This window comes from Biomphalaria glabrata, chromosome 15 (genome assembly GCF_947242115.1).
Source record: "Biomphalaria glabrata chromosome 15, xgBioGlab47.1, whole genome shotgun sequence".
Lineage (NCBI taxonomy): Eukaryota > Metazoa > Mollusca > Gastropoda > Planorbidae > Biomphalaria > Biomphalaria glabrata.
In genome coordinates this window covers 9,278,510-9,400,405 of record NC_074725.1, presented here as the reverse complement: position 1 = coordinate 9,400,405, position 121,896 = coordinate 9,278,510, and the positions used below count along the sequence as shown (strand labels likewise).

The 121,896-nt window shown below is 37.5% G+C and overlaps 7 protein-coding genes across 17 annotated transcripts in view; 3 read left to right on the top strand and 4 right to left on the bottom strand.

Moving 5' to 3' along the window:
• Positions 1-7,066: 7,066 nt before the first annotated feature.
• On the bottom strand, positions 7,067-19,903 carry LOC106066249 (3-oxoacyl-[acyl-carrier-protein] reductase FabG-like). Its single transcript, XM_056012037.1, has 7 exons — positions 19,626-19,903; positions 17,320-17,444; positions 16,008-16,130; positions 13,782-13,885; positions 12,750-12,822; positions 11,966-12,024; positions 7,067-7,788 (listed from the first exon to the last, which is right to left on the bottom strand). Exons 1-7 carry the CDS (start codon positions 19,784-19,786, stop codon positions 7,642-7,644), a joined length of 792 nt encoding a protein of 263 aa, XP_055868012.1. The 5' UTR covers positions 19,787-19,903; the 3' UTR covers positions 7,067-7,641.
• A 3,987-nt stretch (positions 19,904-23,890) lies between these two features.
• On the bottom strand, positions 23,891-34,656 carry LOC106066248 (D-beta-hydroxybutyrate dehydrogenase-like). The gene is made up of 7 exons (XM_056012036.1): positions 34,172-34,656; positions 33,597-33,727; positions 32,177-32,299; positions 30,321-30,424; positions 26,727-26,799; positions 26,252-26,313; positions 23,891-24,912 (listed from the first exon to the last, which is right to left on the bottom strand). Exons 1-7 carry the CDS (start codon positions 34,330-34,332, stop codon positions 24,766-24,768), a joined length of 801 nt encoding a protein of 266 aa, XP_055868011.1. The 5' UTR covers positions 34,333-34,656; the 3' UTR covers positions 23,891-24,765.
• A 2,027-nt stretch (positions 34,657-36,683) lies between these two features.
• LOC106066247 (uncharacterized) lies at positions 36,684-46,531 on the bottom strand. Of its 6 annotated transcripts, XM_056012040.1 has the most exons (6): positions 45,802-46,137; positions 44,686-44,804; positions 43,787-44,102; positions 41,220-41,342; positions 40,268-40,359; positions 36,684-39,010 (listed from the first exon to the last, which is right to left on the bottom strand). In XM_056012040.1, exons 3-6 carry the CDS (start codon positions 44,097-44,099, stop codon positions 38,804-38,806), a joined length of 735 nt encoding a protein of 244 aa, XP_055868015.1. In that variant the 5' UTR covers positions 44,100-44,102; positions 44,686-44,804; positions 45,802-46,137; the 3' UTR covers positions 36,684-38,803. The 6 variants fall into 6 exon arrangements, with proteins under 6 accessions (XP_055868015.1, XP_055868016.1, XP_055868014.1 ...); XM_056012041.1 differs by lacking the exons at positions 44,686-44,804; positions 45,802-46,137 and adding an exon at positions 46,311-46,531; XM_056012039.1 differs by lacking the exon at positions 44,686-44,804 and having other exon boundaries at positions 43,787-44,114.
• Positions 46,532-46,849: 318 nt separating this feature from the next.
• On the top strand, positions 46,850-68,417 carry LOC106067004 (uncharacterized). 2 transcript variants are annotated; one of them, XM_056012509.1, is made up of 5 exons: positions 46,850-47,072; positions 58,096-58,402; positions 58,833-58,955; positions 59,740-59,855; positions 60,793-68,417. In XM_056012509.1, exons 2-5 carry the CDS (start codon positions 58,102-58,104, stop codon positions 61,090-61,092), a joined length of 840 nt encoding a protein of 279 aa, XP_055868484.1. In that variant the 5' UTR covers positions 46,850-47,072; positions 58,096-58,101; the 3' UTR covers positions 61,093-68,417. The 2 variants fall into 2 exon arrangements, with proteins under 2 accessions (XP_055868484.1, XP_013081555.2); XM_013226101.2 differs by lacking the exon at positions 46,850-47,072 and adding an exon at positions 54,893-55,049.
• On the bottom strand, positions 48,165-51,670 carry LOC106067005 (heat shock protein 70 B2-like). Its single transcript, XM_056012508.1, has 2 exons — positions 51,393-51,670; positions 48,165-50,491 (listed from the first exon to the last, which is right to left on the bottom strand). Exon 2 carries the CDS (start codon positions 50,489-50,491, stop codon positions 48,575-48,577), a length of 1,917 nt encoding a protein of 638 aa, XP_055868483.1. The 5' UTR covers positions 51,393-51,670; the 3' UTR covers positions 48,165-48,574.
• Positions 68,418-71,093: 2,676 nt separating the features above from the next.
• LOC106067002 (uncharacterized) lies at positions 71,094-78,364 on the top strand. The gene is made up of 5 exons (XM_013226099.2): positions 71,094-71,293; positions 72,352-72,866; positions 74,298-74,420; positions 75,103-75,194; positions 76,479-78,364. The coding sequence occupies exons 2-5, from the start codon at positions 72,356-72,358 to the stop codon at positions 76,764-76,766; spliced, it is 1,014 nt and encodes a 337-aa protein (XP_013081553.2). The 5' UTR covers positions 71,094-71,293; positions 72,352-72,355; the 3' UTR covers positions 76,767-78,364.
• A 7,092-nt stretch (positions 78,365-85,456) lies between these two features.
• LOC106060361 (uncharacterized) overlaps positions 85,457-121,896 on the top strand; it is a 37,707-nt gene continuing 1,267 nt past the window's right edge. The window contains exons 1-10 of one of the 5 annotated variants that reach the window (XM_056012816.1): positions 85,457-85,615; positions 105,389-105,713; positions 110,714-110,784; positions 113,940-114,077; positions 114,904-115,097; positions 116,685-116,746; positions 118,157-118,202; positions 118,732-118,803; positions 119,290-119,426; positions 120,327-120,569. In XM_056012816.1, the coding sequence (XP_055868791.1) occupies positions 105,623-105,713; positions 110,714-110,784; positions 113,940-114,077; positions 114,904-115,097; positions 116,685-116,746; positions 118,157-118,202; positions 118,732-118,803; positions 119,290-119,426; positions 120,327-120,569 (1,054 nt within the window). In that variant the 5' untranslated portion in view covers positions 85,457-85,615; positions 105,389-105,622. Of the gene's footprint in view, positions 85,616-104,709; positions 104,883-105,213; positions 105,714-110,713; positions 110,785-113,939; positions 114,078-114,903; positions 115,098-116,684; positions 116,747-118,156; positions 118,203-118,731; positions 118,804-119,289; positions 119,427-120,326; positions 120,570-121,896 lie in introns of those variants that run through there. The other 4 variants (XM_056012815.1, XM_013218202.2, XM_013218201.2 and 1 more) reach the window with 4 other exon arrangements.

Sequence of the window (121,896 nt, the reverse complement as noted above, 5' to 3'; positions counted from 1 at the left end):
ACACAATCATAAACTTGTTCATAACCAGTGCATTGAACAATGAAGTTACAATATGCAAGGCTTAAAAAAAAAGTGTAAAAGTGCGTTACCTTCAGAGGTTTCAAACAATTTCAATGTGTAGTTTTACTAAGAAAGTATGTCCTCAGTTTGATGCTCCCACCATCTGATGGCCCGATCGGCCCGCAACACCCGCACATAGCTTGCTTCGCCACTGGCCTACGGTAGTGTGTTGTCTAATGTGTGCGACAGACTGACAACAGCAACAGGCGGTTGTTCATTATTTATTTCATCTTTCAAATTATTTTTAGTTTTTTCTTTTCTTTCTTCCTTTTTTTTTTTTATTAAATAAACCAATGTGTGTAAGTGTGAATGCCTATGTTGATGTGTACTGATACACTGACACTACTTGATTATAATGTCAACATAAATAGCTCGAACTTTTTTTTTTACATTTTCACGGTCCCACAGCGCTAGAGCTTTCTGCATCGAAGCATTTTTTATATTTTTTTAACAAGAAAATTGTGTCGTAAAATATTATAAGTCAAGATAAAGAAAAAAATTCCGATAGACGTAAAGCTAACCCTATGCCCTATCGTTATCAATGAGGTAAGCCTACTTATTTATTATTATAATTATTCATTCATTACTGATTAATTGAATAAATCTCCCTCTCAACTAGAATTTATAATAAAGTTAAGTAGACTAGTAGGCCTAGACATTTTTATCGAATGGATTAGAATTTTAAATTAAGATTCAACTAATAGACTTTCATTCTATATCTAGGCCTAAGTCACAGAGAAAATTTGAGAAGTGAAAAAATAACGGGGAAAGAAATGAAAGTTCCATAACCCTTGTCTAAATCATTGAAAAGTCCGTGTAAAGCGAATTTTGAAAGAAATCGATGTCTAGATCTAGTCTATATCTACTAGACTCTAGATAGAATCTAGATCTACTATTTCATTTTTGTACACAAATAGAAAATGCAGATCTAGATATAAACATTGGATTTGAAATAGTTAGTTTACCTGACTAGATACGCAGAAACAGGTTTCTAGTACTACTAGTACTAGTAATTAGTAGATCTCTATAGTCTATATTGTTACGAATCCCGCTATCCAGGCTCTCTGCAAACTGCACCAGACACCACCAACTTAAAGAACTTGACAACTCAGGGCTCCAAAGTAACGTAACACTTTAATGTCAATAAATAACAGCCAATACTGTACAATTGGCAATACGTACACTGTACAAATATCTCTCCGATAACACTGTTCCGCAGTATCAACTCTTGCACTGGCCTCTCCGTCTCGTTCCGGGCTTGCACTGGGTTCAACAGTTCAGGACTGACTTCACACACTAGGCTCGTTGTGTCAGACTCGATCGCAGACCAAGATCAAGACGCCAGCCGTCTCAACTGTACTTGACAGTACTCCGCACTAAACCGTCGTAATGCTCCGTACAGAAACACACCGCTGAACTGTGCTGTAGTCGACCGGACTGTAGTGAACCGGGCTCTGAACCCCTGCCGTGAACCTCCTTTCTGAACCTTGCTGTATTGAGCCCCTTTTCTCGACAGTCTTGACTGCGATACCTCCGCTCTTATATAGGGTCCCTACTGGCCTTCTCGAACCGGGCAGAACGTCGCTCGACCATTCTGGGTGGTCATATGACTACATCCCTCGTGACGCTCCTGAGCTCTGTTCACGACGACGATCCTGCTCGAACCTTCATGTTGATACTCGTCTCGGCTGACCGTCGTAACTCGTCACGGTTGACCGCTCGTCTAGTGCTGGCCTGGGGCGATTTGCGTCGGCTGACTACACTCACACCACTACCCCCATCTGTGCCACCACCAGGTTTATAACACTGCCCCCTTCTTAGATCTGTCCGTCCCGGACAGAATCAACATCGTGACATTGGCTGTAAAGTTTCATCGCTGCAGGCGGGGGTCGATTAGTGGCAGTTGGCTTGCCTCTTTAGCTTAATGGAGCCATCCATGTTGCAGTCAGCAATGGTCGCTTCCTTCTTCTCCTCCAATTGGCCTTCACCTGGTTGCATGGACGTCGTGCTTTCATCGCCACCCACGTTGAATTCAGAAAACGTTTTCTTCTTCTCCTCCAGTTAGCCTTCATCAGGTTGCATCGATGTCGTTGTCGCATCATCATCCATGTTGCACTCAACAAAAGTAGCCTTCTTCTTCTTCTCCGCCAGTTGGTCTTCATGTGGCTGCAGTTATTTCTTGGTAGAATCACCATGCACGTTGGACTACGCAAACGCCGCCTTCTTCTTTTCCTCCAATTGATCGTCCTCTTGTTGCAGTGACGTTGTGGTTGCATCGCTCTCTTGTCGGTCGGTACTGAGGACATCCACTTGACACATGGAGAGGTATAGGAGGTAAGGCTGGGGATACCAAGATCGTTGGCAAAAGAGGTGGCTTCATAGGGCTTTGCGAAGAAGGACTGGGATGAGCTTCAAATCCACAGGGCGGGGAATTGTGGGACAGGTCATCATCTTCAGCCTTGTCTGGAGGGCATGCTCGTGGGGCAGGTTGGTAACACTCCTCGTGCAAAGGTTCCTCGTCTTCGGCTTCAGGCTCCATTCGGCTTTCTTCACCACCATCAGGACCTCTCTCTCTCGTCTCAGTATCGGGCCAATCGCTTGTTGGTTTTAGACCCTGTCGACGACTTTCGTCTTTCAAATGTCCATCAACGTCAACGTCAGACTGCCTTGGATTCTTTTTACCACCTTCAGGACTTTCCTCTCCAGTCTTGGCAGCTGGACCAAAGTCTGTTAGGTTCGGACCTGGCTGGTATCTCTCGACTTGCACATGTCTCTCAACGGCTTCGTCAGGTTTCAATGGGTCCTCGTGATCACCACCAAGGCTCCTCTCTCTGGTTTTAGCATCTGAACGAATGTCTGAGTTGATGATTCTCTCCTCCACAGCAGGTATGCGTTGGTTCATAGCGGCTATCTTGGTGTTCATGGCATCTATCTTGGAATTGATCTGTTCCAGCAAGTTAGGTTCGACTTCAAAAAGATATGTGTCCGGATCTTCTTTTTCTTCCAAAATGTCATCTCGGAGGCGTGCTTGTAAGGTTTCTTTATTTCCGCTCGTTTTCAGATCTCGATCACGGAGTTCTTGCTTCAGTTCTCTAAATTCAAGTTCGTACAGCAGTTTCAGACGAGCCATAGTAGATCCGATCCAATTCGATTCCGATCCGATCCCACTTCTGACACCAGTTGTTACGAATCTCGCTATCCAGGCTCTCTGCAAACTGCACCATACACCACCAACTTAAAGAACTTGACAACTCAGGGCTCCAAAGTAACGTAACACTTTAATGTCAATAAATAACAGCCAATACTGTACAATTGGCAACACGTACACTGTACAAATATCTCTCCGATAACACCGTTCCGCAGTATCAACTCTTGCACTGGCCTCTCCGTCTCGTTCCGGGCTTGCACTGGGTTCAACAGTTCAGGACTGACTTCACACACTAGGCTCGTTGTGTCAGACTCGATCGCAGACCAAGATCAAGACGCCAGCCGTCTCAACTGTACTTGACAGTACTCCGCACTAAACCGTCGTAATGCTCCGTACAGAAACACACCGCTGAACTGTGCTGTAGTCGACCGGACTGTAGTGAACCGGGCTCTGAACCCCTACCGTGAACCTCCTTTCTGAACCTTGCTGTATTGAGCCCCTTTTCTCGACAGTCTTAACTGCGATACCTCAGCTCTTATATAGGGTCCCTACTGGCCTTCTCGAACCGGGCAGAACGTCGCTCGACCATTCTGGGTGGTCATATGACTACATCCCTCGTGACGCTCCTGAGCTCTGTTCACGACGACGATCCTGCTCGAACCTTCATGTTGATACTCGTCTCGGCTGACCGTCGTAACTCGTCACGGTTGACCGCTCGTCTAGTGCTGGCCTGGGGCGATTTGCGTCGGCTGACTACACTCACACCACTACCCCCATCTGTGCCACCACCAGGTTTATAACAATATTTTAAAATTTTATAATTATATTAATCATAGATCTATTCATAAATCATAAAATAATGCAGCATAAAAAAAACATTTATTTACATTCTTGATTCTTTAGGTTCGTATTCAGAACTATTCTAGAGAGTAGATCTAGTAATCATAGAATCATTTGTCACAAGTAAAGTCCAAGGTCCTCGAAGCTCGCTAACTATAAGATCTTCCCTTGTGTCTGAGTTGGAACACTACACTGACAGACACAAGAAATTGTACTAGATCTTATCAATAGATCTCGGACTTGAGTCTGAGATCAGAGATCTAATCTACACTAGAACATGAAACGATCAATGTGCTCAGCAAGCTGAGGAGTATTGACAGTAGTGTAAGTATACAATTACAAATGTAAATTTAAAATTAGCCTAAATGTAATTTTTAACTTAGAATGCAATTTCACAACTTTAACCTTTAGACACTTTAGACTTTTAGATGCACACTTGGGCATTGGCAAATGTGAGTGTGTTTCAATGAAATTCAACATTTCATTCAAAACAATGAAATGATGTATGTACATAAACTAACATTCAATTTGATCCTCTTAGGTCTGATTTAAACATTTCTCTATTGCAATACATTTTTGTTTATCTTTAAAATTTTGTCTGTGTTCTCAAAGTACCTTAACTCTTACTTGTCTTGGGTTTTCATTTATCTCCTTGTTATTGCATTTTTATCCTTTGTAATTAATTGCTTTTTATCAATGCCTTTTAACATTTATACTAAAAAGTTTTATTTTGGATGCTTGAAACACCTACAATGGATTGTTTATATTCATTTTTAGGACATTGCATATGTAATTTTGCTTTAAAAGTCATGAATAGCTAATTCTAGAGATGTTTTAGACAAATACACATGAAATGTATACATTTGACTCATGCTTGGTTCTTCTATCTACTTTATTGCCTCTTTACTTAATTACACATTACCTTTATTTATATTTTATTCTTTATATATTTATAAAAACATTAGGTGCTTGAAACACTTAATGGTTACTTGATATTTATGTGTACTACAATTATTTGCAACACCTATATCAACTTAGCTTAATTTCTTTTCTATTTATAAATAGTATTATAGTCTTAGTAATCAAATGCAATCATTATACTTTTTAATGTATACCAAATGTTAATTAAAAATGTTCCTAAAATAGGAAAGCCACTAACAACTCCTACTTTATCTATTTATTGCATTATTTCTTTTGTAATTAAATGCTTTTTTCAGGCCACTAAGCATATCAAATATTAGATGGTTGAAATTCCAAACGAAAACACTAGCCCTAATAGCAAAGGGGGATAACCCTAATAAAAACTTATAATGGGCATGTTTATAGGGAGTACTAATTAAATTATTTCTCGTTATTTACATGTGTGTTCTATATTTTGTGTCCTACTCAGAAGATGGTTATTCCAGTTTGAAACTATTAGAAGTAATTGAAAAACATTTATTCATTTGATTAATCTCAACTTTAACTTTAAATATTACATGTTGATAGCACATTAAATTAAATTTTAATCCAAAAAATCTGTACCTAGACCTATAATAGTCTATATCTAATACAAATGCCACATCCACTATTTTTTCTGAAATTTTTGCAATTTAGAAGTAATCAATTAGAATATATTTATGAATTATTTAATAATATAATATTCTCTCCTTCCCCTAAACAAAACTACTGCTTGTAATAGTGTATATTCCTAGTTGCTTATTTAATCTACATAGCTATCCGTATTTACGGTCGTTATTTTACATAGGTCTAAAGCTCTATTATTTTTATTAGTTTATTTTCTCCCTCTTTCTATCCGTGATTTTTTTCCAAACCCTAATTCTATGCATAAACGTGCGTACAGCACACACACATACATATAGGATATATATATATATATAAGGGTATATATATATATATATATATATATATATATATAAGGGTATATATATATATATACAGGGTGCGTCAAAAACTGTATACACACTTTGAACTGTCATAGACAATTTATTTCCCGTTCTACAATGATAAATTTCAGAACATGGAAAGCTTAATGTCTAATTGGAAAAATAAATGTGAAGGTGGTTCTGTACCACACACAGTACCGGAGTGGCAAGGAAGTAACTGCAACATGGCGGACGTGCGTTTGAGTTTTGAAGAGCTGAAGCAGATAATTATGAATAATGATCTGTACTTGTCAGGAGAATGCGTTTCTGCAGTGAAAAAAAGCAAGAAAACGCTTTTATAGCGCTGCCCCAGTTGTTTTGTTTTTCGCCGAAGGTTGAGAAATGCTGCTTTTTTTTATTCTCATATAGGCCTATATATATACAGGGTGCGAAGCCCCGACGCCAAAAGCGCTTTCTTGCATTCTTCACTGCAAAAACGCATTCTCCCGACCTAAAGCTCATTATTCATACTGTTAAAAAAGGACCTTTTGAATAATGTTGTACTTGAAAAATATTCTAATATGAATTTATAGGCCCTTAATACATTAATAGACAACAAGAGCAATAAGCAATCCTTAGTAGTTCTTTAATTTATCTAGGAACACATACCTATATATATATATATATATATATATATATATATATATATATATATATATATATATATATATATTTATTTATTTATTTATAGGAATTTTGAAAGGAAACTCTTGCTCTACTGGAGTTTAAAGACATCAGAACTTTTCTGATGAATGTCAATAAATAAGCATTTATATTTTAGGACAAACAAGGACCTATATGTTTCTTTACTTTTTAGGTTTATGAAAGTAAACATTTTCTCTTTCATTCACTCTTTATACATTCTCTCTCCCTCTATCGGAGACCGAGAAAGAGAGAGAAATATAGTTTTGTTTATTTTATATATTAAGAATATTCCGTCAGATTTGAAGATAACTATACACTAGCTCAAAACTCCCGCGGTATGGCGCCGGGCAAGGCTAATCCCCAAAATCATCGAACCACAGCCCAGGGCGCATACCACACGACCAGGCAGCTAGCTAGCTAGATAGATACGTCAGCAAAACAAAATATATAAACTCTGATAGCCAACATTTATTTACGATTCACACTTATAATATCCTTTAATTTTTTCAAAAAACAAAACACTGACTACACGAGACAATGTTATGCTAAAACTCAAACGCTAACACAATTCGTACATTCTTTCCTAAAAACATACGATGATCTAAATAAAAAATACTATGCATGAGCATCACATAAACCTTTTTTTTTTTAAGTTTTTAATGATTTTTAGACTACTGAGCATATTTTACAGTGGCGTAGAACTCGTTTTGGCCCAGGCCCACATTTTTTTTTTGTTTGTTTTGGAAAGTTGATAACTACTGATAATTAATGGATGGACTCGGGTTTATATTTTGTCAATGATCAATTCTCACATATGCTATGCATATTGGGACGCCTTTTTGTATGCGGGTACCTTGCTACGCCATTGTATCTACATACAGACCTATAATATGCAAAATTGTTTTTTTTTCTAGTTTTAATGATTTATACATATGGACTTCAATTTATATAATTTTATTAGCCAAACTCATATTAGGCTTATGTGTAAACAAAAAAGTATCAGAAAAGATTCTACTAAATCTGTTATCTGGCAACATAGGCTCCATCTATAGTCACAGGAGAACCAGACATACTTGAGGCTACATCAGAACAGAGAAATGCCACTAGACCAGCTACCTCACTAATGGTGATTAAACGACCAATCGGAATTCGTTCTTTAAGAAGATCGTCCTGAAACAAAAAAAAAAAAAAGCAAAAGAATTGAATTTTTTTTCAAGACATTTGATTGCGTAGGAAGCGGTATAGCTTATAATCTGTCGAATATATTTTATTCTGATATAGATCTACTCTCTACTGGTATGGCCTTTATGAATTATAACTCAAACGCTTTAAGCTATAGCACACTTTGCTTAACTATCACTTTGTAGGTCTAATGGTTTTCATGAATAGTCTTCTGTGTATCTGATGTACAGAATAAGAAACTACTGATAAGCTATTTTTTTTATAATGTACGTGTAGAATAAGTTCTAGGACATTCTACATGTAGCCAAAAGTAGTCTAATATGTATATATATATATATACTAACATAGTTAACATACTGGACCATAGTGAGATTTCTCAATAAACCGTCATTGACATTGTTTAAAATCTCAATTCTCCTTTCAATTTTCATTTGTTATGTTTTCCTTTTGGTTCCCTAATACCGTCACATTTCTTCACATCCCTTTCTCTTCTTTTTCTATCTTTTTGTATTTTATTGCTCAAAGAATGTAACCCGGATATTTCAAAACGTAATCAAAGAGCAGATTACTATATGTAGAATAATCTCCCTTATACCTGCACTACCTGCTTGTAACAATTTTACTTGTAATCTATGGGACATTGAAAAGGTTAGCGCTTCAGTGGTCCATTATAATAAGAATGTTTTTATACCAGCACATGCATTTAGAAACTGGTTTTCCTTGTTATTTAATGTCTGGTACATATTTCAAGATTTAAGATAGGCATAGATAGCCCAGTTGCCGATAGGATTTAAACCTGCCATGAAATATTATCTTCCACTTCACCACCAGAAACAAAACAAAAAAAAACAAAACAAAAAAAAAAAAAAAAACAAAGTAGGCTTCCAGTATCTATAAGATATTTCAAGATGAACAAATAACTGAAATATAAATATTTTGGCTATTACCGTACCTTTCAACTAGCGCTCCGCAAGCTTCTTAAACATATCGTGCAAATGTCATAGGCATTCAACAACAACAACAAAACTATACTTTTTTTTTCGTGCCTGGGTGATAACATAATCTCGAATAAATTGCGAATAATCTTTAGACTGGTCTCTTGTCTCCAATGATCAGTAGCTGCCATAGGGGGTGGAAAGTGGGGCGACCGCGCCAAGGCCCTCGCCTGATTGATTCCTTTGTAACCGTCAGGTTCGAAAACCAGTTCAGTTCTCATAAACTAGAAATTGTCGCTCAATATTTCCAGGCATCTATATGATACCAATTACAAAGGTAAGCTCTTAATTTGACATTTTTGGTTTCGAAATACCGTTCAGTTTCGGTAAAGATAGCATTCTAAGCGGCTATCACTGTTTAAAAGTTGACTTTGACATAAAAAAAAAACACTTAGCCGAAACACTTATTTCGTAAATAAAGAGTCATACAATACTGTTATGTTTTTTTGTGTTTTTTTTTGTAAACTGAAACACGGGTTTTTTCACAGCCACCCAATGTATATGCACATAGCCTATTGGGGAAAAATGAATACATCATCGTCAAAGTTTCTTATACAACACTCCTTCTTCCCTAGTGCTATTAGAGAATGGGATGGGTTGCCTGAGCTAGCCAGGAAAACCAGTGACTTGGCAGAATTAAAGTCATTGGTTAATATGCATGACTAAATTCTTGACACGTAGGACGTAATCATCTTCTTTTTTGAAGTAACGTCTGTATTATATAAGATAAGATAAGATGTCGCGTTACACTATAGAAAGAATTGGCACGTAGGCCAATATAGTAAATATACTGTTAGTTTACTCCGCCATAGAAAACAAAAAGGACGAGGGTGTGTGAGAAGGATCCCTTGTTTTGTACTGTGGCCTAGCTCGTAGAGTTATTTCGGCCAGTCAGCACCCAGAAACTTTGACGATGATGTATTCATTTTTCCCCAATAGGCTATGTGCATATACATCGGGTGGCTGTGAAAAAACCCGTGTTTCAGTTTACAAAAAACTCGGATGTATTTTTTTTCATTACAAAATCGGATCTGCGAAAGTCAATGGACCACTGTTGCTCCAATCGTACACTTTGTTCTTATACCAAAGACTGAAGACTAAGTTGTTTTTTTTCATAGTAAGTTGTTTGGCACGAGAGCTACTGGAGGCCAATCAGCAAACGAAAGCTAATTCGGATGTTCCTTCAGAGTTGAAGATAATCTACTTCCTAGTCCAAATCTCCCGCAGGACGACGGAGAATGGCAGCGGGGACCAAAAAAAACAAATACACACACAAACACACACACACACATAAACACACACATAAACAGCGCATTTCGTGGAAGAACAAAACCTTTATGCGCCAAACAACGGTCAGTTTTGACGCTTGGTTGAGATGTTTGACAAAATCGACCCAATGCAAGAATATCTTCGGAGAACTAAGAATGCCGAGGCTCACGACCAGTATCTCGGATATAGGATTCAAAACGAACTTGTAAATGTGATGGTTTATTTTCCCGTCATCCTTGACTGCACGCTTGATATTAGCCACACATAAACATAGCGTTTTGTGGACGTATCAGATCCAGAAGTGAAGGTGGAGAACACTTTCAGTTTATGTAGTTAAAAGGCAGTACAGTACTTACATGAGATAGTAAGTTTGGTAACAAAAATAAGTTCTTAGCCTTAAGAGACGGGCGATCTCGTTAGCGTGACGTAGTACGCTATACGTATTCTTCCCTTACGGATCAGGCCCCGCATATGACGTTCGCCCAGGGCCCCGCGCACTGCTAAGCCGCCTCTGCCAATGATAGATATCATTGCCAAACGATTTAGGCGATCTTACGTCACAGCCGCTCTTCATTAGTTTATGATTAATTTCAACATTGAACAGCTCTTTAACCCGATGTAACAATGATCGGAATTCTCAATACTGTACAGTGGGGACATTTGGAACAGCAGTATTCAAACCATGACCATAAGTAAAACAGAAAACGAGACAGTATCTGGAACAATGCTAGAAAATAGTTGCGGTTAATTGCATAAATACTTGGGATCAATATCTGAACTAGATGCAAAAGTGAACACAATATTGGAATCCATGCACCATTTCTTCAAATCGTTTAGGTAAAATTCCGTTTTTTTTTTTTTCGACAATGCAAGTGACGAATAAGGACATTTAATATGTCACATTCTTATGTTGAAAGTAACATCTACAACTTTGCTTTTCGTTGCCGTTTTGATGCACCAGACTCAAAATAACATTTTGACATTTTCACCAAACGGAAGCAACATGTGTCCTCTGATATAGATAGTCTAATACAATAAATCAAAATAACATAGTCTAATACAATAAATCAAAATAACATTTTGACATTTTCACCAAACGGAAGCAACATGTGTCCTCTGATATAGATAGTCTAATACAATAAATCTTAAGTCACTGTAGAGACGCAGAGCTATAAAATTAGGATAGAAGACAGTCACAGAACTCTAAAAAAAAGCCTTTTTTTTATTCCTTTGCGAGGCCCCCCACAGATCGGAGGCCCTAAGCCGCTGCCTAGTTTGTCTATGCCCAACCAAGGCCGGTCCTGACCAGGGACAACCAGTACAAAGATAATTCCGTTATCTCGCGTTTAACGATAATACGTATATTTTAATTAATTAGACTATACATCGGTGGCTATCAAATATCCCTGTATTTTATTTGCACTACTACCCCCCCCCCCCAATGAGGCGCGGTGGCTAAGCGGTAAAGCCCTTGGCTTCCGTACCGGAGTCCGGGGTTCGAATCCTGGTGAAGACGGGGATTTTTAATTTTGGGATCTTCGGGCGCCTCTGAGTCAACCCAGCTCCAATGGGTACCTGACATTAGTTGGGGAAAAGTAAAGGCGGTTGGTCGTTGTGCTGTCCACATGACACCCACGATAACCGTAGGCCACAGAAACAGATGACCTTTACATCATCTGAAAGGTCTGAAAGGGGAACTTTACTTTTTTTTTACTACCCCCCCCCAAAGTGCCGACTAGGCTTGCTAAGACAAAGAATAGATATGAGAATAAATGTGTATCGGTTTAGTCCTACAACTCCATACTTAACATCGGGGCCTTAAGCTCTGGGGATATATTCATATTTATAACCACGAAGATAAGAACAAAGAGAATAATATTTTTTTAATACAATGATGTTACCTTATTGGAACTTGACGTCGCTGCCTGTGCCGACAGGTTCTTAGCAAACACGTGACCCACTGAGAATAGAAAGAAATAATTACGTTTCATTAATGCAGGGCAACTATGCAAGATGCCAATGAAACAAGATTAGAGTCTATACATTGCTATGATGTGTATGAAACAAGATTAGAGTCTATACATTGCTATGATGTGTATGAAACAAGATTAGAGTCTATACATTGCTATGATGTGTATGAAACAAGATTAGAGTCTATACATTGCTATGATGTGTATGAAACAAGATTAGAGTCTATACATTGCTATGATGTGTATGAAACAAGATTAGAGTCTATACATTGCTATGATGTGTATGAAACAAGATTAGAGTCTATACATTGCTATGATGTGTATGAAACAAGATTAGAGTCTATACATTGCTATGATGTGTATGAAACAAGATTAGAGTCTATACATTGCTATGATGTGTATGATTCGTTATCCACTTCTTCTAATGCGTCAAAGGCGACTCTTCATTTCTTTACTAGTTTGGACAAATTGTCTGATCTTGAAGAACTAAAGAAATGAATCGAACAACAATAATAATATTCTAAGATTTTTATGTCTCATTTATTTTTCACCCACAGTGTGCTTCTGAATTCTCTATGACCTGTTCACAAGAAGTCAAACCTGCCTCTTTAATCGTATTCAGCGTATATATTAGCAGTGTTAGCGTGTCTTAAATTCACAGTTTATGTTTATGTTATCAATGAAGATAGCAATGGTTCCGAGGAGGATCACTTACTTGGAGCATCCACTAATCCAGGACAGACTGCATTACAAGTGACTCCATGCTGAGCGCCTTCAAGGGCCACAACCTAGTGCAATTAAACAAAGTTTTAAATTTCTTAGATTTGTTTTAAAGTGAACAATGATGTTTGAGTAGACTTTTGGCCCCCTCAGGGGTCAATGACGGTCAGTTGTTTACATTACCATCCGGATATTATATAGACATTTTTTATTAATACAAATTTTCAGAACTCTGGCATTATCACTAAAATAAAATAAAACCTAAGAATGAAAGACCAATTGGTATTCCAGAGACCGAACATAGTCACAATATTAATTAGACGTGAACGTCAACAAATCAATGTTATTAACCAGCAGGATCAGATAACCAATTCATGCTATCTATGCAGCAAGGAGAATTACTTGTGTGGATTTTTTCTAGCTTGTGGGATAAGAAATGTGCTTTTATACCCGTGTCTACATGAATAATTACTTATGATTAAGTGTACTCTATTACATTAAATAGGTCACTGTTATCATACCATTGACTGTATTAACGGATCAGAATGACATCTCGCTGAGAAATAACGTTGGCATAACAAATAAAATGTAACTCTCAAAAGCGTACAAAGTAACTAAAATCCTTATTTGACGAATAGACCCGCAAAATGAGTTTAGAGAAAAAGAGGATGGGGCGCATAATTTTTTTTTTCACTATCTGAAAAAACAAAGTGTAACGTCCCCCCCCCCCAACCAAACTCCGTGTCCGGAGAAAATGGAGGGGAGAGGATTCTTCCTCCAGTGTCACAATCATCCTCCTTTTTTTGTTCTTGGTAGAGATGGAAGTAGAGAAACACAATCAGGCATTAAATAAGAATTAAGATTATCAACACGTCGAACTAATTCTGTATACAGATTGTTGCTGCACAATGTCATGCAGGTCCCCCCTCCGCCTCCTCACCTGGATGCACGATTAATTTTATTTGATCAATAAAACAACAGTTTTTTAAAACCAAACATATTTACAATAAGCTATCTAAAGGCTCACCCGAGAGAATCCGATGAGCGCCGACTTTGTAGAGCAATAGGCAACGTTTCCAATCTCCCCAGCTTGACCCATTATGGAAGACATGTTGACAATTCTTCCCCAACCTATGACAAGAGACTTCATCATATTCCCATACTTTTCATTATATCTTTCATGTTAAGTAATCAATTAAATGAGGTCATTATCTTGAACTTCTAGGGAATGACTTTTTTTTTCCCAATACATTTTTTTCCCGACAGAGTTTGAACAAAAAAATGTTGATACAGGCTTATAACATATTGAACTGTATGTTTGATTTAATTGCAACTTTTGTGAATTTTCTGTTTGTTTGTTGTTTCTGAATTTCTTAAATCTGATATCTTTTTTTTTTTGATAGTTCAAGATTAATGGCAATATCTTCGATTCCGAGAATTATAGATGATTGCAGTGTTTCAGATGGCGACTCAAGATTATGGAGCTATCCAACGCTACAGATTGAGGCTTGTGTTCTAAACACTTATGGAGCTATCCAACGCTACAGATTGAGGCTAGTGTTCTAAACACTTATGGAGCTATCCAACGCTACAGATTGAGGCTAGTGTTCTAAACACTTATGGAGCTATCCAACGCTACAGATTGAGGCTTGTGTTCTAAACACTTATGGAGCTATCCAACGCTACAGATTGAGGCTTGTGTTCTAAACACTTATGGAGCTATCCAACGCTACAGATTGAGGCTAGTGTTCTAAACACATATGGAGCTATCCAACGCTACAGATTGAGGCTAGTGTTCTAAACACTTATGGAGCTATCCAACGCTACAGATTGAGGCTAGTGTTCTAAACACTTATGGAGCTATCCAACGCTACAGATTGAGGCTAGTGTTCTAAACACTTATGGAGCTATCCAACGCTACAGATTGAGGCTTGTGTTCTAAACACTTATGGAGCTATCCAACGCTACAGATTGAGGCTTGTGTTCTAAACACTTATGGAGCTATCCAACGCTACAGATTGAGGCTAGTGTTCTAAACACATATGGAGCTATCCAACGCTACAGATTGAGGCTAGTGTTCTAAACACTTATGGAGCTATCCAACGCTACAGATTGAGGCTAGTGTTCTAAACACTTATGGAGCTATCCAACGCTACAGATTGAGGCTAGTGTTCTAAACACTTATGGAGCTATCCAACGCTACAGATTGAGGCTAGTGTTCTAAACACTTATGGAGCTATCCAACGCTACAGATTGAGGCTTGTGTTCTAAACACTTATGGAGCTATCCAACGCTACAGATTGAGGCTAGTGTTCTAAACACTTATGGAGCTATCCAACGCTACAGATTGAGGCTTGTGTTCTAAACACTTATGGAGCTATCCAACGCTACAGATTGAGGCTAGTGTTCTAAACACTTATGGAGCTATCCAACGCTACAGATTGAGGCTAGTGTTCTAAACACTTATGGAGCTATCCAACGCTACAGATTGAGGCTAGTGTTCTAAACACTTATGGAGCTATCCAACGCTACAGATTGAGGCTTGTGTTCTAAACACTTATGGAGCTATCCAACGCTACAGATTGAGGCTTGTGTTCTAAACACTTATGGAGCTATCCAACGCTACAGATTGAGGCTAGTGTTCTAAACACTTATGGAGCTATCCAACGCTACAGATTGAGGCTTGTGTTCTAAACACTTATGGAGCTATCCAACGCTACAGATTGAGGCTTGTGTTCTAAACACTTATGGAGCTATCCAACGCTACAGATTGAGGCTAGTGTTCTAAACACTTATGGAGCTATCCAACGCTACAGATTGAGGCTTGTGTTCTAAACACTTATGGAGCTATCCAACGCTACAGATTGAGGCTTGTGTTCTAAACACTTATGGAGCTATCCAACGCTACAGATTGAGGCTAGTGTTCTAAACACATATGGAGCTATGCAGAGTGATAGTTGTTATTGTGAAAAAGTAAATAAAACATGGCATGTATTTGTGTTGGCTGTCATTGTTTTAATATAAAGATTAAGACTATATAAAAAAAAAGGAAATTTGGCAATTGGTAGGCTAAAGCTTCACACATTTAAGAATGTAGATAGAGTAAGTCAGATGTGTCTATCCAAGCCTAGAGACTATAAAACTGGTTTTTGTTTTAATCTATTTGCAAATGTCATTTTACTAACACCGCGTGAAATTACAAAGTTCCCTGCTGTGACGTATTACTTATTTCAACCAAAGAACAATAACTCACCTCGCTTCTTCATCAAGGGAAAGAATGCTCTGGTCAGAATGAAAGGTGCAGACAGATTGACTGCAAGCGTCTCTTGCCAGACTTTCGTTGTTAAATCATCAACAAGACCGTTGCCAAGAACACCTACAACCATTAAATGGTCCATTAATTGTTATACAATTTTCATGAATACTTAGATCTATTTACTTTACTATAGGGGTGGCCAAACTTTTGGCTCTATGCGCCATTTTGTTTTCACTTCTGATTCAGATGCGCCACTTAAAATATTACAACTTTCAGTCCTGTAAAGTATAGTTTGTTATGCACATGTGTGTTCTATAGAAAAGAGAATTTAAGAAATAAGATTGTAAAATGCTCACCCGTCTTTGTTAACAAGTTCAAGTTTGTATTTATTTTATAATTGCAATATATTATTTTTGGTTGACCTATAGCCTAATAATTTATTAACACTGCTTCAGTTTTAATTTAAAAAACAACAACATACATGCAATAAATATATTTTGCGAGTTCCTTAAATTTGCTCTTCTTCCACCAAATCTATGATGTTAAGAGTTCATCTCGTGGCCTCAGTTTGTTTTTTATCCTTTTCATGAATGAACAATTGCTTGCTTGCACCAGTATCTGACAGGCATAAGCAAGATGACAGTTCCAGTAACTCCACCAGTCATTGGCGGCTTAGTTTAATTTAGTTAATTTTATTTCATCGATGATTTCCTAGACATAATTTTGATTCCTCAAATATATCAGACTATTTGGGTTTTCTTTAGAGTGACTTAAGGCCAATATATTCTTTAAAAATGTTGAAATAATCATTTTTGTGAAAATTAGAAAGCTTAAATAGGTAACATAAAAATTGTCCATGTTTAACAAAAAGAAAACGCATACATATTTACAAGATAGGATATAATGCTAACAATTACATAAACCAACGTGTTTTTTTTAATCTGATTAGTTTTATAAACATTTCGGTCAATTTGGCGTTGTATTAGCTAGTAAATAAAATTTCTGTGAAACTTTAAATTTAAACATTGGTTATTTTTTTTGCAAATAGAATTTTTTTTTCTCAGGGTGAAATGCGCCACTTGTAAATTGTGCAATGCGCCACTTTTGGCGCATGGCCTTAGGTTGGCCACCCTTGCTTTACTATAAATGTTTTATATTTAAGTATTAACTCTTATCACTTTAATTTAAGTGTTTACTAAATTTTAAAGTCAAGATGCAGAAATCAAATTGTTAATATGTTTTTACATGCATCTCTCTTAACACTTATTTACAGTTTCAGTTTGTCCTGATGTCAGTCTGGTTCAGATACCTGCATTGTTCACCAAAATGTCAACGCCATCAGGATACAACGCTAACACATCTTGGCAAAAACTTTCCACTTTCTCAGCTTCCAAAAAATCACTTGGTAAAAACTGAAATTTTCCTTTGTAAGAACTGTTTGATATAGAATAGAAAATATAGGCATGAAACTGTTTGGTATAGAATAGAAAATATAGACATGAAACTGTTTGGTATAGAATAGAAAATATAGACATGAAACTGTTTGGTATAGAATAGAAAATATAGACATGAAACTGTTTGGTATACAATAGAAAATATAGGCATGAAACTGTTTGGTATACAATAGAAAATATAGACATGAAACTGTTTGGTATAGAATAGAAAATATAGACATGAAACTGTTTGGTATACAATAGAAAATATAGACATGAAACTGTTTGGTATACAATAGAAAATATAGGCATGAAACTGTTTGGTATACAATAGAAAATATAGACATGAAACTGTTTGGTATAGAATAGAAAATATAGACATGAAACTGTTTGGTATACAATAGAAAATATAGGCATGAAACTGTTTGGTATACAATAGAAAATATAGGCATGAAACTGTTTGGTATAGAATAGAAAATATAGACATGAAACTGTTTGGTATACAATAGAAAATATAGACATGAAACTGTTTGGTATACAATAGAAAATATAGACATGAAACTGTTTGGTATACAATAGAAAATATAGACATGAAACTGTTTGGTATACAATAGAAAATATAGACATGAAACTGTTTGGTATACAATAGAAAATATAGGCATGAAACTGTTTGGTATAGAATAGAAAATATAGACATGAAACTGTTTGGTATAGAATAGAAAATATAGACATGAAACTGTTTGGTATAGAATAGAAAATATAGACATGAAACTGTTTGGTATACAATAGAAAATATAGACATGAAACTGTTTGGTATAGAATAGAAAATATAGACATGAAACTGTTTGGTATACAATAGAAAATATAGACATGAAACTGTTTGGTATACAATAGAAAATATAGACATGAAACTGTTTGGTATACAATAGAAAATATAGACGTGAAACAAACAACTTTGATGGAATAAGAAAATAAGCTTGTGCGTGTATGTGTTACAGAAATATCAGCTTTTATATTGAAATTGACGAAAATTAGAGCCTTAAATAAAATTCATTTATTATACATGTTACTATCATCATCATCATCATCTTTCATTTGCGTTCCTCATGGAACGTAGGGCATTAGTAAAAACACGCCACTCTCCACGGTCTCTTGCTAGTTTTTTAATGGCATCCCAGCTCTTTCCGGTCCTCTCGGCTTCAACTAGTATACTGCGTCGCCATGTTCTTTTTGGTCTTCCTCTGCGTCTTGTTCCCTGGGGGTTCCACTCTAAGATCTGCCTAGCTCTGTTGTTATTTTTTCTAAGGGTGTGACCAATCCATCTCCACTTCCTCTCTAAGATCTGCACCTCTATATTTTTCTGCCCACTCATCTCCCACAGTTTGGTGTTTTCTACTTTGTCGTACCAGTGTATTTTAAAGACATTTCTCAGACATCTGTTGATGAAGGTCTGTACTTTTTTTTTGTTGTCGCTTTAGTTGTTCTCCATGTTTCTGAACCATACAGTAGGACCGCCTTGACATTAGAGTTAAATATTCTTATTTTAGTTACTATGATGTACAGTTATTTTAGCAGAAGTAACCATTAGAACACTGTTTTGAGACACATTCATTACAATTTAAAATGAAATACGAATCTCATAGAAATAATTCACTTACATTTAGAGACTATGAAACAGTTCTCTTTAACTTAAGACATTTCTGGTAACACTAAAAAAAAAAAACAAAAAAAAAAACACGCTACTAGGCCGAAGAAAAAAAAAAGAACTTTTCAAAAGTCTGAGCTCTATACGAAATAAAATGAGGGTTATTAAATCGACCGAGACGTTTAACATTCTCTACCTAAATCTAGCTTCACCTTATTTAGTTATACTTCGTGACGTAACCATCACCATCATCATTTAATGTGCATAAAATGTATGTGTCTGTGAAATAAAGAGTTATCACCAAGCTTGTCACGTGTACGTATGTGTGTATGTGTCGTATTGAAAGTGTGTCAGACAGAATTCCAATCATTTAGGCCTACACCCCCCCCTCTCGGGCTCACCCTTCTATAACACAATACAATATTCATGGGTTAAACTGCAGGAGTAACCTTTTGACCTAAAGTGTTTTTTAAATAAATGAAATTCTCCAGATTTTTTTTTTAGCTTTAACTTAGTTAACATTTTGTCTCCTCTTACCCTGTAAACTCTTCCAGTAATTTGGGCACCAACGTTTCATCAATAAGTCCTGTAAGAATCACAGAGCAGCCTTTGCTGGCCAGGCAGTGCGCTACGCCACGGCCAATCCCAGTTGTAGAGCCTGTCACTAAGGCGACTTTGCCAGACAGACTATCGGACATGATGAATAAAAAACAGTATGCTCTAGATCTACTTCCTTCCTAAATATGCAAGGAATTATGGAACTGAATGGCAACTGAAGCTTCCTTTTCTAGTTGAAATCTAGACCTTGACCTCTTTGACATTGGCTACTGGAGCGTAAACAGGAAACCCAAGAAGTAGGACAAAATGTCGTTGCTGGTAGACATGTAATACAGGTGAACCTTGCAGACGTGAAAATATTTATAATAACAAAAACATATTAAAACATTGTGTGTGTTTGTGAGGGTGTGTGTGTGTTGGTAGCACATTCTTGATAGAGAGAGAGAGAGGCGCCACCCTTAGCGTTTGTTTCCAGCCGCCTAGCGTGCATTACGCAAAGCCGCAGGATTTTTTGTTTGTTCAGAAGGGCTTTTGAAAGTGAGGTTTTCACTAGTTTTCAACCTCTCGAGCCCAAGACTTTCACTGGAACTCCATGTCATTTATTTCTGCTACTAGAGTACACACGATCTCAATTAATTATGTTTACACCTGTGTACTTTACGAGTTTTTACACGTTGCACTTTTGTCAGATTAATTCGGCATGCAAACGAATACAAAAATAAAATAGTTTTTCTAATGCAAAATCTTTTTGTGGAATAATGTTTGTTTTAAATTGAACGCAACTATCGTATTTTTGTTTACAATACCTCTTTTCAGCTCGTATCTTCGTGGAACATGGAATCTGGACACGTGTCTAATCATTAGAGAATCTAATGATTTTCGGATTTTCTTAGAAATTTAACAGTTGGTGTATCTCGCTGAAAATAAAAAAGAGTCAGTAGCTCGTTGGCCACACTGGGAAAACACTAGTTTGAAGTTGATAATTTTTCAAAGTAAAAAAAAGAAATAAATTTACATTTGGCTAGAGAACGAGAAAATGTTTATCTTGAACGGCTTCGGAAATTCCCGCTTGTTGGCATTATTCATTCAATCAATTAATGTTCAGAAACATGTAGCACACCGTCTTCTAAATCTAGATTTAAAGGCCTATCAGTAGAATAGTATACATTCTAGTAGAACTATACATTCTCTAAACCAGGATTCTGCCATTGGGGTTGGTAGGGGCGGGGAAAATGTTTCTTTTTTACAAATCTTTAATCAACTCACTCTGTCTGTCATTCTGTCTGTCTGGTAAAAAGTTTGCACACGTTATCCTTACGTTATACGCACTGATTCTCGGATCAAGTTGAAACTTTGTGTTAAATGGTGTAGACAATACATGAATCAATTAAAAAAAACGGCCAATTAGTCAATTAATTACTGGTTATTATTTTTTTTTCAATCCAACAAGGGAAATTACTCCTTCAGCATTCATAGATATGGTTAACTGTGTCGGGGTTTGTCTCCTTAAATAATTGTACACGTCATTTCACCCACACCCATTCTCGGATTAAGTTCAAACGTTAAAAAATATTTAATGTACCTAACAAAAATTAAATCAATTAAAAAGTAAGTAATTAGAGTCTAGTCAAATATTATTGGCAATGATTTCAATCACAGACGAAATTATTTTTTTTTGTAAACAAAATAACGAAAGTAAGAATACTAGTTATTGTTATCATGAGATAAAAAAAAAGATTTATATCCCAGGAGAGGATGTTTAGCATGCAACCAGAGAGTGTTTAGTAGTGATGTTATTGAGGTGATGAATCAAGTTAGATAATTCTTGTATACTATAGTGCAGTGGTCGGCAACCTTTTGAGTCGGAAGAGCCAAAAATGACAATTTACATAATTTCAACGTTTTTAGAGAGCCACAAGATTTTTTTCTTGCCAACAATAAATAGTACTTGCATAAATAACGTTTTTTTTTTTAATAAAAAAAAACAGCAACTATTTATTCATAAGAACAAATATCTTTCTATCCTTATTTAAATAATGTTTTTCACTACATATGTATGTGTTTATCCACGCCTATACAAATGTTACACAGTATAGGATAATTATTTGTTATATAAGTATACAATGTAAACAATTAAACATGTACATAACACACTAACTTGTACTTCAATAACAAACAATTGAACAAAGGAATTCAACGGGAGCTTTGGCTTTGCATGTTTTTAGAAAGTTTCTATAAATTTGGCTCATAACTTGTTGTTTTTAATTTCAAACAAGAACCTTAATTTTTTTTTTATTCTAACTTTGCTTTTAATTAAAATCATGCAAGAGAACATTTGCTCGCACGAATATGCCGATCCGAAGATAGCCTTCCAAAATGCCAACTTTTTCACCTGACTGTAGCAATCTGGAAGACTAATCCATGCGTCAAATATATGAGCCTCATCTCGCGGCATTTCTTTTTAAGCTGTCCACTTTTGTTGCGTTACATACATTTCTAGACCTTCAACTCTTCCAACCTGATTGTCAACTCTGTAAATTGTTCACTCCACAAAGCTTTAATTTTTTAATCGATCAATTGCATGTCTAGAGATCCAGTACCAATTCCAAATGGATCAATGTGGATTTCGTAACTATTTGTGTTGAGAGGATTTTTTTTTATACATGCTACAATCGTTTTGTATGTTTTGAATTGCTCAAATCTGTCAATAAATTTATCTTTAATTTTTCTTTATAACTGTGCTGAAGTAGCTCAAGCCCACAGTTGCACTGGTTTTATCGCAATATTGCTGTATAAATTGAAAATGAAGCAATTGACCGCTCTGAATATCTTCTGCAAAAAAAGAATTAATTTATCTTCAAAACAAACCAATTCTTCTTCAAAACATAGACTGGGTTTTCCTCTCCTTGCAGTTTAAGATTCAGCTCATTTAATTTCATTGTTATATCCACCATAAAGTAAAATGTTTGCAACCATTTGTCTTTCTCTAATTCAGGGGGATTTATGCCGTTATCATTTAGGGATGTATTTAATCTATTCAAGCACAAAGCAAAACGTTTCAACACCATACCTTTAGAAAGCATCGCACTTTATTGGAAAGAAGAAGGTCGCGATACCGAGTCTTCATTACGTTTAAGAATTCTTTAAACTGACGATGGTAGAGTGCTTTTGACAAGATGCTGTTAAAAATCTTGATTACCTAATTCGTGACCTCAACAATTTCGGCTGAAATGTTTTGGGCACAAAGCGCTTCTTGGTGTATTATCCGGTGAAACGTAAGAATTTTATGGTTTATTTTGCGCCAAAGAATCGTTGTTGCTATTTATCTTTTCCTGTCATTCTGGACCCGTGGTGGAGGCTAAAAAGGTCGGAACAAACAACAATAGCGCAGTGGCGTACGGGACACTGCCCCATAGGTGCGTACTTCGCCCGGTTCCGGCCAAATTTTGATGCCCGTTGCCGACACTGCGGGGAATCAGAAGAGACGGTGGCGCACGTCTTGCAAGAGTGTCCGCAGCTCCGCGAGCTGCGGGAGGACGTATCTAGTGGTTCACTAAGTTTGTATGGAAGCTACGAGGCACTACGCCAAACAGCAGAGTTCCTTACCAGGGCACGACGGGAGACCTAGGTCTCCCTGCCTTGTCACCAAATGGAGTTCATCTCAGGCTCCATCAGTTGCTATTGAAACGATTTTTCCACAACATATTGGTGTATCTTCTCTAGTTTGTCACGAGATCGGTAGCAATCCTAAACGTTCTTCTTTTGGACCTTGGAAAGACATATATCTAACAACAAATTCAACAAGTGCAGTGTCTTTTATGTCGCATGACTTATCTATATCAAGTGATTTGGCAGAAGAAAGTTGAATATCTTCCACCATTTTAAGACATGGAGTATGAGTGCGCTGAAAAGCGAGTACAAGTGGCTGAGGGATAGAATCGATACCTAATCCTTGTTAATCAAATCAAAACGATTTTTAAATGTTTTTATTTTTCGAGTAAATAAATAATATTTGCATATGGAACTAAGGAGCAGCAGCTTAACATCCCAAGAGCCGCATGTGGCTCGCAAGCCGCAGATTGCCGACCCCTGGTACAGAGTGTTGTGCTTTATCTCCCCTTGGAGTTTTTTGTTTGTTTGTTAATTAATAACAGGCATGCACACACAAACACACGCAGTAGAAACAAACATAAACAAATACACTCAGAAGAAAAAGGGAACAGAGTACATTGGTGATTCAACAATCTGTTTTAAATATTGTTTATTTACACAAGAATGTACTTCAACATTTTATAAGCTAGTCATTTGTTTTGAATGTAACACTTAAATACGCCTTCGTTCCCCTTGATTTACTGGAACCTATTAACAATTAAATCAGCGTGATAATGGACCTCATTCACCAATCGTAAACAAAACAACATTTAGCCACGTGATTCTGTAATCTTTTCTATACAAATTAAGATCTAATTTTTAATACACAATGGCTATCACGTGACAGTTTTTATTTCGTTGTTTTATTAATATTATCACGAGACTAAATGTTGTTTGTTTACAATTGGTGAATGAGGTCCATTTGACTCTCACTATTTTATTTCAATAATCCCCCCTCCCCACTTTCTTTAAGGTAACAGACAGCAGCTTAAAACGTTCAAATTATCAGTGGGGTAGCCAACTGCCCGTTTGTCTGGGATCAATGATTTGATGGTGTCCCCTCCCACCAACTTTTAACCAGGAGACTGAGTGTGACAAATAAACCGAGTCCTTCTGTCAACAAATAGATACTCCAGTGTGTGTACCACCTTTTACAAGTAACAGTGGTATTACAATCAAACGAATTCTTACATGAAAAAGTACAAATCCTCACACAACTAAAACGTCTTCTTACAAGTAATGAATGATTATCTTTATGATCGCCCCTGGGGGACTCCAGTCACGGACTCATGGGCCTGGACGAATTAAATCCCATAGTTACTGTTTTAATGAAATAAAAAGAACACAATTATGTTTCCATGACACCATGAGAATAATTTTATATTTATTAAATATAAATATATTTTACTGTTTCGTTGAATGTATTAAAGAAAAAATCTAACAAACTGTTATCAAATATGTATCGCTTTTATCGAGCAGCGTAGCCTCCATCTATAGCGATGGGAGATCCAGTTATACTTGAGGCTACATCAGAACACAGGAACGTCACTAGACCAGCTACCTCGCTGATGGGGATCAAACGACCAATCGGAGTGCCGTCTTTGAGGAAGTCATTCTGGAAGAGAAAAAAAAAGTAGAGAGTAAAGTTAGATAACCAAATGTAGATGTGTGCCTATTACCCTTATGTTGTGAGGTCCGTCGATTGCATACCTAATCTAGATGTATTGTTCAATTCCTAGTGGATCTATTAGCTAATACGTTCCCCTGGAGTGGTAGGTGGAGGCTTTCATTTAAAACATTGTAATGTGGCTGGTTAGTTCAGTTGTTAGAGCATGACGCGAATGTCGCGTGTTCGAACCTCATACTGGTTAAATTATTTCTTGAAAGAAATAAAGTATGCATATTTAGTTTATTATATTATTTGAACTTAAAGTTATGAGTAATAAGAAATTAATAATTTACTTTCGTATCTCTTCACACTTCATAGAACTATGACTATGATTTAAGACATTGCAACAAGCCAGTAACTGGCCTTCTACTAATAACAAGTAACATTTTTTAAATATATCTATTTTCTAATGATAGAGCAAACGGTATGGGGCATCCGAAACTCATAGAGAGTCTTAGACAAATACATGCGGGAAAACCTTTTGCCGTATTATAACGGTCAAACAAGACTCTTTTTTCCTAGTATGGCCAATCAGCTAGTAATTCTTTTCCAAAAGATATTTATTAAGTGTCAAATTTCTATAAAAATTAAATTGTTAGAGTCGGTTTTGAGAACCGTGTCAGCCCAGGTTCTTGTTTGTTTGATCTGATGTGGAATTTGCAAGTACCTCCCGCACCCTCTTCCATCTTTTAAGTATTTGAATACATTTTTAATTGTGAATGAAAAGGTAATACTGAAGTTGTAATGCTTATGTCTGGTCCTAGAGCTACTCTCTTCTAGACTGAACCTCTTTGTGTCACTATTGGGAAAAAATGTCATTTCTAACCCTATTATGCCCTGAGCTTTAGCATTGGTCAACGCTAACTTCTTTGGCCTGCTCATACAGTCTGAACCACACAGGCAGATTTAGTTAGACAGAGATGTTCCGTTTGGTTTAGTTTATTTTAGATCAAAATTGGACCACGCGCCTGGCAGGGGCCCCGCAATTTACATTTAGCATATCACTATCAGTCATGGCTCATGTCAGAGGCTTTTATGTGGGATGTAGGACTCAAAGGGTTAACATATTTAGTCTATCGAACGATTCACGTCACGTTCATTAAGCCACTGACGCCTATTGCGTTTGAGTTGCTTCCATGTTGTATACTAAATTTTGTTATAATGTTATAAGTTATAGTTGTCATTGTAAAAAAAAAAGAAGAGGGGCCCCGCAAGCATCCATTAAATTGTGCCCCGCAGTTTGTAAGGCAGGCCCTTGAAATAAAGTCCAAATGTTATATATTACCTTGATATCTTCCAATGAAAGACCTTGTTGTGTTGCTACTTGTGTTATAAAACTGTGACACACTGGAACACGAAACAATACAATCAAATTGAATGTATCAAGTGAACACAATGAAAAAGAGACAGTTTGTGGAATATTAGCATCAGTAGATTAACTATGCCTACCAGGTGAAGATCACAATATTCCTAGACGTATCTATTTCACTTTTGGTGCAAAGTAAGTCTATATTAAAAGTTACTTTTATTTATACAAAATGTTATTGATTATTACACTTACTAATTCACAGCCTAATAATGTCAGTTTAATTTAAAATGAGTACTGAAAAATGCAAAAGATATATAAGGAAAAAGATACTTCCGGCTTAGTTTACTAATTCTAGTTTTAATCAAAGAAACGAAACACGTCCGCACAATTCCGACCATACCTTGTGTGCGAACTGTAAATAAAGAGTGATATTCTAGTGTGTGCCACTTACTTGGAGCATCGACGAATCCAGGACAGACTGCATTACAAGTGACTCCATGCTGAGCGCCTTCAAGGGCCACAACCTAGTAAACGAGGACATAACAATCTTAGAAAATGAACCAGTTACTGGACAGGGTTACCAGTAAAAGCCAACATTGAAACTGGGCTTTCTCTAATCAACGCACATTGGATATACGAGAGCTATAGACTCTTAACAGACTCACGAGAGGCGGTTTTTTTTTTACAAAGTACATTCGGGAGACTTACAGACTTTGGCTAATCTTTATTTAAGCAGATATTGAATTACGATAAAAAGTTATCTGTTCTAAGAAAAGTTATTTAACATAGTCATTTTAAGAGTCTTTTGATTATGTTTCATTCTAATAATTGTAGTAGTAGTTTTTTTTTCTGTCCTTCATTTAAGGGTTTGTCCGTTTAGTCTTCATTTTTGACTACCTCCAGGTATGTAATTATATTTGGTAATCTTTTATCATTATAATTTGTGTCTTGTGTATTGTTTCAACATCACTCGTTATCTTATATAATACAGACGTTACTTCAAAAAAGAAGATGATTACGTCCTACGCGTCATGCATTTAGTCATGCATATTAACCAATGACTTAAATTCTGCCAAGTCACTGGTTTTCCTGGCTAGCTCAGGCAACCCATTCCATGCTCTAATAGCACTAGGGAAGAAGGAGTATTTGTACAAATTTGTCCTAGCATATGGGACGAGGAATGTGCCTTTATCTTTGTGTCTTTCAGAGTATTTTATTAAATTTTGTTTTTGTATTTGAAGATTATGGTTCAGTGTTTTATGTATTATTGCTACTTTACTTTTGAGCCTTCTGTCCTGAAGGCTTTCTAAATTTAGTGATTTTACTAAAGGTGTTACTCTAGTCAAATGTGAATATTCGTTTGTTATGAATCGCACTGCTCTATTTTGTGTCTGTTCTAGTTTCTTAATGTTTTCTTGAGTTGAGGGGTCCCAAACAGAGGATGCATATTCTATTATTGGCCTAACCAAGGTTAAATAACATTTTAGTTTTATGTTCTTATTTGATTTATAGAAATTTCTTTTAATAAATCCTAATGCTTTGTTTGATTTTTTTGTAGTTTCATCAATATGTGGATTCCATGACAGTTTTTCATTTATTATAACACCTAGGTATTTTGCGTTTTTAGTCTGTGTTACTGGTTTGCCATGAATAAGATAAGTGGAATTAATTTGTTTTAGTTTTTTTGTTACTCTTAACAACTGACATTTTTCTGGGTGGAAAGACATGCTCCAATTTGATTCCCATTTCTGTAATTCATCTAATTCTCTTTGTAAAATATCTGTGTCTTGTATTGTTTTTATTGTTCTATATATTATGCAATCGTCTGCAAATAATCTGACTTTTGTTCCTGAAGTAATGCAATTTGGTAAATCATTTATGTAAATTAAAAATAGTAGTGGACCCAAGACTGTTCCTTGAGGTACACCTGAGTTTACTGTTATCGGTGTTGATTTAGAGCCATTTATTATTACAGTTTGTTCTCTCCCTATCAGAAAGTCTTTAATCCACTGATGCAGTGGACCATTAATGCCGAAATATTTTAATTTTTTAAGCAAACTATGGTGGTGAACTTTGTCAAAAGCCTTAGAAAAATCTAGTAAGATAGCATCTATTTGTTCACTATTATCTAAACCTTTTGAAAAATCATCAATTAGTCCTATTAGTTGTGTTTCACATGATCTATATTTCCTAAAGCCATGTTGGTATGTGAGGACATTATGTTTGTCTAAGTGGTTTATGATGTTGCTACATATTATGTGTTCTAGGGTTTTACATGTGATGCTGGTAAGTGATACTGGTCTGTAGTTTCCTGGGTCAGATTTTTCTCCTTTTTTAAATAGGGGGGTGACATTAGCTTCTTTCCAGTCCTTTGGTACTCTGCCCTGGTTAAGTGAAGCCTGAAAGAGTATTTTGAACACTGGGGCTAGCTCATTATTTAGTTCTTTGAGTAATCTAGCTGGAATATTTTCAGGTCCAGAAGCTTTATTTGGTTTGGTGTTGGCTAATAGTTTTTGAATTCCATTATCTTGTACTACTATATCTTCTATGTTGTCTACTTGGTTCAAATTCAGTAATATGTCTTTGTCTCCTGGGGCTGAGAATGCTGATGCAAAGTATTTGTTTAGAATGTTTGCTTTAGTTTCATTATCATTATGAATTATGTTATGTTCATCTTTTAATGGCGCTACGCCTGTTGTTTCCATTTTCTTAGACTTAATGTATGACCATAGGTTTTTGTTGTTATCTTTAGATATTACATTGTTTATGTATTCACTCTGCAGCTGTCTGCTTACTTTTTGGGTTAAGTGTTTAATTTTTATATACTTTTTGTAAACTCTTTCTGCATTAGTTTCTTTAAATTTTCTATATAGGTTTTCCTTCTGTTTACAAAGCTTCTTTAGTCTATTATTAAACCAGCATTTATTTATTTTGTCTGCTATGTATTTAGTTGGTATATGATTTTCTCTGATGCTTTTAAGATGGTTTTTAATGAAATTCCAGAGGTCATCGACTGGTTGGTTAATGTCTTTTTCTAATAAGAATGTTTGTTGAAAGTTTAATGCAGCTTGGTGTAGTTGTGTTAGGTTACATTTATTCCAGAGTAAGATTTTTCTTTTGGGTTTTGTATTGGCTACTGCTTTTATCTGACTGTGTATTTTTATGATCTCATGGTCTGATAGACCAGGGATAATATCATAATCAACTACTAATCCAGGTCTGTTGGTTAAGAAGAGATCTAATGTGTTGTTTAATCTAGTTGGCTTTTTAATGATTTGATCTAAACTTAGGTTGTGTAAAGTTTCTATGAAAAGCTCATTTATGTCCTTAAGGTTTTGGTGTTTATCTATGGTTAGTGTTTTCCAATTTATATCAGGTAGGTTGAAATCACCCATAATCCAAAAAACTGCATTTTTATTTGTCTCTTTAAGTGTAGTAATCTGATTACATAGTTCCTGCATGTATTCTAAACTAGAATTTGGTGGTCTGTAAATGCTGCCTATTATTAGGGATGTTGAGGTGGTATTAATTTTACAAAATGTTGATTCTATATTTTTTGAGTTAGGTAAGGTAATTTCTTCTGCTATAAGAGTGCTTTTTATTGCTAAGAGAACTCCTCCATGATTATCAGCCCTATCTTTTCTAAAAATTTCATAATTACTATTGAAAATTGACTCGTTGACGCTAATTGTTCACCTTGTTTGCGACATTAAATCACTGATGCATCCAAGCCCCAATCATTGCAATCATTGGACACTGGAGGAAACATTATGAGAATAGTTTTATCGCTCTGAGTAGTAAGAGGACAGAAAAAAAAGGTAATTCTGAGTCTTCATTATTTAGCTTCTCTTAACCTGCAGTGCTGCCACAGTTTTCATGGGTTGTTTGTTGATCAACGCTAGTGAGTCTAAAGACTCGTGTGTGTTCATAGCGCTTCATCATTTGGTTGCGACAAGGGTTTTGATTTGCAAATAAAAAATAATAATAATAATAATAATTAAAGAGTGTTAATTTAACAAGTTAATGAAAGAAAACTTTATCTCACCCGCGAGAAGCCGATGAGGGCCGATTTTGAAGAACAATAAGCCAGCTTGCCTAACTCACCAAGCTGACCCATTTGTGAAGACATATTAATAATTCTGCCCCAACCTAAGATATCAAAATATAACAAAGATTTTGTTTTTATATTAATATTTATTCAACAGCTGTCCACGTTTCTACCCTCCCATCCACGTTTCTACCCTCCCATCAACGTTTCTACCAACCCATCAACGTTTCTACCCTCCCATAAACGTTTCTACCTTCCTATCCACGTTTCTACCCACCCATCAACGTTTCTACCCACCCATCCACGTTTCTTCCCACCCATCCACGTTTCTACCCTCCCATCAACGTTTCTACCCTCCCATCAACGTTTCTACCCACCCATCCACGTTTCTACCCACCCATCAACGTTTCTACCCACCCATCCAGGTTTCTACCCACCCATCCACGTTTCTACCCACCCATCAACGTTTCTACCCTCCCATCCACGTTTCTACCCTCCCAACCACGTTTCTACCCATCCATCAACGTTTCTACCCACCCATCAACGTTTCTACCCACCCATCCACGTTTCTACCCACCCATCAACGTTTCTACCCACCCATCCACGTTTCTACCCTCCCATCAACGTTTCTACCCACCCATCCACGTTTCTACCCACCCATCTACGTTTCTACCCACCCATCAACGTTTCTACCCACCCATCCACGTTTCTACCCATCCATCCACGTTTCTACCCTCCCATCAACGTTCCTCCTCCTCTGTTACTTACTTAGACAAGCTGACTCCCCAAAGATCTGTCATGGCAATATCTGAAGCCTCCTTCCACCAAGTAATACGAGGATGTCCCCGTTTGCTCTTTCCACGTATTGGCCTCCATCGCAACTCTTGATGTGCGTAGTTCATTTTGTCGTAGGACATGTCCCGCAAACCTCTTGCGACGCTCTGTCACAACCTCACTATGTGTTCGACTCCTAGGTCGGCATAGGATTTCCTTGTTTGAGACCCCATCTGTAACTGACACCCAAAATCCGTCTCAGCAATATTTGTTGAGAAACATTTAGTCTTTTCTCAATTTTGACAAATGACTTCCATGTCTCACATGCATATGTTGCAGTTGGAATGACGATTGTGTTGAAAAGGTGTATTTTTGTTTCGAGTCCAATGGCTTGGCTTGTCCAGATGGGCTGCAGCCTTTGGAAAATGCTCCCTGCCTTTCCTACTCGGCACGTTACATCATGGTAGGTATCCCCATCATTTGTTATGATGCTGCCAAGGTAAGTGAACTTGTCCAACTCTTCAAGCTTTGACTCGTCAAATCTAACGGGGGCATCCTTTGCCTTATATCCCACTCGCTAAATTTTAGTCTTATCCAAGTTTATGCGGAGGCCAATTTTGGGTGCCTCTCTATCTAAGCTCTCCGTCATTTCTTGTATGCATTTATTTGTAGCCCCGAGTAGTGCAACGTCATGTGCAAAGTTCAAGTCCGTTATTCGATTTTGTTCACGCCATGGAATACCAAAGGCAGTCTGGTTCATTGCTCTCCTCATTATGTAGTCGATAGCTAGGAGGAAAAGGAAGGGAGATAAGATGCACTCCTTTCTCACACCTGTCTCGATGCTAAAAAACTCTGTTGTTCCTTCTTCTGTTTTAATGCAGCAACTAGATTGACCTTAATTCCCAAATTAATCATAAAACTTTTAGAAATATCTCTTGGCATTGATATATATGTCTATATATGGCCTCCTGTAAAAGAAGAGGCCATATACATATATACAGAGAGAGAGAGAGAGAGAGAGAGAGAGAGATGTGATCTAAGAACATTAAAGATCACTTACTTTAACAAAAGTGACTGACCTCGCTTTTTCATCAACGGAAAGAATGTTCTGGTCAAGACAAACGGCGCTGTTAGATTGACTGCAAGAGTATCTTGCCAGACTTTTGTAGTCAAGTTCTCAATAAGACCTCGTCCCGGTACACCTTCAAATATATAACGAGATATCTTTTGTAGGAACTATATGCGTAAGACTTTCAGAGTTATTGATTTCACTTCATCTTTTCATTTCTTTATATCAAGGAGGTGTCGCGGGGAGATGTAGTAGACGGTCTGTGGTAAGGTGTAAAGGCTAAGAATCTTGAGCATTTCTTATTGTGAACTGTTTTGTCTATTTCAATCCTAAGTATGGGGTAAGGCTGATCGATCAATAGTTTCTACAAGATCTATGTGTTTAAAACTAAAACCAATGTTTAGCGTTGCCTGTACAAAACTGCAAGTGCCTTATCAAGCTTGTAATGACGTCTCTTCATTGTGTCTGCTGTTCTTTTAATTCTTCTCGTTGTGCAAGGTTTTCTTTTTTATCTCTTTTTTACGCTCCCAGGACACTGATTATTGTTTGTAAATATTCGACATAAGGGAAGCTACAAGGCTTATTGGTTTATTACTCGTTCTAACTCATTGCACACTAGCTTTTTTGTATTCTAGTTGTGTTCGGTTGCCCCAAACTTTCGCGATGAGTAATAAGTTTTTTTTTCCAATTTATTTTAATTATTAATTATGCCCTTTAAGCTTGGGCATCTTGAAAGCCCCATTCCTAAACGACTTTAAAATTTATTTTAATAAATTCTTATTTACAACAAGAAGTAGAAAGTAGGCCTAATAACAGTTTGTTAATTAGGCAAAATGATTTGAAATCATCGTGGCAGTAATACGCAATAGGCTATATATATAATATAGTTTTATCTTGATTAACTCAAGGTTATAGACCTATATTTGTGTTTTAGGTTCATATCTAGATCCCTCTCAATGTGAAATTTGACTTGTTGTCTTCTCTTTTGAAGTAACGTCTGTCATTTATAAGAGATAAGACCATTATCCGTCCATCTGTTCACTCGCCTACCTATTCATCCACATTTCTTTATACCTCTTATCTTATCTTATATAATACGGACGTTATTTCAAAAAGGAAGATGATTATGTCCTTCGCGTCATGCATTTAGTCATGTATATTGACGAATGACCTAAATTCTGCCAAGTCATTGGTTTTCCGGGCTAGCTCAGTGGAATTAATTTGTTTTAGTTTTTTTTTTGACATTTTTCTGGGTGGAAAGACATGCTCCAATTTGATTCCTATTTCTGTAATTCCTCTAATTCTCTTTGTACAATTTCTGTACATGTTTTTCTCTTTTTTTTACGACTCTGTCTGATCACTCGACTATCATGGATTCGTAGACACTAGCATCTCAAAGTAAACACATTCAGTGAGTCCTGTATAGATACCTGCATTGTTCACTAAGATATCAACACCGTCTGGGTACAACGCCAACACATCCTGGCTAAACTTCTCAACTTTCTCCACTTCCAAGAAATCACTGGCTATGAACTGAAACTTGCCTTTGTATGCAGTATTCCTGTTCAAGGGGAGAGAATACATATTTTGGCTACGCTAATAGAATCAGGTGGCTGTAGTTGTTTTTTTTTTTTTATTGGAGGGAGGCTTTAATTTTTTAAAACTTCCCCTTGGCTACGCTAGTGGAATCTGGTGACTGTAGCTTTGCTTTTTTTTTTTTTAAATAATGCAAAACTACAGTCAATAATTTACCCCCCCCCCCAATCCCCATCGATTCATGGGGGATTTTTATTTCGGAATCCTCAACTCCGGCTCTGCTCATGGTCGCTATAACCAGTTTCTACTATTGATATCAAAAGATGACTTTTTCGTTGAAAAATATACTACATATGTACAGCTATTTAGGCTGGATAAATGAATTTTTGTTGCATTTATTTGGGGGGGGGCGAAACATTAAATAGAAAATAAAAAAAAAGTTGATTAGCTACTTGTGTATGGGTCTTACCCTTTAAACTCTGCAAGTAATTTTGGCACCAAAGTTTCATCAATAAGTCCTGTTAGAATCACAGAGCAGCCTTTGCTTGCCAGACAATGAGCTATACCTAGGCCAATCCCAGAAGTTGAACCAGTGACCAGGGCCACTTTGCCAGACGGACTCTCGGACATGACTAGCTATCTTGGATTACTTCATCCAAGAAGTTGCTGAATTTGATCTGAAACGCTCTAGATGTAAACTCAAGTCCACTACGAGTCCTCTTGGTTAATTAGCTAGAACGATAATCCAGCCACGTCATCATGGGCCCACCATTGTTACGTGTCTAAGAAGGGTTTAACAAACAAAGCTAGCTATGTTACAGATAAACAATTAGTAACAATTCGTAATTGTTTTAAGTGCATGACTTTTGCATTTCTGACTCGATTGTTATGCATATTCTATGTCGGTCCTTGGAGGGTACGGATAGCTCTATAGTTTCAGAAACTTCTGACTTCCATCTTTACTGGATTGACTTTTTTAAAATTAAGTGATTATGTAAATGCGAGAGATTCTCAAACTTCGGGAAATATTGTCCTGTAATTTTTTTTATATAATTTATATTTAAATAAACTTTTGACATACATATTTTAATGAGAACTATTTTCAACACATTGCCATTCTTTTTTTTTTATCATGTTGCATAATTCTCGCACTTTGATCTAAGACATCTGAAATAGTCCAGCCATCGAGGGCACATAAGTACTGGGTGTCATAGTGTGCACAGTTTCATAGGTAAGTGCAAGAATCTCAAAATAGTCTTGAATTCACCGCGAAGTGTCAAGATCCACATAATGAATTTTTTTTAAAAAAAAAAAAGCTTATATCAACTCAATCTGTTTGTCTGTCTGTCTGTCTGTTTGTCTGTCTGTTTGATACTGCTAAATATGTAGTCTTGTAGGGCTTACTCCCCTTAGATACTTGTACATGCTATTTCTCTCACACCCACCCTCGGATCAACGTGAAACTTAATATAGAATTATTTCTTGTACCGAACAAAACATGAATGAAGTTAAAAATTAAACAATTAGGCAATTATTGGTAATTAACTATTTTATTTCATACCGAATAAGGGAAATAATTCTACATTATTTAGCGATATAGTTGTAAGTGCGGAGTTCTTTCCCATAAATAAGCTTTTGTTTTTTTAATGGAAACATCGAAAACCATCTCTTCATTACGGTAAAGGTCACAGTAACTAGCGCGTTGCCAATGCTAAAGCAAAGTTCAAAATATATCCACCTTAACGGAACATTTCGCACAATCTGAGTAAATAGCGGAACACTGCTAAATTTGTAGAGACAATAATTCACGTGGTGACCTACTAGTTAATTATTCCAGTGGTTTGTGCAGCACCTATTCAAGCTTGGCAAAACACTAGGATTTCGCGGACTACAGTTTGTGAGAGACTGACCTAAAATATGAAAATGTAAGACTTTTGCTAAGTTGCTCATTGCAATGGTAATTGTATTTTATCGATCAACCAAATTCATTTTTTTTATAATATGATCTGATTTAAATACACACGTTTTCTCATTAAAAAAATGCAAACTAATGTCTATCTCTTTTATGTATGAATAGGTGTTCATGTTATCAAACGTTTTCAAAAGATTAACACAATGTGATCATTACCCACTCTGTTACTGTTTCCAGCCTTTCGCTGATAAATACACACACTGGTTAAAGGAAGAAATGACTTTCACTTTGTCTGAGATATATGAAAGGTTCTGAGCAGGATAGGCAACGTACGATAGCACTCAAGAAATACATAGTACTGACATATAATATGTGGACTTACGAAGGGCCCCATATCTTAAATAGCATAGGTCTTTTCAAGTGTAAATACGACATAGAATATATAGCATTAACTTACTCATTTCATTGACTTATATCATTGACTTAATATATCTGTTGTACAGCCTTGAATTACTGACATGTTTTATCAACTACATTTGTAAAGCTTTTCAGACGTTGCCTTTCATTCTGCCCTCCTTTGTTTTCCTTTCTGCCCTCCTTTGTTTTCCTTTTTGCCCTCATCTGGTCTCGCAGGTATCTAATAACTCTACAATGCCCTTCATACATGATACAAGTGTTAGGCGTATGCAGCCCAATGCAGACGCAGATTGTGAATACCGTTGTCATTGGTACCTGTCGGTACTGTTTTGTATCTACAAGCATTGATTGTAGTTTTGTTGATGAGCTGAGGAGTATGCTGTTTATTGTTTAAGTAAGCTAATAAGCTAAATTAAAAAAACAAAATACATGCCCTCAGGCTGTTTAAATAGTAAACCATCATTGGGTGTGCAGGCGTCAAACATGAATCCTATCCCTGGATAGTAGCGTAGCAAGGTAGCAAGGTAGCCATGGAATACAATAATGTGATTGTGCCCCTCCCCCTCACCCCCTCACTTTCACAGGTGGAGTAACAAAAGGCCAAATTGAGTCAACCAGTATGTATTAAAAGCATTTACCAAAAGGCATTCAATAGCAGGTACTGTCTTTAATTTTAATGTCACAAACATAATTTAAGAACGATGAATAAACAAAGAATGAGATCAAAACTATGTGAAAATCCTAAATACTACATTTGAAATTGTAAACTTTTTTTTTTTATCATTGGCCTATGCAGGGTCCTAGGGTCCTACTCTAGTCGTGGCTCCAGTCGTGTTGAGCTCTTGTAACCCATGGATGCTTTGCCCCTGTGACCATTCCACTTTTTGTCACTTAAATGACTTGATATGACATTTGGTGTACTAACTGTACTCATTGGCCTTGACCCATGACCCGTGTTAGGTCAAAGTTTGCCCTGTATTGTAGACATAAGGATTGAATGGGCTATTTCTGTTTCAATAGTTGATTTGACTGAACGTCAATGTGTACAAATGTGTGAGACTGCTGTGTGTGTGTGTGTGTGAATATGTGGGGAATGGGGTTGTGTACGTTTGTGTGGGACTGAACGTGGCTATGGGAGGACAGTCGGGGTTATTTCCCCTGGGACTTCACAGGTGAGGGATTTCCAGTATCATAATATTATAGGGAATATTTATAATGTTATAAATCTTTTTCTTCATGCATAGCTTAAGAGACACATACACCTGTTGCACTTTTAAAATATCAGTTCTTAAATACCATCTCAGATTTAACAAACATAGTGTATATTATAGAATTCATATGTTCATTGATCATTGGGGTACCATTAGTTTTCTGTTCATTAAGGCAAACATTTTTTTTTCCTTAGTAATGGATCTTTTACTAAAAGTGTTATTTTGGCTATCGGGACACTTTATATGTTCTGTTGTTCTTACGCTATAATGATAATTTCATCACATGGAGCAGATGGTCATCTGGTTCTATGGTCCACGGTTTACGAGGGTGTAATATTGGTCAGCACGATGACCAACCGCTTTTGCTATTTCCCCAACTTATGTCAGGTATCCATTAGAGTGGTGTGGACTCAAGGACGCGCTAAATTAATTTATTTCGATCATTTCCTGACTCGTTGCCTACATTAATAAAAAAAAAAAGATTTATCAAATTATTATTAACTAGCTAAAGTTTAACCCGTCTTTGCTCGGGGTTTTCATTTCGTTCTGTTTTTATTACAATACCTCTATTCGAGTCAAAACTTCATGGAGAATGGAATGTGGAGCCTGGACGCTGATCTCAAAAACGGCTCTAACAATTTTTCTACAAATTTAACAGTTGATGTATATCTTTGAGAACAGAATGACCAGCTCGTTGGCCTCATGGGAGAAAACTCTAATTTGACCGTTATTGTTTTTTAAGTAAAAAAAAAAAAATGAAATATTCGGCTAGAGAACTAGACCTAGGCCTAGAGCTGGACGATAGTTCCAACATCGATTTAAAAAAAATAAAAAGCTATCGCGTTCGGGAATTTTTGAACGTAAGGAATTATTGATTCACGAGTTAATAACTTAATGTTGTGGAAACATTCGCGCATCGTTTTCTTAGTCTACATCTGAAGGCCTATCATTGGAATAGTATAGAGTGTAGTAGTTCTATATAGTCGCTTAACCAGGATTAACCAGGGGAGGGTGAAATGGCGGGGTAAAAATTATTCCAACGTTTTTAAATCTAACATTCATTAATTTTAAAAAAGAACATAAACAATCGCTCTATAAGGTGTATACAGGAGGTATTGTCGTTTTTAAACAAAAAAGTATTTTAATTTTCTCTCTTGGTTTAGATGCGATGCTGCCAGTGAGGAAGTAGCCATTGTTGATGCCAAAAGTGAGAAAAAGACTAAAACAAATAAAAACTAATTATCTAACTCTTGGCAAACTAGATAGACAGACTACAAATCCAAAATACCTAGACGTTATACTGAAACAAATTATTCATATTGACAAAATTATTTTTAAAAATGAAGTCAGTAAGGTTTATGAAAAGAAAATTGCAAATATCAATCAAGAACACAAAACTAAAATGCTATTTAACCTTGGCTAGCCCAATATTAGAGTATGCTGCGTCGTCTGGCTATTAAAAATGCCCAACATATGACCGATGTTGTGTATCAAAGGATTGCCCTCTTTAGTAACACAAATTATATATAGCAACACAAACATATGATATTTTTTTTAAAGCTTAGGCTTCTACAAATCTAATGTCTTTAATATCTTTAATAATTATAGCAGCTGAAGAGAGGTTCTGATAGTTGTTCCAGTGGCCGTTTAAAAGCAAGACGAAGCTCCCAGGCACTAACTGCATCGGCAGCATGCGAAACGAGAGGAACACGAGCGTGTTGTCTGCAGGGGGGTAGATGTGTAGCCAAGCCAAGCAACTGTCACTATCCTGAAATGTCGTTAATATTTCCATTACCATTTTGTTAATATAGAAATGACCTGCTTCCATCATGCCTTCCTACGACCCACTTCTGGCACACTGTTTTAAAACTACATACGAAATAATTAGGCTTGTTGTAAGGCAATGTGTCACCATTGTATTTTCAAGAGAGAGCTTTGTATTGTCTCCAAAATCATATGGCATACGCGGATTCTGAGGTGCCATTAAATCTATTACAACCCACTACTAGGATGCACAGCGTTGAATATAAATTTCTTGAGTTTAATACTTTTAAAACTTCATTTTACAAAGTAATTAATTGAAAAAATAAATCACAATGATAGCTTGCTGACATAAAATAATATAGTTGAAATATTGCAATATATGATATACGTAGGGAAATTACAGTCGATCCAGAAAAGAATAAGCATACTATTTAAATTATCCATATGGAAAAATGACTGTTGACTAGCGACTGACTAACCTTTTTTAAATTTTTTTTCTAGTTTAAGTAAATTAATTGTTCTCTAGAAATAATCTATATTGATTTTTCCATGCAACCGTAATATGATATGGATATTTAGGTCAGTTGACTTCCTGATGGTCAGCTGAATGTGTGCTGCCAAGCATGACTAAATGCATGACGCATAGGACGTAATCATCTTCTTTTTTAAAGTAACGTCTGTATTATATAAGATATTATATAAGATAAGATAAATAATACACACACTCGTGTAAAAATCCCGCTCATTTTCTTCTGGTTTACACACTGGAGTGTGACTCAAAGCTTATTTTTCAATTTCAGTTCTGGGCGAGGCGCCCATCCTGAATGGGAGATGGCCACATCCGAATACAATGTTTATCTCTTGTAGTTCAAAGGAGTATTACCTATTATTTACTGTATATATTGGAATTAAAAGTTTAAAGACAATCTTATGTAACGTAGCGTATTATCGTTTATGCTGTAGTAACCTTATTAGATCTATTGTATACGCACTTTTATACATTCTTTCAGGTAACAAATATATGATTGGATACGCTATGATAACAATACAGTATTGTTCTTCAATTACACAATGCACAATGTCTTTCTTCACAGTACATAGTGTTGGAAGTTTTTTTTAATAACAGCCATCCACTTCGGTGGCACTAAAACTTAATTCATGGATTTGGCCTGCTTCATCCTCTGCATGCAAACAAAATGTAAATCTAATTTTAGAATTCAGCCATTAAATATATTACCAAATATATGAGGGGAAAGCCTACCTGTACTAATGCCTTAAAAAAGCCCGCACTCTCTAGAATGGCGTTTTTTATTTGAAGTAAAATGACTCTTCGAGGGCCTCCAATTACAGCATCTAATACAAGAAAAGAAACCAAAAATAATAATATTTTTAAAGATTTGTTAGGCGGTGTTTCTTTTAAACCTTTGACATTTTTAAAACAAGACAATAGTAAAAATGGCGCAAATGTTATTTTATTTTCAAAAATATATACTAAATTCTGAGAAATTAGTTGTTCTATTAAAAAAAAAAGTGAATGTTTTCATTTCAAGTTTAAATGTTTTGTTTTGGGGAAGACATTTTCCAGAGACTTAATTCCGATCTCAAATGGGACTACTGCCTTTACAACTGCATCAAAACTTAGAGACACTTCAGGACAGAAGAATAAAAAGTAAAGCACTGAACAATAACTTACAAAACAAATTAAAATAATAAACACAAAATTATGAAATTACCAAGAAAGATGCAAAGATAATAACACATTTCTTATTTCATATGCTAGGATAAATTCTCACAAGTGCTCCTTGTTCCCTAGTGCTATTAGAAAAAGGAACGGGTTGCCTGAATCAGCCAGGAAAACCAACGATTTTTAGCAGAGTTTAAGTCTCCAATTAACATGCAAGACTAGTTAAACGTGTGGATACGAGTAGGACGTAATGTTCTTCTTTAATTTATACAATAACAAATGAAGATTTAAAGTACAGACTAGTTGGTAAAGACAGTTTCGTCCCCCCCCCCTTTTTTTTGTTCCCTCTAACTCTCCCTCACTCCTCTTGTCTCTCTCTCCCTCTCTTTTTCCTTTTTTTGCCCCTCCCTCTCCCTTTTTCACACACACTTTTTCTCTCTCTCTTACTGCCTCTGTTCCTCTCCCAAAATATTCAGTATAATAAGATGTATTGAATCTATATAGATCTATATCCTGTATACTGACTTACGTATTTCACTCCTTGGTACGCTGTACAAATGGGAAGTAATCTCAATGTAGCCATCACTAAACAGGCTTTGCTTCAGTTTAAGGGAGATACTTGCCCTTGCACCGTGGAACGCAGCGTGACGAGCTAAAGAAAAGGTTGAGGGGGGAAAAATATGAACAAAACGTTGTCTAAATCACTGACCACACTGGACACTAGTAGACATTTCTATCTATCCACCATTGTAATAGTAAAGTTCCCCTTTCAGACCTTGCGATCTATAGAGCAGATGATGTTTGTGTGGCCCACGGTTAACGAGGATGACATGTGGCCAGCACATCGACCAACCGCCATTACTTTTCCCCAACTAATGTCAGGTACCCATTAGATTTGGGTGGACTCAGAGACGCCCAAAGAACCCGAAACTAAAAGTCACAGTCTTCTCCAGGATTCGGACCTGGGAACCCGGTTCGAAAGACAAGCGCTTTACAGCTTAGCCAACGCGCCTCCTTATCCAACATTGTAACATAACAGTATTTTGGCCAAAGTTTTTTTTAAATTATTATTATGGATTTTATAGGTGTATGTGCAGTTACTGCTATCAGTTAGTGGAGGCCCTTGACAGACAGATCTTGTGTACTCTACTGGCTCCTTACTGACTCCCTACTGACTCCCTCCTGCCACTACCTCACTCGGTCAGACTCTATCACCTGTTGTGTTTATGTGTATGTTTCTGTTGTGTTGTCTTTATATGAGAAACGAGTCCTTGTAATCACAACAAATTTCCGTAAGGATCAATAAAGCAGTCTTAGTCTTAGTCTTAAAGTCCCGTATGAATGCACTTAATATAAATAAGCACATTTCTTGTTCAGTGTACTAGGACAAATGTCAGCTAGTGTTCCTTCTTCGTGAGTGCCATAAGTGCAAGGAACGGGCTGTCTTAATCAGACAGGAAAACCAATGATTTAAAAGAATTTAATTATCTAATTAACATGCAACATTATATAAGCGTATAGAATATACGTATGACGCAATTATTCCTTAAAAAAAACAACGTCTGTAATACAAAAGAAATTTGTCTTCATTGAGAATTTTCCCCTCCAAGATGCGTGTCCACAGCGGCTGCTTTTACTTTATACATTGACCATTCTCTGATTATCAGTATGCTGACTTCGAAAATACCACCTCCTAGGTCAAAGTTCAGTACATTCTTCTCTCCCTTATACCTTTTATTAAGAAAGAGAGTACCGGTACTTTAAAATTTAAACTTATTCCCCTTTTTTTTTCTAATAGTTCATATGTATATTTCGTTAAAAAATAAATATTGAAATATGAAGATACCTGAGTGAGGCCCTGAAGTTGGCAGTGTCTGGCCCTATCGTATAACCGGCCCTATGTGTGTGTGTTGACGGATGTAATACATGAACTTTGACTTTGATGCTATGGCAGGGGTTTGTATAAAAGAGATGATTGTATCGGACGTTCGTTCGGAGATAAGGATTAATCTGTCCTAACACAATTCACAAAGATTAATCTGTCCTAACACAAACAACAAAGTTTAATCTGTTCTACCACAAACCACAAAGTTTAATCTGTCTTAACACAAACCCCAAAGATTAATCTGTCCTAACACAAACCCCAAAGATTAATCTGTCCTAACACAAACCCCAAAGATTAATCTGTCCTAACACAAACCCCAAAGATTAATCTGTCCTAACACAAACCCCAAAGATTAATCTGTCCTAACACAAACCCCAAAGATTAATCTGTCCTAACACAAACCCCAAAGATTAATCTGTCCTAACACAAACCCCAAAGATTAATCTGTCCTAACACAAACCCCAAAGATTAATCTGTCCTAACACAAACCCCAAAGATTAATCTGTCCTAACACAAACCCCAAAGATTAATCTGTCCTAACACAAACCCCAAAGATTAATCTGTCCTAACACAAACCCCAAAGATTAATCTGTCTTACCACAAACCACCTGCATGTAGATTTTTGTACTAAAAATGAAGTTTAGTTGGTTCATAAACGAAGATTTCAAGCTTATATTGAAATGTGTGAGTTGATCACTTGTGTGTTGACTTAGCTGTCTAGAGCTACAACGCAACAACACTATCCGTACACATTTTCATATCTATATGATTGCGTGTTTCAACACACATATTTTAAATTCGGAATTTCAGATTGTTGCCTGGTCGTGTGGTATGCGCTCTGGACTGTCGTGCGATGGTCCAGGGTTCAAACCCTGCTCTTCGCCCCCGCCGTCATGTGGGAGGTTTGGGGTTAGGATGCAAAAATCTTTCAATCTGAAGGAACATCTGAAACTCCTTCATACTGCCTTCATCAAGCTGAACTGGATATTGCTGTTAGTAAGCCTACATTCAATTTATTAGTAGTCGGCTCCCTGAACTCGCTGTGATATTTAAATAGAATAAAAATAAATAAATGTTTCTTTCTATATTTATTGTTAGTGTGTTTTTGATGTTGTGTTCTTTGATTAATATCTATTTCCTACAGTGCATTGGGGCCTCAGCTGTTCAATGTAGGCCTATCACTCTCTAAACATGTCAATACCATTTCTTACCGCACATTTCTTTTTGGTTGAATCCTTTACGGTGAGCTTTCAGACACTTTTCTCTGCAGTATCGGGAAGTCCAGCATTTTTCGCAGGTTTTCATGAAATATCCTTTCTTTTGGCACACGGCACATGTGCATGAGTGTTGCTGTATCTGCCGTCTAGCGAATGACTCGTCGTAGATCGCCAATTCTTTTCCTATATCCGATCCAGATGCTGCCACAGTATCATGCCTTCTGTCTTGGTGGGACATGAGACTTGAAGTACTGCGTAGTTTATCTTTTTTCTTCTGTAAAGAGTTCTTCCGTCTGACTCTACCCATTTCCTGTTATGGAAACTGAACAGTCAATAAAAAATAAACAATACTTTCTGTTAATAAGAATTCTGATGAAGAAGGTTTAACATGTGATGAGGTAAACAAGCCAGCTGACCAAAACCCAAAAACAACTGACAAAAACTAAAAGCAGTTAAGGGGAGCCTGATAGAAAAGTGACGGCTGATATTTTGTGAAGGAATATAAACTAGCTAAGTGCCCAGGGGCATCTGACGTGAGATGCACACGAGATGCAATGATGTAAGTGAGATCAGGGCCGGCCTTAGGTATAGACAAACTAGGCAGCCGCTTAGGGCCTCCGATTGTTGGGGCCTCGCACAGGACTCCAGAATAATTTTTAGAGAAGAAATAGCGAAACTTGTCCTCATTGTTATTGTTATTCGGTTTGTCATAAATTGCGTAATTTTAGTTTTTTCGATGCTTTTTAATAGAATTTTTAATTCATTTAATGGTCACTAAATTCAATTCGCCTAGAGTCTAAAATGAACTAAGGCCGACCTGGTGAGATGTGCTGATGTGGTAAACGTATTATATGTATATATTTTCTAAATATCTAGACAAGTTCAAGAAATACCTTAAAAGAATAACTTGCGAAATGGTCATGTATAACAGAATAATGTTTATCGCTAAGAAGATCAGTCGTCGTCAGAAACTAGAGGTGGCACATCTCGACAACCGGTATGAAATAAACTCCTGAGTAACTCCAAAGTAATTAAATTAGTAGCTCGATAAGCTACATAATGATGATACAATTATGAGAAAGATGATAACACTATGAGAAAGATGATTACAGTATGAGAAAGATGATAACATTATGAGAAAGATGATAACACTATGAGAAAGATGATAACACTATGAGAAAGATGATAAATCTATGAGAAAGATGATAACACTAAGAGAAAGATGATAACATTATGAGAAAGATGATAACACTATGAGAAAAAGGATTTCACTATGTGAAAGATGATAACATTATGAGAAAGATGATAACACTATGAGAAAGATGATAACATTATGATAAAGATGATAACACTATGAGAAGGATGATAACATTATGAGAAAGATGATAACACTATGGTCTGCTATTAAGAGCCTTTAAGTCCCTCGCTAATAAACTATAATCCAAATATTGGAAGTTTTAGAAGAACATTTTCTTATGTCTTCTGGGCATAAAATACTATAGAAACATTTATGTATCCCAGAATTAGATATAAGAAAACAAAGACATATCACAACTTCAATCTGTTCACATGTAATATATATATTTATCACGTGATTCATTTTAGCGGTAAAGTTACCTGTTGTGAAAATCTTTTTTAGATTGAAATATCTTACAGGCTAATTCGACATTCAGTTGCCATTATTCAGTCATAACCAATTTAATAGATAGATAGATAGATAGATAGATAGATAGATAGATAGATAGATAGATAGATAGATAGATAGATAGATAGATAGATAGATAGATAGATAGATAGATGGATGGATGGATGGATGGATGGATGGATGGATGGATGGAGAAGACTGATGACTATCAGAAAAAAAAATATATCTACAGACAATAAAATAACAACAAATAACACAAAGTGAAGATAAAAGATAAATTATTAAACATTTTAGTGACATATTTTCTTTATCCCAATAAATCTAGCCTATGTGAGCGATTAGATGAAAGAAAAATTGTGCTTACCTATTTCTAAATCTTGAAAAAACAAAAAATAAAAACTACACACACAGCTAGAAATTAGCTCTGCAACATTTTCATCAAAATCACCCTTAGACATAACTAGAAAGCTACACGTAATCGAGTTACAATAACCATACATGATTCCCCGTTTTGATTTAGTAAAAGTGAAACAATTGTACACTAAATACGATTCATTACAAATATTTAATATTACGAGAAGTTCCTTTTGTACAATGTAAAGATAAAATTGTAAACTGTGGGATAAGCAGATTAAAACACACATATAATGATTGTACAATTGTATAAATTTGAATTTAATTATTTACTTTATGCGTATTCTTCAGTTAAAGAAAAATTTAGCTTCGGGAATTCCCATTTTATAAGCGTCCATGGACAGTGATTCTCAAGTTGCTATCTAATAGGACTCATACATATAATGTGGCAACACATTTGACACACGCTGTATCTTTCTTCTTTGTTTATAACTGTAAAAAAAAAACATTTGAACTAACGTGCTTCTCCTTTAGTTAGCATGAAGATGAATTTTTTTTCACCGAAGCAAATTGATAAATCTTGTTTTAAAGCTGACCACTCCAGAGTCTTAGTTTCTTAGCATTACATTTTTTTTGTATGTTCCTTAAAAATTAAAAATAGTTCTAGTCATAGTCAAAATCAAGACGGCCTTGAGGATGGCGTCGAACAGGGCTAGACGACTGTTTAGTAAGTACACCCTACGGTGTGGCAATTATTCTGTTTACTTTACTAAATATATATATAACCCTAGAACTTTCCGATGTCAATTCATCGCCATTTGAGTTGGCTGCGGTTGAGCTATCAAAGCCACATTTTCCTAAATCGACGTTGTTTTTTTTTCCGTCGTCGACACGTCATGTGTCCCCCCCCCTCCCCCCACACGGCTAACTGGAAATAGTCTCATCGAAACTGAAATTAGGTCAGCGTCTAGATCTGCCAATGTTTATGTCAGCAGTGGTATGTTGCACTGAGTCGCACGTTTTAATGACATAGCCCGTTTAGAATTATGTCTTGCATGCTATGGATATCTGCCCTTTACAATATTTTTGATAAATAATCCAATTTAATGAAATAAATACAAGTGATTTTTTTAATATTTAAAAAGTTTTGATAAATTCATTTTGAAGAAGTACCAACTCTTCAGACTCAAGAGTATAAGAAGGGCTTTAAAAGTTTGACACCAATGTCGAAGTGTACAAGACACTCTTAATAGCACCAGACATACAGGATGCCTTTTTCAGGTTCGTATCTAAAGTCCGGCAAGTATGGGTGTTATGAAACGTGTCACTGTGTGTGTTTATGTGTTTCTATGGTGACGGTGGGAAGAGGTTAGCGATTGGTTATGAATGATGCAACATAGTTGGCATTATCGTCACTTGGTCTAGGTTAGGACAGACGACACCAGAACGTGAGACTGAAAGGTTGTGTTATTGAAGTGAGTTAGATTTTCTTAAGAAATATTATTACTAAAGTCTACTACAGTTATTTTAACTTGATTTTGTTTATATTATAAATAAAGTGTTATTTAATTTTTTTTTTCACAAGTAGAATTAATTTATTTAAAGTTTTATTAGTTCAGATACAGTGCGCCTAAAGCGGTTTAGTTGTCCACCATCAGTTTGGTTTACAAGTCAACGACCCTAAATTGGGAAAATATATCCGGCTTTCACCCGTTTATTCATTTTTGCTTCAAAGCAATCCTCCTATTACAAACTCACTCATATCCTATGAAGGCGCAAGTGTCTGGTAACCCTGTTTCTTAGCTAATCTGAGACCAAGTGCTATTACCATTGTTAGTATTTATAATAATTTATATACCAAATCTTCGGTTAGTACAAATCTTCACTTACAGTTATAGAAGTAGGAAATTCGTATAGAACTGTGAATAAATAAGAAAACTGCTTCCCGAAATGTTTTTTTTGATAATTACATAAGGATAATGTAAACAAAATTTGAATGAATGTAGAATGTATGTTGATTATGTATAGGCTGCATGCTTTAAGCTCATTAATATGTGCTTTTTTTCAAGATCTTACAAGACTGTTTTGTTTGTTTACATTAAGTGCTGACAGAGTTTTGCTAAAAGTTATAATTTTACCATTTGAGTCCAACTTATATATTTGTACTAAAGTCTTTCTCATCCTTGGACAATATTAAGCACCAAATTGTGGTCTGTCATGGTTCATTCTATTTTATTTCTTTTAAAGCTTTGTTTTTCTATAGAGTCGAGTGTGACGTAATGTGACCAAAATAATTTAATACGTGAGCCAAAGTAAATTTATGAAGTGAAGACACACACTCACAAACACAACAACAACAACCAAGAAACAGTGTTGTTAGTTTCATCTTTTTATTGCACATTTCAATTACATCACCATTTTGTTCTATACACACAGTCATATATACACATCTTTAATTTTCTCACAAAACAATTCCTCTGTACTCTCAAATAAAATACTAATTGTATGTTAAAACTGTAAGGTAAAAATATATTTAACAAATGACTGATGAAAAGAAACAGTCAAATTTAAAAAATGACACAAGTACTTTTTAAAGACATATGGATATTGATAAATTTATTTGGAAAAATGGAATTTACGATTAGTATATGACTATTACCTAAGTTTTACAGAATATATATAAAAAATACAAAATAAGTTACAATGTCACAGTTTGTACACATTATAAATTGGTACTATCCTGACTAAACTAATCCTAGCATGTATGATGTGAGATTAGGCTATTAGTCCACCTCTTCAACCGTTGGTCCACTGTGATGACCATCGGACTGACCAGACGAAGACGAGGGTGCTCCTTGAGAATGCAGTTTCGCCATGACGGAGGAGCTGATCTTTTGTAGCTCTTTCAACTTGTCTTCAAACTCTTCCTTCTCAGCCAGGGAGTTGTTCTCCAGCCATTTGAGAGCCGTTTCACAGGCGGTCATTACAGTGTCCTTATCACTGGAGGAGAGTTTGTCTCCTGCGGCTTCCACCGCCTGTTTGACACCGAAGACGTAGCTCTCCAGCTGATTTCTGGCCGTGACCCTCTCCTGCAGTTTCTTATCTTCGTCCTTGTATTTCTCAGCGTCTGCTAGCATCCTGTCAATTTCAGCTTGACTCAGACGCCCTTTGTCATTCTTGATGGTGATGTTGTTGGATTTGCCAGTGCTCTTGTCTTGGGCGCTAACATTTAGGATGCCGTTGGCGTCGATGTCGAATGTGACCTCTATTTGCGGCACGCCTCTGGGCGCTGGAGGGATGCCAGTTAAGTGGAATTTACCGAGAAGATTGTTGTCTTTGGTCATAGCACGCTCACCTTCGTACACCTGAATGTCTACGCCTGGCTGATTGTCTGAATACGTGGTGAAGATCTGGGAGGTTTTGGTGGGGATGGTTGTGCCTCTCTTGACCAGAGGCGTCATGACGCCTCCAGCTGTCTCTATGCCCAGTGAAAGAGGAGCAACATCTACCAACAAAACGTCTTTAATGGTGTCGCTAGTGTCGCCAGTCAGCACGGCAGCTTGAACCGCAGCTCCATAAGCTACAGCTTCATCTGGGTTGATGGATTTGTTCAGCTCTTTTCCATTGAAGAAGTCTGTCAGCAGCTTCTGAACTTTAGGGATTCGGGTTGAACCGCCAACGAGAACAACCTCATCGATTTTGCCCTTATCCAACTTAGCATCTCTCAGAGCTGACTCTACAGGCACCAGAGTTGAACGGAAGAGGTCGCCACACAGCTCTTCAAATCTGGCTCTTGTGATCTTTGTGTAAAAGTCAACACCATCGAATAGAGAGTCTATCTCAATAGAAGCTTCAGAGCTGCTGGATAGGGTTCTCTTTGCTCGTTCGCAAGCGGTGCGCAGACGTCTGATGGCCCTTGCGTTGTTACTCATGTCTTTGTTGTGCTTGCGTTTGAATTCTTGCACAAAGTGAGCCACCATTCTGTTGTCGAAATCCTCCCCACCAAGATGCGTGTCTCCAGCGGTTGCTTTCACTTCAAACATCGACCCTTCATCGATGGTCAATATGCTGACGTCAAAAGTACCACCACCTAGGTCAAAAATCAGTACGTTCTTCTCTCCCTTGTGCCCTTTATCAAGTCCATAAGCCAAAGCTGCTGCTGTGGGTTCATTGATGATGCGGAGGACATTGATCCCAGCAATAGCACCAGCATCTTTCGTTGCTTGCCTCTGGGAGTCGTTGAAATACGCTGGTACTGTGATCACAGCATCTGTGACTTTCTGACCTAGGAAAGCCTCCGCCGTCTCTTTCATCTTCGTCAGAACCATTGAACTTATCTCTTCAGGGGCAAAGAGCTTTGTTTCACCTTTGAACTCTGCCTGAATTTTCGGCCTACCATCGACCTCAACGACTTTGAAGGGCCAATGCTTCATGTCACTCTGAACAGTCTTATCATTGAACTTCCTACCGATAAGTCTCTTGGCGTCGAAGATCGTGTTGCTTGGGTTTAGAGCTGCCTGGTTCTTAGCTGCATCACCCACCAGCCGTTCCGTGTCTGTGAAGGCCACATAACTCGGGGTGGTCCTGTTCCCTTGGTCGTTGGCGATTATCTCCACCTTGCCATGCTGAAACACACCCACGCAGGAGTAGGTTGTTCCCAAGTCAATGCCAATAGCTGGGGCTTTCTTTCTGCTAGACATCTGTAAAACAAGAGAGAAAGAACATGAAAATATAATGCAATATTTATTTGTTAAGTCAAAACTAAAAATTAAATATGACATCAACAATGGCTGCTTTCTTTATGTCTATATTAACAATTACTACTTTCTCAATGGCTACATTAACTATGGCTACTTCCTTAATAATTACAATAGTTACATTCATACAATGGCTTCTTCCTTAACGGCTACTCACTGAGTGGTTACTTCTTAAGATTGTTTAAAAAAGTGGATGTTAAAAGGAAGAATTTTAAATTTTCCACATAACTGTTACTACTACTTATTTATTTTTGCTATAGTTTTGTTTCTACACTGTTGTGGGATCTGAATAGGTTAATAGATTTCTAGATTTAGTTGATGATAGCTGTCTTTATAGAACTTTTAAAAATATACATAGAACTGTATAATTGACACAACAGTCTCTTGGAATTAGCAAAGGCGGAGATAAAAAAAAGGAAGAGGGGACACGTTTCCATTAGAAAAGAAAGGGAAAAAAAACATACTGGAGACTGGGGATAAACGTAGTCACTAAAACTAATAAGTAGGAACTTATCATTTCATTATTTACAAACATTTCTCTATAACTATAGTCTATGCCTTATCTATAAAATAAACACATGAGCATACTGTGTTACAGAAAAAAAAAGAGTACTTTAAAGTTTAAAATGAAGAGCTAAATTAGGCTCATAGTTCGATATAGGCATTACATATATCGAAGCATAGGTCTACAGGATTAGAACTATTTAACAAGCGTGAATTTATGTCTTAACAAGGTTATAAAATATCACTAGATAAGGATTTACAAAAAAAAAAGTAGGCCTAATAGCGAATTATCTGTAAAAAATAAATGTTTACAGTCTAAAATGAAATCATTAAGACTTACCTTTCGACTAGTTTTCCGATGAAGAACCTCTCTGTGTTCACGTTAAGTCTGGAAATATTTCTCTATGCAATGTCCCAAAGCACGAAGTATAACAGTAAGAAGAATAACTAATAGCAGTATGTACAACAATTGCTTGCTGAGTGAAATGTTTCTTTCAAATTGTCGCTTTACAGTTCAACTGTATTTCTGAGTTCATCTTCCAACCGATCCACCATATATACTAGTTACTAGCGAATTTGTGGAACCACCGAGAACACTGCGGATCAAAACAACAACATTCTTGAGGTTTCTAGTTGACCCCAGCTGTCGATTATTTTGTGAAATCCCATTGGCTGACCTTTCGTCGGTACAAAGCGATGCGCTAAAAATAGACTCATTACTCGACTCTGGAATGTTCCTGATCTTTCTGCAGGAATAGTATCTCACGGAAGTTACCAAAACACATAAAAAAATGCAGAGAAAAACAAAATGGAAAAACAATATATTTATAGTGATAGGTTATAGATCTAATTATAAAAGTATTGATTTCACTGATGCATCATTAATAAGCAAGCTTAAAATTGTATTAAATAGTAGGCTACTCGAGTGTTAGGTACACTATATATTGACTCTAATATGAAAAACAAAACACTTCAATTTGTTTATCTTTACACACTGCATTGTTTTCTAAGTGGTTGGCTAACATTGTTAGTCGAGGACTAAGCGTCTAACATTAAGTTCACACGACTGAATTACAGATGTAATAACTATCAAATGCAAAGATTCTATTTCTCCAATCACCTTAGTGCTACTGTGTATCAAAGTAAAAGCACCCCTTTCAGACCTTTCAATCTATAAGGCAGAGTGCTGTATCTATGGACGACGGCTAACGAGGGTGTCATGTGGGCAGCGAAACGACCTGCTGCTTTTACTTTCTCCAGCTCATGTAAGTTACCCAACACCGACCTAAAATTCGCGAAATTCAAAATTAATATGTATGGATCTAATAGTTGGTAAACTTTATTATTAATCTTTTTGTCAATGCACTAGAGTAGGTGTTGTCCTTCTAATAGACCTAATATTTTTTTTAAAGAGGTTGCTCTATGATCTCTTGACTTTTTGAAAGACTTAAATATATATATATTGTATTTTTTTTTTGCCGAAACACTCACACACACACATTCAGGCGAATACACACACACACACACACACACACACAGATACAATGGTTCTCACTTTGGAGATGTGTGGATATTAATAATATTATTAATGCTAGTAGTTGCTGTTCCTTTGGATACATGATAGGGCATCAGCTGCGTTCAGAGGGTCGAACTACTGTTCCACTAAAAAGTAGTGCCAAGGCATTCATCTTATTTCTATGAAATGATCCATATTCGCTTGGCGACTGAAGAAAGCCATAATAAAACAGTTCCGGTTCTAGTAAGGAATTTGTTTAAAGCACCTACCTTTTCCCATATAAATATATCCATCTTTCTCTCTCTCGTCTCTCTCTCTCTCTTTAAGTCCTCGTTATGATCTACATATTTTCCCACATCCAGCGCAGACATACCCGTTGTCCGCCGGTTAAGGTTCTCTTTCCGCCGTTTACGTCTGTCCTCGGCAGTAGATTTTCTTTTAGTCTCAAATGACTACCCCGCGGACTTTGTAATAACCCCTCAGCTGTCTCCTTTGGAAGCCGCCTTCTACCAGGTGCGCTCTTCCAAGTCTCTTAAAGCAAACTGGCGCCTGAGCTGGTCTTTAAAACGTTATCGGGGAACACCTCTGTTACATCGAGCATATATATCCAGGGGGGCGTAGCCTGGGTAGGATGTTCGGCGTTAAAAACCCCTCCCCCCCCCCCGCAAAATTCTTACAAATTGATCGGTGTTCCTACCAGTCGCTAGGCTCCATAAATAAATGTAAAAGAGAGAAAACATTCGACAGCCTGAGACAAACTAAAGCAAGCTAGTTGCCAGGTTCCAGTGGTTGAAGTTCAAGTAAAACTGAATGTGAACTGATACATACGCTTGGTAATCAAGCTAGTGATGTTCAAATCTGTTCAATTAACCCATTTTCACAAACAAAAAGGAAGTGAATTTTATACACACCTGAAGCGAATCCTGATAATTGATTTATAGCGTGTCGTTTATCTTTTTTTTTTTCCATTAATGTACAAGTATCAAGAGTTCTTTTAAGTTTTAATTTTAGTAAGTTTCTTTGAACCGTAAAGCTAACACTCGCGTAGGAATGCTGGGAATGTATTCGTTGCAATACTGTAAACACTCTATCTTTGGAGGGGGGTCGATAACAGATATTAATGTGGCAGGCTTTTGTGGAGTTTTACGTCTGGAGAGACAATCTTTTCCATTGCAACTTCTCATAAGACTCTAGAGGCCAAAGGCTGGACATCTGTTAACACCAGATACTGCAGCACTTTTACCCTTATTTTTACTTCTACAATCAACGACACTTCCCTTTATATTTAAATGAATGCTACTGAAAAGGTAACAAGAAAAATAACAATAAATAAAAACAACAACAACAGAGGCCATCTACAGAGAGGAACTCCGCCTTTAACTATATAACCAAAACTATATCTATCGTTGTTTCGATATCAAGCAAAATAAACACCAATAATTAATTGACTAATTGAGTATTTTGTTTATTGATTCGTGTTTTGTTACGTACAATAAATAATTGATTAAAGTTTCAACTTGACCCAAGAATGCGTGAGGGAGAAATAGCGTTAACCCAACAAATTTAGCCATATCTGTGAATACTGAAGTATTAGTTACCCTTGTTGCTATTTAACAAAATAATGAATTACCAGTAATTAATTATCTAATAGGTTATTTTTTTTTATTAATTCATGTCTTGTCTATGTCAATAAATAATTGTGTCAAGTTTCAACTTGATCCGACTTGATGGGTGTGGTAAAAAAACAACCTGTACACACTTTTTACCACATAGACAGACAGACAGATAGACAGACAGATAAACAGAGTGTTGATATTAGCTTTGTTACAAAAGCATGTTATTTAACAATATTTAACATTCCAGAGATTTTGTTTGTATGGGATATGTGCCATGTTTATAGTTTCTTCTAGCCTCGTGGTATTAGTTTCGTAAACTTGTTAAAAACTAGAGATCTATATCAAACCGAAACCAAATAGCAGTCACTGACCGAAACTTATAACACGAGTACGCGCAATAATCGGATTTACCCGAAATTGTTTACATGGCGGCATAAACGGGAAATTTCTTAGATTTATTTTTAAATTATTGAACGCGACCTAACAGATATGAATAATGTTATAATTTGTTATACTTATAGTACAAATAACTGCATTGAAATAGTTTTGAAGAAACTCAATTTTTACCGAGTATATTTTCTCTAATAAGAAAAAAAAAGTGCACAGCCGCTTTACTCATAGTGAAACTCTTGTCACCCGCTAGTAAACAATGACGTCTGAGTTATAAATAGATCTAGGGAGATCCCCCTTTTTCAACATCATTTCTAGAATCATTGATTTCGTTATTGTAAAATATAAAAGGTTCAAGTGAGAGTTGGTTTATTTACATATAATGAAAGCAGTGGCTTCTGTACCTGAACATAATCAAACATTACATTTGTGTCTCTTTAGTTGCATTGCAATCTTGTTGGATTAAATTAATGAGGTAAGTAGATCTTCTACTTTTAGAGTTGGAAATCTAGATTGTAGTCTGCTAGGAAAAATGTAAACAAATAAGTCACGTGTGCAGTGCCAAAATAGTCAGCTTATTTTACAGACGAGTCTGTCTATGATAGAATTGGTAGCTTGTTCGTGCCTGTTATGCGCTCTGAAATGCCGTTCTATTTTTTCGAAGGTCCAGGGTTCGAACCCTGCCCACTGCCTTCTCCCGTCGTCCTGCGGAAGGGTTAAAACTGTGATTTATTTACCTTTAAAACCTTGAGGAACATCCAAAACATGTAAAACATTTTTTTTATTTATAAGTTTACCATTATCTTGCCTGATAATTTTGTAATAATTTTTTTACAATTCCAAGCGAATGGAAGTTTAATTTTACTAAAATTGGATTTCTATTTACTAGAATTGTATAATAGTAACCAGATAAACCCATGGCGCATCTTAGCTGTATAAAGGCAGGTGTTTATATCATTTAGACATTAATCTGTAAGAGAAAAATGCACTAAACTTTCAGAATGTTTTTGTGTTAGACGTACTGGACGTCTTATCCCAGCCTCTTGAAGGGAGGCAGGGTAGGGGAGCTGAGAGGATTCAAACTCGGGACCATCGTGGCAACAATCAGGAGCGCATAACACACGACCGTGCAGTCATGCACTTCAAGTCAGAAAGTAAATGATGGAAATGCAGTGTCTTTTCTTTTTTTTTTTTTTTTTTTTTTCATGTTATAATAGTTTGTTCTGTTCTTTCTCTACTGATTGTGGTTTTACATATTCCGGATGTTCCTCCACAGTGGAAGATAATCTTCTTCCAAGTCCAAGCCTCACTTAGGAGGATGGGGGGCAGGGTATGAACTGGGACATTGACACCGCGGAGCGACAGCACGCACATTCCACGACTAGGCAGTCATCCAACTAACAATTATAAACTTCAAACTAGAGAAGCGCAAACGTATCCATTTCGATAGCTTCCTTAGCGATCTGATAAATAACAGACGCTCTTTGTAAAAACAAACAAACAAACTATGTCGCTCAATAATTTTAAATGTTTCAAAATAAAAGATGATAGTAACTGTTAGTACTCAATTCTTCCTTAACACCAAAGTACACCAAAATATAGTCAAATCTCGTTTACAAAATTCATAAAATATATTATAAATAATATTGTACTGATATTGTAGCGAATCTAAAGTAGGTACATTAACGATGGGGCAAGGTCAAGGTTCGTCCTGGTTATCGTGTTTTCTAGATCTGGCCTACATGGTTCACTGGCGCCGACACTGACTTTACGTTCCTACATGGTTCGCTGGCACCGACACTGACTTTACGTTCCTACATGGTTCACTGGCGCCGACACTGACTTTACGTTCCTACATGGTTCACTGGCGCCGATACTGCTCTAACGTTCCTACATAATTTACTGGCGCCGTCCCTTTCTTTAAGTTCCTCAGGGTTTACTGGCGCCACCAGTGTCTTTACGTTCCTCAGGGTTTACTGGCGCCACCAGCGTCTTTACGTTTCTACATGGTTTACTGGCGCCGTCCCTTTCTTTACGTTCCTCAGGGTTTACTGGCGCCACCAGTGTCTTTACGTTCCTCAGGGTTTACTGGCGCCACCAGTGTCTTTACGTTCCTCAGGGTTTACTGGCGCCACCAGTGTCTTTACGTTCCTCAGGGTTTACTGGCGCCACCAGTGTCTTTACGTTTCTAAATGGTTTACTGGCGCCACCAGTGTCTTTACGTTTCGAAAGGGTTTACTGGCGCCACCAGTGTCTTTACGTTTCGAAAGGGTTTTCTGGCGCCACCAGTGTCTTTACGTTCCTCAGGGTTTACTGGCGCCACCAGTGTCTTTACGTTCCTCAGGGTTTACTGGCGCCACCAGTGTCTTTACGTTTCTAAATGGTTTACTGGCGCCACCAGTGTCTTTACGTTTCGAAAGGGTTTACTGGCGCCACCAGTGTCTTTACGTTTCAAAAGGGTTTTCTGGCGCCACCAGTGTCTTTACGTTCCTCAGGGTTTACTGGCGCCACCAGTGTCTTTACGTTCCTCAGGGTTTACTGGCGCCACCAGTGTCTTTACGTTTCGAAAGGGTTTACTGGCGCCACCAGTGTCTTTACGTTTCAAAAGGGTTTTCTGGCGCCACCAGTGTCTTTACGTTCCTCAGGGTTTACTGGCGCCACCAGTGTCTTTACGTTCCTCAGGGTTTACTGGCGCCACCAGTGTCTTTACGTTTCTAAATGGTTTACTGGCGCCACCAGTGTCTTTACGTTTCGAAAGGGTTTACTGGCGCCACCAGTGTCTTTACGTTCCTCAGGGTTTACTGGCGCCACCAGTGTCTTTACGTTTCTACAGGGTTCACAATCTCGCACCAAGACATGGTCACAATCTGTATCGCTCTCTATCTTCTTGTTGTCTCCAGAACAGTTACTTACATGAACAGAAATGTCTTTCCACTCGCAAGATCGACACTTCCACTGTTTCTCAGACAACTTGATCACAAACACAGAAGAGAACCTACGCTGTATCTAACCTGCAGGCCTGCTCACTGGAGCTGATCTCTCCTTCAAGTCTACACGGATCGAACCAAGCTCTAGTTCTGTCTTCCATTCACTTAGGCCGCTATCCACTATTTCTCCTTTCTTATTACTACAATATTTTTATCATTAGTACTGAACAGTGCACTGGTGCGCACCATATGCGTCGGCGCGGGAGCAGAGTTGTAACCATAGACATAAATAAATATAGACTGGCCGATTAAAGAGTTTTATGAAACGAAAATCAGTGACTTGCAATTTTGTGTACTTAATTATAAGGAGGCAGTGTAGTTTTCTTTAAACTCTAATAATGAAGATCATGTAATTTTTCATAATTTGGAAATCCGAATACAATAGATATACATATTTTCAAGTTACATGAAGTTACTTCCTTCGGCCAGTCTATATTTATTTATGTCTATGGTTATAACAATTTTTATCAGGTTATAAATAGGATCTTAAATTAAGCAAAATTAATAAACTTTAAAACATTCCTTTTTTAATAGAGCGAAATGGGTGGCACAAAAATGCGAAAGAAAAATCACACTAAGAAAAATGTGCACAACTCTAAGAAGAATGTTCAAGGGAAGATCAACAAAGTCACAAGTAGCAACACTAACAACCAGACGACGGAAGTAGCTGTCTATGATGCATTGTTTGCCAAGCAGCAAGTGGCGAGACATTTCGGGACCTGCGTGGTGTGTCACAAACAGGATTTTTTCCTGAAGTCTTGCAGCCGGTGCAAGGAGGCGAAGTGCTGCCTCAAATGTCTTGGCGATCATAGAATCAAAGATGAACAACGACTTGTCTGTGGTGAGTGGAAATATCTATTTGATTTTTCTCTACCTTTCATTAAAAGTCGGTAAACACTTTTAATTGTTTTTTATTTCTACAATTTTTTTTTAACAAAGCTTATATCAACTCACTCTGTCTGTCTGTCTGTCTGTCTGTCTGATACAAAAAAAAAGTTTCATGATATTTATTCGACATCTTTTCTCGGATCAAATTGAAACTTAACATAATTATTCATTAGCATAGACCAAACATGAATCTATAAGAAAAATTAATTAATTACTGGTAATTAATTATTTTGTTTGATATCGAAATAGGGAAATAACTTCTCTCTCTCTCTCTCTCTCTCTCTCTCTCTCTCTCTCTCTCTCTCGTTATAATTCTTTTCTCAATTAACATGCTAGCATATGATCATGCTTTTTAATTAAAATATTTACATCATTCCAAACAGTTCGTAACGTGCTCTTCGCCAATGCCAGGGAATGTATACCGCTGGAGTTAAAAGAACACTACTTCAACAACGGCTTTGCAGAGATTAGTTCACACTTGTACAGTGTTCCAAAGCGAGAAGTCTGTAAGTCATTGGTCTTTCAAAGACTTTGTTTTGAAAACATTAACTACTCATAAGGAACTTTTAGGTATAAGTGGAAACAATGAGATTAGAGTTTAAAGCCGAAATTATTTTGTTTTACTAGTCGCCCTTTCCTAACCCTTATAAATCTTAGATTTTTCTATTGAGAACCTCACTTTCAATTTCAATAAACTGCTTACAATGCCTTAAAAAAAACGATCATAGGCGTAGGCGTAGTTGGGTACCCACCTTTTTTTTTCTCATAGCTTTGCAAGACTAAGTAGAGTTCTGTAGCAAAACGAAATTTCACACAGCCGAATTGAACAAACTTTATTACTTAAATATAAAAGTATTTTCTAAATATCTTTTTTTTAATAGGGAAAAATTATATAGAAGAATAAGGTTTTAATGAGTGAGCAAGTGAGTCTCTAATTAACATGCACGACACTATTTACTCCTGGATACTTTTAGGAAGTAATTGGACCTCATTCACCAATCGTCAACAAACAACATTTAGCCACGTGATAATATTGATAAAACAACGAAAAAACGCCTTACGCGTTTAGTGTATTACGTAATTCGTATAGAGATAAAGAATCACGTCTCTAAATAGTGTTTGTTTACGATTGGCGAGTAAGGTCCATTAGGAACTTGTGTAATATATAAATTAGGATGATTGGGTTCATACACGCAAAGAGAATAAAAATTTAAAATAATTGTATAAAATTATCAATATATTGAAATAATGTTTGTTATTAATGTTCGATTTCTTTTCTATGTAAAACAGTTCATCTAATGGGTCACTCCAGGAGTGTAGTGCTGGTTCAAGTGTTAGAATTTAATATTGTCCCCCTGGAACCACCAGATCTACTAGCTACAAATATTGTCCAGCTCAAGGTACAGGTAAGTCCATCTCAGCTAGGATGAAAACTGAAGAAAAAGTGAACAGCTGTAACATAGAGATTATAGAAAGGGTATTATAATATTATTACAAAAGTTAAAATATATAGGTAGGGGCATAAAATAATATTTGTTTTAATTTATTTATTTAATTTTTGTTTTATTTTGTTTTACTATATTTATTATTTACTCACCTCCTTAAAGACTGAGGAAAAGTAGCCACCAGGTGGGTAGCCAACGTCAGAAAATAAACCTTGTCATAGTAATAACAACCAATCAATTAAGGAATTTCTGTGTTGGCTTAAATTCAAAACCACCTCAATCTGCGCCTGTTGACTCGTTGCCTATTGCGTTAGTAAGACGTCATCTGGTAGCTATTTGGACATTTACAATAAGTTTACATGGAGGGGAGATATTTTAAATTCAAATTCATGTTTAATAACAGCTCTGAGCAGGCTCTGTTTTTACAAAGCTTATATCAACTCACTCTATCTGTCTGGTAAAAATTGTGTACACGTTATTTCTCCCACAACCATTCTCGGATCAAGTTGATACTTCGCACAATTTGATACCACTAAGGGTATGCTATTGCTAAATTTGTTGGGTTTAGTTCCTTTAAATAATTGTTAACACTATCTCTCTCACACCCATTCTCCCATCAAGTTGATACTTAAAACAATTATTTATTGTATCTAACAAAACATGACTCAATAATAAACATATATAACTTGTCTATTAATTGTTGGTAATTAATAATGTATTTGATATCGAATAACGGAAAACAACGCCGTACATTATTAAGTGATATAGTTTTAAGGGAGGACTCCTTCCCCTTTGGAAGGGCTTTTTTTTTTTTTTTAAAGGATTTTTTTTTCTTGTTACTTATTGAGTAGCTGTCATTTAAATAGAAAAATATAAATATTTTTATTTTAAATTACAGGACAATGACGGCTTGCAGGCGGCAATACACATTCACCCAAACGTGTTTGCGATGCTTTTTTTCGGCCAAGGGTCCTGGTTGAGTGATTTGGAGACTCAATTGCCACCGGGAACATTTATCTTGTTAACAGGCATCTTTTGGAACTATCGCGTCAACGGGGCCTCAATCGACGTGGCTGACTACGAGCAACAGATGCATGTCGTTCCTGAAACAGCTAAAATTTGTAAATCAATCACCTCAAAGGATTGCGAGGTTCTCAATCGGGTAAATTACAGGCTAAGTAGAAGACAGATGACGTAAAAGACGGAGTCTCATATCCATGAGTCGACATCACAGCAGCAGTACAAAATATTGAACTGTAAGACAGTTACGTAACTTCCTTTCAATCTCGGTGTTGAATTTGTTATTCTTGCATAACAAAGTAGGTCGACAGAGTAGGTCAATAAAGTATGTCAACAAAGTAGATCAGCAAAGAAGTTCAACGAAGTAGTTCAAGTAGGTCAACAAAATAGGTCATGAAAATAGGTCAGCTCATACAAGAACTAAATAACACGATAAGAAGCTTAGACAAAAACATGAAATGTTGACGTGTGTACAGCATTTAACTCAGAAATACATTTATTGACTTACAATTTCAAGCTTATGTGTCCTACAAAGCGTTTTTGTAATCTCATATTTACCATCAAATCACTTTAGAGATGAACTTTTGTTTCTATATTGTTGATTATATGAGCACTCTAGAAGCTTGTCTGATAAGTAAGACAAAAGTTAGTTAGTATTTAAATCTGTTAGGGAATGACTCTAACGAAAGTGGTTCGATGGTCACATACTTTTTGTGTTTCAAAACTTTGATTTCACGCAACAGGATATAGTAAAACGTCTCAAAATCTTTCAAAATTAAAAAAAATTGATTTAAAATAAGAACAAAAGAAAAAAAAACAGGTTTCTGATTAAACTGAGAACCAAATACTGAAAAATAAATCTTATATCAAATGCCGAATGATGATAAGAATTATATTTAAAAATTCTGTAAAGAAATGCTTATGTTATTGCTGTATGTACGGGTACTAATGTTACATTTTGTTTGTGAATGAGAGAGAGAGAGAGAGAGATAGAGAGAGAGAGAGAGAGAGAGAGAGAGAGAACACAAAGAGAAAAAAGATATTAAAAAAAGGAAGAGAGATGTATAAATCAAATCTTATATATTACAGACGTTACTTAAAGAAGATAACTATGTCCTACGCATTCCATGTGTCAATCTAGTCATGTATATTAAAGTGATTTAAACTCTGCTAAGTCGTTGGTTTTCCTGGCTGATTCAGGCAACCCATTCTATTCTCTATAGGCACTAGGAAAGAAGAAGTACTTGTACGAATTTGTTCTAGTGTGCCTCTATCCTTGTGTATTTCTAAGTATTGTTACGTATTTCTGATTTTCTGGCTAAATGTACTAGGCACACAAATAAAAGAAACACTGCAAAGAACTTGACGACTCAACTTTCAGCTTTAAATAACTTTATTGAATTATAACTATAACAATTTGTCACTGTAACATGTAGCGTATACGTCTTACATCGACTGTATCGACTGTAACGGCTCAAGTCCACTCTCTTCTACTGTCTCGCACAGTAGAGAACAGTATCGACGACTGTACTGACTCCTTTCACATGAACATCTCTGGTTTATAAAGAGTCCCTAATCGCTTGTCTATTGTTGCAAAAACACTGCTAGTACCCTCTGGAACAACATGGGAGGAAACATCACATCCTGTTGTTGTTTATACATGTCGATACCAGAGGATGCCTGCTGCAGTGTCATCTCGCCGAGGTCACACGTAGTGACCTCTAACTGTCACTGTTCATTTGTCACAATGCCCCCCCCTTCGTAAATCTGTTCGTCCTCTGGAACAACACGTGAGGCACGTCCCATCCTGTCTTTGTTTACATGCATAGATTCCAGATAACACTCGGTGCTGTGTCATCTCGCCGGGGTCACACATAGTGACCTCTACCTGTCACTGTTCATTCGTAACACTGCCCCCTTCTTAGATCTGTTCGTCCCGAACAGATTCTATTTCACCACGGTACTGATGGAGTCGGTCAACGTGGACAACCTTCAGCTTGGACCGTGGACTTTTCTGTATCCGGTAGACCACGTCGTTTATTCTTTTTACGACACGGTATGGACCTTCCCAGTCTCTTTGGAGTTTCGGGGATCTGCCTTTTCGTCTCTGTGGGTTATAGAGCCACACTAGATCATTCTCATGGAACCCCGACGTATTGGCCCGTTTGTCATACCTCGTTTTCATCAGGTCACTGTTGGTCTTGATGTTTCTGCGGGCCAATACATGAGCATTCTCCAATCGTCTTCGGAGATTGGTGACATATTCAGTTGAAGACACTGGCGTATCTCTCGGAATCCCAAATAACAGGTCACATGGTAGACGAAGCTCACGACCAAATAACATCTTCGCTGGGGTATATCCTGTGGTGCTATGAACGGATCCTCTGTATGACATGAGGAACATGGGGATATGGGTGTCCCAGTGGTCTTGTCGGTCATCAGTAACCTTAGACAGATGTTGTTCTAGGGTTCTGTTGAATCGCTCCACCATTCCATCAGATTGCGGATGGAGAGCTGTCGTGTGAGTCTTTTCGATGCCAAGTGTCTTGCACATCTCCTGGAAAACTTTGGACTCGAAGTTCCTGCCCTGGTCAGAGTGCAACTCATTAGGTACACCAAAGCGACTGATCCAGTTATCCACGAGTGTTTCGGCCACTGTGATAGCTTCTTGATTTGGTATGGCATAAGCTTCTGGCCATTTGCTGAAATAGTCCATGACTACCAAGATGTATTTGTTTCCTTTCTCGGTTTCAGGAAATGGGCCTGCTACATCTATTGCGATCCTTTCGAATGGAACACCAACATTATACTGTTGCAAAAGACCCCTAGTTTTGCGTCGAGGGCCTTTTGCTGCCGCACATATGTCGCACCTTCGACACCATTCCTCTACATCCTCTCTATATCTGAACCAGTAGAACCGCTGACGAACTTTTTCCAGAGTCTTATTGACACCAAGATGAGATCCGCTAGCGCCATTATGCATCTCTTTCAGTACTTCAGCAACTCTCACCTTCGGTAACATCAGCTGAAGGCGATTGGATGTTCCATCAGCAGATTCCCAAACTCTTTTGATGACACCATTGACCAACGTCAGCGAGTCCCACTGAGCCCAGTACGCCTTGGTGGCTACCCCCTTCTCAGAGATGTCTTTCCAATCTGGCCGTTGTCCATCTTCTTTCCATAGAAGAATGGGAGCCAGATCTTCATCTTGCATTTGGTCCTCTCGAATCCTTTTATCACACCAGGGTCCGGAAACATCTACTCCGAGCCGAAGACAATTGACAGCTACCTCCTTTTCCTCAGCCTTCTTGCAGTGCTTACATTCTGCTTTGCAGGGTCGTCGAGACAGTGCATCAGCATTCTGGTGAACTTGCCCTTTTCGGTGCTTAGTTTCAAATTCATAGGTTTGAAGACGTTCGATCCACCTTGCCACCTGACCTTCAGGGCTCTTAAATGAAAGCAACCATTGCAGAGCTGCGTGATCTGACCTTAAGATAAATTTCTGCCCGTATAGGTACTTGTGGAAATGTTTTATTGCATCCACAGCAGCCAGCAATTCACGTCTCGTCACACAGTAGTTCCTTTCAGCTCTCGATAGGCTTCGACTGAAGTATGCGATGACTCGTTCAGTTTCATCCACCTTTTGGGACAAGACTGCGCCTATTCCAGTGTTGCTTGCATCTGTGTCGAGTATGAATGTCTTCCCTGGAATGGGGTAGGCCAATACTGGTGATGAGGATAGTGTGTTTTTCAGCCTCTCGAAAGCTTCTTGACATTCAGATGTCCAAATAAATGGCCTCTTTTGCTCTGTCAGTTGATGAAGGACCTTACAGATGTTTGAGAAATTTGGCACAAAACGTCGGTAGTATGTACAGAGTCCCAAGAAACTTCTCAGCTCATGGATATTACTTGGCGTAGGCCATCGTTTCACTGCCTCAACTTTGTCAGGGTCAGTGCTGACTCCGTCATTTGACACAATGTGACCAAGGTACTTAACGTTTTTCCTGAATAAGGAACACTTCTTTGGGCTGAGTCTCATTCCCGCACTTCTTATCCGTTGAAATACTTCCTTCAGATTTGCAAGGTGATCTTCAAACGTTTTGCCAATGACAATAATGTCATCAAGGTAAACAAGGCATGTAGTCCAATGAAGTCCTCGTAAAACCCTCTCCATCAATCGTTCAAAGGTGGCTGGTGCGTTGCAGAGACCGAATGGCATCACAGTAAATTGCCAGAGGCCATTGCCAGCAGAGAAGGCGGTTTTCTCTCTATCATTGGGATGCATTTCAACTTGCCAATACCCACTCTTTAGGTCGAGAGTAGAAAATACCTGGGACCCTGCAAGCGTGTCCAAAGTATCGTCGATTCTAGGAAGTGGATAACTATCTTTATGTGTGACTTCATTCAGAGCTCTGTAATCTACACAAAATCGCATAGATCCATCCTTCTTCTTTACTAAGACAATAGGCGAACACCAAGGACTATTTGAGGGCTCAATGATTCCTTGCTGCGTCATGCCCTCTATCATGTCCATAGCTTCTTGTTGCTTTGCTAGCGGCAAGCGACGTGGTGGCTGTCGAATCGGTCTGGTGTTTCCAGTGTCTATTCGATGTTGTACCATGTTTGTCCGTCCGCAGTCTGTTTCATCAGATGGCAGAATATCTTCAAACTCAATGATCAACTGTTCCGCTTTGCTGTACTGCTCATCTGATAAATTCACTTTCATTTCTGTCAGGAGCTTGGTAATTTATGGATTGAAAGGTTTGGTGGAATTAACGATCGTGATATCATTATTACAGTTTCTGATCAGGTCAAGAGTATTACATATTGCGATGGGTCTGTCTTTCTCTAGATGTCTCTCCTGTAGGCCGAGGTTCATGATTCTGACAGGCACCTTTTGATCTTTTCCGACAAGGACCAATGTTTTTCCTACTGCCATTCCGCTGTTGTCATTTTCAATGCCTTCCACTATCGCCGTCATCGTTGCAGTTTGACCATGCTCTAACTTTCCCCAGATAATAGCTTCAGACTGAGCTGGCAAACTTGTATCTTCTGTTAAAAGGATTCTTTTTATTTGACCATTCTCTTCATCTTCATCCCCGAGCAAGGGAATCTCAACATCACCACATTTCAAAGTACCACCTCCGATGTTCAGAGAGAATTCACATTTCTGCATAAAATCGAGCCCAATAATACAGTCATCTGTAATGTTAGCGATCAGAAATTCATGTATAAATGACTGATGCCCGAGCTCAAAGTTTATATTTGTCAGTCCATGTATAGGCATCATCTCTCCACTGGCCGTCTTCAAGGAGTAAGAGTTCACTCTCTTGATTTCGTTCTTTTTGACAATGTCTGGACGAATGACTGAACGTGAGGCACCAGTATCTAGAAGAAAACGGTAATTTCGAGATCCAATTCTACCATTGATGTACAGACTTTTATTCTTCCCTAACACAGCGACTGGAATTATAGTTGCAGGGGCTGTCATGTTCTTGATCGCCGATTTTTGCCCCATAAAACCGGCGAAAGTTAGTTTCCCTGGTAGACATGAGCACCTGACCTTGCATCTGTCTCCGGTCTGTGCTGATACTCTGTTTGTCGGGGAAATCTTCTCGTGCAGTTCCTTTGTAGATGGCCAGGTTCTCCACAATTCCAACAACGTACACTGGTTCTATTCTGTCCTTCTTGCTTCTTATTTGGTCTGCGTTCTTCTAGCACTTCAGTTACCCTTCTGAGAAGTTGTGTAAGATCTTCTTCTTGGACTTCCAGCATACGCCCATGATGGATATTCTTAGAGGCGTCTTTGGCGGCTTCATAGGAGAGGGCGTAGACCAGAGCTTCGCTGGATTTGCGCTTACCACTGATTCTTATTGCCTTCTTCAGTTCTGGATCTCGAATAGCATCAATGAATGCATCAGTGATAATGACGTCCAGAAAGTCTTGTGCTGCTGTTGGATATGCCAAATGAGCAAGACGTTCTATGTCCGCCTCTAGCTCTTGCAAGGTTTCACCGGAGCGTTGTTGTCGGGTTTTCAACTGAACTCTATAAACTTCTTGTAAATGTTCGTCTCCGTAACGGAGCTCCATAGCCTTAACAATGGCAGCGTAATCTTGTTGATTTGTTATTGACTGAAGCAGTTCTGCTGCCTTCCCTCTTAAAGCTAACACCAGAGCAGTCGCTTTCACTTCTTCAGTGTTCCAGTTATTAACCTTGGCCGCTGCCTCAAACTGTCTTTTGTAAACAGTCCATGAGATGGATCCATCAAACACAGGCGGCTTTATCTTCCCAGAGATTTCGGGCACTAATGTTTTTGTTCTAGTACCCTGTTCCTTACTCAGTTGTTCTTGGACATGAGTCCTTATCTCTTCCATTTCTTTTTCCACAGTGTTGACTCTCTGGTCAATCTTCTCGTTCATAGAGCTCATCTGTTCATTTACTTTTTCATTCATGGCGTTTATTTTCTTGAGGCTCTCCTTCATTAAGTCCATCTGGCCCTGCATGTTACTCAGGATCTCTGTCATATCTGGGTTTAATTCAAATATGTATTCATCTGGATCTTGATCTTCCTCAATAAGGGCCTGTCTTAGGCGTTCTGTTAGTGTTTCTTTGTTACCATTGAGCTGCAGACCTCTCTCACGAAGTTCTTGCCTTAATTCTTTGACCAACAGCTGGTTAAGTAGTTTCCTCGAAGACATTTCAGCCAGAAAACATCCCACTTCTGACACCAATTGTTACGTATTTCTGATTTTCTGGCTAAATGTACTAGGCACACAAATAAAAGAAACACTGCAAAGAACTTGACGACTCAACTTTCAGCTTTAAATAACTTTATTGAATTATAACTATAACAATTTGTCACTGTAACATGTAGCGTATACGTCTTACATCGACTGTATCGACTGTAACGGCTCAAGTCCACTCTCTTCTACTGTCTCGCACAGTAGAGAACAGTATCGACGACTGTACTGACTCCTTTCACATGAACATCTCTGGTTTATAAAGAGTCCCTAATCGCTTGTCTATTGTTGCAAAAACACTGCTAGTACCCTCTGGAACAACATGGGAGGAAACATCACATCCTGTTGTTGTTTATACATGTCGATACCAGAGGATGCCTGCTGCAGTGTCATCTCGCCGAGGTCACACGTAGTGACCTCTAACTGTCACTGTTCATTTGTCACAATGCCCCCCCTTCGTAAATCTGTTCGTCCTCTGGAACAACACGTGAGGCACGTCCCATTCTGTCTTTGTTTACATGCATAGATTCCAGATAACACTCGGTGCTGTGTCATCTCGCCGGGGTCACACATAGTGACCTCTACCTGTCACTGTTCATTCGTAACAGTATTTTATAAGGTTTCGTTTTTTCTATTTGTAAGCTATGATCTAGTGTTTTATGTATTCTAGCTACTTGACTTTTTATTCAACACACATCGAGCTATTCATGTATAAATATAATGTTTTTGTACAAATGCAATAAAACTGAATTGGTCTTTTAATATTTGTGTTTTGTTTAGCTGTGTTTAGAATTAGTGTGTAGACATAAATGTTTGAAATGAAATATGGACTCACTATGAAGTACCATGTTGTCATTGTTTTGGTGAAATGGCAGTGAAAAGTGAAAACTAATCCATGCTTTGTAGTTTTGGTCTGGTCTCCTTGTGGGAGCAGGTGCAAGGTCGGGCAGACGTAATGTGCTCAATGCACACACCTACTAGTGCCTCATCATCAAAAGAGAGCAGGAGAGACACAAACATATATGTTAATATTAAAGCATATATATATATATATATATATATATATATTGAATAGAAGGACGATTCTATAAAATGTATTGCTACTCTAGCGATAAAAAAATAAATATTTTCATCAGTCTTTTAAAAAAGGTCATAGTGTCACGTAATGTACGGGTCAAGGTCATGGTTTAAAAAAATAAACTAATAGTTTGTCGCTGGTGTATTTCAAGAACATAAAGTGATTGCACAGCAAGACCGCAGTTTGACCAATTGTTTACAAGTTATTTTAAAACAAAGACGACATCGGAAAGTTTCTATACGTGCTACAAATAGTTAGATGGTTCTAGTAAGGTAACAATGTAGATTGGGGGTTGAGGAGATAAGTTGAAGCATTGAATGGTTCGGGCCTCAGTGACTGCAGTAAATATATATATAAATTACATTTTATTTTATGTTTATAAAGTGCGTTTATTATTATAGTTGTCCTCCTTCAGTCGTAGAACGACTAAGGTTCATCTCGCACACTTCCTCATGTGGCTGTGGAGCCCTATTTTGGAGAGACACTCCCGTCCACAGATAACGCAGGTTAGGGTGGCTTTTGTTTCGGTGGTAGAGTTGCTGGCCATTTTTCGTATTGTACGTTTTTCTTCCTGAGCTGAGACCCATGTTCTTCACTGTCCATAGCTTTCTTGGTTACTGTCTCTCTCCATCTGGTACTGTCTAGAGCTATGTCTTCCCAATGGTCAGTATTGATGTTCACTTATTTGAGGTCCCGTTTTATTACATCTATGTAAAGGAGGTGGGCCAGTCGCGAGTTGTCCGTAGAGGATGACCTTCGGGATGCGATTGTCCACCATCCGGCGAACATGTCCAAGCCAGCGCAAGCGGCGTTGTCTGAAGGCTGTAAAGATGCTGTAAAGATGCTGGGGATACCTGTTCGTGCATGGATCTAAGTATTGCACACTTTTTCTTTCCATGTGATTTTCAAGATCCTACGGAGACATCGCAAATGGAATGAGTTGAGTTTTCTCTCTTCCTTTGCATTGGTGGTCCATGATTCACTACCATACAGTAGAGTACTCCTAACGCATGCCTTGTAGACTTCCATTTTGGTCACTGTAGTGAGTTTCTGGTTTTCCCAAACTCTTGGCCTGAGTTTAGCAGCCTTCCCTATGCGTTTTTTTTTAATCTCCTCTTCTAGAGATAGGTCAGCTTTAATAGTTGATCCCAGATAGCATAATTCATTTACGTCCAGCTTGTTATCGTCTATGAGGATGGAGGGTGGTGCTGTAGCAGGTGGTCCCATAACATTTGTTTTCTTTGTGCTGATAGTTAAGCCATACTCTTTACAAGCCTGAGAGAAGAGGGACATTAGTGACTGAGGTTCCTCTTGTGTGTGTGCCACTACCGCTCCGTCATCCGCGAATAACATATCTCTTACGAGGGTGGTTCTGATTTTAGTTTTGGCCCTCAGTCTGGCAATATTTAGGAGTTTGCTATCAAATCTGGAATGAAGATAGATGCCTTCGGTGGATTTGTCAAACGTGTTGTGGATTAGCAGTGAAAATAGTTTTCCAAAGAGGGTTTGGGCCAGGACACATCCTTGTTTGACTCCGCTGTTGAAAAGATACGATTGCATTTAGTAGTTTGGGTGGACAGCCTATTATCTGTAAAATTTTAAAGAGGCCATCTCTGCTGACTAGATCTAAGGCTTTTGTCAGGTCAATGAACGCAATATACAAAGGCATCCTTTGTTCTCCGCACTTTTCCTGAAGTTGGCGGATGGAGAAAATCATGTCACTCGTGGATCTCCCTGAGCGAAAGCCGCATTGTGATTCTGGATAGACCCGATCAGCGAGTTTTTGTAGCCTGGGAAGTATCACTCGAGCAAAGACTTTGCCTACAATACTTAAGAGGGAGATTCCACTGTAATTGTTGCAGTCGATTCTGTCACTTTTGTTCTTATACAACTTGAGGACAAGTTGAAAAACGCGTTGCTTTTGACTTTTGATTCGAAACCACATATTTTGTAGGTTCATATTTTATATACACTCAAATACATTTTTTTTCTTTGTCTTTATCATTATTTCGATATTTGTATACAAAACGAAAACTTAAAATAAAAAGTATTGATTTTTTAAAATAAACGCGGGGAGTGGGGCAGGTGGAGTAATTTATTTTAAATAAAATGGTGGCTTCTGTAATCTGCATCTGCATGCTTACATTCCGCCCCGGACGCCCGGACGTCACTACGCCGCTGTGTCTATGTAAGAAAACGAGTGGAAGACGATCGGGTAAACCCGTAACCTACTGCGCTTTGCTAGAGCTCTGAGTATTACAAATTACATCAGAATCGGAAATTACCATTAACTTTAAAATAGCTTTTCAACTACAGTTTCTGTAGTTATTTCTGACTAAAATGACGATATTGCTAAAAATAGATCTAGGCATATCGCTACGAAAATGTAATTCTCAGATACATTGATTTCAGAACGGAAATGTATAAAAAGGATGTCACACCTTGACTGGTACTAGAACCTACGAACTATTTCTTTAAGAAGGCGGGGCTTTGAGCGTGTAAAAATTCTGGTACATATGCTACTGTCAAAATAAAGAAAAAAAAAAAACAAACAGTCGAAGTAAGTAGATTTAATTTGCTTTTTTTAGTATATGTATTACTGGATACTCGTTTACTTCATACCATTAGCGCAGGCTACTATAGTGACGAATTTTTTAAGTCTAAAAGTACCTTTATTTCCAAGCAAGAGGCAATATATATATATAATTTTCTTCATGGCTCAAGAGTTTGGACAGGACAGTAAAGGAAAGATCACTCTTTTATTTCTTCAAGTCGGACTAGAGTTACCCTACGAAAAAAAAATGGGGGGAAACAAGTAGCATTCACCCGTCACTAAATAGCAGGGCCGGATTAACCATTGTGACCAAGAAGTCATGGAAAGAGAACAAATAATCTACTCTGTATTCACCCGTCACTAAAAAGCAGGGCTGGACTTAACCACTCTAGGGCCCTATGCGAAAATGGATTTCGCGGGGCCAAGTTTGTTCAAGTTTATTGTTTAAAAAAAAAAGCTAAGAAATATTTAGAAGAGTTTGAAAACTTTGAGCTTGTACACATTTGTCCAATCTGTTTGACTGGTTTAATAAAACAAAAGACTTCTAATAGCCTCAAGAGAGGATAATGCTATGTTACCCACACATGTATTACCATGTATTATATTTTATAACGTATATTTAGTAATAAAGGTTGTCTTCGTGCCCGAAGAAAAAGGAGGAGTGTCGTATTGTATGTGGTTAGGACTGCATACATTTAGTAGGAGAGTTAGATATATTATCTTTTATCTTTTGATACATATGAATATATATATATATATATATATATATATATATATATATATTATATATATATATAATGATATCAAATTAATATTTGGATATATTCTGACATATAGCATATATCTAATATTATGATATTATAAGATACGCTAATAAGATGATACCCATGTTTACGCTACTTTAAAAAGATGAGTTTTATCATGATTATAATTATATACATATACAAATATATATATATATATATATATATATATATGGCTCCATTTGTCTCGAAAGGCAATGGATGCGCCCAGATGAGTCACTGGTTTTGGTTTATATATAATATAACTTTTTGTTACAACAGAAAAATGGGAGGTCAAAAAACGAAGCGAAATCGCAGTAAGGCAAAAAATCGCAGCTCCAGAAAGAGAGATCAACAAAAAGAAGTAGCCCACACCACACTGAGCGACACCATAACTCTGGATGACACTGTGCGTCATTTAAACGACTTAAGTATTTCAGACTATTCTACACCTGTCGCTACATCTACAAGCAAGCAAATATCAAACGACGTCGAATCAAGATTGCCTGGCGGTCCCCTTCCAACATTTACCGCTTCGACTTCCGGGGCAGAGAGAGGCGTGACGAACCGGAAGAACAGGAAATCAAAACATCCTCCTTGCAGTCAGAGGACGGAGGTCACAGTCTACGACGCGTCGTTCGCCAAGCAACAAGTGGTACGACATTTTGGAACTTGCGTGGTGTGTCACAGACAGGGCTACTTCCTGAAACCCTGCAGCCGATGCCTAGAAGCTAAATGCTGCAGCAATGAATGCCTTGGTGCCCACTGCATAATGGATGACCAAAGAGTTATTTGTAGTAAGTAAAATGTTTGTTTAAAACATCTTATAACATACTTTGGGTATTGTTGTCAAAAAATAATTAGATCTAGACTTTGTCTTCAAATTGATATTGTATTTAAGGAACATGTCAGATCTGGTTGTAATACTCTCAAAAGTGACTGATACGCTCACTAGTAATTTGGTCCATGATTTCCATTGGCATGAGACTCTCTCGTTCTCCTATTATGTTTTGTATTGTTCCTTACATATCCAAATTTATTTTCCCTTTTACCTGGAATGTGTCATGTGGGAATATAGCCGACAATAATGCGTAAGGCATTAGTCTAAAATAAAACAAACAAAATATAAAATAAAATAAAAAATCCTTTAAAAAAAAAAAGCTTATATATGGGAAAGAGATCTGCCCTTACAACTATATGTATCAATAATGTAGAAGTTATTTCCCTTATTCGATAAAAAAAATAATCAATTACCAATGATTAATATATATTGAATAATTTATATTTTATTGATTCATTTTTTGTTAGGTACAATAAATAATTGTTTAAAGAATCAGATTGATTGGAGAATGCATGTTGAGGAAATAGCTTTAACAATTATTTAAGGGGTCTAAACCCAACAAATTTAGCCATATTTGTGAATACTAATGAATTAATTTCCTTTGTTGGTATCAAACAATATAAGTAATTACCAGTAATGTATGAACTGTTGTTTTTTTTTTAATTGATTCATGTCTTGTCTGCGTTAATGAATACTTGTACAAAGCTTGAACTTGATCCGAGAAGGGGTGCTCGGGAAATAACCTGTACACCCTTTCTACCAGACAGACAGTCAGACAGTGTGAGTTGATAAAGGCTTTGTAAAAAAAAGATATATTTTGCATGTAACGTTTCTATTTTATCACTAATTCACCGACTTCATTGCTCGCATACTTCCTCGAGAATCTATATTTGTTAACAGCAAAGTGGGCTAGTTTACATGTATTCTCACCAGATGCCCAATCTAGTGAATGCTAGGCACTTTGTATAGAGACGCATCATAGTTGACGAACTTTCAATAGGACATTTAGTGACGTCAAGGATGGTGAGGTTTAGCCTGTCTATGTCAGTATTCTTCAGTTGGGGTTTGGAATTCAAGGTGACAACATCTAAATACGGACTGAGATTCGACTGTGGCATTTATGTATTAAGCTTTTTATTTAACATATCTAACAGTCTTTCATCTTGTTATTGTGATAGGCTTTAATCGCAGTAGTTTTAAACGCATCTATACGCCAATGCAACAAAGTCAAACATCTTCTGAGTAATATGTCGAAGCCAGACGGCGATCATACAAGACAGGGGCCTATTACATTAATTTGTGCGTCATTTACAATAAAAACAGAATAGGTTCCTTAAATTTATTAAAACATTTAAAATAGATACATCTTTTATTTTTATTTTTACAGTACGTAACGTGTTATTCACAAATGCAAGAAAGTATATTCCCCTTGCTCTGAAGGAAAACATGTACAACAAAGGTTTCGCAGAGATTAGTTCCCATCTTTACAGTATTCCAAAGGCAGAAGTGTGTAAGTACACATCTAGATATTTTTATAAATCACCACGTTTTTTTGGCCACTTTTGTAAGTTTCAACTAATCATTTTAGCTGATCGTAAACAAAAAAATAAGTCAATGTCTCCTATATGAAAGTAAGAATTATACCAAATTGCTCATTCTCTTTATTCTATTACAGTCCAGCTTATTTCTACGTAAAATGGTGCGCAAAATGTTCATGTATATATTGTATGGCCAACTAAGCGAAGGAAAGCGTTCGCGGTCAAAGTAAACGCTTCAGGAACACTCACAAAGTTTCTCTGAAGGCGTTCAGCATAGACCCAGCCACCTGGGAGACAAGAGGCACATGACAGAGCATCATGGCGTCGCGCTGTGAAAACTGGCGCACAGGTTGCTGAGGCATCTTTCATGGAAAAACTCTTCAAGAGATGGTTAATCCTGGTGAAGACTGGGATTTTAGGGTTAGGGTTAGGGATCTTTGGGCGCCTGTTAGTCCACCCAGCTCTAATGGGTACTTGATATTAGTTGCGGAAAAGTAAAGGAGGTTGGTCGTTGTGCTGGCCTCATGACACCCTCGTTAATCGTAGGCCACAGAAACAGAAGACCTTTACATCATCTGCCCTATAGACCACAAGGTCTGAAAGGGGAACTTTACTTTTACCTTGTAGCTAAACTTTGCTGTTTGTATTTCTCAGTTACTATGATGGGCGGCTCAAGAAGAGCAGTTTTACTGCAGGTCCTGAAACAGAGCATTGTGGACTTTATTATCATACAGCTTGTTGTACAAGTAAGTCTGTACTGTACACGTCAGTTCATGGTCGGTCGTTAGTTTGTAGCTCCAAACATCTAGTACAACTGTAACGATGTAAGGCGTATTACATTCTCAAAAAAATAAAAACACAACTTAAACACACTTGAATATAAGGCTACATTTATAAATATACGTACGTTGTACTAGAAATGAGATATAGATCAAGTAGTAACAAAATGAAATGATATTTAAATAAAATGTAACTACAAAACAGCACGCCCTTTCTGTCTCAAGTCTCTCGCCTCGTCTCTCTAAGCTATCACCCACGTGATTCCTATAAACCTTTGACTTACGCTAGATCATCTAGATCTAGTTGTTTCATCATAAACTCGCTAGCAAAAAAAAAAGGGGGGGGGGGACAGCTGCCCTACTTTCCTCATGGTTACCGTTTAAATGTATAAATATTTTGGGACTACAAAATTTTGATTTTCTTTTTAACACTCTGCTACTATGAAGGATTTCAGGATTACGATCTTGTATTTTTCTTTTTTACAAAGCTTCTATCAACTCACTCCGTCTGTCTGGTTATTTCTCTCACGGCTATACTCTGATCAAACTGAAATTGTACACAATTACTTATTGACATAGACTAGAAATTACTAGAAACGGTAACCAGTTATTAAGCAATTAATTAGTGGTAATTCATTGGTTTCTTTAATAGCAACAAGGAAAACTAATATAACAATCACAATTCACAAATTTGTTGGGTTAAGTCCCCTTAAAATATTGTTAACGCAATTTTTCACTCACAATTTTTCACTCACGCTTTCTCCGATCAAGTTTATACGTTAAGCAACAATTTATTGTACCTAACAAAACATGAATCAATTAACAAAAAAAAAATTATTATTTGCAATTAATTAATTATTTTGTTTTATATCGAATAAGGGAAATAACATGTACATTATTGGAAAATTTAGAATTAACGACATGGTTCTTTCACCTTGGATTGGCTTTATTTTTTTTGTTTTTTTTTTGTAAAGGGATATTTTGGCGGCCCCCGAAAGGGGAAAGGACGCTAATAGTATTAATTCACCACTTTCTCTCATTTAAAAGCTTGGTCCCTGGTGCTGCTGCTTATTTATGTTTAATATATGAAAATATTGAAGCCTGCCTTTTTTTCCTGCCTGGGTGAACCAGTTTGGAGGTATATCTATTGGAATCGTTCACAAACTGCGTTTATAACCTTGTTTTTATTAATTTCGTTTTGAAAACGTTTTATGGTTGTTTTACCTTTTTTCTTGCTCGTCTTATTCACAGGACAGTGATGGCCGTCAGACCAAACTGAACATACACCCACCGCCCAACACCCCACTTGTATCCCTGGGTGCCTGGTTCAACCAGATGGACACTCTGCTCCCCCCTGGCACTTTTCTTTTATTGTTTGCCGTCCACTGGAACAACCACGTGAACGCGGCGTCAGCAGCCGTTGACATAGTGTCGCCCCAGCAGCAGCTGCGAGTGATTCCCGATACAAAAGAAATATTCAGCTCTATTACCAAGAAAGACGTGGAAGCTTTCAACCGGGTGTCCTTTAAGTCCAGGTGATAGCAGAGTTTATTGATGGAACATGAACTCATCTGTCAAGCTGTGACTCGTTAAGAATCGAGAGGAAATTGGATGCTCATGTGTATTTGTGCTCTACTTATTAAATATGAACAGACTTTTATTTGCAAGTGTACAAAAAAACAACCTTAAAAGACATAACTTATAAATTAAAAATAATAAGCCATTGAAAATTCCACTCTATCAGGAAGAAATGAAGAAACTAATAGTAAATAAACCAGATATTGACAAGCTTTAACCCGAAATACAATCAAGTTGACGCCTACCAAGACACGACCAACGTATAATTATGTATCGTTATACAGGGCACAACAAAATGAGACGTTAAAAACTGAGGCTAGTGAAAATTGTCCTTGTGGAGTGTCCCTAGCGGATGCCGGCCATGACATTCAAAACTGTATTCTTCACTGACCCTAAAACAGCCCTCTCGAAGAAAACCTAAGCGGAGAGTTACCCGATCTGGAAACTAGAAGAACTCACAAACTAGAACAGCATACCAGTCAGAAACAAAGGAACTTAAAAATAGTTTAAAACATATTTGATTTTTAAAACATTTTATTATAATATTGTTTGGCTTGGAAGGACCACAGCGTCTTCCAAAATCCTCAAAGTTCAATAGAAACGAGCCTTACAACCTCATTATCCATTACAGCACTGCCTTACAGCCAAACTTCAACATGAACTGCCGTATATTTAAATGTAAGTTAGTATAGACCCTTTTTTAAACAAGATCTGAGTTGATGAATTGTGATGAATTCCTTCCTGTAAATACCAGAGACAGGAGAAACAATGTGTACAACAGTTCCTTAAACGCTCATTTACTTTAAGTATTTACTGTATTTGTTTCCCCTAAGTCCAGTTAAGATAAATTACAACTATTCACTGGCAGGATTCTCTTCAGAAACAAACTCTTTCTGTCATTAGAATGTATGTCGTATGCCGCCACCAACTTCTGATGATGTTGTTTTCATTGAAAGTTGTTTTAATAGAAAGTAAAGTTCCCCTTTCAGACCTTGTGATCTATAGAGCAGATGATGTAAAGGTCATCAGTTTCTGTGGCCCACGATTAGCGAGAGTGTCATGTGGCCAGCACAAAGACTAAACGTATTTACTTTTCCACAAATAATATCAAATGAAAAGTACTTTCTCAATATTTAAAACAGAGTTATTATTTTTTAAATATTATTTTGTTTTATTTCTGTATATAGGTGTTATGCCAATCTTTACTCCGGTGCTTTTGTGTATTTTGTTTTATGTGCTTAGGTGCTTAAATATGTGTGTTTATGTAATAATCAGCGATGACATTTCAATTTGTAAGATAGAGAAAGAGAAAAAAAAGAAACAGAGAGAGATAGATAGTGAGAGAAGGAGAGAGAGAGAGAGAGAGGGGGGGGGGATAGACAGAAAGACAAGGAGAAGATTGAGAGACTTATTAAATTATGAAAGAAATTTGTATTGATGTCTTGTATACTTATCTCTATTGAATGATGCAACTTTATTTCTTTTGTCCCTACTCAGTGCAATCTGTTCACTTAATACACTATGTCTAAAAAGTAAACCACAATGTGAATCAAAACTTATCAACGCTATTACTTTTCTTTTACCTTTATATTTAGATCATTTAGACAATGTATATAGAAGATCAGAGCAATCTCAATAATAGATACATGCGTAAGGATACATTCCAACTTATCTATTTGTATTGTCTATGGTTGATGGGTCAAAGGGAGGGGGGGTGACCTGCAGAAGGTTTGTATGTGGATCTCAGAACCTCGAAAAGAAACCAAAATAACAAAAGAAAAACATTACAACCCTACTCTTGACAAATACTTTAATTTTTTGACTGGTAAAGTATTTAATTATTGTTCTAATTATTAATGATCTATGCTAACAATATTAAAAACGAAAACGTCTGTTTATTGATTAAACTCTTCACTGAAAACAAACTCTGCGGTCAAATGTTTTGAACTCAGACTAACTATCTGGAGTGACAGAATAAGAGAATTAGAAAAATCTAAATGTAAAGAAGAAAAAGTTTCGTCATTGCAGATTATTTCTGTGTGCTGCATTTGTCTTATTGCAAAGCAGATTTAATTCCAAAACAAATATCGAAACATCGTATGAATTTAAATGAATCAAAAAGATTTAAGGCGATTCGTACTCAAACTTTCCCTCTTTCTATATCATTCTAACATTTTTTGTTAACAAAAAGAAAGAACTATGTAAACAGCCCAACGACAATCGTCATCTGCGTGATACCCAACTTAAGATAGACTTATACAAGATATTTATAGAAATGGTACATGAATGCATAAAAAAATATACAAAATTTGCGCAAATTTACATTATTGTTCAGATTTTGTTAACAATACCTGTAGGTACAAATCACTTGAGAAAAGCTTTTAAAAATTAAAACTACAAGTTATTAAATCTGACATAGCGCTTTCATTCACAGCAAAGCTCTAAGACTATTATAACTGACCGTTGTATCTATTATACGATGTGTATATGCAGGGGCGGCCTTAGCAGTGCGCGGGGCCCTGGGCGAGCGTCATGTGCGGGGCTCTTAGCCGTAAGGGTAGACTATATATATATATATATATATATATATATATATACCGTAAACACATCACGCTAACGGGCTCATCCGTCTCTTATGCTATAACAATAACAATACAGAATGTCTGCCTCTTAGCTATGGGCCTTATTTTTGCTACAAAACATAGAAAATTACGTATGTACTGTTGGCTTACTATTGGCCGCTTGAAGTACATTATATACTGTAATGTTATTGCTCGCCATTAACAGAAGCAAATAAAAAGGAAAACACTCGCGCACTACTAATATTATATCTCCTCTCTCACTCTGCAGATTGAAACCAATTGGACGTCCTATAAGAACAAAGTGGGCTGTAAGAGCTACAGTGGTCCGTACACTTTCACAGACCCGACTTTTGAGAAAGGGCTATACCACGGTTTTTTTTTAAATTAATAAAAAAAACAAAAACTCCCGCGTTTTTTTTTTTACATTGGGACACGTTTGTTCCCACGACCGCACGATGTCTAGGCACAGTAGCCTAGTAGACAAACAACAACCACTTAATACGTCATCGCCAAACTTTCTGGAAGCTGGCTGAACCAGCTGTACTAGCACATCAACTGGTTCAATAAGGGTAGGTTATGGCACTTTTAAAAATTACTGAACATTTAAAGAGTTTTAAAAAGGAACAGCGTGTCAAAGTTTATGGAAAGGGGAAATGATTTTTAAGTGTTTGGGGATTATTTCCGAATAAAATCCGTTTGGGCGTCGATGTTTAAATACGAAATATACGATTTGGATTGGTTGCTTCCACCCACGTGCTTTTATTGTGAACTGTTAGACAACGATAGCCTCTTAGAATCCTCAAGTCATTTGATGCTCCCTGAAACAGAGCGGTATTTCGAAACTGGAAATGTATGTTAATTAAGCCCTTAATTGGTGATTAGTATCATAAAGATACTGTGAAAATATTGAGTAACAAATCCAAGTTTATGAGAACTGATTTGGTTTTCGAAGTTAGTGACAATGAAATCTCCCATCGCGGGTCCCTCTCAGGCGCGGGGCCTGGGTCGGTTGCCCCACTTGCCACCGCTAAGGCCGCTACTGTGTAATTGTATTATTAAGTTTAGATCAGTCAGGTAATTAAATTTGTAATAATCTAGACCAACAACAATACATCATTGCGATTATTTTTTTTTATCAGTTGTTTTTATTTAGATCTGTTTTACGCTTTTAGCTTTCTTAATACGCTTTGATCCTATCATTTATCTGGACCAGATGGGAGAATGGGGAATGGGGGGGGGGGAGAACGAAAGGGAAAAGTAAATGTGGTTGGTCGCTGTGGTTGGTCGCTGTGGTTGGTCTCTGTGGTTGGTCTCTGTGGTTGGTCGCTGTGGTTGCCATTTGACAACCTCGTTAACCGTCGGCCACAGAAATAACTATTTGTCCTTTATTTGCCCTATAGATTGCAAGCTCTGAAAATGGTGCCTTTTTTTTCTTTCCGGCTCAATGTACTACAAAATTAAAACGTTATACATGCGTTTGTAAGAGCGACAGCTGCTTGGGATGTTCTGAACTCTTGCAATTACACGGTGTATATTTTATATGCCCATAGCCTTTTTGTAAACAAGATTAACTAGACATTTCGTGTCAATCTTCAAGTTCATATACCTTTCATGCACTCCCCAGAATTCTATAATTTATAAGATAAGATCCTTTGCTTTTGCTGATAGAAATAGAACCAACTCTGCAAGCAGAGCTGGCCGGAGGATTCCAGCTCCATTGGCCTCTGTGGAAACGTCTGTTAAGTGGAGAAAGATGAGCTAACGAGGTGATCAAAACTGTTACTCATTAGGTTACACTTGAAGCCAGTGTGCCCACATAATCAATGCTACGATATTTCGAGGTCTGATGTGAGCATTAAAAAATAATCGTTAGTCGCAATTCAAACCAACCGCCGCTCTGTTTCACATATGAACTGTCAGGGAAAGCGGCTACCTACATTAGCAGCCCTTCCACGTAACTTGGCGGACACAAAATAGAAATATGAAGATATTCCCGGTCAGCATTCGGTTTCCGGATGTCTAATAGCAAATGCTTCACAATATGGAACAATCTGACTTTTTTAATGTTTGATGTCATAGAAGAAACGTCAGCCAGGCCTTGGGCTGAAGAAGTCTCCACGCCTGTTTGCTGTGAGAACTTCTTTTCAGCGATCAAAGAGATAATGTGCATACATAGCGCTCCCATACAGTAATGGACATTTGTTAGGTAGAACTCCAAGGTTTCGAGTTCAGAAGGAATGAAAAGATCTCTTCTATAACCCACATTCTTCTCTTTGTCATAGAGCCTTTGGCCCCCCAAAAAATTAAATTGTAGTGGACAAGAGAACAGTGGTGGCAGAAGAAAAAAGTCAGAGGAAAACCAGCAAGGCCAGTGACACCAGCTCCAACAAGAATAACCTGCCCAGTGTGCAGCCGAACCTTCCGGGCTCATACAGGTCTCACCAACCACATGAGGAAACACAAAACCCAAGTGCAAAGCCCTCTGGACCCTGGATATCAAAAGTAGTCATCATCGAATCACGATGGACGAGCTGTATTTTTTGTTTCAAAGTATATCAAATTAATCCTGACAAAATGTTAGGAGAATGTGCTTATTTAATTAATTAGTCAATACATTTTCAAAATTTGTTGACGGTAATTTTTTTCTTTTAGAAGAAATCGCTTTAAATCTGGCTTTTAGAGCAAGCTGGGATCGAATATGCAGACGCAACTAACTGGTAAAGTCTTATTTTCGTTTCCGTTTCAGAGGTAAGATAATCAGAAAGTAATTTATCACGAAGATAGGGGAAAGGGAAAAATTCCCCTCTGCCGAGATGTCGACCCTGGAGTATTTACTTATGATAAAAGCGTAGTGGCAATCAAGACAGGGGAAAGAACTGTAGGCGGCACACTGTGGTTGTCTAGGGCAACTATGACAACAACATGGCTCTCATTGCACAAGAACTGAGCATGCGGCGGGCGGCGTGAAGTGCGACCGTTGGGGGTGGGGAGGGGATTATGGATTTAGTATTACTTGTCATAGAATAAAGACGTCGCTTATCAAAACCTGGTCTAATATACAGGGTTCTCAAACCTTTTTTTCTTCTTTTTCTTGCATTATGGGTCAAAAGTTTGAGGTTTTAAATAGCAAAGCGGCACAATAACAAATGTAAATGTTTACCAAATTGCATTATTTCAGGAACAGAAGTCAGATTATTTGCAGAAGATTACATAATATATAGAAAAATAAAACAACAAAACATTTAACAAAGTAAATAAGATTAAATACAGAAATGGGGATCAAATTGAAGCATGTCTTTCAACCCAAACAATTTTACTAGAAAAAAACAACTAAGAAAAATAAATACCACTTATTTGTGTTCAACCAGTTACACATACTAAAAATTCAAAATACCTATGAGTTATAATAAATAAATATATACAACTATTATGTCACCTATTGTAAAACCATTAAAAAATAAACAAAGCATTTGAGTTTATGAAAGCAAAATACACGCAATAGTAACGAAACACAAAAATATTATTTAACCTTGATTGGGCAAGTATTAGAATATGCATCCTCTATTTGGGACCCCTCAACTACAGACATTAAGCAACAAGAAAAGATACAAAATAAGGCAGTGAGATTCATAACAAACGAATATTCACATTTGACTAGAGTTACACCTTTAGTAAAATCACTAAATTTAGAAACCCTTCTGGACAGAAGACTAAACAGTAAAGTAGCAATTATACATAAAACACTGAACAATAATCTTCAAATACAGAATACCCTAACCCCAAAACCTAATAAAATATTCAGAAAGTCAAAAAGATAAATGCACATTTCTTGTTGCATATGCTAGGGAAAATGTATACAAATACTCCTTCTTCCGTGGTGTTGTAAGAGCATAGAAGGGGCTGCCTGAATCAGACATGAAAACCAACGGATTGGCAAAGTTTAAGTCATTGATTTACATGAATGACCTAGGGACCCGCGTGGGACGTAATCATCTACTTTTTTGAAGTAACACCTGTATTTTATAAGGTAAGAAAGCCAGTTAACATCTGTCCAGTCCATTTTTTTCTTTACAATTTTCTGGCAACAAACAGGAGTGATTAGTCATCCTTTTAAAGTAAGGATAAATATATATATATTAGTTTACATTTTCGGACACCTATGTTGCATGATGTCTATTTTATGTCTATTTTGTACGCTTCAATCATGCATATATTTTTTTGTTAATTCTCAAAAACAAAACAAAAAAAAAAAAAAGAATTGTTACAATACAATAGAAAGCAGATTTTGATGTTCACGCAATCTCCTCGTATACTGTCATCCAAAGGATGGAATAAACTTAATTTAATACTTGGATCTTTATGTCTCCAACATCTTTTCTGCAAATCTTCCCCTGCAACTTCTCTGTGACTAAAGAGACTAATCCTTGATACACGGCTACAGTCTTAGCCTTGGCATCTGTAATCAGAAGGCAGTGTTGCACTTTCCCCCTTGTTTCTACTTCTGGCGTGTACGCCGTCTGCAATCCAGGATCCTTTCTTTTATGCTGGCTCTCTTTTTGGATCTATCCAGTGACCGAATTATCTTTAGTTGAAGGCTACATATTTTGAGAGTCCTTGGTGGCTAGTACATCTACGTTATAGTCCTTGGCTGTTAGTACATCTACTTGAGAGTCCTTGGCTGCTAGAACATCTACTTGAGAGTCCTTGGCTGTTAGTACATCTACTTGAGAGTCCTTGGCTGCTAGAACATCTACTTGAGAGTCCTTGGCTGCTAAAAGATCGACTTGAGAGTACTTGGCTGCTAAAATATCTACTTGAGAGTCCTTGGCTGCTAGAACATCTACTTGAGAGTCCTTGGCGGCTAAAAGATCTACTTGAGAGTCCTTGGCTGCTAAAAGATCTACTTGAGAGTCCTTGGCTGCTAGAACATCTACTTGAGAGTCCTTGGCGGCTAAAAGATCTACTTGAGAGTCCTTGGCTGCTAGAACATCTACTTGAGAGTCACGGGCGGACTGGCTATATGGGCATTTGGGCAAATGCCCGGTGGGCCGGTACCCAAATGGGCCGGTAGGGTCACCTAAAGGGTCTCATGAATGCCACTTTGTCACGTATTGAATTGTTAAAGGTTTTTGATTAGGTTGTAAAATGTTTTACATGTTTCGGATGTTCCTTCAGAGTTGAAGATAATTACTTCCTAGTCCAAACCTCCCGCAGGACGACGGGGGATGGGAGCGGGCAGGGTTTGAACCCGGGACCATCGATAAATCTGAACGACAGTCCAGCGTGCAAACCGCACGACCAGGCAGCCATCCATTTTATAATGTTCTCTTGACAAAGTGGCCCTCTGAGTGTCGTGTTTTTTTTAAAATCGTTTACAGACACAACATTGTAGGTCCTAATGTTATTTTATTTTAAGACATTTTCCGAAATAATGTAATAGTCTACATCCGTAGACAGTGCTACTGTAGGCTTCATCCTTTAAAGGGTCTACACAGTTAGCGATGAAAAAGCAACATAAGGCCTATATTTCTTATAAAGATATAGAGCATGCTTACAGTTATTGATACATTATTAAACTTAACATAATTATTTTCAGGACAGGTAGGCCTATAATTGGAGGCCCATCATAAGATATACAATTTATGGGCCAGACTTGAATAGAAATGCCTGGGCCGATTTTGACACCCAGTCGTCCGCCCCTGTTGAGAGTCCTTGGCTGCTAAAAGATCTACTTGATAGTCCTTGGCTGCTAAAAGATCTACTTGAGAGTCCTTGGCTGCTAAAAGATCTACTTGAGAGTCCTTGATTTTAAAAGATCTACTTGAGAGTCCTTGGCTGCTAGTACATCTACTTGAGAGTCCCTGGCTGCTAGTACATCTACTTGAGAGTCCTTGGCTGCTAGTACATCTACTTGAGAGTCCCTGGCTGCTAGAACATCTGCTTAGCATAAAAAAAAATCAAGCAAAATAAGTAGTGAAAATAGAAGGCGGGGATAATCTTGCGGGGAAAGGAGGGTGAGACAGTCTGGAAGGGGACAGTCTGGGGGTGGGGGGGGCAATCTAGTGCTTTTGTAGAACAGAAAGTCTGGTCTCACGAGGATTAGCCACTATAGTGAAGTCTCTCTTTCATTGTTCACTATCGGCCCTACAGACTTGCGTGCTGTGTCCTTATTGTGACAGAGGATTAAACAGTTCCTGGACCACTACCTTGCAGTAACTCTAAGAAAAGGTGAGTTAGTCTTTATTTATGTATTGTGAACAACTATCGCCAAGACTTACCTGATTATATATTTCTGTGGATATCTGCAGGTAAAGGTAGTGTCTATATAAATAAAATATAAAAAATCCTTGCTTATATTGAGTGAAAAAGCAAACAATTATTTGAAGAAAAAAAAAGTTGCTCTTGTCAAAATTCGAACACGATTCTACACGATGGAAAGGCGACGTGTTTCGCCACTGAGCTTTTCTAGTACTTATACAAATAGAATGTTTTTTATTACTCTATTGTTAGTATAAGATTGGTAATGAACGCCCTAGTTCTGTACATTGGCTTGGACAAGAGTACATATAAAACAAAATAAATGTATTAATTACGACTAATTCATTAAGCGATTGGTTAATTTTTTTTATATTCAATCGATAATAAATAATTGTGTAAACTTTCAATTTGACTGCTACATTAATACACAACACTTTGGTGCTACATTAACACACAACACATTGGTGCTACATTAATACACAACACATTGGTGCTACATTAATAAACAACACATTGGTGCTACATTAATACACAACACATTGGTGCTACATTAACACACAACACATTGGTGCTACATTAATACACAACACATTGGTGCTACATTAATACACAACACATTGGTGCTACATTAATAAACAACACATTGGTGCTACATTAATACACAACACATTGATGCTACAGTAATTCACAACATATTGGTGCTACACTTATACACAACACATTGGTGCTACATTAATACACAACACATTGGTGCTACAGTAATACACAACATATTGGTGCTACACTTATACACAACACATTGGTGCTACATTAATAAACAACACATTGGTGCTACATTAATACACAACACATTGATGCTACATTAATAAACAACACATTGTTGCTACATTAATACACAACACATTGGTGCTATACTTATAAACAAAACATTGGTGCTACATTAATACACAACACATTAGTGCTACAGTAATACACAACATATTAGTGCTACACTTATACACAACACATTGGTGCTACATTAATAAACAACACATTGGTGCTACATTAATACACAACACATTGGTGCTACATTAATACACAACACATTGATGCTACATTAATAAACAACACATTGTTGCTACATTAATACACAACACATTGGTGCTATACTTATACACAACAAATTGTTGCTACATTAATACCCAACACATTGGTGCTATACTTATACACAACACATTGGTGCTACATTAATACACAACACATTGGTGCTACATTAATAAACAACGCATTGGTGCTACAATAATACACAACATATTAGTGCTACACTTATACACAACACATTGGTGCTACATTAATACACAACACATTGGTGCTACAGTAATACACAACATATTGGTGCTACACTTATACACAACACATTGGTGCTACATTAATATACAACACATTGATGCTACATTAATAAACAACACATTGTTGCTACATTAATACACAACACATTGGTGCTATACTTATACACAACACATTGGTGCTACATTAATACACAACTCATTGGTGCTACATGAGTACACAACACATTGGTGCTACATTAGTACACAACACATTGGTCTACACTAATACAATTTTCAGGATACTTTTACATTATATGTATAAAACCTATAAGCCCGTGTCGTATCAATGAATAATTATCTCACACATTACGAGAGTGTTTGAATAATCCGTCATTGGTTTGAAGGTCAAATGTACATATTAGTAACATTACATTCTTAACCACAATCTATGCAATCTACAATCTACAATCTACAATCTACACGATCCCATCGTAACATAACACTTTCACCACTTGGCCACAATTCAAGTCCGTGGACATACGTTGACAAAACTATCCCAACATCTTCTGCTTCCAATGACGTCTTCTGCTTCCAATGACGTCTTCTGCTTCCAATGACGTCTTCTGCTTCCGATGACGTCTTCTGCTTCCAATGACGTCTTCTACTTCCAATGACGACTTCTGCTTCCAATGACGTCTTCTGCTTCCAATGACGACTTCTGCTTCCAATGACGTCTTCTGCTTCCAATGACGACTTCTGCTTCCAATGACGTCTTCTGCTTCCAATGACGTCTTCTGCTTCCAATGACGACTTCTGCTTCCAATGACGTCTTCTGCTTCCAATGACGACTTCTGCTTCCAATGACGTCTTCTGCTTCCAAAGTGCTTTCAAGAGTCTGATGCATATCATATTAGACTGGGCAGTAGAAGAAGAAATAGGTGTATCTATATATACAGAAACGAAAGTAAAATCCACAGTGTCGCAGGTTGTCTTTAAACTTCCCATATTCTGAAAGTAACTGATAGTTAAAAAAAACAAAAAACACCGAAGCTGTTGGATATTCAATATGCATATTACACTCAAACATATTTCTAAAAGTAGGTAAAAAAAAACAGATATGTTAAACAAAAATTGAAATCGTAACACAATCTAATGATTAATCTAAATTTGTCCACCTTACTAGGTAGTACTACAACTACTTAGAGTTCATTAAGTTTATAAAGTTTTCAGTAGTTCAACATTTTTACTTAACTTCTACTATCTGAAAAGTAAAAATTAAAAATCTTGGCTGCCCAACTGCCCATAGCAAAGAAAAAAAAGATAAGAAGAAAGAAGGCGCTATTAACCAACGACCATTCACTTCCACTAATACTGTCACATCAATCTAATGCGTATACTCCACCTGTGCTCATACAATGCGGCAGTCTAAAACTGAAGAAGTTGGTGGTGCTTCGGAAATCATCAGTACGAAAACTACAATATTTGTTCAAAAATTTTAATTCAGAAGCCAAAAAAAAATAAAACAAAGATAGCCAACAATTAAGTTAAAATCTTTAATTAATCTGGAAGTTTAGATAAACCGATAGGTATGATTATAAAGTAATATTTCTTTCCAAATACTATTAGAAATTTTTTTAAAGTAATATGGCAATTAATACAAGACAGATGGGACAAAATCAAGATAAGATTGCAAAAGATTAGAAAAGCTACATTAAATTTTTTTTTTTTTTTTTAAATATGATAAAATAAAAGCCAAAACATGCTAAGAACAGTAACCATTCAGATCCGTTACATTTGCGCCGAGTCAGCGAAATGTTGTTGCGTAGCTTTTATAGTCTGCTGAGATATTTGTCTTACTTACGAACCATGACCAATGATCAGGTAACCTTATTAAACTAGTGACACTTACTGATCAGAGACGCTGATACCAATAGATCCGGTTACAGGTCTGTGACGTCACACTACTCCTACCAGAGCATAACAATGAAGGCAGGTACGTCAGTGTGCACACTAGAAACAAACGTTTCTCAAGTCTTTGTGCTAATGGACATACAGTGAACGTATTATATACAAGCACAGCGTTATGACACACTAGTGTGAACACGAATTTACACTTTGCTACAAGTAAATGTTTGACTTACCAGTATGTTATATAATAACAATTGATCTGTGTAGTTGACCAGTCCTTACCAAAATTTGAACCTGGGACCCTCGATTCGGAAACCAAGCGCTTTAGGGCGCCTCTGAGTCCACCCAGCTCTTAGGAGTGCCTGACATTAGTTGGGGAAAATGAAAGACGGTTGGTCATTGTGCTGGCCTCATAGCATCCTCGTTAAGCGTGGACCACCTCAAAGGATGACCTTTCCTTATCTGTTCCAAAGATCGCATTTGTGTAGTTGACATGGACATGACATTGTGCTGGCCACATGGCACCCTCGATAACCGTGGGATACAGGAACAGATGACCTTACATCTTATGCCCATTAGATCGCATGGTCTGAAGGGGGACTTTCTGTAGTGGACATTACATAGTAAATTGTTTCCAAACTTGTCTACCGCGAGAATCTCTGGATTGATTGGGATATTTGAATGTGTAGTTTGATAAAAAAAAATCTCGAGAAGGTAAAAGCTCTATAAGAATGTACAAATGCTATTGTGGTTTGGATAATAAACTAGTTAGCATTAGCCGTTAATCAGACCACGGCGTGTTGACACGATGTTTCTCCGTTGTATGTACTGTCAGTAACTTTTGTTGAAGGAGAAAGTAGCACACTGTCCACTGTACAGCTAATCAGCCACCCATGTCCTCTTGTGATGTCCTTAAATGGACTTAACTATTCTTAACACTTTCTTTCCCTTTTTGTTTTAAACTCGGTAAACAGACCAAATATAACGTTTTGTTTCTTTTACGCGTTTGAAAATGTACAGTACTTTTTTAAAATAAAAATGCACAATTTATGTTTTCACTGTCCGTCGGGAAATATTAATTAAGCGCTATTGCAAATCTGATTTCACCGTCACATTAATCCTGCTATCAATATGTGTAGCGGCTTTGTTTAGTTTTTAGAAAGCGAACACTTCGTTATTAAAATTAAGTTGTATGCAATACTGGTATGCACATGCATGTAAACCAATTTTATTACAAAGTGAGAAATAACAAGGTTACAAAAGACAGATTGTGTGGAAGTGCACCCTCATATATCGAACTCCCAAAGTGGTCCGCCCAGGCAAGCTTCAATATTTTCAGAAAGAAAATGAATCAAATTATATCATTGAAAATTGAGAGATAAGAATGGAGAAAGAAGGTTAACAGATCTTGTGTAGTGCCCCAACGGTCCAGCAGATCAAAGGATAGGTGAGAGTGAATGTAAAGTTAGATGTAAACCTGGCCTAACTAGTTCCCCTTTCAGAATCAAATTGGTACATGTCTGTCTACCCAAAGAAATGTCAGTTATTAAGAGTAACAAAAAAAAACTTACTTTATTCATGGAGAACTATTCACAAAGGCTAACAACTCAAAATATCTACGTGTTTTTTTTTTGTAATAAATGAAATCCCTATATTGATGAAACTATTAGAAATACAAGCATAACATTAGGGTTTATTAAAAATAATTTTTACAAATCTAACAAGAACATAAAACTAAAATGATATTTAACTTTAGTTCGGCCAATATTAGAATATGCATACTCTGTTTGGAATCCCTCAACTTATAAAAAAAGAAAAGAAACTAGAACCAATACAAAATAGGGCAGTCAGATTTATAACAAACGAATATTCAAATTTGATTAGAGTATCACCATTAGTAAAATCACTAAACTTAGAGACACCTCAGGATAGAATAATACAAATAAAATAGCTATAATACATCAAACATTGAACCATAATTTACAAACAGAAATAGGGTCATATTTCTTATTCGATACGCTAGAACACATTCGTATAAGTGCTCCTTCTTCCCTAGTGCTATTAGAGAATGGAATGGGTTGCCTGAATCAGCCAGGAAAACCAACGACTTAGCAGAGTTTAAGTCATTGATTAACAAGCATGACTAGATTTTGCGTAGGGCGTAATTATCTTCTTCTTTGAAGTAACGTCTGTAATATATAAGATAAGAGCACAACTCTTAAATTTCAATCTCATTTTTTAGCTGGCAACATTTAAGTACAATGGACCTCATTCATCAATCGTAAACAAATAACATTTAGCCACTTGATTTTCTATCTCTTCTATACACATTACGTAATACACAATGGCTATCACGTGACAGTTTTTTTTTTTTTAGTTTTATAAATATTATCACGTGGCTAAATGTTGTTTGTTTACGATTGGTGAATGAGGTCCATTAAGCGTCCTTGGTATTGTTTAGTTTCTCTCCATTTCGCATTGAGGGGTGACCGCTGTTTCTCGTGTTGCTAATAAGAACTAATATACCCAAAAAATGCCTTTCAATTAGTACTTAGTAAAATTTTTTAACTGAGCTTTTTATTTGTTTCTGACCTATTGTATAGAGTATTTAATATTTAATTACAATTCCGGCTTTCGAAACTTCTGATCCTATTGCATAATAAGCCATAAAAACTAGGCTCCACTTTGTTTTTTCGCGATACGCATGTGGGCTCCAAGATCCAAAAAGGTTGATGAGCACTGGTTTATGTTAATAAGCGAATAGGTCGACTGCCTTAAAGTCTATATCTACTCTACCCTACAATGGACCGATGCTCCCTTGTACACAAATGGTGCAATCAGTGTAAAGAACTCGGCCATTAATGGAACAGAAAGATCCAAAGGAAACTACAAAATAGAAAAATGAAACCAAATCAATAGACAGACACTAGCATGAAAAGGTGCCACATCCGGTTTCCCTGACTCAAACTACAAGCCACCCACCTCTCTCCCATCCATGTCTCTTGTGTGTCTGGAAAATGTACAATACGAAAATATTATTTTTTTTTAAATACTGAGCACTATGGCATAGTCACGTGGTCTTCATCCCGCACACTGTTGACACGTGACTTCCAAGGACGTGTTATAGCTCTAAAAACAATATTCAAATTAAATGTTTGGTAGCTAAAATCGTTAAGTGCAGCTCGCGTACATACAAAATGGCGGAACATTGCAATGTAGGCTTTGTGATCGTCATGTATTCGCTTCATAATCTTAAGGTATAGCACAAGTACTGAGACACTCGCTGCTTGGAGTGGCAAGTACTGAGACACTCGCTGCTTGGAGTGGCAAGTACTGAGACACACGCTGCTTGGAGTGGCGAGTACTGAGACACTCGCTGCTTGGAGTGGCAAGTACTGAGACACTCGCTGCTTGAAGTGGCAAGTACTGAGACACTCACTGCTAGGAGTGGCGAGAACTGAGACACTCGCTGCTTGGAGTGGCGATTACTGAGACACTCGCTGCTTGGAGTGACAGGTACCGGCCACTCGCTGCTTGGAGTGACAACTCGCTGCTTGGAGTGGCGAGTGCTGAGACACTCGCTGCTTGGAGTTGCGAGTACTGAGACACTCGCTGCTTGGAGTGACAAGTACCGGCCACTCGCTACTTGGAGTGACAAGTACCGGCCACTCGCTGCTTGGAGTGACAAGTACCGGCCACTCGCTGCTTGGAGTGACAAGTACCGGCCACTCGCTGCTTGGAGTGACAAGTACCGGCCACTCGCTGCTTGGAGTGACAAGTACCGGCCACTCGCTGTTTGGAGTGACAAGTACCGGCCACTCGCTGTTTGGAGTGACAAGTACCGGCCACTCGCTGCTTGGAGTGACAAGTACCGGCCACTCGCGTCTAGGAGTGACAAGTACCGGCCACTCGCGTCTAGGAGTGACAAGTACCGGCCACTCGCTGCTTGGAGTGACAAGTACCGGCCACTCGCGTCTAGGAGTGACAAGTACCGGACACTCGCTGCTTGGAGTGACCAACCCACACAGACGTAGCAGTAAGGCACTTCAAATAAATTCTGGATCGGACTTCAAAGAAAACATCTTTTATTTTTGAATCTAAATATGCTATTTTACAGTCTACAATACACAATTAACATTTTTAAAACTATTAGAAAAGGCTTCGGCAAACCACTTGCATTTCTGGGGCAAAATTTATTAAAAATTTATGGTGGGTCAGTATGGACATGTGCTACATATAAGAAAAAAAAGAAATACGCTATTTTTAATTTTCTTTCCATGGGCGTAGCCAGGATTTTTTTGGGAGAGGGGGGGGGTTGGGTTGGGGGGATTTTTTCGCTCCCCCATTGAAAAAAAATATATATGTATGTATGTATGCATGCATGTATGTATGTATATTGTTATGACTTTGCCATGTGCACCGCCATCCAAGATAGTACAGAAAGAAGTTGCGCACTATCTGTGACTTAACAAGTCGGATGTTGACATGAGAGAACGATTTCCGCCCAAGTAGAGAGCCAATATGGAGATGCTGTACTCAAGGCAGATCCCCCTTTGTGTTTGTCATGTCTCCGTGTAAATAAACGTCTTTGTCTCGTTGAGTTGCCTCTCTTCAGTTATTACATTGGTCTCAGAAGTGGGATTATAGGCGACTCAACGGGAGGAGGTAGGATTCTAGCACAATGGTATCTTTGAAACAACTAGACCAGCTTTTAGTTAAAGAGCTAAGGCAGGAACTTCGTTACAGAAGCCTGAAGCTTGGTGGTAGCAAGGAGGTGCTTACAGCTCGTCTCCAGCAAGCCCTGATTGATGAAGACGAAGATTCGGAGACCTACCTATTAGAAATTGAACCGGAGATTTATGAGCTTATTGGCAAGATAAATGAAGGTATTGATGCATTGTGTGAACAAATTAACAGTATGGGGAACAAGGTAGATATAATGGTGTCTCAATTGAAAGAAGGAGTAGACTCGTTGGTAAAGGAGCAGTTGCCTGTAGACTCGTTGGTAAAGAAGTTGCGTGGTCAAGACTGTGGCTGCACAAACAGTGGTGACGGAGACGCTGGGGATTGGAGCGCCGTCTGTGTCTGTGTTGTGGGCAAGTCTTGTGGTTGTGACTTTCAAGACGAGAAACGTGACAATGATTGCTGTGATGATCTCAACGAGATGTAGCGAATCGAAGGGAAAGAGACAAATGAAGAAACTGAAGACTGTTACGTGCCTGAAGCATTTGTTCCTGTTGTACCTGTTACCGGTACCTTAACTGAAGTCTGCTATGTCCCTGAAGCGTTTGTTCCTGTTGTACCTGTTACCAGTACCTCAATTAGCCGGACAGATGAAGACAACGTTGGGTCTGCGTCTAAGCCGGTTGCTATGAACCTTAAAGACCTCTGTGTATCTGTCGGTGCTCACGAGGGAAATTCGAAGCTTGACAACTGCATCCAGTGGTTTAGCATAAGCTGTACGTGCGGCGCATCACACATAGTATTTAGATGCCAAGAAAACCACCAACAGGGCATATGTACTTCTACCATCATCATCGACATTGGCATAGATGAATGTCTATCAAGCCACTCTAAATCTGAGCTGTCAAGAGGAAGACATTATCCATTTGAACCTGCAGAGACCTATATTCTGGACGTGAGACTGTTATCTGAGGATGACTGCGGTGCATTGGACTTTGTTTGCAACGTGGCTGCATGTGAACCTGCAGCTCCCTTGAGAGGCGTCTGTCGGGAAGGTCTGCTGATACAGCGTGTCCGATCAACGGCTGTGCTGAAGAAAACAGTGCTCGACACTATCTCTTTGTGTGTCAAACGGCCACGTCATCGTCGCAACAACAGCCTGGTCAAATGGAGAAATAGAAAGCAGCACTGGAGGAAAACAATGCAATGGCTTCGTGGGGAACACGCTCCCTGCCGCCTGTGGCTCCGACTGATCGACCTCCACCTGAACTGTCAAACCTCAGCTGCAGTGTTTCTTTTCGGGACGAAAAGTGCTAAGACGGGGGCAATGTTATGACTTCGCCATGCGCACCGCCATCCAAGATAGTGCAGAAAGAAAGTGCGCACTATCTGTGACTAAACAAGTCGGATGTTGACATGAGAGAACGATTTCCGCCCAAGTAGAGAGCCAATATGGAGATGCTGTACTCAAGGCAGATGCCCCTTTGTGTTTGTCATGTCTCCGTGTAAATAAACGTCTTTGTCTCGTTGAGTTGCCTCCCTTCAGTTATTACAATATATATATATATGTATATATGTATGTATGTATGTACATAATTAATCTTTATTACATTCTGACCATTTATTCCTTCGGAAGACGCTTAATGTGCCCTAGAATATGTTCAACCTGTAGTTAGTGGGAAAATTGTAGACTCCCTGTCACATTATTGTTTGTGACATGAGTTAGTGGGAATCACGGAGTATATAACTTTTTGTTATGTTTCACGTGAAAGTGAAACCTAATCGAATATTATTGTCAGGAAATCTCGTTCTGAGAGTTAACCCCATGGTTAGAAATCAGTAGACACCATTTTCTTGAAGTCATAAGTAGTTACCATGATTTTGAAAAGAGAGGATGCATAATGATTTAATGTAAGAAGTATAAACAGATATGTGCTTATTGTGCTTTTGCCAGAAACGCATTCATCTACAGCTCATTATTCATCAGTAGGGCCGACGCCAAAAGTGTTTTTTCTTTCATTCTTTACTGCTGAAACGCATTCTCCTGACGTCTACAGCTCATTACTCATCCTATTGAAAAATAACCTTTTCAATAATGTTTTACTTAAAAAATTGTTCTAATATGAATTAGATAGGCCCCTGCTACACTGGAAATAAAACGATTTGAAGCTACTCCACTTGCTTAGATTAAGGCTTTTAAGATCAGCGCCGAAAAAAGGTTTTGAAAAATAATATTGTTTAAAAAAAGCTCATTTGCAATTGATAGATTTTGTTCAATAGGCATGTTTGTAACTTTTTTTGTTACGTAACTATAATTCAAAGCTCTAAACACAAAAGGTTACAAAAGACAGTTTGGAAACAAACAAACTCAAAATCGGCCCCCGAAGTGGTCCACCCAGGCAGGCTTCAATATTTTCAGAAAGAACATTGGGGTCAGGGGATAGGGTTAGGGTTAGGATGTTAGGAAAGAACATCCGAATGAAATTATATCAAAGACAAATGAGAGATAAGAATTAAGAAAGAATGTTAACAGATCTTGTGTAGTGCCCCAACTTTCCAACAGATCAAAGCATAGATCAAAGTGAATGTAAAGTTAGATGTGAACCTGGTCTAACTAGTTCCCCTTTAAGACCTTGTGGTCTATAGGACAGATGATGTAAAGTCATGTATTCGCTTCATAATCTTAAGGCGTAGCACAAGTACTGAGACACTCGCTGCTTGGAGTGACGAGTACTGAGACACTCGCTGCTTGGAATGGCGAGTACTGAGACACTCGCTGATTGGAGTGGCGAGTACTAAGACACTCGCTGCTTGGAGTGGCGAGTACTGAGACACTCGCTGCTTGGAGTTACACCGGACACTCGCTGCTTGGAGTGACGAGTACCGGCCACTCGCAGCTTGGAGTGACAAGTACCGGCCACTCGCTACTTGGAGTGACAAGTACCGGCCACTCGCTACTTGGAGTGACAAGTACCGGTCACTCGCTGCTTGGAGTGACAAGTACCGGCCACTCGCTGCTTGGAGTGACAAGTACCGGCCACTCGCTGCTTGGAGTGACAAGTACCTGCCACTCGCTGCTTGGAGTGACAAGTACCGGCCACTCGCTGCTTGGAGTGACAAGTACCGGCCACTCGCTGTTTGGAGTGACAAGTACCGGCCACTCGCTGCTTGGAGTGACAAGTACCGGCCACTCGCGTCTAGGAGTGACAAGTACCGGCCACTCGCGTCTAGGAGTGACAAGTACCGGCCACTCGCTGCTTGGAGTGACAAGTACCGGCCACTCGCTGCTTGGAGTGACAAGTACCGGCCACTCGCGTCTAGGAGTGACAAGTACCGGACACTCGCTGCTTGGAGTGACCAACCCACACAGACGTAGCAGTAAGGCACTTCAAATAAATTCTGGATCGGACTTCAAAGAAAACATCTTTTATTTTTGAATCTAAATATGCGATTTTACAGTCTACAATACACAATTAACATTTTTAAAACTATTAGAAAAGGCTTCGGCAAACCACTTGCATTTCTGGGGCAAAATTTATTAAAAATTTATGGTGGGTCAGTATGGACATGTGCTACATATAAGAAAAAAAAGAAATACGCTATTTTTAATTTTCTTTCCATGGGCGTAGCCAGGATTTTTTTGGGAGAGGGGGGGGGGTTGGGGGATTTTTTCGCTCCCCCCTTGAAAAAAAATATGTATGTATGTATGCATGCATGTATGTATGTATATTGTTATGACTTTGCCATGTGCACCGCCATCCAAGATAGTACAGAAAGAAGTTGCGCACTATCTGTGACTAAACAAGTCGGATGTTGACATGAGAGAACGATTTCCGCCCAAGTAGAGAGCCAATATGGAGATGCTGTACTCAAGGCAGATCCCCCTTTGTGTTTGTCATGTCTCCGTGTAAATAAACGTCTTTGTCTCGTTGAGTTGCCTCTCTTCAGTTATTACATTGGTCTCAGAAGTGGGATTATAGGCGACTCAACGGGAGGAGGTAGGATTCTAGCACAATGGTATCTTTGAAACAACTAGACCAGCTTTTAGTTAAAGAGCTAAGGCAGGAACTTCGTTACAGAAGCCTGAAGCTTGGTGGTAGCAAGGAGGTGCTTACAGCTCGTCTCCAGCAAGCCCTGATTGATGAAGACGAAGATTCGGAGACCTACCTATTAGAAATTGAACCGGAGATTTATGAGCTTATTGGCAAGATAAATGAAGGTATTGATGCATTGTGTGAACAAATTAACAGTATGGGGAACAAGGTAGATATAATGGTGTCTCAATTGAAAGAAGGAGTAGACTCGTTGGTAAAGGAGCAGTTGCCTGTAGACTCGTTGGTAAAGAAGTTGCGTGGTCAAGACTGTGGCTGCACAAACAGTGGTGACGGAGACGCTGGGGATTGGAGCGCCGTCTGTGTCTGTGTTGTGGGCAAGTCTTGTGGTTGTGACTTTCAAGACGAGAAACGTGACAATGATTGCTGTGATGATCTCAACGAGATGTAGCGAATCGAAGGGAAAGAGACAAATGAAGAAACTGAAGACTGTTACGTGCCTGAAGCATTTGTTCCTGTTGTACCTGTTACCGGTACCTTAACTGAAGTCTGCTATGTCCCTGAAGCGTTTGTTCCTGTTGTACCTGTTACCAGTACCTCAATTAGCCGGACAGATGAAGACAACGTTGGGTCTGCGTCTAAGCCGGTTGCTATGAACCTTAAAGACCTCTGTGTATCTGTCGGTGCTCACGAGGGAAATTCGAAGCTTGACAACTGCATCCAGTGGTTTAGCATAAGCTGTACGTGCGGCGCATCACACATAGTATTTAGATGCCAAGAAAACCACCAACAGGGCATATGTACTTCTACCATCATCATCGACATTGGCATAGATGAATGTCTATCAAGCCACTCTAAATCTGAGCTGTCAAGAGGAAGACATTATCCATTTGAACCTGCAGAGACCTATATTCTGGACGTGAGACTGTTATCTGAGGATGACTGCGGTGCATTGGACTTTGTTTGCAACGTGGCTGCATGTGAACCTGCAGCTCCCTTGAGAGGCGTCTGTCGGGAAGGTCTGCTGATACAGCGTGTCCGATCAACGGCTGTGCTGAAGAAAACAGTGCTCGACACTATCTCTTTGTGTGTCAAACGGCCACGTCATCGTCGCAACAACAGCCTGGTCAAATGGAGAAATAGAAAGCAGCACTGGAGGAAAACAATGCAATGGCTTCGTGGGGAACACGCTCCCTGCCGCCTGTGGCTCCGACTGATCGACCTCCACCTGAACTGTCAAACCTCAGCTGCAGTGTTTCTTTTCGGGACGAAAAGTGCTAAGACGGGGGCAATGTTATGACTTCGCCATGCGCACCGCCATCCAAGATAGTGCAGAAAGAAAGTGCGCACTATCTGTGACTAAACAAGTCGGATGTTGACATGAGAGAACGATTTCCGCCCAAGTAGAGAGCCAATATGGAGATGCTGTACTCAAGGCAGATGCCCCTTTGTGTTTGTCATGTCTCCGTGTAAATAAACGTCTTTGTCTCGTTGAGTTGCCTCCCTTCAGTTATTACAATATATATATATGTATATATGTATGTATGTATGTACATAATTAATCTTTATTACATTCTGACCATTTATTCCTTCGGAAGACGCTTAATGTGCCCTAGAATATGTTCAACCTGTAGTTAGTGGGAAAATTGTAGACTCCCTGTCACATTATTGTTTGTGACATGAGTTAGTGGGAATCACGGAGTATATAACTTTTTGTTATGTTTCACGTGAAAGTGAAACCTAATCGAATATTATTGTCAGGAAATCTCGTTCTGAGAGTTAACCCCATGGTTAGAAATCAGTAGACACCATTTTCTTGAAGTCATAAGTAGTTACCATGATTTTGAAAAGAGAGGATGCATAATGATTTAATGTAAGAAGTATAAACAGATATGTGCTTATTGTGCTTTTGCCAGAAACGCATTCATCTACAGCTCATTATTCATCAGTAGGGCCGACGCCAAAAGTGTTTTTTCTTTCATTCTTTACTGCTGAAACGCATTCTCCTGACGTCTACAGCTCATTACTCATCCTATTGAAAAATAACCTTTTCAATAATGTTTTACTTAAAAAATTGTTCTAATATGAATTAGATAGGCCCCTGCTACACTGGAAATAAAACGATTTGAAGCTACTCCACTTGCTTAGATTAAGGCTTTTAAGATCAGCGCCGAAAAAAGGTTTTGAAAAATAATATTGTTTAAAAAAAGCTCATTTGCAATTGATAGATTTTGTTCAATAGGCATGTTTGTAACTTTTTTTGTTACGTAACTATAATTCAAAGCTCTAAACACAAAAGGTTACAAAAGACAGTTTGGAAACAAACAAACTCAAAATCGGCCCCCGAAGTGGTCCACCCAGGCAGGCTTCAATATTTTCAGAAAGAACATTGGGGTCAGGGGATAGGGTTAGGGTTAGGATGTTAGGAAAGAACATCCGAATGAAATTATATCAAAGACAAATGAGAGATAAGAATTAAGAAAGAATGTTAACAGATCTTGTGTAGTGCCCCAACTTTCCAACAGATCAAAGCATAGATCAAAGTGAATGTAAAGTTAGATGTGAACCTGGTCTAACTAGTTCCCCTTTAAGACCTTGTGGTCTATAGGACAGATGATGTAAAGTCATGTATTCGCTTCATAATCTTAAGGCGTAGCACAAGTACTGAGACACTCGCTGCTTGGAGTGACGAGTACTGAGACACTCGCTGCTTGGAATGGCGAGTACTGAGACACTCGCTGATTGGAGTGGCGAGTACTAAGACACTCGCTGCTTGGAGTGGCGAGTACTGAGACACTCGCTGCTTGGAGTTACACCGGACACTCGCTGCTTGGAGTGACGAGTACCGGCCACTCGCAGCTTGGAGTGACAAGTACCGGCCACTCGCTACTTGGAGTGACAAGTACCGGCCACTCGCTACTTGGAGTGACAAGTACCGGTCACTCGCTGCTTGGAGTGACAAGTACCGGCCACTCGCTGCTTGGAGTGACAAGTACCGGCCACTCGCTGCTTGGAGTGACAAGTACCTGCCACTCGCTGCTTGGAGTGACAAGTACCGGCCACTCGCTGCTTGGAGTGACAAGTACCGGCCACTCGCTGTTTGGAGTGACAAGTACCGGCCACTCGCTGCTTGGAGTGACAAGTACCGGCCACTCGCGTCTAGGAGTGACAAGTACCGGCCACTCGCGTCTAGGAGTGACAAGTACCGGCCACTCGCTGCTTGGAGTGACAAGTACCGGCCACTCGCTGCTTGGAGTGACAAGTACCGGCCACTCGCGTCTAGGAGTGACAAGTACCGGACACTCGCTGCTTGGAGTGACCAACCCACACAGACGTAGCAGTAAGGCACTTCAAATAAATTCTGGATCGGACTTCAAAGAAAACATCTTTTATTTTTGAATCTAAATATGCGATTTTACAGTCTACAATACACAATTAACATTTTTAAAACTATTAGAAAAGGCTTCGGCAAACCACTTGCATTTCTGGGGCAAAATTTATTAAAAATTTATGGTGGGTCAGTATGGACATGTGCTACATATAAGAAAAAAAAGAAATACGCTATTTTTAATTTTCTTTCCATGGGCGTAGCCAGGATTTTTTTGGGAGAGGGGGGGGGGTTGGGGGATTTTTTCGCTCCCCCCTTGAAAAAAAATATGTATGTATGTATGCATGCATGTATGTATGTATATTGTTATGACTTTGCCATGTGCACCGCCATCCAAGATAGTACAGAAAGAAGTTGCGCACTATCTGTGACTAAACAAGTCGGATGTTGACATGAGAGAACGATTTCCGCCCAAGTAGAGAGCCAATATGGAGATGCTGTACTCAAGGCAGATCCCCCTTTGTGTTTGTCATGTCTCCGTGTAAATAAACGTCTTTGTCTCGTTGAGTTGCCTCTCTTCAGTTATTACATTGGTCTCAGAAGTGGGATTATAGGCGACTCAACGGGAGGAGGTAGGATTCTAGCACAATGGTATCTTTGAAACAACTAGACCAGCTTTTAGTTAAAGAGCTAAGGCAGGAACTGAGACACTAGCTGCTTGCTGTTACGGTCGTAGCGCAGCACGGTGTGCATGAATAATGGTGCGAATTTTTGTAATGAATGGAAGTGATGTTGAAAAGGGGAAGCCGGAGAACCTGACAGGAAGAGAAATGAAATGTTTCGTATTTACATAATTTGTTGTAATATTAAAGTATTCATAGAGTAATAACCTGAGAGTGTATTATTATTTCAAAGAGTCTTGTGTCGTAACAAGTCCACCTCGAAGTGGTCCACCCAGGCAGGCTTCAATAATTTCAGAAAGAACATCCGAATGAAATTATATCAAAGACAAATGAGAGATAAGAATGGAGAAAGAAGGTTAACAGATCTTGCCCCAACTTTCCTGCAGATCAAGGATAGATGAAAGTGAATGTAAAGTTAGATGTTAACCTGGCCTAACTAGTTCCTCTTTCAGACATATTGGTCTATAGGACAGATGATGTAAAGTTCATCTGTTTTTGTGGCCTACGGTTAACGAGGGTGTCATGTTGCCAGAACAACGACCAACCGCCTTTGCTTTTCCCCAACTAATGTCAGGTATCCATTAGAACTGAGTGGACTCAGAGGCGGTTCGCAAGCCAAGCGCTTTACCGCTCAGCCACCGGGCCTCCCCTGGCCTAACTGATGTCTTATAATTGATCTAATTGTTTTGAAAAAATGATCAATCTCTTGTGCTAGTAAAGGGGTGGTCCTCAACAAAAATTTAGGAAAATGAAGTTAACAAGAGTACTATTCGTTTTAAATATTTTTTACTTATAATGCATACTAATTAGCTTTTTCTCTTAAAAAAACTGCTTCCGTAACTGATTTTAAAAATTAGATTTTTTGCTTTCAGAAAAAAAAAAAAGCTGTTGCATTAGAACTTTGAATGGTCTAAAATATTGTGATGTCGGATTTTTAATATCTTTTCTAGTTTACGAGATCTAAACTGGACGGACGGACAGACATTTTGCACAAAACTAATAGCGTCTTTTCCCCTTTCGGGGGCCGCTAAAAAAAGGTACACCGCATTTTGCAGACACTATGTTCAAAAGGTAACAGCCGTACCAAAAAAGTCACCTTTCTATTGTTTACTTCTATATTTACAATAGATTCCAAGGCTCAAAATGGTCACCAAAGAATGACCCCTAATACCGGGGTCGGCAACTTGCGGATCGCGAGCCACATGCTCTTTGGATGTGAAGCTGCGGCTCTTTAATTCCATACGCAAATATTATTTATTTTATCGAAACATTTTTTAAAATAGTTCTGAATCGTTTAACGAGGATTAGGCAGCCTTATCCCCCCCCCCCATTACACGCGTCGTCACTGTCGTCAGAAGCTCTCGAATGACGCAGTCGTTGGGTGTTTCTATGAAGCTTTTAATTCGACGCAAGACGAAACGCATCTTCACCACGTGCTTTGACTGTGAGTTAGAAGCGAATGATCTTCTCAAAGCTAGAAGCAATCAACAAGTAACAAAATCCACATTGATCCATTTGGAATTGATACTGATTCTCTTGAAATGCAATTGATCGATTTAAAAAGTAAAGTTTTGTGGAGTGGAAAGTTTACAGAGTCAAAAATCAAGTTGAAAAGGTTGGAGGTCCAGAAATGTATGTACGTTAGGCAACAAATGTGACAACTTGAAAAGAAATGTCTCGAGCTGAGGCAATTAGCCTATATTCGACGCATGGAATAGTCTTCAGAATGCCACAATGAGGTAATGTTGGAATTTGAAGTACTGACTATCTTCGTATCGACATATTCGTGCGAGCAAGTGTTTTCTTGCATGAATATCATTAAAACTAAAGTAACAAGCCAACTAACAATTGAAAATTTAGAGTCGTGTTTGAAACTAAAAACAAGTTATGAGCAAAATGTATCCAAACTTTCTAAACCTAATTTGTTGTGAAAAACACGTATATATGAATTAATAGATTCGTTTTTTTTTATATTGTGAATCTGAAAACATCAATTATGCGAGTACTATTTATTGTTATCAAGATAAAAATTGTGGCTCTTTAAAAATTTTACAATTTGTATAATTGTAATTTTTGGCTCTTCTCTTTCAACTCAAAGGGTTGCCGACCCCTGTGTCTAATATACACAATTATATCGACAAATCTTCTAAATACAATCTCTTTAATGTTTGTTAACCATAAATAGGGCCCAACCATACCTCTACCCAACCAAATGTAAAGAGAATATTTGATAATAAAGTAATAATAGCCCCCCAGGCTCCCCCCCCCCCCCACACCACACACCAAAAAAAAATTCCTTGTTACTATCTCTGACTATTCTTCGGTAGAGCCAAAAAATACAAAATAAATAAACACCCCGCTCCTCCACAACCCCGCTCCTCCACAACGGCTCTATCAAAAAACAATGTTTAGATTTAGATTAATATGTCTGATATTAGCTGTGAGAATGTGTTGAGTTTTTAGTTTAGATCATCTCCATCTAGAATAATCTAGATGTAATCCTTTATTATAAATCACAGGCATAAAAGTCTCTCACTATACAGTCACTGCTGTGACTCCAGTTGAGCGGTGCTTCTTGTGTGAGACGTAACTTGAATCGCAGGGGCCGCAACTTACTTCATTTTGTTTTATAAGTGTGATCAGTTGGCTAATTGTACATTACTATGTATAGGTAGTGGACACAGCACAGTGCATTGTCAGTATTGACCATTTCACGGTTCTCTTTAGCACTTTCACTCTCTTTCTCTCCCCCCCCCCCCACACTTCCTCTCTCTCTTTTTCTCTCTCTCATACAAACACACAAACACACGTGAAGACATGTGTCATACATGTACATGATTAAGATTATTAATCTTAGTTTCTACAGACGAAGTCTATCTCTCCACACCCTACCCTGCTCCTAGTCCCCCCCCCTTCCCTCTCCTTAATCCTGGTCTGTCACTACTCCTGTTATTGATCTGCCGACCAGACAGACATCAAGAAACCTGGTCCCGTATCGAACACTACAATCTACCTACATATCACCTGGCAAATAGCGCCCTCCCACACCCCTTAGATACCCCCCCACCCCCACAATTCAACCAGCTCAGAATAATAGAGCCCCCTTGATACGGTTTCGGATCGCTCGATAAGTAGACTGAATTTTCTGTATACAGTGGAATTCAATATTTGCTATAACGTGTTTAATAAATAGTAGCCTTTTTATAAGGCGTTTAAGCTTAGAACATTTACAATGTGATATTTAATATGAGATTTCGTGTAAGGACATTTGTTTGGGTAAGTTGGTTATTTAATCAATTAGCTTTAAATACAGACGCCATTTAGTTTTACCAGTACTATTCGAGAAGAAACAAATCTTTCTTGAAAACGCTACATTTCAGTATCGAAATTATTCACAATAACAAAACCTTATTAATGTTTTTGATTTTCTTTTCAACATATTATTTTGTAACATTATTTTTTTTATTATAAAGCATAGAAATAAGATTTACGCTTATCTCCAAAGAGACTTATGATTTTTGAATAACAATGTTTCAATGATACACCTACATTTTTTAAACTTCGTATTATTCGCTCTACATATTAAATATTCAAATTTTGTCCTTAGAGAAGCAGATATTGAGGAACATTCATTTATGACGACTGCGTCTTCAGAGGTTCTTTTGGCAATGAATTGCAGCCTCTTGTGTTGTGTATACGATTTTGTTGTAACCACAAGATTACTGAAATAAAAAAAAAAAAAGCAGCAACTTTACAGTCAAAAGTTATAATTTACCTTTCAGTATTCAATATGTTGGACATAAGTAGATTCCAATGCTAAGCCCAGCAATCTCCTGTAAGAAGAGTCAACCAAGGTGTATACCTATGTCCATAAAAATGGATTCTCACTTTATACGACAGTACTCACCAACCGCTGGATAATTATAACTTTTTGTAGCTTTCTTGAGACAATGACACGATATTAAATACTAGTGATTAACAGCTTGAAGGATCCACTTGGATATTTCTTGGATACAATGCCCTACATTGATTTGTCTTACGAAGGAAGGCATCAGGCTGAGAGATGCCAACTGGACAATGGGAAGTTACCTCATGGGGGTTACAGAGGTAAGACAAGACAAACGTTGTATACAATTGTACACTATTGTTGACTCATGTTTCTTATATGTTTCTTTACTGAATTGTCATGGTAGTTTCATTCGACTTAATTGTCATGTTGGTTCCATTACTTAATTGTGTCTAGTTGGCTCTATTACTTGTTTGTCACGTTGATCCCATTATTTAATTGTCACGTTGGCTCAATTACTTAAATGTCACGTTGACCCCATTACTTAAGTGTCACGTTGATTCTATTACTTAAGCGCCACCTTAGATTACTTTAGTGACACGTTAGTTTCATTACTTAATTGTCACGTTGATTTTATTACTTAATTGTCACGTTAGTTTCATTACTTAATTGTCACGTTAGTTTCATTACTTAATTGTCACGTTAGTTTCATTACTTAATTGTCACGTTAGTTTCATTACTTAATTGTCACGTTAGTTTCATTACTTAATTGTCCCGTTAATTTCATTACTTAATTGTCACGTCAGTTTCATTACTTAATTGTCACGTTAGTTTCATTACTTAATTGTCACGTTAGTTCCATTACTTAATTGTCACGTTAGTTCCATTACTTAATTGTCACGTTAGTTCCATTACTTAATGACACGTTAGTTTAATTACTTAATTGTCTAGTTGGTTCTATTACTTAATTGTCATGTTAATTCCATTATTTAATTATCACGTTGGCTCCATTACTTAAGTGTCACGTTAGTTCCACTACTTTAGTGACACGATGATTCTATTACTTAAGTGTCACGTTGATTTTATTACTTAAGTGTCACGTTGATTTTATTACTTAAGTGTCACGTTGATTTTATTACTTAAGTGTCACGTTAGTTCCATTACTTTAGTGACACGTTAGTTTCATTACTTAATTGTCACGTTAGTTTCATTACTTAATTGTCCCGTTAATTTCATTACTTAATTGTCACGTCAGTTTCATTACTTAATTGTCACGTTAGTTTCATTACTTAATTGTCACGTTAGTTCCATTACTTAATTGTCACGTTAGTTCCATTACTTAATTGTCACGTTAGTTCCATTACTTAATGACACGTTAGTTTAATTACTTAATTGTCTAGTTGGTTCTATTACTTAATTGTCATGTTAATTCCATTATTTAATTATCACGTTGGCTCCATTACTTAAGTGTCACGTTAGTTCCACTACTTTAGTGACACGATGATTCTATTACTTAAGTGTCACGTTGATTTTATTACTTAAGTGTCACGTTGATTTTATTACTTAAGTGTCACGTTAGTTCCATTACTTTAGTGACACGTTAGATTCATTACTTAATTGTCACGTTAGTTTCATTACTTAATTGTCTAGTTGGATCTATTACTTAATTGTCACGTTGGGTCCATTACTTAACTGTCATGTTAATTCCATTATTTAATTGTCACGTTGGCTCCATTACTTAAGTGTCACGTTGATTCCATTGCTTAAGCGCTACATTAAATACTGAGTTAGTTATATTACTTAACTGTCACATTAGTTCTTTGACTTAATTATCACGTAAGTTTCATTTGAAATTGTCACGTTTGTTCGGTTACCTAAATGTCACGCTAGTCTTATTTAAAAACTATCACATTCGTTCCATAGCTTAATTATCCCGTTAATTTCCTTGATAGGTCTATAGTTTGTTGAATTTCGTCCGTTATAGAGAGAGAGAGAGAGAAGAGTAGAGTGGTAGAGATGTCATTAATAGTTGTTAGTACATAAATATGTGAACATTTGTTGTTGTTGTTTTTTTTTTGGTAGCTAGATGGCACTTAGTCACATTTTGAAGGAAATCCCTTAAAAGGCACCTCCCATAAAAAATAATTCTAAAAAAAAACACCTCCTTGAAGGCACCTCTCCACAAGACACTCCCAAGAAGGTACCTCCCAGAAGATACCTTTAAGAAGACTGCTCCCACAAGAGCAACTCTAACAAACTTGTCCGTGTTAATAATAAATGATTCCCCCCCCTCTCCCAAAGCTCTCGTCCAAGAGCAGTGTACTCCTGTTAACCAGATAAATATTGATGACTGGAGTTTTGTCTCTTGATTAAAATTACCGAAGCAAGCGTCCTCATGATATATGGTCAATGGGGACGGCCCGCACAAGAAGACAGGACTGTTTCTCTTAAAGATTGAAATGAAAACGTTTTAAAGGATATGTACAAACAGGGCCGGATTTAGGTATATGGAGGCCCGTGACAGAATTGGTTCTTCCCTTTTTGTTTGAAAGATTTAATAAACCTCAACTTTTTAACACTTATCAATAAACAAACTGACATCTAATAGCAAGCTGCATTTTAGAAGAAAGAAATTAAGTACTTGTACATTGTATATAATTTTACTACTTACAAAACGTTACAATTATATAATATGCAATTTTTTTTTTAAATGTATATTTATTATATTTTAATCTATTTGTGAAGAGTAACACTATGTGTAACTTAAATTCTCTTTTGTGGTGGCCCCTTTTTGTGGAGTTCCCTGGGCTGAAGACCAAGGAAGCCCTGCCTTAAATCCGGCTCTGAGTATAAGTTTATAAATAGATTCAAGAGAAAACATTAAAAGCCTGTAATGAAACTTTAAAAAAAGGTTTACATGCCGCTTTGGCCGCTTTATATAATACACTTTTTTTTTTCACTTAAGTATATAGATCTATATATTATATAGTAAACATTCTTTAAAAAAATGTATAATAATATTCTGACCATTTTATTGATGTACATTGCAAACTACGGATAGCTGTCTTGTCGAGTGATATCTGCTCGGGACATGTCGTTATGATCGTTCTGGGCTCGAATCCTGTCCACAGCAATGTACAACCATCCTGCTGGAGGTTTGGACTAAGATGTAGCCTTCAATACTGAGAGACTCTCCGAAATGTGTAAAATCAAAGACCAACTTGAGACTTGATATTGACATGTTTTAGTGCAATTTCATGCTTTAGCTTTCTCAATACGCTAAGATCCAATCACTTCTGGGCCAACTTGAAAGATGTAGAGGGGAGAAAGAAGGGGGTAGCTGGGTGATCGCTTTTTAACTTGATCCGAGATTGGGACTCGGAGAAAAAACGTGAGCAAACTTTTTAGTTTTTCCATGACAGACAGACGAACAGAGTGAGTTGATAAAATATTTGTATTAATAATAGGTAAAATATTGAGCATACTATATAAAACAACAAAAAAAAAGCTTATACTAAGTGAAATTGCATCAAATATTTCGAATCAACCATGTAAATAATTTTTACACGGCTTTTATCAACTCTTTCTGTCTGTCTGCCTGGTATTGAAGGTGTTAATTCTCGAATCAGTTGAAGTTAACGTGTACAAGATTTCATATATGCTTTCTTTGTAAAATGCTAGACATGTTTCGAATGTTTCTAAAGATCATTACATTCTAGCCCAAACCTCCCTTAAGGTCGACGGGGACTGGTAGCGGGCGGTCCAGAGCTCAAACCACATTCCAGGTAGCCATCCTGTAAAAAAACACATTGTTTTATTATTGATAAACAAGATAAATATATCAATGCACACACACAAAAAGAATAATGTATAACAAACATTAACACTACAACTAAAACTAAACAGCGAAGTTGTACAAGACATAATCGTTGAACCAGTTTCAGTAAATGTACAGTACACAGCCATCGATGAGTATTAATTACAATTTCATTGTCCTAAAACCCGGGCTTAGTACGCCTTTGTACTGTCAACGAATTATTGAAAATCATAACACCACAATCGAGTCTGGATGTGATAAATCTATTGATTTAAACTTGTTTCGTTAATACGTTTCTCAATGAAAATATACATTTTGTGACGAACGGAAATCACATAAAAGAAAACATCTAAAATATCATAGACAATTAGACATGCATAGATCTTTGACTCAGCATAATATTGTTCTAGAGCCATGGTGTCCTATCTGTCTTTCATTCTAGGTGCTATATAAGCTTAAATCTGTATCAGATGTCAAAAGGTATGCAGATCGCAAATGGGTTTGCCTATCTATCTTAAACATGGCACTCATGACTTATCTTGGAAGTCGAAGACATTGCCATTCGTTTGTATTCAATACGTGCAGAATATAGCAGTACGGGCTGACACGGACTGTTCTCAGGCGTCGTAATCTGGATCAACACTAGATTAAAACGACAACACCTAATCAACGCTAGATCAACATAGTTTGTCTTCAACTTTTAAGTATTGCATCCTGTAGGCCTATTCTTAAAATGTAGTTGAAAAAGTTTACTAGAATCTTTATTTAATTGGCGTAGAAATTGGGAAATGTGTCATTTTCTTAAAAAATCTATTGCGCAGGAATACATTTGTTACAATTTAAATAAGTTCAGTGTTTTACAGAAAAGGGAAGCTTGTGTTGTTAATTTGCAAAGTTTTAAGTTTGATTATTTCTAATCTATAAATTCCACGGGATTGTGTTGTAGTAAGGTATTGTATTTATAAATCATGAAAAGATTTTCGAAAGTTATATTGATGTCACAATTTCACAGATTAATCATTTTTTTAAAAACTCTATACATAATAACAGTGGCTCTTACTTTAAGGCAGTGTTTTGATAAACGTTTTCCTTAACGGAACACTTTGATATTCTTGACATTCGAGTATATAGCGGAACACTTTGCTTAGGTATGTAAGAGTTAATTATTATTTTACTAGCTTATTATTACAGCAGTTCGTGAAACACCTATTCAGGTCTAGCGAACACTAGGGTACAGTTTGGAAAACGCTGCTTTAACGTATGGAAATAGTGAAAATTCTAATAACAAAAAATTGAACAATCCTTATTATATATCATTTTTTTTTAATATAATTCAAGCCACAAATTTAAAAAAGGATCATAATTACGAAAGAAATTTAAAAAAAAAAATAAACAAAAGAACTAAAAGACTCCCACAAAAAAGAATAATACTTTCGTAGCATTTTCATACAAATGAATGTTACAAACTATATAAGCTAGCATTCTATTTTTTTGTCCTATTAGGTAGCAGACGTCATCCCCTGATGTATTTGTCATTTGACAAAGGGAGAGAATTTCAAGAGATCATAGATCAGGTAAAGAACACACCTATACATATGCCTATGTTAAAGAAGTAGCAAGCAGTAAAGAATGAGAGTGATACACTTAGCACTGGGAAAATGAGCAGGCAGAATCCTAAATGTGAAAGTAATATTTTATGTAGTCAATAGCAGCGCAAGCAACATCGGCACTTGCTGCTCACTTTCGATACATCAGCTGTGTGGAGAAGGGGGGAATGATGTGTGGAGAGAGGGGGGTAATTGATGTTTGGGCGACATCGTTCCAACCACAGCTAATGCCAAGGCATTATAATGAATTGATCTAATTGTTTGTAAAGGGTCAATCTCTTATTCCTCATGAAAAAAAAAATTCTTTGCTTAAGTATTCCATTGTAATCTTTAACATTACAGTTCCATCGATAATAAGAAAAACTACTAGTTAATTGTTTTTTAAAATTATGTCCAACTTAAAAAAATAGATTTTTTCCTTTCAGAAAAGAAAAAAGTAGCCGTTGTATCAGAACTTTGAATGGTCTAAAATATTATGATGTCGGATTTTCACTATCTTTTCTAGTTTACGAGATCTAAACGGGACGGACAGACAGACATTCCACACAAAACTAATAGCGTCTTCTTTTCCCCTTTCGGGGGCCGATAATGATAATAAGAATGTTATTATTATTTTAGAAAAAAAAAACTAATTTTCATTCTCTGGCACTGCCAGGGTCGAGCTTTATTAGAGGATAACAAAATGAATTGTAGCCTCTTTAACAGTGTTCTCCGACACATCATGTTGCAGGTATGCAGGAGTACTTCTTCCAAGCAACGATAATTTATCTAGGGACGTTTATGACCTCGAATGTGTCTGCTAGCCTCATTCTCAACATAACAGAACTCGATGGCACTATGTCTACTAGCCTCATTCTCAACATAACAGAACTCGATGGCACTATGTCTACTAGCCTCTTTCTCATCATAGCAGAACTCAATGACACTATGTCTACTAGCCTCGTTCTTAACATAGCAGAACTCTTTGGAACTATGTCTACTAGCCTCGTTCTCAAACATAGCAGAACTCTTTGGCACTATGTCTACTAGCCTCGTTCTCAACATAGCAGAATTCGATGGCACTATGTCTACTAGCCTCGTTCTCAAACATAGCAGAACCCAATGGCACTATGTCCACTAGCCTCGTTCTCAAACATAGCAGAACCCAATGGCACTATGTCCACTAGCCTCGTTCTCAAACATAGCAGAACCCAATGGCACTATGTCTACTAGCCTCGTTCTCAAACATAGCAGAACTCGATGGCACTATGTCTACTAGCCTAGCTCTAAGTGTCTACTATGATTCAAGATTTATCAAGGACAACATTTGTTAGAAGACCATTGTTCCTTCTGTTATTTCTTGTCTGGTGATGAAGAATTGTCCATGAGGCCCGTTTGTGCTATCGGCGCTTTTGGGGGGCCCTAAGGCCGGCCCTGTTCCCAATCAGATGTATCTTATTCTACTATAATCTTATATTATTTTATTTTACTTTTTTCTTTATTGTAGTCAGAGTAGAATTTCATCTTTATTTTCACCTGCCCCTCAGTCTGTTAAACTGTTGTGGTACGACACATCATGTGTCAGCCGAGTTTCTCCATTCCGTTTGCCGTCCATTCTTAAATGTTGTTTTCTCTTTGCATTCTCTGTCTTCTTCTTTTCCCTGATATTCCCTGAAGGAAGGTCTTGAGGTGCTCTGAGGACACTGTGAGGACCTTGTGATATGGCCATACAGTTTCATTGTGCCTTCTTTGATAGTAATACTTATTACCAACGTGTAATATAAATATTGGGCAACTATTCAAGTATTTTTGTTGTTACAAAGCTAATATCAACTCAATCTGCCTGACTGTCTGCCTGACTGTCTGCCTGACTGTCTGCCTGTTTGTCTGTCAGTCTGTATGTCTGATACACCTTTTGTACACGTTATTTCTCGTACTTGAAACTTTACCCAACTAAACATTGTCCCCTATCAAATTATGAATCAATAAAAAAAAATGTAACAATTAATTAATAAAAGTGTGGTGTTTTGATATTGATTAAGGAAAATTATATATATAAATGTATCTCCTTAGGTAAACTTTTTTATTGTTTTGAAAAAAAAAATTGGGGAGGGGGGTCGCTTTATTCCCTTATATATACTATTTCTCCACACCTAGCAGCTGTTTACTCCTTTCTACCCGTACACTAACGTTACAGTCACTACTAGACAATGGAATGCTGAGACATTGATACATTTATTGCACTTCCTATATTTGGTATACACTCTCTTCTTGTCCACTTACGACACAAACCCTACAGCACATGATATACAGCCAGTGTTCAAGAGATAGCATAAATGTCTGTCCGGGTATTGATTAATACTTCAAGGCTCAAACAAGAATTAAAAGCTGACTACTGCAGTTTGTTTTTATCTGCTCTAAATATAAATAAAGAATCAGGGCCGGCTTAAGATAATTGGAGGCACTGGGCAAACTTAATTTGGTTGCCCCAAATGAAATAGAAAAATGTTTAAAAAAAAAGTAAAAATAAAAAGACGCAATGTATTGAAAACCCAGAGTACTTCGCTAAAATTATTATAACAAGTTGCTATGTTTAAGTTATGTATAAGTGTGTGTAAGTGTGTGTGTGTGTGTAATATGGTGAGGTTAGAAATAGGTTGTGAATGATGCAACAAAGGTGCTTGGGGTGCCATTTGTGAATACTGAAGTATTATTTTACCCTGTTGATGCTAAACAAAATAATGAATTACCAGTAACAAATTGTCCAATTGGTTGCTTTTTTTTTTTTCTTGACTCATCACTTGTCTAAGTCATTGAATGATTGTGCGAAGTTTCAGCTTGATCCTTGAGTGGGTATGAAAGAAAAAACTGTACACACTTTTTACCAGACAGACAGAAAGACAAACAAGTAGTAATTAGCAGTTTAAATGTTGGACTCGGCCATCACAAACTATTTTAGACTCCAAAAAATATAAAAAAGTATTTTTTTTATATAAACCATTGTATGTTACCCCAATAGGATAATATCCCAACTGACAGTCTGACGTTACCTATAACGAAAGTACTTTTACAATTCCTTGCTTTTAATTCTAACTGTATAGGAACATGTTAATGTCCAAAATGTTTCTGTTTAATTTCTCTAGGAAGTGGCACGAGTGTTAGACGACGAGGATTTCAATCGGTATGGGTGCACTCCATCTTGGTCAATCCTACTCCACAAAAGTCCATCTTACACAGACGAGTCCGTTCTGATGAGGAATGACCTCCTGGCCGCCAATAAGGTCAGTTCTTTGGTCTATTATAGACCTCATTGACTTAAACTATCTAAAACATGTCAAGTGATCAAATCGAGGGAAAAAAAAGTTAATGATTATATCTGGTACGCCATCAATATCTTCGGAATGGAAAAGGATCGTTACATCTATATATATAATTCTCTTCTTCCCTCAACGATTTAAACGAGAGGTAAGAAGTAAAGGAAAGATCACTCTGCGGATAGTCCACGAGAAAACAAGAGGGGGAGGGGAAAACACGTAGTCACAAAATAGTAGGGCAGACCATTACAATATCACTCTTTCTTTTTTTATTTTCTACCTCACATTAAAAAAAAAAGGGGGGGGGGAGTAATCTACTCTGTAGTAACTATCGAAGCGACAGAGCACGCTCAAGAGTTTGGACACAATGGAAAGATCACTCTTTTATTTTTGCAACTCGGACGGAGGGAGTTATCCTAGGTGATTTAAGAGTAAAAAAAAAAGTCAATTTTCGTTTGAACATTTCGGGAGATTGGTATGAGTTATCAAAAGATTTTAATAATTTCCCGATATTTCCAGGACTTTTTCGTATATTTTCTAATTTCAGGAGATTTCTAGGACCTCCTGTTAAATCGACATGAGGCCGCAGGAAATATAAGTTATAAAATGGTTTAATTTAATAATTAATACAACTAAAATTAGCGCGGGTCCTATAAAAGTGCTGGCCCCACTGCGGTCGCATAGGTTGCAGTGGCCTAAGGTTGGCCCTGAAAAATATCGGTGTATGCTACGCCGCGGGTCGACTAGTCAGATACCATCTAGTGCAATACAATAAAAACCGAATTATTTTCAGATGGAACAGTCCACCAGTTACGACCTGTTTGACCCCCTGGTGGCGGAGAGTAGCAAGCCCAGACGTGCTGTCCACTACAATGGACTCAAGTACTACAGACCTAACCGAACACACCAGTATTTGACCACAACAGAGCTCCGAGACTTCGCCGAAGGAGACGTGAATATCAAATATGGCCGCCCAACACGGACAACGTATGGACATGATAATCAGCTAGATAGCTTACTGTGTACTGTTTTTTTAACTCTTTCTTTCCTGATAGACGATACCATCGTTCATTTTGACACCATTAAATTAACTTAATTTTTGGGTTTGTAAACTTTAATTTGTGTTATATAAAAAGGGCATACATTTATTTATAACAATAATAACATTTTCTAATAAAAAGAACACCAGTTTTGAAGTTTAACCCTAACAGGCTAGTGAAATATAAATGGGAAAAAATAATAATTCCTTTCTGAACATGGAAAATATTTACGGGGAGATAGAGTTAAGCCCTCGTTTTTGTGTGACATAATAAAGAACAAGATATCGTATTTATGTATTGTACCCTTATTACCAGTCAGCCATAGAAACAGGTGCCTCTGTAAATCGCAAAGTCTGAAAGGGGTTTCTTAAATTGTACTGACCTGTTAGATCTAATGTTGTATAGTGAAATAGTATAATAAGAATCTATCTGTACCATTTGGAAAAGTTTAAAAGTTCCAATATGAATATATCAATGTCCATTAACTGTAGAGTTAACTTTATTTTTATTATGACCTCTATATAAATATTAGAAGTAGACTACATGCGCACTATATAACTTTACTCGTGATTAAGCTGTGTTGCCAAACATTCGGCCAGCGGGCCACATTCGACCCTAGATGTGGTTAGCTCTTAGCCTAAAAACTTCTTTCCAAAGCGTCAGAGGATTGATTCAAATGACCTTAATGTGGCAAGCGGCAGCATATTGGCATTGCCTATACAGAGAGCAAAATGAGGCTTTAAATTATTTTTTTATAATCCACGCTTGCAATATCCTTCGGACTAAACAAGCCAATTACTCCGCTCAGCAAGAATATACAAGTCTGATCGTTCATTAAAGTACATCAGAAGATAAGGTCTTGTCTTACCTCCACTAGTGCTTCTATCTTCAATTTGAATTAGGGCAGAAAATCTTATGGGACTAATGCAGCTATTTTTAGAGTGGTTAAGATCAGGTTTATTTGGAGCGATGTACCAGAGAGCAAGGCTCATATGGCCGTGATTACAAAGAGCCCAAAATATTTCCTAGAGTTTAAATCATTATCACTAGAATGGATCCAATAGTTTAACGTTTATGATCTCTAATCCCTAAAACAACTCCGTTTCCCATAGGGGTTGAAGTGGTTGAGTGGTTAGGCGCTTGGCTTCTGAACTTGAGGTTCTGGGTTCGAATCTCGGTGAAGAATGGGATTTTGAATTTCGGGATTTTTAGGGCGCCCCTTAGTCCACCCAACTCTAATGGGTACCTGACTTAAGTTGGGGAAAGTAAAGGCGGTTGGTCGTTGTGCTGGCCACATGACACCCTGCTCGGTAATCGTTAGCTAAGGAAACAGATGACGTTAGCATCATCTGCCCTAAAGACCCCAAGGTCTGAAAGGGAAACTTTACTTTGTTTACTTTTCTGACGAATCCAATTGACATCGAAAATAATGTAATAAACGTATTGATACACAAATCAATGGATGGGTGAGAATCGGTACTTAGATATACACTTATAGAACTGATATTTACACTATTTTAATTGTTGACCTTAGGTTATTGCGAGCCAGACAAAGGTCAAACTCAGCACCTCAAGAAAGGAGAGACTTTCTTCACCGTAAGTTCATTCTTTGTATTGTCCATCCCTGGTATTCTTACCAAATGTAGGGGCATATGTAGCACGATCGGTCACTCATTCACAACTTGACACAAGCATTAATGTCTATTGGTCTTGTCGCTTTCTTCCCATTCACAGTCCTTATACTAGCCTTATAGGAATGTCTCTTAGACAAATATTTCTAGGGCCCAATGTCGTTTTTTTTTTCAATTTTTGTTAAAATCATTAGAACAAGAAATATTATAATTGTTTAAATCAACTTTACGTACCATAAGCAGAATAAGTGGATAAGTTTCAAACTTCATGTTAAGTCTACTTTTGTGAATCTGTTGATGACATGAAGTTATATTGTGTGTTTATACTGCGTATTCAATCTTTTCATGCTTTTTACTTAAAGAATTCAATTGTTTTATTTCTTTGAGAGAAAATCTGTTTTTTTTTATTACCGTAGACAAGATTTCCCGCATTCACTGGACGCTGGGATACTTGTAAACTATAAAGACACATTCCCCTTCCTATTCCCTTATAACTTAAGTCTAACACTGTTACCAGTGAATAAGAAAGACTTTACCAAGATCTAATAACTTCAACTGACAGCTTCAGTCCTAGCTTTTAATAATGAATGTTTATTAATGTGGAGAAAGCTGCCCGTATGCTCTCTGAACTGTTGTCTCAATCGTCCTGGGTTTGAAGCCAGCCCACTGCCATAACCAGCCGTCCTGCATGACGTATGGAATGTATGTAAATATTTAAATAAAGATCTTTTTTATTAGAATGACATACCCACAAAATAGAAAGTGTTATGTTTTCTATTATTTATTCACGTATAATACGTGAAAATAATTCCTTTGACAATTTGAATATTTTTTCTATACATTTATTACAGTATTATTCGGTGTTATAACTATTTCTTTACAACGTATGTATTATAGAGATTTTCTATTTAACTCTATAGAACGACTAGTTATATCTTAAATTGCTTACCAACATTCTATCCCATAAGTCCGTTTCTTTTTGTTCATTAATAATGTATTTAATTAATGTTATGTCCCTCTAATTTGTAATAAGGCATTTCTTCACCAGATTTCTTTTTACAAAGCTCTCATAAACCCACTCCGTCTGTCTGTCAGGTGCACATTTTGTACTTTATATCTCCCACTTGTTTTCCTCGGATCGAGTTGAAACTTAACACAATTATTCATTGTACCTAACAAAACATGAATTTAAAAAAAATTAAATAATTAATTAAATTATTTTTGTAAATAATTAATTTTGTTTAATATAGAAAATAATACATAAATCTTAAAGCATTGAGAGATATGGTTATAAATTTGCATTAATTTCCCATATATAATTTGTTTTTGTTTTTTTACAATTTTTTAAAATTTTGCTTGTTTTTATTATGTTCAGATCTGGAAGAGATACGCCAGAGCGCAGTCATCAACAGCAATCCTCCGTAAGTAGTCTGCGTACACATTTCACAGTTTGGTTTACGGGCGTCCATCCTTTATCGGCCCAGGGGACACAGACATTTCTGACTCGAGTTTCCTGGGCCGCATAAACGCATTAGAAAATCCAATCAAATAATAAAAAGGTTATGCGGCTTATTTATGTTCTCAGGTTCGGAAATGTCCCTCAATACACACATTGGACATGACTGTCTTAGTTCAACAGTTAGTGTGGTCTCGCTTGTATTTGGGGTCCCCATGGGGTTGATCAGTAGAATCTAATTACCCATTTTATTTATTTTTTTTGACCTAGACGTTTAAACTGTAAATTTAAGTACAAGCGTTTGAACAGTTTGTTAAATAAGTGATTTGATAAAAATAGTTTGTTTTTCAAGAGGCTGTTTTTTATTTTCATTGTCTCTAGAAGTCTTTACTACACACTTCTGACACCGCCCATTTCACTTGTTAATCTATTATTAAAGGCTTACAGAGGTATGTCTAAACAAATATAAGCCTCATGTATTTTCTCTTGCTTAGGTACTTGGATCTCCAAGAAGTCAGGGAGGGAGAATCTCTCCATTCGTACTTGACAGGAGCACGCTACAACAGGTATTATAGGGGAAATAATCCTCGAATTACAATTTGACTTTTTTGTCACATATATTTCAAAGTTATCTCCCTTACTAAATTTAGTCGATATTTTTCTCTCTAACTTAGGGTTCGTTAAACAAAAGTATTCAATTTGTCTTTTCTACTTCTTCTTCTCTCTCTTTCTCTCTGCCTCTTTCTCTCTGCCTCTATACTGTTTACGTCCCTACTTAAAATAAAAACAGAATTTAAAATGTTCTCAAGTTAGTAACTAATGGATGGGCTGAAAAATCAACTGACATTGGATTGTATGTAATGAATCAATTTGGCAAGTCCACACTGTTTTCTTATAATTTAATTTAATCTTCCACTTGCAACTAAGGGTTGTTTTTTTTTAAAATCAATTCAGACACTTAAAAATTCACCAATAATATTTATATCGAAGATTTTAAATTGAAACAACAGTAAAAGTCTCACTCGCTAATGAAACAATTTTCATGTAATTAGGATGCATTGTTTGGATGCCAAGAGTGTTGCCAACAGTGGTGTTTACATGCCAAGAGTCAATCCAGGCTTGGGTTGCTTTTTCTCAGGTCCCAAAGGTTTATGGTACTTAGAGACCCTAAAGCAGGATCAGGAACCAGGTAAAAACTACAACAGTAAATGGGGCATACTTTCTTGATCTATAAAGTATTTTTCAAACAACAACAGTTCATCTTTGATTTGAAATTTTCATAAATTTAGAATGATGAAAAATGTATTGTTGTTTTTTTTTTAAACTAGGAATAAGTTTTTATTTCTCTTTTTTTTTTGTTTGTAAAAACATTTCTTAGCATTTGTTTTAATGACATCCTTAAAAAATGTCTTTTGTTTATAACCTACCAATATACACACTTTATGTTTATATGAGGTCACTATGATGTCGCACTCAAAGTCCACAATCTATGGCGCGTTGTTAATAAACTAAAGTAAATTATATTACACAGGAGAGAAGACTCAAAAATAAAGTAGCAATTATACATAAAACATTGAACCATAATCTACAAATACAAAAACAAAATCTAATAAAATACTCAGAAAGACACAAAGATAATGGTACATTCCTAGTTCCATATGCTGAGACAAATTTGTACAAATGCTCCTTCTTCCCTTGTGCTATTACAGCATGGAATGGGTTGCCTAAACCAGCCAGGAAAACCAATGACTTGACAGAATTTTACTCATTGTTAACATGCATGAATAAATGTATGACGCGTAGGACGTAATCATCTTCTTTTTGAAGTAATGTCTGTATTATATAAAATAAGATAAACTTTCTAACGTCATAAAGGAACTACCATAAGTGTTAATCGCGATTTTACTGAAAACCTGATCTTTTGCCCAAGTATGAGTTGTCCATTTGAAGGCTAGTTAGACATTCAACTTTTAGTGTTAGTTCATTCGTCGATGCTTAAATTATATATACACATGAATCCAATGTATACATCACATACTAGTCAACAGGTTTGTAACCTCTGGAATAAAATGTTTTCTCATGTTTCAAGGTTCCCAGGAGGACCATGTTCCTGTACCGCCACCTGTGTCGCCCAGACTTCAGGAGGAAACATCCCACAGCGCTCCTGGCCGAGATAGATCTTTAAAAATTCCTCCCATAGTTGGCATCCAACCTGCTGATGAAAACAAGAAGGAGACCAGCCCCAATCCAACTGATGAGTTGAAAAAACCAAAGAAACAAGACCTGGGCAAATCAAAGCATAAACACAAGAATCTAGACCTCAATGTCACTGGTGAGCTATTTATAAGAATAGAATGTTACTATTCGTGGTCCCACTTAAAAATGTGCAACACTGTTTACAATTAGGACATTTTAACATTTAGTATCTCCACGACACACTTTTCTGTTTCATGTCCAACACCATGACTCTCTTCATAGGTGAGGATGGACTGTACATTGGAAGCACACCAGAGTCTAATATAACTATTCACGAGATGTATCTTAAATGTTATTATAGTCCCAATAATAATTATCTTTTTCATTACTGTCAAGTTAGATATTGATTGGTTTTTTTTAATGTGCTTATAATATTAATGGGGGCGAAGGTGGTTAAGTCGTTAAGCGCTTGGCTTCTGAACCTGGTGTTTCGGGTTCGAATTTCATTGAAGAATGGGATTTTGAATTTCGGGATTTTTAGGGCGCCCCTGAGTCCACCTAGCTCTAATGGGTATCTGACTTAAGTTGGGTAAAGTAAACGCGGTTAGTCTTAAGGCTGGCCACGTGACACACCGCTCGTTAACCGTTGCAACAGATGATAAGGTCGTAAGGTCTGAAAGGGGAGCTTTACTTTTTTAAATAACATTAACAGAAACTTTCTTTAAGTTTTTATCCATTCACTTTGTACCTATGGATTCTGAAGGGTATGGCCTTGAGAAAATGTCGGGGATGATATGAAGTCATGCAGATATAGCGTAGGATATATTGAAGATCCCTCCCTTTCTAATTGTGCATTGCTTTATAAAAAAAACCCACGAAGCTATAATTAGAAACTAGAAATGATCCAAATGTTCAGTTTTACCAGGACAACCTCTATCCACTCTAGTTGTGTATGGGTATGATAGAGGTCATTCTGCAGCTGACAAATCTTTATTTAAGTTGACTTAAACCAGGGGTTCTCAACCTGTGGATCGCGACCCCTTTGGGGGTCGATTGACGATTTGCCAGGGGTCGTCTAAGACCATCGAAAATATGGATTGTTTTTGTCTATTCTTCTTTTGCTGTGTGTAGGAGGAGGTGGGGGGGGGTCGCGGCCGAGTGGGGGATTTTAAAAAGGGGTCGCCGAGCTTAAAATGGTTGAGAACCGCTGTTAAACGATTCACTTCATTTCCTTCCCGTGTTTCCTCATCTGATAATTTCAGCCTTTTGTACAAGCTGGTCCTCTACCAATTTATAGTTAGACAATACATTTATCATGTGGGAAAGACTTCATCCAGTCTCCTCGTTGGATTACTGTACATTGTAGTACTTTTAAACTTGATCTGCTCTTATTAAAATCCTATTAATGTACTTCATCCTTCTAATTTTGGATCAAGGGTCCTGGGAAATTTAATAAACATGAT

What these genes read in the sequence shown, in the direction of transcription:
- LOC106066247 (XM_056012041.1), bottom strand. Translation starts at nt 44,099, where the DNA reads ATGGGTAGAGTCAGACGGAAGAACTCTTTACAGAAGAAAAAAGATAAA. An exon ending in CGTACCAAGGAGTGAAATAC is followed by an intron (nt 40,360 to 41,219) that starts GTAAGTCAGTAT and finishes TTCTTGTATTAG; the next exon opens with ATGCTGTAATTGGAGGCCCT. An exon ending in TTTTTAAGGCATTAGTACAG is followed by an intron (nt 39,011 to 40,267) that starts GTAGGCTTTCCC and finishes ACGACATTTCAG; the next exon opens with GATAGTGACAGTTGCTTGGC.
- LOC106066248 (XM_056012036.1), bottom strand. Translation starts at nt 34,332, where the DNA reads ATGTCCGAGAGTCCGTCTGGCAAAGTGGCCCTGGTCACTGGTTCAACT. An exon ending in TTACTTGCAGAGTTTAAAGG is followed by an intron (nt 33,728 to 34,171) that starts GTAAGACCCATA and finishes CCCCTTGAACAG; the next exon opens with GAATACTGCATACAAAGGCA. An exon ending in TATCTTAGTGAACAATGCAG is followed by an intron (nt 32,300 to 33,596) that starts GTATCTATACAG and finishes ATATATTTGAAG; the next exon opens with GTGTACCGGGACGAGGTCTT.
- LOC106067002 (XM_013226099.2), top strand. Translation starts at nt 72,356, where the DNA reads ATGGGAGGTCAAAAAACGAAGCGAAATCGCAGTAAGGCAAAAAATCGC. An exon ending in TGACCAAAGAGTTATTTGTA is followed by an intron (nt 72,867 to 74,297) that starts GTAAGTAAAATG and finishes TTATTTTTACAG; the next exon opens with TACGTAACGTGTTATTCACA. An exon ending in TCATACAGCTTGTTGTACAA is followed by an intron (nt 75,195 to 76,478) that starts GTAAGTCTGTAC and finishes TCTTATTCACAG; the next exon opens with GACAGTGATGGCCGTCAGAC.
- LOC106067004 (XM_056012509.1), top strand. Translation starts at nt 58,102, where the DNA reads ATGGGTGGCACAAAAATGCGAAAGAAAAATCACACTAAGAAAAATGTG. An exon ending in TGAACAACGACTTGTCTGTG is followed by an intron (nt 58,403 to 58,832) that starts GTGAGTGGAAAT and finishes CATTCCAAACAG; the next exon opens with TTCGTAACGTGCTCTTCGCC. An exon ending in TGTTCCAAAGCGAGAAGTCT is followed by an intron (nt 58,956 to 59,739) that starts GTAAGTCATTGG and finishes TATGTAAAACAG; the next exon opens with TTCATCTAATGGGTCACTCC.
- LOC106066249 (XM_056012037.1), bottom strand. Translation starts at nt 19,786, where the DNA reads ATGTCCGATAGTCTGTCTGGCAAAGTCGCCTTAGTGACAGGCTCTACA. An exon ending in TTACTGGAAGAGTTTACAGG is followed by an intron (nt 17,445 to 19,625) that starts GTAAGAGGAGAC and finishes TATATCAAACAG; the next exon opens with TTCTTACAAAGGAAAATTTC. An exon ending in CGCTCATCGGATTCTCTCGG is followed by an intron (nt 12,823 to 13,781) that starts GTGAGCCTTTAG and finishes TAATTGCACTAG; the next exon opens with GTTGTGGCCCTTGAAGGCGC.
- LOC106067005 (XM_056012508.1), bottom strand. Translation starts at nt 50,491, where the DNA reads ATGTCTAGCAGAAAGAAAGCCCCAGCTATTGGCATTGACTTGGGAACA.